This window comes from Homalodisca vitripennis, chromosome 3, assembly GCF_021130785.1.
Source record: "Homalodisca vitripennis isolate AUS2020 chromosome 3, UT_GWSS_2.1, whole genome shotgun sequence".
Taxonomy (NCBI): domain Eukaryota; kingdom Metazoa; phylum Arthropoda; class Insecta; order Hemiptera; family Cicadellidae; genus Homalodisca; species Homalodisca vitripennis.
In genome coordinates this window covers 32,010,005-32,146,951 of record NC_060209.1, presented here as the reverse complement: position 1 = coordinate 32,146,951, position 136,947 = coordinate 32,010,005, and the positions used below count along the sequence as shown (strand labels likewise).

At 32.2% G+C, this 136,947-nt stretch overlaps 3 protein-coding genes across 5 annotated transcripts; 2 read left to right on the top strand and 1 right to left on the bottom strand.

Moving 5' to 3' along the window:
- Nucleotides 1-11,250: 11,250 nt before the first annotated feature.
- On the top strand, nt 11,251-22,072 carry LOC124356772 (venom serine protease-like). 2 transcript variants are annotated; one of them, XM_046807964.1, is made up of 9 exons: nt 11,251-11,375; nt 14,229-14,490; nt 15,824-15,879; nt 17,431-17,614; nt 17,784-17,985; nt 19,574-19,774; nt 20,630-20,787; nt 21,714-21,870; nt 21,972-22,072. In XM_046807964.1, exons 2-9 carry the CDS (start codon nt 14,236-14,238, stop codon nt 21,998-22,000), a joined length of 1,242 nt encoding a protein of 413 aa, XP_046663920.1. In that variant the 5' UTR covers nt 11,251-11,375; nt 14,229-14,235; the 3' UTR covers nt 22,001-22,072. The 2 variants fall into 2 exon arrangements, with proteins under 2 accessions (XP_046663920.1, XP_046663919.1); XM_046807963.1 differs by lacking the exon at nt 11,251-11,375 and adding an exon at nt 13,587-13,759.
- Nucleotides 22,073-31,875: 9,803 nt separating this feature from the next.
- LOC124356771 (palmitoyltransferase ZDHHC9-like) lies at nt 31,876-85,661 on the bottom strand. 2 transcript variants are annotated; one of them, XM_046807960.1, is made up of 10 exons: nt 85,131-85,661; nt 69,890-70,050; nt 61,444-61,602; nt 59,456-59,593; nt 57,631-57,785; nt 53,933-54,050; nt 51,695-51,801; nt 50,346-50,466; nt 34,095-34,401; nt 31,876-33,261 (listed from the first exon to the last, which is right to left on the bottom strand). In XM_046807960.1, the coding sequence occupies exons 1-10, from the start codon at nt 85,277-85,279 to the stop codon at nt 33,258-33,260; spliced, it is 1,419 nt and encodes a 472-aa protein (XP_046663916.1). In that variant the 5' UTR covers nt 85,280-85,661; the 3' UTR covers nt 31,876-33,257. The 2 variants fall into 2 exon arrangements, with proteins under 2 accessions (XP_046663916.1, XP_046663918.1); XM_046807962.1 differs by lacking the exon at nt 85,131-85,661 and adding an exon at nt 71,233-71,367.
- Nucleotides 85,662-88,819: 3,158 nt separating this feature from the next.
- On the top strand, nt 88,820-94,838 carry LOC124356770 (transmembrane protein 242). Its single transcript, XM_046807959.1, has 3 exons — nt 88,820-89,144; nt 91,987-92,225; nt 94,543-94,838. Exons 1-3 carry the CDS (start codon nt 89,078-89,080, stop codon nt 94,699-94,701), a joined length of 465 nt encoding a protein of 154 aa, XP_046663915.1. The 5' UTR covers nt 88,820-89,077; the 3' UTR covers nt 94,702-94,838.
- Nucleotides 94,839-136,947: the final 42,109 nt, after the last annotated feature.

The following is a 136,947-nucleotide window of genomic DNA, read 5'->3' as shown; positions in this document are numbered from 1 at the left end:
TTATGGCAATTTGTTTATAAATTTGTAAGAGTGACCTAATTTGTATGTTCATAACTGCATACTATATTTGATTTGTAACAGCGGTTATAAAATACAAATGTAATTTGTTTTGTACACTCAAAAGAGTATAATATATTATTGTTATTAATTATTATATGGGCATTAGCTGCAAAATTATCAAAAATGGGGAAGTGTAAAAACTGGATACAAAAACTTTGCATACCCTTAAAGTTTGAATCTAATAATCGAACTATGCAGTTAAAAAAAATAATATTACATATTCATCTCCACTAATATTTTAATGGAATTATTATGACACAGAATTAAGAAGCTCACCTGATGATCCAATATCCATGTTTGAGTATTATTTACGCCAAAAACTAGTTAATTCAGAGATGAAAAATAACTATAAACTGAGTTGCAATGGCAGGAAAAATGCAAGTGCAATTGAGCAGGTTTTAGAAGTGAGCTGAAAGGAAAGAGAAAGTTGCCAGTGATCATAAAAATGAAAGGATGGTTTGTAAAGATAAGAAAAGTCATAAGTTACACGTTCTGAATAAATTGTTATCTTCCATCTTTTTGCCAGGTTTTACTCATTTTGCCACACTATGCGGCATGGTGGCGGATTCCTAGAACAATATATATATATATTGATATACATAAACCTATGTATATTACAGTGCGCCGCCTTCATTCTAGCAACTTTATAATGGCATGATTCGTAAGTAGTATAATTATATTAATCCTTTATATATTTTATTATGAATATGGAAAATTAAATTTACAATTTTTCCACCTCCAAATTTTGCGCCCCTGTGTGAGTGAATTATTTTATGTCTGGCTTGCTTTATTGCGCAGTATAATATTCAATCCTTATCCAGGCATGGCTAGAAAGTGCTGCAATCACTTGGTTAAATAAGGAACTAAATTGATATTTCACTATTTGCAGCACATACTATAGCAACTGCTGTTTAGAGTTGATTTTTTTATCTATTTTTTTAGTGCCACTATACCTGCTATAGTGTATAATATCAATTTATTGGGCTCTTAATGCATTTGGTGGAGCCAAACAAAAATATGGTATTTTTATATCTATATAAATAAAAATGAATTTCCATTCGTTAGTCTCGCTAAAACTCGAGAACGGCTGAACCGATTTGGCTAATTTTGGTCTTGAAATGTTCGTGGAAGTCCAGGGAAGGTTTAAACTATGAGAAAATATAACAAAATTGCAAGGAAAATACTAAAAATGACAATTTGATTTTTCCATACAAACTGTTCTTACCTATCATACGTTTGATTGATGAATTAGTTTAAGTACGTTGTTGGATGTACTCTGTTGAGTGGCAAAAGCGTGGTCTGCCACATGTGCACATATTAGTTTGGTTAGTTGATAAATTAAGGCCAGAAGACATTGATTCCATAATTTCAGCCGAGATTCCCGATGAAACACTTAACCCAAAATTGCATGCAGTAGTAAGTAAACATATGATACATGGACCTTGCGGAGTTTTCAACAACAACTCACCCTGTATGGTCGACGGCAAGTGTTCTAAGCGATACCCTAGAGCATTGATTGCTGAAACCATCTCGGGAAATGATGGTTACCCGTTGTATCGTCAGCAATCAGTTGAGGACGGTGGGCGATCTGTAATTGTGAAGATAAAAGGACAACATTTTGATGTAGACAATCATTGGATTGTGCCGTACTCTCCAATATTGTCCAAAACTTTTGAAACTCACATCAATGTGGAATTTTGTAACTCTGTCAAATCGATAAAGTACATATGTAAATATGTTAACAAAGGTAGCGATATGGCCAAGAGGTAAGTGAAAACGAAAGTTCACCGGGTCAGCTAGTTATAAATAAAAATAGTTTTAATATAGATAAAACTATAGCTTGAACTATATACTGATTGATACATTTACGAGAAAATAATAAATAACCAATAAAAAATTTAAACCTAAAGCCAGTAAACGTTGTAAGAATTGTTTGAGAATTGCATTCAAACCCAGTTATTCGAAAGGCTCAAATACTGTAATTTAAATCCATCTCTATAATATGATGTACGTGGTTATGCAATTAAGTAGGGATACCTAGTAAGTCTACACTGTGAGGACAACTATTCTACCTGTGATTTTACTTGAGCTGAGCGAAAGAACAGTAATGGCCACTCTTGGGTAATGGCTTGACAAGGTCATAGGTTTAAGTTGATTACAGAGTTTAACCCTACATCGGGCGCTAAACGGAGTTTTCCTCCGTGTATTTTTTATTATTAAAAAATAGTACTACTTTTCTGATGTTGGTAGTCGTTTCCGCAGTGTACTTCACGAGCATCTTTCGGGGAATCGAAACAACAGTCTCCCGCTTATCTTTGTCAAAATCTGTCAGTGTGAGGTCTACTTCCGTGCGAGACTGGACGATTCCTCCGTGAGCGCCCGATGGTGTGTTTGTAGTGCTTGGACGAAATCTCCGTGAGCGCCTTATTGTGTTTAGTTTTTATGGAGTAATAATCCGTGTGCGCCTAAATGTGTGACCTGTGATGGTTTCTTTTTAAGTTTTACAATATATTTTATTTGAATTTTGTGAAATGGAAAATGAAGACGAGAGACTTGTCAGTACAGTACCAGGGTGCTAGGAAAAATTTCAGTACTCTTTATGGAGTGAACATTGTCGTTATAATAACCAGAAGGAAAATGTTTTGAAACTTTATGTAGTGTGTAAAAAAATTTTGGTAAAGAATAAATTTTGATTTCAGAGTAATAATTGACATTACAATTGTTATTATCTAAAAAATTGAAGTAAGTTGTTTTTGTAAGAAGTTAAAAACTAAGTTAATTTCCATATATTATTACAGTAGGTTAAACATCTTTACAATTAATTGCATTATTTCTTAAAATTAATCATGTTGTTATTATATAATAACATTTTTTAAGATTTTGAATTTCTTGTTTGGAAAATTCATTACATAAGAGAGTAATTTTTATTTAATTTCTAAAAATGAATATATTACATTGTAATTAAATCAGTATGAATATTTAAACAAATAAAAAACAGTTTAAACGACTATGATATCCATTATTCGCTAACCTGGAGGAAACCTCCGTGAGCACCTGATGATGTTTCTAATTTTAAGCGCCTGATGGAAGGTTAAGCGTGAATTCAATTATTGCATCAAATTTTGCCAATTGGCTCTTGTGTGAATTAGAAGAAATAATTTTGTACTTCTAATTACATTATAAACTTCACTTTCTATTACTTTAGTGATGCTTAGTTTGTATTTTGCCTGAGATGGATATGAGTTTTTCTACCCAAAAATTATTCAAAATTTTCATTCTGATTCCTTTATATTTTTTTCATAAATTTTAATATATACAACCAGTACTTTCTTAGGAGTTGTTGCGTTTATGTTATAAATAAATCCAACATTATGGTTGAACATGTAATCTAAACACATGTGACAGCACGAGAGAACCTGATGGATTTGACAGGTTGGAACACAGGTGTTAGTCTCTCTTGTCAGAGACCATATGTCAGTGTTTACTAGGAGAAATACTAAAGAAACAAAGTATTGCTGACATTGTTCTCCTATTAGGAAATGGTATTATAGTGTTTTTAATAGATGGAACTCTTTTCTTAATATCAAAAGCTGCAATTAAAAAAAAAAGTAAATTTAAACTGTGATTTAAATATTGGAACTGCACTATCCACAAATTGAAAACATCATAAACCTGAAAAGCAAAAGTTATTACAGTACAGTATATAAATCTTAGTTAAAACAAAAACGACTTCTCTCATCCACACCCAAGCCATAGTTCAAGTCGACTGAAGATATAAGAAAGAAAGTTGGTGATGAAGAAGCTCAAAATGAACTCTATATTGTTTACACATCAGAAACACCCAGACTACAAAATATAGTGTAATCTAGGTAAAGAGGTTCTCATAGTCTCAATCATGTGCATATTTAGTGCACTACAATACATTACAATCTAAGCACGGTGGAGCAATTGAGTTTTCTACACATAACGAAATTATTTTGGAAGGATTGAATCAACAAGAATGTTGAGTTTAGCTCCAGTTCGCCTTCCACTTAGTGCAGTGTCTGAAATTTCATGCTTGCCAATGGCACAGTAAAGCTTGTACAATGGTTATCGCAAGTTAACCAAGTAAAGCAAATATAGAGCGTGGCTGCTGCTTAAATGGATGACTGCTGAGCGACGCAATTCTTGCAAGAAGTCCTTGCTTGCCTGGTCGTTGTTCGGAAGTCACCTTTAAACCATTTGTCCACAGGTTAATTATCAAAGAAGGGATTCTTAGTCATAACTTCGCCTGGTGAAATAAGACCCTTTACTTTTACCACCATGACAATTATTTTTTATACACTCAATTTAGTATTAAAAAGTATAAGTATGCATAGTGACCCTGACATGTATTAAACATTTTTATCGCATTTGTTACACAGTATAGGCCGAAAATGAATTTTTTTTAGGAGCTGTGTAAATTTGAAACTGATAAAAAAAAAAAAAAATAGCTGTTATTTAGAGTTTTGTAAGGGAATAGTTGTTATATCTTAGATTCAAGATGTTTTTATTGTCATTATGCATAAATACAGATGCAATAGACAATGTCAAGCTATGCTACTGAATAGATTACATTACACACAATAAATTAAAAAACCATATTTCCAAACTAATTCACTTGTGTGTAATACAAGAAAATTATCTTTTCTCTGTTTAAAGTTTGTTATTGATTGATGGAAGGTTTGAAAGGATAACAGGATTTCGGGACACTTGCCATCGTCATAGGTTATAAAAGGTATATAACACAACTTTTCGAGCATTGGAATCTATCCTCTCTTCATCAGGTGGGGGAGGTATTATAAATACAAAAATAAAGAATGGAAAGAAGTAAAGAAGGGAAAGAAAAGAGTTAAAACATACCCAAAAGCTGCTTGGAGTCCAGTCCAGGCGTTGTCACTGCACAGGATACAAGTCCCGAGCACAAACCACAAGTACGAGTTATTAACAATCACACTAGCACTGGCTGCATTCCAGTGACATTCTTTATGCATTGAATCTTCACAGTAGTTACAGTATATTCCCATATCAATATATCATAGTAAGGTATGGCTTGTATGAAAAAAGTCATACTCTGTAATGTTAATGCTAGCTGTATATTTATTCCTCTTTGTCTCACTCACAAACACACACACACACACATGTATTCGGAAATAATCTGTTGTCCATTATTAATTATAAATGGTTGTTAATTGTATATTTACATTTACCAGAGACTGGTTATAAAATGTTTATTGATAACATTTAATAGCTGTTAAAAGTGACAACACGTTATTCTCAATGACTTCCATCAGACTGCCAAATATAAGAGTGTTGTTTGGCCACTATACTTAGACTTTCCAACCTGATGTAGCCTCTAGCTGTATTAATTAAACCTCAAAGATAGGAAACAACCTGGCAACACCACATGATTCTTATTGGTTAGTTGAACACCTCATCAACAGACTCCTCCTTTAATGTACTTCTTTGCGGGTGCTTCATATAGTCAGTTTCATTTAATTAACAGATTAAAGAATCTATGTCATCAGAAGAATTAATGCCATTAGTGACCTTAACACTGCCAAAATAGCCTATTACTCCCTTTTCGAAACATCTTTGAAATGATCTGGGGCACCTTATCTAAGGCAAACATGCAACGTTTGCTTATTCTACAGAAGAGAGCTAAAAGAACGCTTTGAGATCCATCACTCAGAGAATCCTATAGGGAAAAGTTCAAGGACGAGTTTCAAAGTTTCAAGACGAGATCACAAACTGCACATGTACAACACCCGACAAGTGACACACTCACTGCCTCCCCAACTACACCGCCTAACCAAATATGATAGAGAAGGCAAGCTACATGGAATCCAAAGCTTTGGAACGCACCCAGCAGTGATCACTTCTGGCTGGTTTATACCTTCCAGTTGAACCTACCACTGGGCACAGTAAAAAACCGATGTGTCACTAATTTCTGTACAACCTTATGGATGTCCAGGAGCGGCACATCACTAACCGCAAATGTCGAGATTCTGAGGTGCAAGGGTAATTCAATAGGTCTAGTCTACTGCGGTAGATGAGTGTTGGAATTGGTGGGGTTCATTCCCCAAGTATCAGAGGTTCTAGCTAGCCTCAACAAGGGTGTGCAACCCCCTGCCGGCTTTCACTGGAGAGGCTGGTTCAGAGCTGGCCTCCCTTCTTCTGGGGGGACATAACTTTGAGATTAGTGCCCTAATTCTTCCTCATGGATCTCGATAGGAGGTGATCCCTACCCCCTAAGCTTACCCATCCTGAATATCATGTCACTCCAGAAGCAGCGCTAAGGTTCTTATAAAACCAAGTGCAATTTATAAGCTTCTTGCCCTAAGAAAGAGAAAAAAAAAACTTTGGAACCATTTTCCAGCAGCAGTGAAGGGGACAGGCAATCAGTGGCTGAAACAGTGGTTCGGCAGATGTCTAAAAAAACATCCATTCTACTCCTTTGATGAGTTTTTTTATCTTAATTTATACTTTACTTGCTACCAATGTTACACAATGAAAAACTTTACTATACGTTAATTTTAACATAAAACTGTTCTTGATGAATATGTTAATAAAGAATGTTGTCTATTGGTGGCCTTTTGTTTCATGCAAATTTGTATCCAAGCTGTTCCTCAGTGTAGACTAATGATAACTTTCTTTAGAAACCAAGCAGTTTAAAACAACTTTTCCAAACATATCTTTTAACACCTCATATCATTCAAGGTTCCAAAACGGAAAACTAATTTATCAGCTATTAAGCATTATAATAGAGCAAAACCATGGTTGGGTTTATAATTACTTACAACTGTCATTGTCTACAACATTTTGAGAACTACACAATGACATAGCAGCAACAGAACTCAACATAATCATTACTATGATTTATCTGTATAACTGATAACAACCAGTCCTGGTACAATGTCGACTAATAAATACATAATAAGCTGCTTTACTTTTTAATAATTTGTTTGCAGACAGAATGACTTATTTATTTATATTTTTTTATTTTCACATCCATCAAGAAGGAAATGGCGTCAAATACATTATTAGATTTGCATAAAATCATATTGACATTTATTCTTGAAGCATAGTTCTAAATCCCACATTTAATGAACTGGTTTAAAGATAAAACTAGACAATGGTTTTATTTTTGTAAACAAAAAATGGAAAAATCGTTCTGTAATTTGACATCTCAATTCACAAGATCAATACAATTTACATACGTCTCTTTGCACTTTTAATATGGTGGTTATCTTTGTACAGTAATAAATTGTTTTGAATGGAAATATGTAAAAATTAACCTAGTAACCCACTGTCCAACAAGCCAAGATAACCTCATTATTCTAAATATTGGCCATGAATTGTTGAACTATAGAATTATCTGACAATTTTTGTCAGCGTTGGCATTGGGTTCCAATGCCGATATTTATTAAACCATACCAGAAAAGCTCTATTTACATGTTTTTAAATATACAATTTTCAACTAATTTTTAATTCATTGTGTTGTGAGGAAAAATTATTATAAAGATTCATCCTTAACAGAAACCTATTCAAATCTCATTATGGCCAATCAAGTACTATCTTGAAGTAAACGACCTGACAGACACTTTCAGGGTTACATGTTGATAATTTACTAACGGTAGTATAGTTCTGGTTAAATATTTCCCTAAATCATACAAATTTAAAACCTTAAGATTTGTAACTTGTATTGTCTTTTTAGATATTCCAAAGAAGCATTGAATTTTGTTTAGGTAATTCCTCAACATTAAGGTATGTATTACTATTATAGTTTGTTTTTTAATCCATTTCATTTGTTCTGTTATGTCATATTCAACAGTTCCATAGAGTTTAAAATTCTAAATTACCATTATTTTTCAATGTGTATTTACATAATTAGAAAATGTAAAACTATATAGATTTATCATGGTAAATCAATAAGGTAAAAATAATAAACAGTTGTTAAAATACAATATTACATTTTATATGACTTGAAAGTTTAAACTATATTAGAATGGCTTCATTATAAAATATTAATAAGTGAGTTTTATAGCTTATTAAAAACCTGCACTGAAATTACTTTTAGTCCTTATTTTTGGTTACAGAGTATATCAGTTGATTCAGTTCAAGCCTTTGGGTACCAACGTCCTTATATTCGGATATGCCTGTAACTGTTTAAAAAATAATAACTCCCAAATATCAGGACGTTAAGAGTGTTATTTTTGTAAAACAATTGCATTTATTGTATACATCTACTATAAATATTTACTATTAATATTTATAAATATTGTCTTTGTAATTTGGGTTTCCACTGACATCTTGTAATCGTTAATACACTATAAATTATCAACCTAAAATATGTAAAAATCAAACTTATATTACAAGTATATATTATTATAAGTATTTTTCAAATTGTTATAAAACGCTTTGTATAGTGTAATTTTAATGTAAAACCCATACAACTTTTTCATTCTAGTTTTATCTGTAATGTTTAGTGAAATAACATATATCAAGTACTTTTCATTTAAAAGTTGTATAAAGAATTTTATTCCAACTCAAAGAGGAAAAGGATTTTTGTAAGTACATTGTTTTATTTTTACTTATAATTTTTACATTATTTTACAACAAATACTATATTTACTGTTAAAAAATTATTTATGTACGATTTTTAAATAATGAATTTTTACAAAGATATAAGGAAGTTACAGGAAAAAATATAAAATAGTGCTCGACAGTCAAAAAAGTGTTCAGTGTTCTTCGGCAATCCCTGGGTAAAAATTTTGTCTGGTATTCTTCAGACACAAAGAAATATTTTGGCCTGGTACCCAAAGAGTTAAAGGTACAGACATACGTCCAATTGCCTTTATCAGGATTTTTTTAATATTTGTTTTTGTTACAATTTTTTAATTTGGGAGGTTTAAGTTGAATAACTCATAATAATGGGAAAACCAAAAGGCAGTACAGTTCATACCAAGGTCTTGAGAGAATGAGAATATTGTGTTGACTATTTCAAAGAAATGAAAACTGTGGACATCAGTTTGAAAAGAAACATAAACAATTAAAACATGCTATTAATTTATATTAATTAAAAAATTAGAATATGTGCTAATGAAAGCTGGAGTACAAAACTATTATTTTTCATGTTTTACAGTTTAAAAAAATGAGAGAGACAGAAAAACAAAAACTGATTTCATAATAAATTTATTTTAACAAAAGCTTCACACTGATGGTTGCTCAAATGTTGATTTATCATTACTCACCTTAATATTACACTAATTACACATTAAAAGTTCTTGTTGTGGTCCAAACTAATTAAATACGAATATAATGAACACTTTAACTATTTTGTGTATCTATTTTATACACACAATGCTTTCTTTTAAGGTCAAACTTCTCAGTTTGATACAAAAACATTTCCTTCAGCTTCAGGCCATGGAAAAGTATGGTAAAAAATCACTCCATGTCACTATGGTCTTTTGAATAATACAAGAGAAAACTCCTTTTATTTCATTATGCAGCAAATTTTTACCAACCTCCATAAATAAGTTGATTATGAACGGTGTATCAAATGAATGCATATGGCCCTGGATATAAGGAAATATTGCATGGAAATTGATTGAACGAACATACACAATGTATTATTCAGGTAAAATAATGTGATGTGATGAATCAGGTTAATTGAGTAAAAGGTTTATTGATTAATTACAATGTTAAAATAAAATTTTGTCATTATTTACTTCCAATCCAAACCAGATTCATTACCACAGGACTGACTATCAGAAAAAATTCAAACACCATATGATTATGCATTGTAATTTTATGCAATCCAATTGTTTTTTTCACCTTGTAATAGGCCAAGTCTCACTGGTAAAGCAGTGTCTTTTTATGCAAATGTAAAATATTTTGACATACAAGGCATGTAACAATGCAAATATGTGTGTATCAATACGATGATACACAAAACCTGGTATAATAATTAATGAAAACCACATTTGGCCTCCAAAAAGTATATTTAAATTCGATTGGCAGTTAAAGTGTCAAACATAATAACAAAAAGTATTAAAATTTAAAAACAAAAATTTAGAGTATTCATTGCAATTTAGACTATAGAAAAACTTTACTTTTACTGTGTCTGTTAGATTATCTGTAGACACACTGACACTAATGGTAATGCATGAAACAGCTGTAATAAATGTTTTAGTTTATGTAACATTACACAAGTTCGTGTTGGTTAAAAATTTGGTGATATCTCAAAATTTAAATTTAAAACAAAGGAGGCAGTACCTCATGTAAACATTCTTTGTTGCTGATTGAAAAAGTACTGAAGAAACAATGATTGCTGATATTACGAATAGCATTTTTCTGATATATTAATATTAGTCTTAACCATTTTTGGTGCTATTGTGATTTTTACATTGTAAAACACTCTATTTTATAATCTATGAAAATTTTTTTTCAATTTTAAGCACTGAGTTTTAGTTATGGAAAATTACAATCCTACAACTAAACCGTTGATGAAGTTGCATTTTTAATTAAAAATTAGTGTCACTAAAAAAATTGATAGAACAACATATGTTTACAGGAAATTTTCTTTATTTTAATGGCCTTAAGGCATTACTGAGACATTGCTTGTGTATATATTTCCATGTACCGAATAACATTTATAACCAAATTATTTTATTTAGAATTTATAACAATATAAACTATCATATATAAATCAGCTGATTATGTGTGTTTTACTAATCAGCTGTTTTAAACGAAGCAAGAATACTCTCATAAGATTAATATTGGAACTTTAGAAATCTGTGGGGTAAAGCCCTGTAGTCGGATGTACTTTAAAATCACAAAAGCACATCTAGAGTATAAGAAATTTTGATTGATACAAAATATGTATATATTATAATAGTTTTAGATACATAAAATGACCAAACAAAAACTAATAAATTCCTAAATGTTAATACAAATGAACAATGAATGCATTTTTAAAATTTAACAATGTTTAATACTACACAGAATACTCACACTCATTTACTGATATTCATATATGACTCAAAGAGAACCATTGTTATGTATACTGTAAGTAAAAATAAATAAGGTGAACAATGTATTAAATATTTATTTCTTACAACTCACTGATGTAAACTGAAATTGTATCTATTAATTTTGCAAAACATTGACAACCAATAAGTTTAGAGACCATGGCATTGGAAGCGATGGAGCTGTTTGTCAAATGATAACAATCATAATATCTGCCGCTGCATGATGTAGATGGGCCCAGAACTCTGCACTGTGCGTTAACGTCTGTGAGTACTTGTGTATCTTGCATTTCTATAATTTGTTTCAGAAAGTTACTTAGTTTTGTTTAATCAAATATAAGCTAAACTAATAATTTCAGTTATAAACTGAAACATAACATAACTGGTTATAACATAAGTATTCTTGATTATTTAAATTATAAAATACAAATATACTGTAATCAGCATTCTTAAAAAAGGTCTGAAACACCAAATTGGCTTGTTTAAAAATGTAAATAATTTAAACTTTTTTTATATAACTTTTTGCACGGAAAGGTTTTTTTTATGGGGAAATCACTAAAAGATATTAAGACGTTAAAATAATTATTGTTGTACAACTTTTATTTAGTCCTTATTTAAAATCTTCAATTAAATACTGTGCCTTATCTTAACCCAAAATAAAATCAGTTACGTTTTTTTATTTCTAGAATTGATGTATTAGGCACAAATAACGATGCAAAACCCTCTTCCTTTGCCTGATATCTTTCTCTTATTAAATTTCCAATACTACTATCATCAACAGGGAGTGACAAAGGGCATATATGCATATTTTGATAGGCATATTTGAGTGATCAGCTGCACATCATTGTCCTTTGCATCTGTAACATCAGGGCTACTAGCTGCAGATGGATTAATGCTTAGCTCTGTGGAAATATTGCTTAATGTTATGTTTTCTGATTTCTCTTCTTTGTTTTCGAGGGTTATATTCAGCTTTTGTATTGATCTGAAGATCGAATCTGCCTATTTCATAGCTCAATTAAATTGTTTCTCCTTTCCTAGAGGGTTTTTATTTTCTAAATATAAACACAGATCTACTTCTTTAACCAATGCTACTTCCTTGGATTGAGAAGTTACCTTATATTTCATAAGCTTGGAGTTGTAAGGTTAATAGACAAGGAAAGCATACCTGAGCATTTGCTGGGTAAAAGAATCGTACTGAAGTCCTTTGGTTATCTATTAATTTGACACAATAACCCCTGTGTTGATCCAGCAGGAAATAAACTGGTTTTGTTGTTTTCATGTAATTATGACAAAGATTTTCTATCATATGTCAGACAGACGCAATTTTAAAGGTGCCATATGTAGCAAAGTAGGTACTTTTGACTTCAAAACATTTTGATTCTTATTAAGAACGTAGCCAGGAAAACATTTTGGAGGGGATCCAGACAACTGATACTTTCCCGTAGGGGACAGAGAGTAAGGCCCCATTTTGTTCCTTATGAAGTTCTTGACCCGTTTCTTTGTTGAGAACGATCTTTCAGCAGTACATGTCAGTAATACTGAATTATTTAAATAAATGTACTAAAAAGGTAATTGACAAAATAGAAAATTTGGGGGTCTGTACCCTTTGGACCCCCTCGCTGTATATGATTTAAGTATTTGGTATATAACTTTGAAGTGTGTTACAATTTTTACTACAATAAATCAACGTGATATTTAGTTTTTTTTTAAGTGTTTTACTTGTAATGTTTTTGTGTTGTTTTGTTTGTTTGTTTTTGTAGGGTTTTGATGTAATTTGATTTACTTCACACTGGTAAAATATTTAAAAAATAAATTATTGGCATTTGGTGTTTTTTTTTTTTTTTTTTTTTTTTTTTTTTTTTTTTTTTTTTTTTGGATTTTATTCGTATTGTATTGGCATTACAATAATAAGAATATATGGAACACAAATATCATTTTGTAGGAATGTGTGGAGGAATTGGAAATGGAAAAAAACAATATGTTTGATAATTGTGATAGGTTAGTAAGGCACTCAAGAATATAACAAAACTCTGTAATCACTTGTATGAATAGAAAGCAATAAGCTTCACTATTTGAATTGTTAATTGTAATTGAACAGTATTATACTTAGATTTTCTAATTTTTTAAAATTATTGTTCTTCTTTGCAATACACGTTACTACTTTATAAAATAGAAAACATTCTTTTTGATTCTCTGTATTAACCAATTGTGTGAGTTGGAGTAAAATACTTGAACTTCACTTGAATTTGGAAATTATTAAATAGACTTCAGCTAATCACAAAATATTAAAATACGCTACAATAGTAACAAAATATATATAATTTTACCATCACAATTTTTTTAAATAACCGAAGAAACCATGCTACTGTTCTTTAATTATGAATGAACGGTTTAACTCAGTTAAAGCATTAAAGTATTACATAAACTTTATCAGTGCGCAACAAATTAAAACTAATCCGTGAAAAAGCATAAACAGTGTTTATCATTGCTCTTTCCTGGCACGTCTTCATTTTCTAAGAAACAGTAATTAAGTTTTAATCTAATTTACTTAATTTATTTGACGAAAATGATAAAAATGCGTTAGTGTTAGGCCTGAACAGGAAATATTCCAAATTTCATAGCACATGAATCTTTTAGAATAGACTACCATAGTAAGTAACTTTAAAATGTTTTACAGTATAATTTATTTTCATATATTATTAATAAAGTTAAAAAAATTATTTTATATATTCTACTAAAAAGAGTTAAGATATCATTTGTTGGTACTAAAGTTTTATAATTACTAACTTTTTACTTTAAAACATATTTTGTGAATGGAATGGTTTAGAAAATAAAATATAGTTAAGATAGATTTTTATAGTTATGAAACAATGATAAATATTATTTTGTATTATTGAAAGAAACTAAATTTTCTTTTATCAAAAGTTAAATGACTGAAATAGTACTATCCTTCTCAGTGGGTTGTATAATAATTAGTGTTGAATTATTGTCTTTATATAAAATTATACACACACATTTTTAACCAGTTGAGTTTTTGAGAACATTTCAAACTGTGTTGTAGCAATGCTATCAACTGTTATGGTGTGATTAATTTGTGATCCAATTTCTCTGACACTGCAGGTGAGTAATGGGTTTGACCGAGGGCAATGCCTACCTCTATCACTTCACCCTCTTGTTGCTTATACCAACAACAATATCTGATGAGGGATCTGGGAGCAAGTGCGACTCTGAGATACTTTTAGAGTCCAGTGGTGCCAACTATACAATCTATAACCCTGCTTACCCAGAAACCTATTCTCCAGGTCAAAAATACACCTGGTGCGTCTCAGCCCCTGAAAACTACACCATATCACTTCTCTGTGACGAATTCGATATCCCAAGTGTAAGTAAATGTCTTTCTCCGCAGACCTAATTTCCACCAAATATCAAACATTTCATTGGTTTTAAATAATGAAAAAAACTGTATTAAGAGTCAGCTGTACTGATGACCATGTTAATTTTAACCCCATAAGAACAATGTTAAACCTCAAACTCTTCTACACTTTTTTTAGTTATAAAATTATGGCAGTTGTCTAATTTTAAAGACATAATTAAAACAAATGTTTTACTTGTAAAGGGGATCCTCTCCTTTATTAAAAAAAAAAACTTAAACAAAGTATAAAGTAAAAAAATATCAAGCTTGTTCGTAATTTATTGTTTCATTATTCAAAAAGTATAGATTAAAATAAAAATTAAAAGGCATTTGGATGTCTAATTATAAGATCTTTAGAACGTGACATCTACAACAATATATTTTATGAAGAAAAATAAGGTTGTAAAAGTGTTTAAAGTATAACATTGTTCTTATGGAGTAAAACTCAAGGTCGTTTCACTAACTGTTTCTAACAAGTTTAGTGTAAAACAACTTACCTGTATTAATAAAGTTCCCGGCTGTTTGTCACATAGGCTCCTTTATCTTGTACTACCAAACAGAGCAACCAAACAACAAAAATTTCTATTTGAAAGGTTCTTTATTTATTCAAATCTCTTCATTGCACTTAAGATGATATTTTGCTGAGCTTTAGCAAAGCCTATCACTCATGGGGTTTGAAAAATTTTATTTCTGTCTGTCTATCTGTCCGCATGACATCTCGAAAATGAAATGAGATATACATTTGAAATTTTGCATGCAACCTCAGTTCAAATTTGAAAATGAGTATGAAAATAACAGGCAAAATATTGTAATAGGTAAAAAACTAAAAAAAATGTAAAAAGTATTGGTAAATCTAGCTCTTAAATTGTAAACCAATTTATGTAAATAGATTTGAACAACTCTTGTATATCCCACTAATATTATAAAATGCAAAAGTTTGAATGTTTGGATATTTGGATGTTTGGAGGTTTGTCCTCGAATCACGCTGAAACTGCTATACGGATTGTGCTGAAATTTGGAACAGGTATAGCTTTTGGTCTGAATTAACATTTAGAGTGGTTTTTACCACCCATAACACATTCATTTCACCAAATAAAGTCGAATTCAAATTGAAAAATTTTTTGTTTACATTTGAACGATAAGAACAAAATGTATTTTTACAGCTAGTAAAACACAATATTGTGCAGCCAAAGAATGTCCCATATAAAACACATCTAACCATTTCATCCACACGCTCAAAAGTACTTTCATTTAGGCGTACTAAGTAGAGATGATATGAATATTTACTTTTAAATATTTTCAGAGTGATGGTTGCAAGATTGATGCGTTGACTGTCTCGACTGGTGACAACGAGACCAGGTATGTTTTTTAAGTGCTATAAATATACTCCATTAGGAGAATCTGGATTGCATTATGAAACACTATATTACTATATGATCCAGTGGGACTGTACTCAGACCAGCTTTTAAGGTTACAAGATACAAAAGTTGGAGAAAACTTCTGAATTAATGTTACACTTATCAGGCAGATTTCTATGAAATCTGCCTATTTCAATTACCCTTAAGTCGGAATTTTTGGAGAATTGTTTGCATGTTCTCTGATTATAACACCAGAATACAAAACCACTAAAATATGAAAATTTATATATATAGTGTGAGTTAAAAGTATGGATACGCTCTGTTTAGTTTTTGATGGATAAAGATGGAGGGATGGAATTTAGGACACCTTTCTAGGAAATAAAAGTGAGCTTTTTAGTCACTATTACAACTTTGCCCAATTCCCCAAAATGGGATTTTGGACGGGTGGTTCAAAATTTTTTAATGTAAAGAATAATTAGGTGACACCTCATTTAAAAGGTATTGGTAAAAGAAGAACAGCGGAAACTAGAGCTTTCTATCTCAACCCAGTACAAAATGGCAGCTCATTGAAATAATTAAGTTAAAAGCATAGATGGATCCTTCTCAACGTTCATTGACAAAGGTAGAAAAATGAAACAAGAATTACTATTAGTTGTTGCTCCTACATACACAATCAGTCGAGCCATTTAAACCCTATTTTTTCACGTAGTACAATTTCTTTGAAGTTGGAACAACCTTTTTGTTGGCATAAAAATCCCTTATTACGTCTAAAATAACCTTCCTATTAAAATCATCTATAACTGCATTGAAATTTATCAGGTCACTTCCTATTTTTTCCAAGTCTATGAAGTTTTTCATTCAGTTTAATCTTTGCTTCTTTTCGAATGTCTTTTACAAATTTTTCAGACACGTTACAATACTTTACCACCTACACAGTTGCCTTATATATAAGACAAAACAACGATTTTTCTCGCGCTCCTTTACCACAACACTCAATTACTTTGCTGATAACTTGTCTCTCACATGTATTGTAGCACCAGTCTTTTGAACAGTAGTCATTAGTAAAGGAAAAAAACTACAGTATAAGCATAAAAAATTAAAACTTCAACAACATTACAAAGGTACATCTATTACAGCTGTCACTTTTAATAATTAGCTTACAAGCTTGCCATTTAACAGTCCTACAATAAACAAAAATACCCTCTTATATCAAATTAAGGCTAAGGCTTACAATGGTTTATAATGTACTTTATTTTAAATTTTGATATTTATTACAGGTATTTTAATGTATAATTATTTATTGTTCACCAATTAGAGTAAATAACGACATAGCAATTCACTGTTGTTGCTCCGTGTTATAATGGATGACATGATATTTTTTAACAAAATAATCTATGCGTGTTACTAACGTAAGTGCCTGCGAAATCATACGATACCACTACAGCACACAGCTGCACCGTGTGCTCGGTCAGGGGTTGCCTCATGACTAACCCACAACACTTATTCTTAATTGAAACTAATCAGTGAACGTAAGTCTAATACTATTGTTTAGATCCTACTGTGGGAGCAATCCAATCAGAGCAACTTCTGAGTCCAATGAAATTAGAATACAGCTGCGCTCCAGCAAGAAGAGGCGAGGCGGGAAGTTCTTCTGTCGTGTGGTATCTGAGGAGCCAGAGATCTACAGTACGAGAGCGATTATCTATGAAGACTGTGACTGTGGATACTCTTACAGAGTAAGTGGAAGAATACTAGGAAATAGAAACTGAGTAGTTCTTAGTGCACCAAAATTAACACAGAATTTTGTTTTAACTTTGGCTTTGACACAACGGCAAACATTATTTATTATGGTTTCGAGTCTTTGAAAACTCTGAGATCTAAAATGCACCCATGATATTTTAACAGGCAAGAATTGTTGGGGGACAAGAAACTGGGATCAACGAGTTCCCATTCATGGCAGGTCTAGTGGATGCTAGACGTGGAGCTGTTATTGTATGCGGTGCGTCCATCATCAGTCGGCGCTATGTTATCACAGCCAATCATTGTCTTCCTCCCCTGAAAGTGGAGCACACTGCAGTCGTGGTGGGAGAACACAACATCTCCACAGGTGAGTGTCATTTTCACAATCTACGAGGGCGGTTTGATACATCTGGTAAATTGTATGAAAGAGCGGGAAATTTTCAGAACCTGCTCTGTTGTTGGTAAGTCTGATATGTCCACGGATATTAGCAATTTTTGAATGGCAGCCATATTAGTTAATTGTTGGCAGCCAGCTGAAGTGGTAACTGTAGTTCTATAGAATGGAGAAAACTGAATTTCGTATGGTCCTTAAACATTTATTTGAAGGTTTAGACAACTGCTTATATCAAATCTGAGTTGGATAAGTCCATGTGGGTTCTGCACCAACATTGAAGACCATTTACTTTTGGATCAATGAGTTTAAACGTGGTTGGAGAGCACATAAGATGAAGCACACTCTGGTCGGCCCATTGATGTCACCACACAGGAAAACATCGATAAGGTGCATAATATGATAATGGAAAATCGAAGATTAAAAATTCACGAGATAGCCAACATTGTAGGCATCTCAACTGAATGAGTGGATTGCATCCTCCATGAAAAACTGGCCATTAAGAAACTCTTTGCGTGACGGGTGCCATTCCTGCTCACTTTAGACCAAAAACAGAAACGAAAGAACATTTCTACTCAGAATCTCACACTTTTCTGGCGCAATCCACAGAACTTTTTTGCAGATTTGTAACTGTGGATGAAACTTGGATCCACCATTACACTCCAGAGACCAAACAATGGACGAAGAGTGGGGAGAGTGCAAAAAAAGGAGAAGAATGTTTTATTAGTGGGACAAATTATGGCCATTGTCTTTTGGGATTTCCAGGGTATAATACTGATAGATTATTTGGAAAAATGCAGATACATAACTGGGCCATATTATGTTTCTCTGCTGAATCGTTTCAAAAAGGAACTCATTAAAAAACGTCCAAGATTGGCCCAGAAGAAGGTGCTGTTTTACCAGGACAATGCTCCAGCCCACACAGCAGCTACCACAATGGCAAAAGTGCTCGACTTAGGATTCGAATTGGTTCCTCATCCACTCTATTCTCCAGACTTGGTTCTGAGTGACTTCTTGTTATTCCAAAACTAGAAAATTTGGCTTGGTGGGAAGAAATTTTCATCGAATGAGGAAGTGTCAACCGCTGTCACTGACTATTGCAGAGTTTGACAAAGCTTACTTTGCCGATGGGTTCAAAAAAATTGGAAACTCGCTGGACCAAGTATATAGTCTTGCAAGGAGATTATGTAGGGAAATAAAGTGAGTTTTTGCCTTTAAAATAATATTTTATTCAATTTTTACCAGACTTGTCAAACTACCCTCGTACAATTGTTGGGATGCACAGGTGACTCGTTGTAATGTAATTCAACTTTCTAACTACACCTGTTATTTATCACTCTCAGCCGTACATGAAGTTTCTTAGTACAAATATTTATACTTTTTGTAGAGAAACATAGACGTCTGGGGCTGAAACTTTTACAATCAATAAGGAGACATAAGACGAAATCAAAACTTCAAAGCACCAAATAGCAAAAGTGATGCACCAATATGCATAATTCTTCTTTAATGTTAATTTCCTTGTAATAAACTAGAAAGCATTATCTAATTAAATTTTATGTCACAGGTATGGAGACACCAGAAACAAAGCTGATAAGAGTGAAGCGGTTCATACCATACCCCTACTACAACAGTGTGACTAGACAGTATGACATAGCTCTGATAGAGCTAGTGTCTCAGATCGCATACACTATGAGAGTGGGGCCTGTCTGCCTGCCCTTCATGTCTAGGAACTGGGACCTCACAGGGGAGGCTGTCACGGTTCTAGGTACGCTAACTTCCTTGGAAAAGTAGTCTATAATCTGAACAGAAATTTATAGCCCATCTTGAGTCTGCCTGAAGATTTACCGATTGTACATGGTTGGTTAATAGTGTGCAACATATAACATTTTATTGTGATTTCTAACTTCTATGTGCCACAACATATTAGTATGGTTTATTTACTTTAACCTAGTTTGTAGGCTATATATCTGGTTAGCAAGAACGTAGCCAGCAGAAAATTTGGGGGACGGGTCCAGACAACTGATATTTTCTTGTAATGGACAGAAAGGCTCCATTTTGTTCCTTAAAAAGTTCTTGACCTGTTTCTTTGTTGAGAACGATCTATCAGCAGTACATGTCAGCAATACTGAATTATTTAAATAATAATTATTGTTTACTAAAAACATAATTGAAAAAATTAAAAATTGGGGGGCTCGACCCCTTGGACCTCTTCCCTGGCTACGTAGGTTAGTTATCTAGCTGAAGAAGAGATCAGATTGCATCCCTCAAAATGTATTACTGATTCTGTTTCAGTTAACAATGGAAAATATTTTTTTAATCGATTAACCTCCACAGTAGTGATATTATATGTGCTTAGATAGAGTACTGTTGATCATTTGAAGATGAAAATAAAAGAAACAGTTTGTTAGTCATATCTAGAGAACTAATAAACTGTACATATACGAAAGGGTACATTAAAATTATTAAACTTCATTAATAAAAATTACAAATAAACATCTTAAGAGAGAAACTAATGTACCTGTAGAGTGAAATTTTTATGCAGATGATATAACATATTAATATTATTTTAAGAGATACTTATTCAATTATTTGTTTGACTTCAAAATTGTTTCTCAAACAGGTTGGGGAACAACAGAATTTGGAGGTCCTCGATCTCGGGTGTTGCAGAAAGGTACTGTAGACCTCATCAACATTCAAGATTGCAAAAATTCTTATGGCGAAACCATAGAACCATACACCCAACTGTGCACTTACAGGCAGAACGTGGATGCTTGTCAGGTAATTATAATTATAGTAATGAATAAAAATTTGACAACAGTATTTGAAAATATATCCATTAATTTCATTATAATTGCAACACACTATAAATAAAACCAAGAAGATTTCTGATGATTTCAAAAATATGGATGTAGATGCTGCTCCTAGATGATGATCACTGTTATTTTGCTTATAAGATGAGAGACCAGGCGTGGAACAGAAGTCTTTATGACCGACATCATTTGTCAAATGTCATAAATGTGTGTAAAAGACACATAATTGGTATGAAATGCTCATAGTTTATTGACATAAACATTCTTGTTTCAAATGGTTGTTATCTTTTCTAAGGTATGTGCCCATGTTTAGATTTTCCTCTGGCCCCTAAAGTGTTAAAAATAATCAAATATCTATTATTTTGTAGGGATCATCCAAGTGTAAATTTCTTGTATCGTCGTTCCATTTCAATCAAATAACCCATTAGAAACTATACACAAGTTGACCTGTGCTTAAATTTTAAGAGTATATTGCTACTATTTTTGACAGGTCATTACAAATTTCAATTTTTTCATAACATTATTTACATCATCATTCATTCAATTCCTCCTGGTACCTTTACGCAATTCTAGGTATAACTTAAGTAAGCCAACTGAGATGTACATTATTCACACCACCATTCATTCAATTCCTCCTAATACCATTGTGCAATTCCAGTTATAACTTAAGAAAGTCAACTTTATTAACACTATCATTCATACAATTCCTCCTGGTACCTTTGTTCAATTCCAGCCTTGGATTATATTCTATTTCTGCTGAATCACAAATTAATTGCAAATAACCCCTCAAAAGATGAAGGCACATTATTTTAAGTAATAATATCCTGAATAATAGTTTATTAAACAAAACTATTTCAGAATGGAATACAATGTTATGTGTAACGTCTGTTAAAGTACGATTCTGGCGGGCCGCTGACCTGGTTTAACTATTACATCAACCGCTATGAGTTTACGGGAATAGTGAGCTATGGAAAAGCTTGTGCCACCGACGTACCCAGTGTCAACACCAAGGTGGCTCCATTCCTTCAGTGGATACTCGATAATACTCCGAGTAAGTTAGTTTTGGTAAAGAATACGTCAGTTACTATGGTAGAATAACAGTTTATCTGACAATCAAAATATCCCAACAACTTAACATAACGTTTGTTTCAGGTGAAACGTACTGTTACAAGTCTCAATGACAACTTGTCCATCAAACTGTTGTGCCATAACAAAACTGTATTCCACCAATAAAGTATTTATTACAATTAAAATGTATTCATTCATAAACCTAACTATTACAGTAAGATTGTACTAACTCTAACTAAATAGACATAATTTGGATTTCATTTATGGATCATGTAGTAGACACAGTTAATCAATACAAATAAATAAAATTCTTATTAGATGTCTTTATAGTACTTGAAATCTTGGGTTTCTATTGCAATTAGTACAAAGCTTTAGTTTAGTACAATGTTTGTCACCAGGATAAAATCACTTCAGTAAAATGAAAATAATGTGGGTTTAAAAATATTTAGAAATAACATTCAGTAATAAACAACAGAAGAAATAAAAGGTGACAGAATTGGATAGAGCAATTTTGTTCCTAGACTTATGTGTTTAATGTAATGGCTACCTTTTATGAATATTTTCTAATATGCATGAGTGATATACTGAGTTTAACATATTTTCAAACAATAGACTGTGTTAAAAAATATAACTTGATAACTTAAACATTATTTTCCTACTCTACAGCAATGTTTACCAAAGCCATATTGTTATAAATTCTTTATTATTATTAAATAAAAAGTAATGAAATTTATAATAAAATGATTATTTTACAACTACAGTATAATCCGGTTATAGCGTCACCCCCACTTGCAGCGGCCCGCCGACGTTATAAGCGGGAAACGTTATACCCGAAAGCTCGGAAAAAACGGGTAACGATGCTCAGGCTTGCCAGGCTCTCCTCCGAGGTTACTGGACAGGGAGCATCCTCGTTGTCGGCGTCATCGTCGCTCTCGGTGTTCTCCACTTCCATGCCGTCGGCAGGCTGATGTGCGGCGGCGATATCGTTTAGACTCAGCTCCTTGCACACCTCCAGATCGTCATTCCTGACGAAGGCGTCGAAAGATGGAGTCTCACCGTCCTCGCCGAGCACGCTGCAGACGTCTTACCACCTTGAATTAAGAGACGTCTTGCCCCCTCCCTCCGCGCCCTGCTCCTTCTCCGATTGCAACCCTTTGGCAGCGAGATCCTGGCGGCGCGACGGTACGTCATGTCAAAAGTGGCGTTTCTCTCACTGAACTGGATAAAAAATGCTCTCTCAATACAACTGAAAACGTTATAAGCAGTCGAAATCGTACCTTAAACGCGGATAAACGTAATAAGCGGCGAAACGGGGTCTGATTTTTACCGGGGTGGCGCTATTCCAACTTTATAAGCGGGCGACGCTATAACCGGCTTATACTGTAGTTCTCTATCAGTTAAAGTAGGATTAACACTATCCAGGAATTTCATCCCTCATCAGAAGTGCTTCAAGGCTCCATACTAGGAGTGAAACTGTTCACACTGTGGAAGCTATCAAAACCTACACAGCGATTATTTTAGAAAGTGATCACCAGGAACTTCAAACCCATATTAAAATATGGTGTGATGCAAATAATTTTGCCAACAAATGTATCTAAATACATGGTTTTCACCTTCTACTAACACAAACCCGGCTCATACAGCTACCACCTTCAAGAAGGGTTTCCTAGAACTCAGGTTGTCAAGGACTTTGGTGTCTACTTTGGGCCTGATCTAAGTTTCACATATCATTGAAGGCACTAATTTGCGCTTTGGTTAGACAGGTATTGCATTTTTAGACAGGAAAACAGATATTACCATTTTTGTCTTATTTTTCCTATCTGTTGATTTAATAACTAAACATACAATTTTTAACTTAGTTTTTTTTTATTATCGGTCTATTTTATATCAGTCTATTCAGAATTTCACTATCTATAAGTTTTAGTTATAAAGTTTGCATGTTTATTACCCATTTAATGAAGTTAATGTACTTCAAATCTAAATAAAGCTTGTTTCGAGAGACTGAATTTTGCATATTCTGTCTAATATTTAAAAAATGGGTGGTCTTACAGGTTTAGGGCGTATTTTATTCAATGTTTCAGTTCGTTTTACATAAAACCCAATAAATTTAACAACTAACTTTATGCCATAAAAACATCAGTTTTGCGTTATTTCCATCCTTTCCTAGAAAATTGGGTGAATCTTTCGCTAACAAAGCATTTCCGGACATATGTTTATGTGAACTTTTTTCATTATTCTGATGAGAGGAAACCACTTGAGAAGTTTGTCTGGTTACTCATAGGACACCCTGTATATATATATATATATATATATATATATATATATATATATATATATATATATAAACTAAAATTTGTAATACTGTGATTTTGTATTGCCTTTTTAAAACACAGCATTATTATAACCTAATAATTATTAACACATACAACAGCCTAAATAGTAGTCTTACTTCATCATCTCTAGGGTGGTACACCTCCTTCCTTGTGTGCCTGGTATCCCATGCAGTTTGTGGGAACCACAGTCATCTTCTTAAGTTTGTTCACTACTGTCAGTGACGTTCCACTTTACTAATGAGTACCTCTTTAAAACCTACAATGTTCATAGGTAAATAAACAGTATTATTTTAAACTATATAGATGATAACAACTCAATTAGGAAACAAAATATACTTAATCTTAGAGCACTACGGTACTACCCATTTTCCTAATATCTGTGTCACACGCAGCCCAGTGGGCCCAAACTACCAAGTTCACTACGCGTTTATAATATAGCTGTGAGTCTAAATGCTGCACGGTTAAAATATCAGACTTTAGCATATGTCTCAGTGTGATAACTTGGGACTGAACACATAGTAACAACATTTTGTAGGAGTGTAGATAAAATTTTACTCTTTAGATCTGGAGCTGAAAGTGTTTGGGAATCATCAATAAAAACAATCCAACTTGAGTAAACATGTCGTAAACACTTTATTGGTCATATAATAGAAACATATATGGACAATACTACTATATCGTACAATATGATACAACTGTACAAAATACAATAATCACAAAAATATCGCAGAGGGTATAACAGTATTTTATCCTCTACCCTCTCTCGCTATTCACGTTTTTACAAATGGTTATTTACACTAAATACTTACATCCGTAATGTACAATTCTACATTCGTTAGTTCCAAACCTTAAGTCACTAGAACGTCTAAACAAAAATAAATAGATTCAATTTACTATCATTAAAGTGAACACATATCATAAAACTACGATTTGAATAATAAAATAACTAAACAAAATATATGATTTATTATGAGAAAAGGAATGCTATAAAATAATACGGAAAAAGTTGAGATACATTTTCATTTTAGACATGTAATTCAATGAAAACACACTTGAATGAAAGAGAAAATAGATTTAAGTAAGATTTTGCATGGACATTTGAGACAAGACAGAATAAAATAGAACCCGTTCGAATAAGAGATTATGTGAAAATAAAAGTAAATGTTATAAAAATAATAACTAATAAAAAAATAATTAAAAAGAAAGTCGAAACAAATAATCCACTTTCACAATATTAGATAGAACTTTAAAAACTTACGAAAAGGGGTCTAAACATTCACTATTGTGAAATCCACCACTGTAACATAGTGAAAAGCAATGTAAGATTGATCATCACCACGTCTACATTCACAAAAGAGATTCACCATCTCTTTATGTTACTTTGTTGTTGTGGGGTACTTCTTTGAAAAGCATACAATAATCAATAAGAATTATAATCTAACAAATTAAAATTGTGTAAATTATTATGTATTTTTAGAAACATTTGGTTTGTTTATGTTTACAACTATTAGTAAATATACAGTCACATAACTTTTTAAATGTCTTTGACAGAACATTTCAAAAGTTGTAACAATACAATAAGAGCATACAGATCCAAATTGTTTGCATAAATACCAATTTAGCACTAAACTACTATGTACGAGGGGTACCCAAAAGTTCCTGGAATAGCTCTCTTGTGGGCGGACTTGTGAAGTACAAACTTCTGACACTAGGTGTTGGTAGCACAACTAATTGCTATCTCAGTGCCGCCTTGATCGTGGACCTTGCTTGTTCTGTTCTTCTGTAGTGACAGTTTTGCTGTTGTTTTGTGCTATTTTTCTTTTTATGATGGCAAGTTTGAGTGAAAAAAATTTCCAGCTGTGAAATTTTGTTTCCTGCTTGTAAAAATGCTGTTTAAACTGTTTTAATGCTGGATACAGCCCAAAGATGACACTATGGGGAAAAAACTCAAGTGTACAAGTACCGTAGTTTAAAAATTGACATATCCATTTATGACAAGCCTCATTCCGGTCATAAATCAAGTGTCTGAACAGATTAAAATGTTCAAAAAGTTGAAAAAATTGTGCTTTCACACTGTTGAAAGACCATTGGATCAAATGTTAGAAATTAGTGGATTATCTTGGAGCTTGGCTCAACAAATTTTATCTCAAGATTAGGGAATGAGAAGGGTCTCTGCCAAGTTTGAGTTGAAACATGTTGTGAAGGAACAACTTGAAACACAACCTGTTGTTTTCATTGAAGGTCATTACTGGTGAAATTAGAACAAGGGAAGTACTTTTAAGAGTATATGTTGTTATAAAAAAAATATAAATATATGTCTTGTACAAAATAATTCCAGTTTCTTATGGGTACCCCTTCATATGCATTTCACTGAGAGATTATTTGCTACCAACTTCTTACCCACATACATTTTGTTTCCTTGATACCATATGACAATTAATGTCAAAATGTATACCTATACCAAATATTTTTCTTTGTAAACAAGGAAATTTTTTAATTACCAATTGTTGGATTTAATCCAATAGTGAATGACTGACATAAATAAAAACCAACAATACCAATTACTTTTCGACTCATATACAGGAATGTTATACAAAAAAAGGAAGTTATGAAAATTGAGTTAATCTCTTAATTACAAATTTCACTATAATATTTCATGCTGAAAATTATGATTTTAAAAATTTCCTCTTTCAATTGTTCAACTGTTTTGGTCATGTTTTTTTTTAGAGTACAGACTCCATTTAAAGATCAAATAACTAAGTACAGTACTTAATATTTCAGCAGTGTTGGCAATAACTTGGAGTATGTCACACTATAAACAGCTGTAACTAATACAATGATTTTATTATGTATATTAAATTAGATACAATTTGTTCAGATAGTAGAACAATTCATTCTGAACAAGACTGAGATATAAGCAGTAGGGATAGAAATAGGTTGCATACCATCTTATCACTTAAACCAAGAAGTGTTCAGTTTTGCAGGTGTTAAGCACACCTAAGCAAACACAGTTTATCAATAATCTCAGATTTAGGAACATTGTTTCTCAGATGGAACAAAATGCCTACGCAAACTATAATTAACCGGATTTTTCTATATTTGTGAATAAACATGTTTAAAAGCAAAGGTTAATATATATAATTGGTGGAACATGATTAAAGTTAATGAAGAAATTGATTAGAGTTAACAATAGATTACAAATTAGTTTAAAATGGTCTTAAATTAAAATCAACAGTAACAAAATAAATATTTTAACAACCAAGAAAAGAAAACTGAATGATAATAACTCAGTGAGCAGTTGAATAAATAAGCAATTCCAAAAGATTTACAACCATGACATTATTTCTGTAACTCTGTAATTTGCTCTAACCAGTTGTCTTACCTGTACTTAAAATTTGCTTTAAAAATGTTGAATTGATTATAAAAATTATGAAGAAATTTATTTCTTAGTTAAATTTGGTTTTTATTTTTAAAACAATTACAAGCAATTTCATTAATTAAATTAACCCATTTGCATCCCAATAAGTTGATTAATTAGACAAAAAGTTACTAGCACTATCAAATATCTTTGCCATCAAAGCATTAGCATCTTTACTATAAACATAGTTTGTGGATTAGTTTATTATGTCAACTTAGTATACTTTACCAACTTTATACCCTAAGGAGTTGTCAGAAAATTGAATACATTAATAATAAACTTAAAAGGTATTCAGAGAACTATTCATTATTATTTAGACTTTGTACTGTTGGTTCAATTATTATGTAAATATATCCCATTTTTGATTATGTAGAACTTTTACAATTTCAAGGGAATATTGGATTCTAAAGTTAGTTATTGGGTAGAGCATTGACAGCAGGAACTAATATACTTGCATTAAGTCGTGGCTTTGGCATGATAGTTAGTACCATGCCAAGGATACGAAATTCGGCAGATGGCCATCCAGCCCGTTGTTGTTTAACATCTATTATTATGTGGCAACGATCATAGGTCATAACTTCCATACACAGCCAATGGTTAAAAAAAATACAACAGCTTCCTTAACAAATTTTAACTGATGTACAAAATCTTTGTTTAAAATAAACGTAAATGATAATATACGAGGGAAAAACTTTATTTTAAGAAGTGGCAACATACCTCATTTAGTAACAAAATAGTTTTCATTAATTATGCTTCCAACCTACAGCGAAGCCCAGTTTCAAATATATTGATCTGTTTATAAATCTAAAGACAATCGTAAAGAAATTGATTCAAATAAGGTTTTAATAATTTGTAAATTTTATAAAATTTAAGATACAATTGAAATATTTACAATCACTACGTTGAAAAACATCATTTTAAAGATGTATATCTCAATAACTAAATAATTGTGATGACATAAAATACTCATCTAAAACCAGTTATAATCATCAAATATTTTTAAAGTCGCCAAACTGACTCTTATAGTACATACTAACATATTATATGTATTGAGTTTTTAAACATAATATATAATTTAAAGGAAGAGATTTGAAATTTGTCCTATCAAAATACATTACAACAATTTCTAAATGTGCATTTTAAGTGAAGACTAAATAATTACAAGAAAGATATAAAAAAAGTTGCTTATAAATGAGCAATTCTGGATTTTAACTTCCACTTATTTCACGTTTCACACACAACCAAAATTAAATTACTTTCATACAAGCTTTTGTTAAAAAGTACAAAATTTCAATCAACATACTATTAGGTTAAATGCAAATCTTAAAGTAGCAAAAGACAAAAAATAACACAATTAAACCTTAAAGGCACTATGCTTATAAAGTGACACGTCCGATATAAAACTAACTTATCTTAAAGATTATTTTAAACAAGTATATCCTACTAAGAAAGCAAAAAATATATAAGCAGGTAACTTTAATTAATAATGATTTTATTACTGATCGAGTTAAATTATTATAAATTTAATTTATAATGATTTATGATGCTACTGTATCAGTCATTCAAGCATTGAGCAATCCATTGAAACATTGCTGTACATATTTAGCAAATTGCAAAGAAGATAATTGCTTCGTTTTCAATAAATACATTTAAGTAATAAATAAAATATTATACTGAACAACTTTAAAGGCAATATCAGTCTATAGCATAAACAAGAAAAATTGGTACATAAAATTATTGAAAACAATATTTGTGAACCTTAAGTATTTTATTAAACTATTTAATTTTAACCCTTTGGAATCCAGATAAAGTAGATTCACCTCATGATTTATTATCACACACATATATACATGTATCTCTTCAGAGTAGGGGCTATTTTACACGGAGTACTAATATTTTTAACATTTTATTACAATTAGATGCTGAATAGCAATAATGTAAGCAGAAACACAAAAGTCTAAAATCTGTTGAATATATTTTACAATAAAATAATAATATAAATATATAATAACACTTTAAAATATATTTTTTTCATGCATAAAGTAAAATTAGATTGATATAAAGCAGGTTACAATTTGTTAAATTCTTTCTTTTCGAACAAATCCTCGGATTTTTGTTAACAATTTGAGAGCCTTATTAATATTTGAAACCCTCACAATAATAAAATGCTTTTAAATGAACTTTTTCGGGTGTATGTTCAACCCTTACATGACTTAGAGACGTAGACATAAATCAAGTTAAAATTATATTCAATACTTTGCAAAATGTCTATTTTAGTGCCAAGGACTCTTAATATGAACATGTTTAGGCGTGTAGTTCCAGAAATGATATTGCTGTTCAAGATTTAAAAAAAATAAAATAGTAGAAATTCTCCAAGTCTTTCATTAATTAATAGATAGCATAGAGACATAAAAGCTTGAAAATGATATCTCCGAGACAACAAATCATACTAAATTTATAACATTTCTAAGTTGATTATATAATGAATTATTAACTTCAAATAATTCTGTTTATACTTCTAATTAGCCAATTCACAAAACAGGCTTTTATTTTCACAATTTCATATTATTCAAATTTGGAGTACAAAAAAAGTTATGGGTAATTTTGGAAATTTACCTTCTTTCGTTTGGTTGCTACATCATTATCCACAAGAACGAATAAACTGGAGTGTTTTTTATAATGAAAAGAAAATGTTTTAGAAGAGGTAGGTAGTTGGAATTTTTTTTTAACAATTATTTTATCAACCAGTCGAATTGTGATGCATATTTTACACCATAAATTAAATTAATTTGGTATAGGTATTCTTCATATTTTCCAAATAATTGAAGAATATTATCCCTTACACACTTCTAAAACCATCATTTAAACCTTCTCAGCAGAATTAAGAACCTTTGTTTTTATTCAGTGCACACACTGCTCTAGCAACCTATTGTTGGGCTGTTTTCTTGGTTTCAGGTAAATAATATAGAGAAATCATGTATCATTCATATATGTGAAATATCTTTACATTCAGCTACACACCACGGAATATATCTAAAAAGTTTTATTTTTAACTACTTGCAATTGTATAATTTACACACATTCTAACACAGAACATCTCAATGTGCACCACACTGATATCTATCTGAAAGTCTTACAGACATATCAAACTATTTTATATAATGGGGAAGTACAGGAAAGAAAGCCACCATATGCTTCTGATAATTGCCACAGAATATGCTTGAAACATCAATAAAATCTGTTATCAGAGAATCGGAAAGAGGAGTTTAGAATATCATCAACTGGATATATTTTGTCCTCATTTTTTCACAATTTATCAGCTGCAGCTTATACAAATTAAAGTCAAGTCAAATATGTTATGAGATAGCCAACAACAATGAAGATTCTTGGAGCAATTGAAAGATTTTAATTTGTTATCACTAGTTTGTAATGATCATACATTTTTTCCAATATTAATTTTTTTTCTGTGGCCTTTCGAAATTAAAGATTTTATCATACGGGAACTCCACAAATAAATAAATATTTACATGTTACAAAATAATGAATACTAAAATAAAATGTTGTAAAGGATATAAAAATATAGAAACTATCACAAATATTAGGAAATACTAAAGGCAACAACTCTAAATTCAAAATCAAATAAGGAATTAATAAAAAAGGAAATGCAACGACTGTGATATCTCAATATGACAAAATATCAATAACACTGTATTTATAAACTTTTTATATTAACTCAACTGCCAATAGTTATAAGAAACTACAGCATCATTACATGAAAGTACAAAAGAATAAACTCGTGTTGTGACATCACAAACATATAATGTACAACTGTAAATTGACCAAAAAAAAAGGAACATCAAAACAGAATAATTCCAAGAATATTTTTCACATATCAAATATGGAATACACCTGAATGTTTCCTGAAAGCTTGGGAAACATTTGACATAAACAAGAATCTAGAAAAACATCAATAATGAAGGTGGACATATTGAAAGTTCAATTATATTCTCATCTCAATTGATAAGAAATTAAAATGTAACTCTCAGTACTGTATACTGGCTATTCATATTTCCAAATCCTTTACAATACATTATTTTAATATTTATTATTTTGAAACAGGTAAATACTTATTTATTTGTGGAGTCACCAGACAATGAAATCTTTTTATTTCGAAAGGCCTTGTTAAAATAAAAATAAATAATGGAAAAATGTGCAATTATTTCTAGTGATATAAAAATAATAATGGCAATATTCCAATGAACTCAAGTCTAAAGGAAAGTTTGTTCCGCAGAATTGAATCTGTGCATTCATGAGCCCTTGACAGGGTGTAGATTTATCTCTGATGGCAAAATTAAAGAAAAACCATTGAAGCTGAACAGCATAACATAACAGATGAACTCAAAGGATCTTCCTAATAGTGAGGCAACATTGGAAAAACCTCCTTAAGAAAGCACTTTGGCAGAGACAAAATCTAATGTAACTTTATCAAATAAATTTGCTTTTTTAAATCAGTCCCGGAATAACCCTTGTACTTTATTAGACTTTGAGATGTATAAGAAATCTATAACAAATATGATAATCTTACCTGTTCAGAATGTCCACAATAGAGATCAATAAACAGATGTTTAATTTTAACATCCCAGACAAAAACTAAACTTTTTTTAACAATCATAAGTCTGTGACAAACACAGCTCAACAATACATAACAATAGAAAAAAGTTAGTGTATTGGCTGACAAAACTAAAAGTAATGCGAGACCAATAAAATATTTTAACAGTGCGGTTATTTAATTTTTGTTAATCTTTCCTGATTAGAATGCAGTTGTGTATTTATAGTAAATATAGAAATACCAAACACTTTAATTTAACAAAACATAGAGAACAATTATTATTTATTGCAGTTTTCTTAAGCATGAGATTTATGGTAGTCAAGTTGGCCAAACTGAATCATTCTCAGAAATAATCGTTCTAAACATCTATTTTACCTTCTCTAATCACACAATGTTGTAAATTGGTATTGTCTCTAATGGCCCAGTCATAGACCTCGGCTTCAGTCTCTTATTGAACAAAAATTAGCAATATCATTTCCAGAATATAATTGATAAATTAACTGTCTGAGATAATGACTTGTGATGTACTAAAATTTACTGTTGTTACTTTATTTATTTGCATTAAACTTTTTGATTGATAGCTTGTCCAGTTTTAAAATTCAAATTAGGTGGGTGTGTATTGATGAAGCTGACATTTCTTAAGTAAGATCATTATTTGAATTAATTAATTGATAACATAGAAATGTTCTACTTTTGTCTAGTGAAATTAATATTAAATCCATATAAATTTTTATCTAGTAAAGTTTTGTTTTAAAACTAGTAGACTTTGGCTAGCATACAATGCTAAATAGCTCAATGTGAAAAAATATCATTAACACTGTATTTATAAAATGTACCACATAAAACAAACTATGATAAATTAACTCAACTGCCAGTACTTACTATAGCATCATTACAGGAAAGTACAAAAGAATAAACTTGTGTTGTGATATCACAAACGGATAATTAGACAGTAGTATGAGAAGTTTGGTGAGCAGCATTCTGTCCTAAATGTGTTCGTAACTGCAGAATCAACTGGAACAATAAATAACATGTTAGTTTACTCATTGTACATTTGTGATGTGGATTTATACAGTATGTTCAGAGAAGGATGTCAACCTTCTGTGGCTGATACTACTCATCATTTCAAACAAAACATGTCCTATAAACATAGGTGGAGAAATTTGTTGTTTAGTCGCTGGCTGCCATTTTGTACTTATTATTATCTCTAGAACTAGTAACAGATACCTAGGTTATATATAGGTATTCATAATAAATAATAGTATTAAAAATAAATATTGGTATGTATTGCTTTAGTATTAACAAAATGGCACCAGTTAATAATTTTCAAAGTGAAACAAGAAAAAAAACCAGTATTGTTGTAAAATATTTACAAACGTTACCAAATATTATTCAATTTTTATTTCAGTCCCAATGGTACTTTTCTTAACGAAATCCATCAACGCATGAGTGAGCACAACCACTTTAAACGTATGCTTGCACAAACCAGGAAAAACAAACAGGTAATAACAGCTGATGCCTTTCAACTGACAAAGTGTTTGTGACACACTTTTCTGAACACCCTTTATATATGTATGTTTTTACATTTTGTGGTTACTTTCTTATTAGCCATAACATAAGGACAGTTTTCTAACAAGAAAACTGTCAAACTCATCCATACATAGTAACCTATAAAAAAAAAGACTGGATGGAAAGACTAAAACATGATTTCTTATAGATAAGAAAATCTATAAATCACCTTATGAAACAGTGAAAATTAGTAAAGTATTGAAGGCTTGATACATTTTGAAGTAAAAAGAAAACTAACAGTTCTAAGTATTCTGATAGAGTTCAGAAATAAAACTCACAACGTGTCCTTCTTCTTGATGAGTCCTGCCTGACTACCGGCTCCGACAGAGGATGTAGACTCCTCCAGGGAATCAAGGTCAAGGGCAGACTCTATCATGGTGGTGTCCTGCAGTAACCGCAGTCTACTGGCCGACAGAGGTACTAGCGAGGTTGTATCAGGTTCCAGGCCGACAGAGACCACCACATCGTCCAGGTACAAGTCTAGCTCAGACAGGTCGACCTTGGGTGGATCCTGGTCCACTACTGCCCCACAATCGCCAACAACACTCTCATAGATCCCTGGCACCTCACTGCTGCTGTCACTACCTGTGGGTCATCATTTGGAATCAAAAATCAAGAAAGTTTTGCCAAAGAGCTGTCAAAATAGTATCACACTAAAAACGGCTTAAAACATGAGAAGAATTTTTTACTTTCATTGCAATATTGATTACCTAAGTAGCACAAGAAACAAGGAAAATCGGCTTCCATTGTCTAGTGATGTGTTATAGTTTTTGAACATCCTGTGAAAAAATATTTATGAATAACTAAAATTCTACTGATTTAACAGTTTTAACCCATTCAAGACGTTGGACGGGCAGTTTCCGTCCTTCACTTTGCGCGGCCCCAATGACTAAAGACGGGCAGCGGCCCGTCCGCTAGACACGACATCGACGTAGTTGAATATATTGCCGATAGATCGCAGAGGCATTCACATTTGCTGCATATTTTTGTCTACGCTTTTCTTCTTCTTCGTTGCTGAAAAAACATCTGGATATTGCCTCAAATCATCTTGGCAAAACAGCTTTCTTTCGTTTGTAGACAGTCAAGATGGCGTCTCGCGACCGGAATGATGTGTTTGTAAATTCGGATGATTTTGCGGCTTACGTTGCTAATGTTTTAGATGAAAGTGGTGATGAGGAAAGTGACAGTGAACAAGATGACATAATACTTGAAAATAATGAAATGTATGATGGTACAAACGATGACAGCAGTGATAATGAAAGTGACGAAAACCCACCGGCCAGGCCTTGTGATTTTGCGTGGAGTGTTGGACCAAATACTGTTAGTAAAATGCGTTTTACCGGCAATCATGGAATAAATCCTATCATTTCGAGGCTTTTAGAAGAAAACTGCACTGAATCAGATGTGTTCAATTACTTCTGTGACGAAACCTTTTGGGCTCAGGTATGTAATGAAACGAACAAATATGCCAGTGATAGCCTAGGATTGGAGAGGGAGACAATAACAGAGTGTCTAAATGGAAATACATTTCTGTAAATGAACTAAAGGCATATTTTGCCTTAGTTTATCTTATTAGCCAGAATCCAAAGTCTACAATTAGTGACTATTGGTCCACTAGAAAGGTAAAGTGTATGCCCATATTTGGTGAAACCATGGCAAGGGACCGTTTCAAAATTGATTTCAAGGTATCTCCATTTTTTCATCGTCTCTAAACCCGACAGACAAATTGAGAAAAATCAGGCCCATAGTTGATTATCTCTTACTAGTTTTCAAAAAGATTTTCACCCCTGATAGACATATTTGTATTGATGAGAGTTTTGGATGATGTTTCGGGGATGGCTTTCTTAGATACAATTCAACCCATCAAAAAGAGCCAGGTTTGGGATAAAAATCTATAAAGTATGTGATTCAAAAATCTGGGTACTGTTATAATTTTAAAATCTATACGGGGAAAGAAACTACTGCTAGCTTAGTCAAGAGTTCTCAGTCAGTGAACAAGTTGTCTTGGACTTATGTTTCAGATCTTTTGGATCAAGGGCGTGTACTGTTCATGGGACAACTGGTACAGTTCACCAAAACTCTTCAAGGAGCTTCTGGAGAGACAGTCATATGCTTTGGGGACTGTCAGGGCCAACAGGCAAAATTTACCTGCTGATATGAAAAAACAGAAGTTGAAAAAAAGGAGAGCTTACCTTTAGTTCCACCCAAAACATGTTGTGTCTCAAATGGAAGGACAGGAAGGATGTCACAATGCTATCTACTATCCATGAGCGACCGGACTTTGTAGATGTCGTTTTCTCAAAGAGAAAGAAGTAGGCCTAACCCAAAATCAACTCTCAAACCAAATGTTGGGGTTGATTATAACCAATCAATGTGTGGGGTTGATAAACAAGATCAGAGATTGTCCTCCTTCCCAGTGATGCGAAGAACCGTAAAAAGGATACAAAAAGATTTTTTTCTATCTCTTTGATGTTGCTATATATAATTGTCTAACAGTGCATAATGTAATGACTGGGAAAAAACAATCAATCTCAACATTCAGAAACAAATTTGGCAGAGAAATACTACAGAATGTGCAGCTACCTCCCAGATCAAACTGCTGGTAGGCCTCCCGCTTGTGGGGAATCCCCACTGCGCCTTCAAGGAAAAGTTTTGGGGGCATTTTATTGAAAAGATACCTCCAACCACCAAAGCCAAGCCCTCAAGAAAATGTAAATTTGTGCCTCACAGGAGGAAAAGAAGTGAAACAGTGTACCAGTGTAAAAAGTGTCATGTTCCACTTCATCTGGAAACATGTTTTGAGGTGTTTCACACTCAAACCAACTTCTAAAGAAGTACAATAAAAATTTGTAAATAGTGTAAATATATGTATATTTTTAAAAACTAACATTTTGTGTTCATATAATAACAAGGAATAACTAAGGTAAATTTATAATATTCATAGCATGTTATACAGTAAGTGTTATGCAAAGTGCACCTGTTCTTACACGATAAAAAAATAAAAAAGAAAAGCAGTCACCTAATAACATTGTACTTAAAAAGGATGATATTCTTATAGAGGATCCATACAAAGTTGCAAATATTTTTAATAACAATTTTGTTGAAATGGTTGATACTCATGTTATCCCTAATCTAAGTAAAAATGATGTTCAAACAGAGGATTCGATACAGCAAGTAACGGAATCCAGATTTATTTGTAATACAATTGATGATAAGACTCTACATACGATAATTGATTCAATAAAACCTAAGTGGTCAGCAGGGTAATGATGACATACCCATGAAAATTGTTAAGGAAGCGAAATTACCAACTAATTAAACCTCTTTTACATGTAATTAATGCATCACTCATAACTGGAATATATCCTTCTCAATTAAAGGTTTCAAAAGTAATACCAGTACATAAAAAAGGGGATTGTACTGATCCTCTTAACTACAGACCATTGTCTATTCAACCGTCATTATCTAAAATATTTGAAAAGTGTGTGCTGATTCAATTAGTTGACTATTTTTGAAAACAATAAACTACTTGACATTGATCAACATGGATACAGGAAAAAATAGATCCACATTTAACAGCATTAAGAAATTATATTGAACACATTTTAGAGAAACTTAGATGAGGGATACAACATTGTTGGCGCCTTCCTAGATTTGACCAAAGCATTTGACAGTGTTGATCATAAAATATTACTAGAAAAATTAAAAAAGCTATGGTATCATTGGTAAAGAAACTTAGCTGGATTAAGTCGTACTTGGAAGGCCGTCAACAGTTTGTTAATGTTAAGTATTTAAATAAAAATAATCATGCATGATGTTAGGTCTCATACAAAAAATGTGACCTACTCTGTCCCACAGGGGTCAATATTAGGCCCTTTCCTGTTTTTGTGCTACTTGGGGGGTTTACCTAATTATCTGTATGATATAATTGATAATAGTAAAATTTGTTTGTATGCGGATGATATAAGCTTGTGCATTGCCGATATGGAATTAGGTACAACTAAAAAGAAATGTAAACAAATCAGTTTCATTGTTAAAAAGTTATTTAAATAACAGAAATCTTTTACTCAATGATAATAAAACTACTTTTATACAGGTTTTACTTGCAAAAATGTTGAATCAAACAAAATTAATATGAAAAACCTGGATAAAGAAACTAAATTTTTAGGGCTACATTTAGATAGTACACTTAATTGGAACATTCATGTACAAAAAAATATGTAACAAATTAGGTTCAGGAATTTTTGCACTAAGAAGGCTAGCACCTTTTGTGTAATAAACAAAACCTTGAAATCAGTGTACTATGCCATGGTTCATTCACATATCGCATACGGGATTGAAGTGTATGGGGGAACAAGTGCTGTAAACCTGAATAAAATTTTACGTCTACAAAAGGAGGCAATTAGGGTGATTCTAAAACTCAAAAAAGATGAGTCATGTAAGTTACATTTTAAAGAGCTCGAGTTTATGACTGTATACAGCCTCTATATATATAGAACAGTATTATATGTTAAAAATAATGAGACTAAATTACCACGACAACTACATGTTCATGATTATAATACTAGGAACAAAAATAACTTTTGTAATAAAACAACATAATAAAGAAAAAATTTAAGCAAAGCCCAACTTATATGGGAATCAAGTTTATGGGGAACCTGCCAGGTAGCATCAAGAATGAAAACAATAGTGTTAGATTCAGAAATAAATTAAAACAGTTTTTAATTGATTTGTCATGTTATAACTTTGAAGAGTTTTACTCCCAGAGCCTTGTATTTTGATTTTGATTTCTGAAGTCTAGTGGAATTAATTAATTATTTTGGTAATAAAATTAATTTAAATAATATTAAACCTATTTTTAACTATGTTAAGATTTTTAAAATAATTGACATTAAAAGGATTGTATGTATGTACAACTAATATAACATCACCTTAAATATTTATTTATTAAGAATGACGCATTCATGTACATTTTATGTATGTCTTGAATAAAGATATTATTGATTGATTGATTGAAAGCATGGAAAATATCCAGTCCTGTGGTCCAAAAATAAAAGTAATTTATTCAGTCACGAATGGGTTAATAGAAAAAGCTACTGTTTCAACACAAACTTGAGTAATCAAATACCACTTTACAGGTATATTAAAATTAGAATAGAGATTTTTTGGCACACCACAGATATTTTACTTTTCAAATATTACAAAGTAGGCTAACATCTTCAATGTACCTAATCACTAATATCAAATGTCAACCATATCTTTTATTTATGTTTCAAACATTATGTATTCATGAATTAAAATATCACCACATGATCAAAATAAGTGATTATTCCATTACATTATTTTTTTTATTATTTATAATAATAAAACCGGAGATTTCAATTATTTGATTGACTCTCCTATTACTACCTTAGAGTAGAAGGATAGGGCAAATATATTATTAATACATTTATCAAATTGTTCTGGAACCTTTTCTAGTTTTGGTGCATGGTGTGGTGAATGGAATGTCTGTTCTCTAAACAGTAGTTTGTAGCAATATCTCTGGGGATTATCTCGAGAAATAGATTTATGACTATTAGCCCTGAGTCATTGACAAACTGAACAATCACATAGGATTAGGCTTCGGCAACTCCTTCCAATATTATTGAAAGTTACACAAAACTTTATCTTACATAAATAAATGTCATTATATAAGAAAATCCTACTATTTTTGTCCTTAACCTTGTACAGGTCCGGACATATTGGTCAATATCTTTCAATAATGCAACATGTGTCAAGAAAATTAATTCTCTCTCCACTTTTCTGCAAGAACATAATTTAATAGTAAATGTTTAGTATCCAAATTAACAAAAAGTCATATTTTTATTAATTATTCTTAAAAACGATTACTTTGATCCAAATATACAAAATTGAGTTTAATGATTAAAAATCTTCCCCCCCCCCCATTATTTGGACCCAAACAGATGGATTTAAGCAAATGTTTATGAGTCAGTTATTATATTACGTAGAAGTTGTAGTTAAAGTCAGTTCCTAAAATAGATATTTCTACAAAATTTACAAAACTATAATCCCATTAAAAAACTGATATGTGTTTATGAAAGAAATGTGTAGATATCTGTATAATTACTGTATCTATTCATGACCTGGCATGCTAATGACTGGTGCAGTAGCAAACGTACACATACACAACTGGTACAAATAAATGTATGTTGCTGCAATGGAATTTGGAATGATTGACATCACAGAGGACTACCTGGTATATCATAATTAGGACACAATCAGCGAGACAACAGACATAAAATGGATGCAGTACAAATACAGTAGCGTAAGGTAGCATTAACATTTATGTTACAATTAAAAACACATTGCACAAAGCCCGAATATTTGTGATGAAAATCATTAGGTACAAGGCAACACTAAGACTGGGATGCAATCAAATATTCAATGCATACAACACAAATTACTGTCGCCAGAGATGGCAACTCAACATGTTGTAAAGAACCCGTTAAAAGCAATAGCAACTCAGTATTGCACACCATAGTGGTGCAAAATAAAATGTAAATGAATTCACTACAAATGATTGTGCGAAAGCAAATACACCTTAACACAATGCAAATTATTCTTAGGACTTTTTTACATGAAAGAAAGGTCTTCAACACCATTTTATAACATTTCAATTATTTCACAATTAAAAATATTAAGAATCTTATAAGCATTTCAGAATGATTCTTTGCAATATAGTAATATTTGAAAACTATCTACTGACAAATGCATTTACAGTATTCTTATTAATCTGTTTGCATTATGAATATTAATTTATCGTAGTTTACGCCTTTTTTTTTAGCTAATTACCTGAATTTTTATTCATTATTTCTTTTGGTGGTAATACAGAAGAAATTATAAAGCTTTAATTGTAACTATCCATTTATATTTGTCATCCATCTGTTAGAAAATTATTACATATTTATGAATCACTGAAATTAGCTCACTTAAATTATTTTCAAAATATAGTTGTAAATTCTCTTTACCTTTAAATTATTATTACTGATTTCTTATAAAAATTGTCAATGCATAAAACAATATAGTGTTTTACTGATAAGATCAAATTACAGAATGTTTAAAGCAAATGTTGTATTATTGGGTCCAGAACTAGAAATTATAAATGGAGAAACAATACCAGAACTGGAACAGACCTATTTTATTTAACTGATATTTAAAAAAATTAAATATAAACCACTTTATTAAAAAAACTGCAGTAATTTTCTTTTAACATTTTACTTAATATTTCACGTTATTCTAAATTATTAATTTATATATAAACAACTGCCATACTTCAATGATTAGTCTAACGGTTAAGTTAAATATGAATAGTTTACATTTATTTGGGACTGATATTTTACACCACCTAGAAAATAAAGTTCTATGGAAGAATAGAGAAGTCAGGTACTATAAGTAGAAATTCTATAACCAAAGATTACCTACCTGACTATAGAATGGAAGCTCGAGAAGTGGGTAACACAGTTATGTATCATTATCAATATCAATAATTGTTCGTTATGTAACACATTGAAACGAGAAATATAGATAATGGTGTTTACACCTGCATCTGGCATGCAAATATTAATAATAATAAATTAAGGAAACAACAGTTATACACTAAAGCGGGTAACTAATACAATTAATTCTCTCAATTTGTTAGATACAAGGAACACTAAAACATACTCACTCTAAAAACCTTTGATCTCTCTCGTCAGCATCAAAAACATAGTACAATATCAGATAATTTTGTTTTTTAAATGCACTAATTTCGATGACTATTTTTATATTACAAATTTACATGATCACTAGCCGATTTCCAGGAAATGGTAACTTACACTATTATAGTTGTTAATGAAATTGACATCATTAAAAAAAGGGAAAACTTTAAAAGGAATTAAAAAAATACTATAACAAACTTTTATTCTAGCCTCAACACACAAAAGAATTAGTACAATGAAAGCTTGCTCAATTCCTAAATAGTAACTTATAATGGTTATGTGTGTCACAATTATTATCTTTGTTATTTAGTATCTTAATTTCTACTTTTTTAATGGAACCCATTGTTATTAATACATTGTTGTAGTCTCCAGCTCTGCCCATACAAGAAAGCACAAGTTCTGCACCTCTAAAGAAATGACAACTTTATACTATCTTACTATAAACAAACATCAACATCACGTTGAAAAATTCACAAATAACACTATAATTACATAATATGTAAGCATTAACATACAAGCACATCTTTAAAAGGCTTATATAAATACAAAATTTACAAAGTATTACATAAAAATATATTTATTTCATAACTTTCGATACGAAAGATGAGCATTCAGATACTTCAGGCACCTGACTATAGAATGTGTTGTTTCATATCATATTATCAATATAATCTTCACCAAACATGAGTCTTGTTTCTCATTTTATATTAAAACATTGTTTTCTTATGTGTTTTTTAATAACAGAAGCTTATTATTAAATCACAACAGATATATTGTTGAGAAATAGTGTTGAGATTCATTATAGATGAGTTAATTTTATTGCCAATATAGTGGAGAAACCAATATTTTAATTGTGACTTAAAGATTTTTAACTATTTTTAGTAGTTTTACTGATGTCACATGAATTAACCAATATTGTTGTTTATTATACTTCGTACGTAATAGTTGTAGATTCTGGTGCCAGTTATGTATGGTATATCTAAAATTAGTTTTTGACATCTAAGACATTAGAAATATTAGGAATTTTAATTGACATTTTTAAAATAAATTTCTTTAATTCTTGAAAAGAGTAATTTTAAACATAACTTTAAGTGAAAAAAATCAACTTATCAGTTGCTTGAACAAATTTGTTACCACATTTGTTACCACTCATTGTGCATACTATACTAGAAACGAACATTTACTTTAAAAATTTGTATTGGATGATTTACTAAATGTAATGACAAAACAAAATAGGTGGTATTCCGTGGGTGCTGGATGAAACAAAACACACTCACAAAAATACTATATGAAAATCCAGGTGGACCAAATAGTGGTAGGAAAGAGTTAAAAACACTAGACTGAAATCTATGGATTCTATCTGTATTAGCCAGAACGGTGAAAAATACACAGAAAAAATACTGCAACCAGTCTATAGTGTTGATGACTGTGACACTTTTCACACTAGTATGGCGTGTCACTTATAGCAGTTCTCATTACTAAAAATAATATTTAATTTATTTCACATTCGTAACTGCAAATTTACCGAGATCTAAGATTTTTGGGTTACCAATCAGCTCTGAATACAAAATTCCTATGCCAAACCAGGTGGAAAATATTTCTACCTGTTCAATGCCATTTTCATTAAATAATTGGAATATTATATATTTATTAAATAGAAAGTTTCAAAACAAATCAAGAATATTCATGTGATAATTTGTTTGAATTGTATTAAGTAAGGAGTCTAACAGGAATAGTGGTTGGTATACGTATTATTGACACTTAAGTGCTATGGTGACATAGTTTTATCTCTAGATTTTACTTTAAAATACAATTTTTGTCACCAATTATAGTCATAGTTTTATCTCTAGATTTTACTTTAAAATACTATTTTTGTCACCAATAGTCATTGATTTTATAAGAGAGAACTTCTATGATGCTGATTTGACATTACTGCACAACATATTACAGATTTAGGTGTTAAGTCATCGCTCAGTCACAGTGCATTTTACTCGGTTAACTACAACTCTAACAAGTTTTATAATTTAGGTTTGATTTAATAGGGCTAAAAACCAAGGATTATAACTAATGGATAGGAAAATCAGCTGGCTTACTTTGAAGGAAGTTTTTAAGATAAGCTTGCTGATTTTTCTATCTATTAGTACTAATCCTATTAATATTTTAAATGTGGAACTTTATGAAGAACAATGTTTGGATATTTGTATGTTTATATGTTTAATACTCAATCACACAAAATCTAGTGGGCAGATTTAGAAAAAAATGTGGCATGTATATCACAAATCACAATAATACATGGACACATTTTTATTCTGAAACTCCACTTATTACGAAATACTTATTCCAAAATTTTGTATTTGCATGAACAAAATATTACCTGTCGTAGTACGTTGCAAATAGTTATACCAGTAGTAGCATCTAACTTTTACTATAGATGGCAGTAGTGACGTTTTTTTTTTGGATACTCAAAATTAGTTTTCTTTGATATTGTGGGACGAAATATTTACAGTAACTAAAGGAGCAAAAACCAAGGGGCCGAGCACCAATGTAAATCAACAAGCCATTCGGTCTGTAACTAAAATTTGAGGAAACTAATGAGTGCAGTGGGGTGTGATCGTTGCAAATGGAATCACAAAACAATGCACAAAATTTGTATGGCAGAAAACTATTGTGTAAAAATTGGATCCCCTCCCCCCACAGGTTTGCACTGATTTATACAATACTGTTTAGATATATTAAAATTTATATTATTCCTAGATAGAACCAAGAAAATAGGTTGATATAGCGAACGGAGATTGGAAAACAAGGGCATACAGTGTACTGTATCAAGATAACACCATTAGAATTCATATATTTGAAGTACTAATACTGAGGGTACCAGCAAAGAAAGCGAGCTGAGTGGTCCGCAAAGAAGGAGACATACATTTCATTTTAGGCAATCAAAATTATTATAAACGTTATTCGAACATCGTGACAGTTAAATAAGGTTTTTATATGTAGGTGTGTGTGTGTGTGTGTCCACATGTTATCTTAAGAAGCGTTTGATGTACAGTGCAGAGATTTATCACCAATGAGGGTCTATTGAAGAGTAAGAGACACCCAGAAGTTAGGTTTTTCACTCTATCCCTTATATAGAAATTGATTACAAGTGCTGGAAGTAGATGCTTTTTTAACCAGAGACTTCTTATGTATATATATATAATATATATATATAGGGGTAGCACATTCACCCGGCAAGTGAGAGATCCGGGTTCGACTCCCGGCGGAGCAAGTACTTTTTGCGATTCAATGTTTATTGAAATTAAATAAGGCAATTGCCGTTTATACAATTTAATGTAAATATATATATTATTATATATATATTATATATTAATAAAAAATGTCTTTCAATAAATACAAAATTAAGACACTACAAAACAGTTGCTCTGCCACAAATTACACACGTAAGTGAAACAATATTTAAAACAACAAATACTATTGCAATAGATAAGGTTCTTAAGATGGAGAGAAGAATAGTCAGAACTTGCTTAAACAAAAACTATCAAGTAGACGGAGTTTGGAGACTAGCTTCCAATGAAACAGTCTACAAAAATATAGAACCCATTACAAGTATAATTAAAAAGAAACGAATATCATTCCTGGGGCATTTGTTAAGAACACCTGAAAATAGAATTAGCAGGAAAATAGTAGAAAAACTGTGGTATAGTAAAAGTGACATTAAATGGATCACAGAATATTAAAAGAAGATATGAGAGAATTACAAATTACAGTAGAGGATTTAAAACACAAGACAAACACATTGAAGATATTGAATGACAAATACTCTACACTACAGCTGAAAAGAAACAAACAACGAATAGGAAGAGTGGTTCCGGAGGAGGAAAGGAAATTACGCTCGGAAAGGATGAAGAAATATTGGGTGGATAAAAGAAGAAAGGCTAGAAAATATAAAGTGACTAAAGTGGTCCAATGTAGGCCATAAAATTATAAATAAATAAATATATATATATATATTTACATAAGTGACGGAAATATTATTAATTCAAACAACCAGAAGTGATCCTACTTGTGCAAAACTTGCAATAAATGCCAGTTGCAATTTTGTTTAGTCTCTCGTCCTCTTAACCATAAACAGTGCAATAACATCAACTTAATACATTCCTAATTATATTTAAAAATCATCATAGGACTCCATCATATTACATTACAAACGCTTTCAATAAAAGTGCCTCCACATTAACCTAAAACATTTCAAGTGTTAATGAAATCATTGGAGCTGTTCTATTAAATATCATGGTAATTCAATGTATTTCACTAGTACTTATAAAAACTGTTTCACTCTTCGACTTAAGGGCCTCAAAATAAAGCTCTTTAAAGTTAAGTCCAATTATTCAAAAATGGATCAGAATATTGAAATATCTTCCAGTGATCATTACTTATCTTGGGCGAGTTCGGTATATCATTTAAAAAAAGATATAACTGATGTCCCAGTTATTCAACAGGAAATTGTGTGCGGAGCCGCAGGTAACTACTATAGTTTACATATTGACAGAGCTAAATGACAAAACACTACAAATGTATGGTAAATGTTGTGATAGAAATGTTTTCCCAACACCATTTCACTAGTTTTGGTGATATCCACTAGCCCAAAAATCAATTTAAAAAATAAAATACACTACAGTAGAATTTGCCAACAGAACAAATTCTGTTCATTTAAACAAAATTTCTTTTTTCTAACATTGCATTGTTCAAATATGGATGTAAACAGAAAACAGAGGAAACACAAACTGTACAGAGATGGAAGCATGCATGAGGGGGGGCACTCTTAGGACAAACTATCAAGCAAAGCTCCCATAACCTCAGGATGGGGCAATAACAGTTCTTAAAGTAGATGAAATTGTGATTGTATTTGTGCTATAATAAAAGAAATGTCAGCAAGATGAGGGGACAAAACAGAGTATATTAACCAAAACAATAAAAAAGAAAACAATCCTGCTTCCAGCACACGCTATTCAGATAAGTCTTTAGTTCTGAAACTAGAATTTTATAAATATGAACCCTTGCCTGCAAGTGTAAAAAAATTTATTTCTGTCATTGGGTCACACAGAAGTCACAAACACTGTGCACTTTTTATGTGTATACAGTAAAACCCCGCTTAACCAAACTTCACTTAACCGAAACCTGACAACTGAAGCACTCGGCCAATTATATACACCGGATAATTATAATGCACCCGCAAGGTGCGGTTGATGACCTGCCCGGCCAAATCGGCCTGTCTTGTGATTCATATGCAAACATGTTACACACCCTGCACGGGGAAGAGGGGATGGTTGCTTTGTCTATTAGTCATTTACTCCAGTTACTGTTCATAGCACGTGCGCATAAAGTAGTATTCTATAGTTGATTTGTGGCAAAATCCTCTCATGCAACACCTGCTGATTTTTTGCTGCTTAAACGATGTAGAGACAAAGCAGCTTGTAAACGACGTGAAGAAAATGTCCAGAACAAAATATCAGATTATTTTGTTAAACATTAGGCTATATAAATGTACAAATTCATTTATTGTAGAAAATACAACTAATATTCACAGTAAAAGAGGTGTTACGTGTTTTACTTGAAGAAATATACCTTACAATATCTACCATGGCTTGTCCAAAATAGTTCCACCCCCATTATTTCGGATAAGAGAGGTTTTACTGTAGTAATATTGTGTTTGATCCAAAACTAATAAAAAATAAATTGGACTGTGGTGAAAAAAAAAGTTTAAATGCTCAAAGATTAATAACAAAAGAAATTGCACCTGCACAACAAATATAACATAGGTAAGAATGAAAAACACAAATCTTATACGATGTAATGCGCTAATTCATACCATGGTTTCTGTACTTCAACCTCCATGCTATTTATACAATCTTATTATTTTGTTATCTACTGGCTTAACACAGGTAACCTGTTACACCATAAATTTACCCAAAAATAATTATAACTCGAGTGTAATTAGTTTAAAGATGTTTTATTACCTTTATTATTAAAAAGTTTCATAAATTTATTTTTATTTTTTTACTATTACATAACTGGAGTGTTATGCTAAAATCCACTATTATTGTAGTTAATACATAGCTAGCAATACATCGCTGGTTAATTCATGAAAAAATGAGAAACAAGAATACTGTAAGAATTACATAAGTTTAGATACAAGCTTTTATTGCTTTATATTTATTTAAAACATTAAACACAACATTGAAATGATTCAATTTAAAAGAAAACAAGATAATTTGTACTATAAATCTGTAGAATACGATTCAACAAGTAGTACATAGAAGAACAAAATGTAAAACGCTAAACTTGATCAAGAATTTGTTTATGTTGATTTGTGTGCACAGTGACATTCCAGCCTTGTTGTACACCTAAGAATCAGTTAGTGATACCTTAACAAAACAATATAATTCGTATGTATGATTTTCATCAAGCTTAGCCTATTATTAATGATTAAAAACTGTGATTAATGTTAGTAATATGGTTGGACCATAGACAACAAAAGACCAATAGATGTAACATAGCTAAACGCAACATGAAGCCAAGAAAATGGTGCGCCTACAACAAGATGGCGGCGGCCATAAATGAGTCATCCTAGTGGCAGGCGTAAGACCAGCCTTCCCTCGCTCTCGGCAGGTGTACATCCCTCACTCATACATCACGTGCAGTCTATATGCATACTGTACAGATCATGTATCACTACTAATTGATCACACTTTGTAAAGTACTTAAAATTTATTGTAATTCCTCGTTTAGTAAAACCATGCATATTTCATGTGTTGTCACTTGAAAACTCAAGTAAACTGTAAAGGATTACCTACCATGAGTAAGTTAACTGTATTTACTAGATACATCACATATTATTGATAAAAGCAATGTAAAGTTAAATTATCACAAGGTTAAATTTATGAATGGATTAGTTTACAATTCTATGTTAGTTACAAACGGGCCAAAATTATTACTACGTTACTTATTACCTTTGTGCTAATATTATTCAAAATTAATGAACTTGTTTGATGAATCTTTAAAAATAACAACAAATTAGGTTACTTGATTGAGTATAGCCTACAGGGTGTTTTGAGACCATCTTTAGAGTTAGTGCACAGTTTAATGGAAGAAACAATTGTAAATTGTTTTCATCAAACAAACCCAAAAATTTAACTGTGTATATATTTAGCCTTAAAATTATGCTGTTTGGCATCAATCAAGTATAACTTTTTATGTTTCTAAATTAATGAGAAAATGGAATTATTTATAAACATAATTATATAATTTCCAGTTAATTTGAATTCTTTGAATGATTTTATCGTTGAAATCACATTAATCAAACAGGAATTTGTAATTGTGAATTATAATATGTAACCTACGTTTTGCCATAAAATTGAATTATTTGGTATTAAATAAGTTTCTTGTCTTTCTGTTTCCATTATGAGTATAATGTGAACAAGGCCTGTGTTACAGTCACACTAAGCAAATGTTGATTAGGTGTTAATCAACATGTTGAAATGTTCTGCATGTCTAATCATCAGATTAAGTACTAAACTTTTTTCACACATTCATAGGACACAACTTTAGCAAACAAGCCTAAGTGTGAAGTGTGTACACTTGTTTAATAAAAACAATTTCACATTTATGCACAGATTTTGTGAAATTGTTAAATGAGCTTTATATGACAGGTTCCTGTTTAGGTAGCTTAGCTTATTATCCATAAACTCTAGAAATTGTTTATTTTTGTAATATTTAGCTTATTACAGTAAGTAGCTAAATATGAACTAATGCGTTACTTGAATGGAAATAATAATAATGATATCTTCAAAGCTCACGATGGGAGGCTCTCAAGAGAACTGTAGCATACCGGTATATCGATCGGCTTGATATTAAAACTCTCCCATTCAACCTAAAATATTGACGAAACTACTCCAGTTAAATTTTTCCAGTAATATGATTCAGACAGTTGAACTCTATGACTACGAATTCCACCGTTTTTAAACTCACCTATTCAAAAAACAAAAAAGTAGCAACCAACAAACTTTTTCGTGTTACATTTCAAATCTTATACGAATATTTTGACATTATTTGACTACTTAAAATATAAATTAACAGTTATTTAGCTTTTGGATGGTACCATTAGTGTCCTTGACTTATCATCTTTATTATGCCAAGTTTAAAACGATATCTTTATTCTAGGTAAAAGCTAGATCATGAGTTATTTGAAATAGGAACATTGACATTTTGCATGTTTCTGAGCCTAATTTTACTTTTCTTATCTACAACAAGATGGCAGACATGGGTTCCACTGCTGTAATACTAGTTATATAGGCATAGTGCACCTATTGGTCTTATGTACTCTATGGTTTGAACCTTACAAAAGTACAAGTATTGCAAGAGCCACTTATTCCATGTCCTCGTCACTATCGCTGGTGGTTATAGCGTACGATGTGGCCAGGGAACTCAGTATGTGACCAGGACCCTGTTCTCTCGTTGGGCCACTCGAGTACTGCTGTAAAACCTCCCCTAGGCCCAACATGCCGAATGTAGGCACCACATAGCGGTCATTCGACCCCTCGTATCTATAGGATGGGGAGCGCATGAGATATGTCTGTTCACGGCTGTATCGTGGTGCGTATTGGTTCACGTTACGCGGGAGTGTGCGTGAGTAGTGTGTGTATTGGTGGTGGTGGGCAGTCGAGCGGCGTGGTAAGCTAGCGTAATAGAAGTAAGGCTCTGGTCTGTACGCACCATTGATAGATGGTGCCACAGCACTGCAGACAGCAGGTAAGTTGGTGGGGGCAGGAGGAGTGGTGGGAGGTGTGGTCGGACTGCCCGCCTCTGGACTACCCTCCCCCACAGTCACACCATTCTGCAACAAACCGCAATAATAATTATAATCTCTAACATCATAACATTCGTAATCCATGTATAAGATTTGTAAATGTTAAAAATTCAATCAGATGATGTAGTGGTTAGAGTGCCTGAATTTGAAATTCAAGAGATGAACCTTTCTCTTGGAATATCAAGATTTGATTGAGATATATATAAATAATTGAAATCTTTAGAAGAAATCTAAAAGGAAAAATAAATTATTTAATAATAAAAGCATGGTATTTGTAAATTTTTGTACAAAGTGGTGGATAAATTGTTAACGTTAAATAATAGAGGGCCTATAATTTGAGACGTCTCATTTAAAGATCTAATAATGTTCTATAACTGTGTCTTAAAAATTGAATATTAATTGTGTTGATAATATGAATAATTAATATAATCATTAATTGATGTTACTGGTAAGAATAACTTCATTTCTTTAAAAAACATTACATGTTCATTTATGTATTTGTTTCTTTATATAATGCTGTTGTTGAAGTTCATGTTTTATAGTTATAAAGCTTTTTTAGAATACTTTTTATGATAGTAATGCAATAATTAATCAGCAACATAAATTCTAACCTTTATAAATGACTGTATACTATTACACATTCATAAAATACAACAATAAATCAAATAATTTAATTAAGATTGAAATTAAATCTCAGACAAATAGGTCTGATGTGATATCTTTGATTAAAACAATCATGTTTACAATCATTAAAAATGCTTAATATATGATCAAATGCTCCAAAAAAAAATAAAAAAATAAAAATCCAAAAAAAAACTTTTTCATTTTATTGGAGCGTTTGATCATATATTAAGCATTTAGAATTTCCAATAAGAAGACGCTGGTAAAATGTAATCATTAAAAAGTTTTAAAACGTCAGTTTCTGTATTTTTTGTATGTCTATATGATTTTTTAAAGCTCAAAAAATATTTAAATATACATTTCAATACATTTAATTTTGATTTTTAAATAAATTTGTTAATGAAGAGACTTGATTAAACCCTATTAAATACTGCCTATTTTATCTATCTACCCAGGAGACTATACTTCCTTCATCTATCATTTACAAACAAAGCAATATACATTAAATGACCGGCTATAGGAAAAAAAGATGGTAAATTTACTCAAGGAATCTTCTGAAGTAAAAAAACCCATCAGAAACATTTTTGGAAGTTACGAAACACATTCAAAGTAATATTTAATAGTTTGTGGCTACCTGAATGACCTGTGGCAGAGAGCCGTACGTCCGACTGTTGACAATGACCGCACCTGGTCTTGTGTCGGCCTCTCCTAGGAACTCGGTGGTCACCAGGCCCCTGCGGTCTATTAACCATAATCAAGATTACTGCACTTTTCCGGAAATTCTATGGTGCCATTTCAGCCAAATGTATGGTACTTTACCTCGTCAACAGTTCCATAATTCATTTTTGTAGAATTCTTACTACATGACAAAAATCCTATCGTCAGGGGTATCAAAATGCAGAAGTCAAATAATAATTTAAAAAACATGTAAAACCACTCGATAATACATGTTTTATTTGTTCAATTGTGTTATTATGTGGTTTTACGTGTTTATTAAATGATTTCTTCCGCATTTTTCTACACCTAACGATAGGACTTTTTTCCCGAAACATGTACTGAGAATTCTACCAAAGCGAATTTTATAACTGTTGACAAGGTAAAGTACCATATATTTGTCTATAGTTATGGTTTGTACAAACATGGATTTCTATTACCATTTCAATTAAATGTACTCAATCAAGTTTTTTAACTTTAGTATTTCAACATTAAAAAATGACACTGTCATTACTACCCCAAAGAATTAATATAATGCACAATTGCTTTGGTAACTTGGTTTCATTAGTTCGTAAACCTGTCTAATACCTCCTTAATAAATAACACAATTTTATTAAGAGGTATATTGAATATTTCCATAGATATGCAGTGCTAATGATGGGATCGAGTTCGTAACAGTCGACTGAAAAGACGCAATCAGCAAGTTTTTTCACTGCCTAATAGCTAAACTGATAGCCGTTCAACCTTTAACAAAGAGATTATCTGTTCTGTATACTGTTCAAGATCAAAGGCTAAGTTAAATGTATAAACTGAATTACACAGATCATCTATGTGTTATTATCAGTCAAAAACTTTTTTTCAATTTTACAACATTATACAATCTTAATAAAAACTGTCAATTACATTCATTTCCATCTAAGATGATAATTTAATACGATTTTATCATTACGTCAATAAGCAAGCTACAATTACATAATCCACACAAGAAAACCAACTTGGAAAAATTTGTAGTATTTCTTACAATATACAACATTACTTAATGTTTATAACAAAAGAAATGATCATACATGCTATTTAATTAAGCATTCACATAAAACTTTAAAATATTGATTTGATAAGATTATAACATGTTTTTAATACTTAATTGAACTTTAAGAAGATATTAACAAAATTATACAAACCTTAATAATAGATGTATCCTATATTTCCTAGCTTTTGAGCCCCACAGGGTTCTTCCTTACGTTGTTTTAATTTTTTTTTTTATTTTGAGTTTATGACTTGTCTTGTTTGATTAATGCAAAAAATGCACTTCTTCCTTAAAAAACATTTTTAAATGTTACTGATAACTTTTATCACTTTAAAAATTTAGTATAGAATATAGTACCTTACAAATCTTAGTGTTGAATCTGTTAATTTTAATTTTATACAAAAAGAACATATAATTCCAAAACATATAGGGAATAGTTTTGAAATACAATTAAACACACTATTAAATTGGGGCTTTTGTATTATATAAGGCAAGATTTCTAAAACAAAACGTTTATATAGACTAAATCAGGTAGAATACAAGAAATGCAATACTAGTTTTATATTTAACAGTGCCAAGAGTCAGGCCTAATCATAAGCTCACAGTGAACCTTTTTGCAAACCTTTCATACAGAAAATGTCAACTGAAGTTGATTAATACATGATTACATATAATTTAGAGTTTTATAACCTAAAGAAAATTATCAATCCATTACCCATTAGCATGATGACTGTTTGAGTTATATTACCAAGAATCATTACAGTTAAATTAACCTAAAAATATAACTTTTCAAAAGGATGTTCCATATACAATGACAAAAATACAACATTTCAAATTATACCTCTCAATCGTGGTTAGATTTGTGGACATTTTTCATAAATTTAATTAAAACAGGTAAAAACTTGCTTGTAAAATTTTGTACAAATTCACATCCGTAAGTACATTTAGTAATGAATAACACAACCTTTTTTGTGAACTAACGCACTTTTATATAGTTTGAAATAATTACTAAAATATTCAGAGGAAATGTATATATTTTTTATCTTTCTTTCATAAGAGATTTAAATGGAACCTCTGATATAAAAACAGCTAACAACAGCTGTGAACAACAACAGTATAGTGATCACGTACCGATGAGGCTGGGAGGGGAGGGAGCACATAAGACGTGACAGCAGTTGGAGCAGACATTCCCGTAACTGTACGGATTGAAACTGGCCTGACCTCGCTTCGACGCGAAAGCTCCTTTTATCTACAAAGCAACAATATTTTACACCTTGTGTTAATTTTTAAATAACTTATCACTGTTACTAAATATGATAATAGTATTTTGTAACATTATTTCATTTAATTAACCATTGCAGATCACTGATGAAATTTTTCGTCATGCAGTAGCTAGATCAGGTGATGAACTCAAGTCGCAAAAGCAATAAACTTTTAATTTTACCTCATAAACAGTCCTAATAATGTCTTGTAGATTGTGTGAACATCATGATTGTGTCTACTGAATGTTTGAACGGTCTTTCTTTAGTTTTCTCCAACACATTTGTAAATATTCTATAGATTGCAATTGTATATAGAAGTTAAAGAATCAGCTGAATTTACTCTCTACTATCTAGTGCTACTGATGTATTGTTTTCTTCAGCTGATTTCAACAACAACTAGTTTATGCTTTACGGTATCGGCTGTGTGTATTTTTATGTGCTGTTAATAATAGTAATAATACTATAAATGATAATATAAACACAGGACAGTTTGATACACTGCACCATTACTGTTCTGCTGCCAACGTGTAAATTAATTCACGCCTGCTGGGATACCAGCGACCAAAAAAATGGATCCATAATGGGTTAAGATTAATTAAATATTTTAAAACTTATCAATCATATATGTAATTTTAAATCTAGTGTGTTACAAAATAATTGTTTTATTTAAGTTTGGTACTGTTCATAATTGTAATACTTATAATATACTTTTAATAGTTATAATTTTTTTTAGTTTGTATTAATTTTTTTAACATACTCGTATATACTATAATAGTTTTAATACTTTCAAAACAAATCAAACACATATATGCCTTTCAAGTTTGTATTAATTTTGTATCAACACAATATTAAGACCATGAAAACAATATACTTCTTCCTAATACAGTCACATATAGCCTATGGCATTGCTGTCTATAGGGCTACTATTAAAACAAACCTAGACAAAATTTTAATAGCACAAAAAACAAACAAATCATATTATAAGTGGGATGATTCTATGAGGAATGCTTTTGTTGATTTTGGAGTCATGGTCGTTTATGGTATGTATATTTATCAAACTATATTACATTTCAGAGCAACTCAAGAATCAACTACAGAAGTCAACACAAATCATCACCATTAAAACACTAAATCATTCCCTGATTAAAACAGACCAAATTTGAAATGTTATAAAAAAACTAACCTACATTTGACAATATTTTAAATTAAAATTACCAAACATTATAAAAAGAAGATAACGTAAGTATTTTTTAGAATAAACTAAATTATATCCTATGTCTTACAGTCACTCTTTTTATGGCACTGATGAATTTTTATGTGCAGTTATTTCAATGTTTTGTCTAGAATAAAAAATAGTAATATCTAATTATGTAATAATTAGTTTATATTGACACTATTCCTGTAAAAACACATATAAAAACAATTTGAGTAAAGAAATTTTTAATTCAATTGAATTCAATAATGTGAAGCTTGAAGCCAAAGTTTTAATCAAGGTGTTCCTGAAATAGGTTTCCAAATTATTCGTTGCAAATGTCTGTAATCCTGTCCTTTCCGTTCATCTTAACTCATTTACTTATAAACTTATTTTAGAATCTCAGCAGGGTTTGGTTTTGTAGTTGCTTGGGAATCTGGTCAATGTTTTGCATTTGTTGACAGTAAAGTGCCTACTGTATTATGTTTTCAACAAATTGTGAACTCTTCAATATTCTAAGATGAGGGAATACTGATGATGAAATCATTGTGACCTTACAATTAAGTTGCTAGATAGACAGTGGCATCCACCAACACCCGTTTTTAATTTGTTCCACACAAATCTAGTATATTTGGCAATTATTACGTACTATAAAGTTTTATAACATTACAAATTTGATCTCTATACATAATAACTATACCTAGCAATTAATATGTTAACTAAACAAATTGACCAAACAATATTTGGTACCAGGTGTCGGCCCGATGTCTTAGGCTGAGCTGTAAGTTTGAACCAATGTAGCATACTGTGTTAGTTTATTGAGAGTGTTAAATCACTAGGAGAAACCAACAATTTAGGTAAGGAAAACCTATAGAGAATGCTATGACATTATTGTGAATGATGAAGAAAATAGCAGATTAAATTAAAAATAAATAATATCTTTAGTAAGAGCGGCTTCCAGTAACAAAGACTGTTTTCAAAACAACTTTTGCCCAGTGATTCTTAAAAAACAAAATTACAATGTATTGTTTTCTATACACTACTACAATTTACAGTTTATTCAAAAAAATAACATAGACAAATTGAAAATAAGCTGTAATTTACTGTAGAACAATGTTTATTTGACTTCTAAAACTTTTTTAACATAATTTCTCAAAATCACATGATAACGCATTATATATCTGAGGGTCAAAGAACAAAAAACTCCCTTACCTCATTTTCAGCTAAACGTGAGACAACAACATACTGTCCTTTCTGGTTTAGCACCCTAAATTACTTTACCTTACTAACTTACGTTTAAGAAAGGAGGGCTTATCTATTTCAATAACTCTATGAACAATTCATGTGCACTGAACATCGCATCGGTCTTTGATCCACATAATTCTAATTTCCTTACAATACTTTTAAATGTTGTCATACTATATATACTTTTAAATGTTGTTTAAGATTATATACAAATCTGAGTGTAGCATTTTGCAATTGTGTAAGGATGACTAGATTTTCTATATGACCTAACAAAATTCCAAATTGGGGAAACAATAAATTTTACTATTTTAAGTTTGTTTTGCCACGGGCAGCACATGTCAGTATATTCAATGCTTTAAATATAAACCATGTAAAACAGCATAAAGTAATCTTTATTCTGAATTTCCCCAGGAGAAAAAAATATCAAAATACGTAACAGAACACTTTGATGAATTCACCTCAAAGCACACAGCTTTGAATGATCAGAATTGACCAACTGCATAGAATTTGGATTTGAGAATGGTGAATAGGAGAGAACAATTACAATCTAAGATTGGCTAAAAAAATCAGAATCCACAGAATTGACAACTCCTGAAAAGTCCATGGCAGCTAGAACATTTTTAAGGTTCCTGTCCCTCTTTATAAGAAGCTGATTGATAATATGTAAAAAAAGAGCAGATGTAGGGCTAAACCCTCTCCTAAATCCAGATTGTATGTCAGAAAGTATTTCTTAAAAAAAAAGACTCGGACTTTATGTTTTTGGCAGTGGAATAATAATACAATTTTTCACAACACAAGAAAGCAACCAATTGACAGCAACTTGATGACCAACTTCCCAATTGCTCAGACAGCAGGGAGTACATGTTTTAATCATTAGTATAGATAGGTTAGGTTCACACCATAACCTCTAATTTTTTTTTTTTTTTTGTAATTCATAATGCTTTGAATAACAAGACTCACTACAATAGAATACAGGAGAATAAACACTTCACTCTTGAGAATACATGAACAAGATTTAACAAGTGTACGATAAATCTGCATATTTAAGTAAAAGTGAATTGATGGTTTTGACTTTCTATTGAACACTGAAGAGCAGCGACTCTACAGTAAATACGTAAACCTGTACTGACATCTTCGTTGGTAGTCTGGTTGGAGGTGGTGAGATACGTGTGAAATCCAGCCAACCCCAAGACACTCCAAACGCTGAAGAAACACACAACGACAACGATCACACTCGATGGTGATTCCTTCACAGCATCAAAGAAGAGTCGGTCATCTTTCGTTACTGAAATCAAACAATAATATTATTTAAAATATTGCCCTGTCATCTTAGAGACATTAACAAAATGGACAAATTTGTTATAATTGTAAAATGTTAAAAGTGGACTAATATATGATTTTATATTTCAGTGTTACAATTTTTATCACTGTTTGTAAATTCCGATTTAATTGAGCTAAAATTACGGATTAAAAAAAATCATATATTTTGCTGTATAAGATAAACAAAACAATTTTATTGATTTTATTTCAAAAATATGATTACGAAAACAAATTTACCAACTTAGTTTTCTTAAAATAGATATTAAAAATGTGTCAATTGTAAAAAAGCTAACATTAAATAGTTTGTTGAACAAATTTATTCAGGACTTGCACAAATATGATACCATTCTTTAATATGAAACGTATCTGTTGTATGTTCTTGTTGTCTGAGCAGCTATGTATCTAGTGAAATTAATAATAAAATTATAAAAAAACACAATTCATTTGAGCCTTTTGGGGTTTTCACTTTAATAGTGCTTCAAACCGTTTTTTTTTTTTTTTTAATAGGTTTGCTACAACAAATGTTAAAAACAAAATAAAATATAGCTTTGTAGTTATTTTTATTATATATTATATTATATAGAACAGTTTAAAAGTTACCTAATAATATATACTATTATGTCAATTGCTCTACAGTTTCAGGAAATACAGAAAATATGGAAATGAAATTATTTGATATTATTCTATTTTACAGTTTTTAGACAGATGAGAAGCCTGATTCTACAGTCCTTAAGACCTCTTACCGATTCTACAGTCCTTAAGGCCTCTTAACTATTTAGTGATTGAACAGCAGCCCTGAATCATCATGTCCTCTCGAGACGTGGGCTTTGATAAAGAAAGTTTATCGGCTTTCCCGACAAGTAGTAGTAGTCCATGTACGTTAAATCCAGGGATCTGGGTGGATAGTTGGCTGGTCCACCTCTCGCAATTCATTTTTGAAGATTTCCTTAACCAAAAAAGATTCCATAAGTAATTTGTGAGGAAGTTTTACATATTTCCATCTAAGTGTCCTTCGGAAAAAGAAAGGACCAACAATTTGGTTACCAATAGTACTAACCAGTTATTGAGGATCCTGTACCTTTGCTTGTCTAACTCTTGGATTTAGTGGGGATTCTCAACATTTCAGAACCTCACGTTGTGAAAGTTTAGTTTTCCATTGCTCAAAAAGGTTGCTTTGTCGCACTGTAACATCTTGCAAAAATAGAAAATATTATTCATCTTTGTGCATTTTATCAAGGACCCACAAACAAAAGTTCATTCTTAGAAGGTAGTCATCTCCATTTGGTTCTGATGTAGTGAAATCCCATATGGATGAATTTTATTGTCTTTAACGATCCTGAGTACTGATGGTTGGCTAATTTCTGCATCGGTAGCCACTCTTCCAGTTGAGCCACGTTGATTGAGCTGAACCGCAGCCAAAACATCTGGTGCCTTATCATCCCTTACAGGCCTATTGAGCTGTTTCCCTTTGTTGTGATTCAGTTGTATATTTCCAGTTTTATGGACACGACTAGCAAGTCATGTCATTGCAGTCACAAATTTATTAGTATAAATAAGGCTAAAAAACCCTATAAGATAGAATATAATGTTAATCATTAATCCATACAGTTATTATTAACTAGCAGAGATACTCACAAAGTATTAGGTGTGTGAGAGAACATCCGAGGATGAAGACACATAGGAACGCTAGAGATACGATGAACATATAAAAGTATCGATAGTTTCGTTTACCGACACAGTTCCCCACCCACGGACAATGGTGGTCAAACCTCTCTGAAAAAATACAACACTGAGTTATTAAGTGTACATACACAAATATTTATTATTAGATACAAATTTTAATCTAGTCATTGACATAGTGGTCAATTAAAATAATTGTACCCAAGTTATACTCAGTTTCGGTTTGTAACCTCTTTTAAGCAAACAGCTGGAATTATAATACTGAAATGCATAAATGTGTGTAAATATAGACCATTTCTAATTCATACATCTGTATGGTTGGTTCAAGCCAAGTCTTATCAAGGTATGAGATGGCAAGAACAAATCAGGCACGTTGTGGTATTAACGTAACATGCGGTGCTAATAAAACACCCCACAAATTTGACATGATTCAAAATATTTTAATACCAACAAAGCATACATATTTATGCAATATCAATTGGAACAAAGTTAACAGAATGGTCAAAATTAGAGCAATAAAGAATGTTCTTTGTTTTAAGTTTGTTTTTGACGATAGAAGGATTGTGAAGGAAACAAGATTTTTCCGGACATTTGACATCGTTCAGTGATACAAACAATCAGTAAAAGTACGTTTCGAGATCTGCAATCTTATCTCTTCTTCAGGTAAATAGCTAACCTAACACATAATTACAAACTAGGTTAAAATAGAGAAATCATATCAGTGTTGTGACACATGTAAGTCAGGAATCACAACCACCATGTTGTGTGTCAACTTCACTAACTCAAACTTAAAACACGCACTTAACACATTCACAGCGGGTGACGAGCATGCTCGTCATGCGAAAATGGCACGCCGGGAAGGCTGTAACACTCATAGTGAGGTGTGCCTGTTTTGGTGAGTCAGTTGGTGCGATTCATCGCCGGTTCGCCATTTTCCTTTGTTGTGTATGCTTTGCGATATTGTGTATGTGGATTATAGTGTCTGTTGACTGTGTAAGTGTATGTACTCATAATGGAGGAAGACGATAATGTTATTGACGATAATTTTTCATCTGATGAAGACAATGAGTCGAGTTCGAACAGTTCTAGGGACGGTGAAGGCGGCGTTCCCCACCCCCAGTGTGCCACCCCACCCCAATACGTGTAATTGATGTACTATCTACGTGTCATTCATGTACTATATATGTGTAATTCGTGAGTGTTTGTGCCGAAACCTAGTCCGCTGCGAGCACATACAACACAGGGATCGGCACCCGGTGCGGATGACGAGCAGACTCGGCATGGACATGATGTCACCCGTTCCAACCAAAGAAGCTTCCGGGATACCTTGGACAACCCTTTTGGCTATCCTGACTCCGTTTTGGGTAAGTAAAAAACAAAAAAAAATTCCTGCATTTTCTGTCGCCGGTAATTTTGTCATCCGCAGTGAAACTTAACACAACAATAATTATTAAAATTGAACTACAGAATACAGATCACAATAGGTCTGCATTCGCTGACTAACCAGAGGCCAATAGCACATGGCAACAAGATGGGGACAGAAAAAGTGTAGGGAACAGGAGTGGGCCTCTGAAGAAGAGATCAGATTGCAGATCTTGAAACGTAGTGTTACTAATTTCTTGTATCACTGAACAATGGTAAATGTCTGGAAAAATTCTGTTTCCTTTATAATAATGAATATATATATAAAGAAACAAAAAACAATTACTGTACATCGCAATCATACAAAACGCACATTGCGTTATGACATTGTTGTATTTGCCATTTGTCTTTATGAAACCAAACAAAAAATTAAAAACCAATATATTAACTAACTACAGCCAGGCATGGATACATGCGTCAAAAATGAGGGTAGAAAATGGAATAAACGCTGCAAACAATTTAGTTAAAGCAAAGATGAAATTCGATAGGCGTAAACACTTAAGCAAAGCAAACGGACTAACCAACGCAGTTGTCACAGAGGCTGCAGTGTGAGGCACGTGGTGGTCTGAAGATCTTGCACGTGAAGCAGTACTTGAGCTTGACGGTCTGCCCCTTAACCAGGATTTCCTTAGTACGAGGTGGAGGCCGGAACGTCGGTGAGTTGGCACTGTTAGACACTTCTGGAACAACATCAGCCATCATGCCATAATATTTAAAAATATATATATTCTGAAAATCAAATCATGGTTAACTTAGTTACAATAATGTAAAAAATACCTTTATAAATGAATTTACAGTATTCATATAACTAAAAATGTAGACATTTATAAAATTACAATAATTAATTCAATCTCAGAGGAAATGTTATTGTAGTCTCTAATAGTTATCACTAAGGGTATGTCAAATTATTTAGCATTTTCTAGTAAGTTCTAATAGGATGTAGTACGACTAATTGAGAAACAAAAACACCCAAATAAAATAATACTGCATTTTTCCAAATGTTGAAAAGAAACATAACATAGCCTAGAAAATGAGAACTAATTTGCATATTGTACAGCCATATTTTTTTGTGAATTTATTTCTTGAATTTTATTTCAGTAAGAAATTAATCATTTGCTGTATTAGTCTTGGTGATGGGCTGAAATGGGAGAATATCAAAATGTTTCAAAATAAATTTTTAAATTTCTTATTAATAATATATATATATTTAGCAAAATACGTCAAACAGTAATTAAGAGGTGATTAAGAGTGTGGCTAGCCGTCATTGTAAAATTTCCAACACTTGCCCTAGAGATTTGGTTGCAAAATTATAGAAAAGGCTTCACTTTAAAGGTAGAAAGAAAGTTGTTTTACTTTACTGCTTCAACATTCAAAAAGTATAACTGCACAAGAAAAAAGTCAATAGTATATTAATTATATATTTAAAATGAGTCGTCTCTCAAAGTTCTACGTTTAAAGATATGAGCGTAAATGTGTTTGAAACTTGTTTAACAATGTTCGTTTACAATAGAATTCCTAGGTCAATCCACTACAGCTGGCTTTTCAGCCTGTATCTGGGAGATAGAAAACTTTATATTAGTAGGGTTGTTTGTGCAGCTTTGCAAACTGCATTTCAAAAATCTATTTTAAAAATAGAGTTTATATATGGACCTTTCATCATATTTGATTATGTTATCTTCAGAAAGAGTTAGCACTGCATACATAAGGCTCAATGAGATACTGTTCACACCATGATATTACGGCCTGACTTAGGGACTACCATTCACAGAACCTAGCGCAACGCTACCACATTCTGTTGACTGGTCCTAGTTACTAACTTCAATGAGATGTCTACCTTTGAATTATGTTTATCTTTCAGCGATGTATAGTAAGTTATTTTATTGCAATATGAATTATTTGGTCTCTAAGAGAACAAAATATACTCTTCACTAATTTTTTTTTCTATTTGTTGTTGTAATTTTGAGATTACATTTTTTGGTTATGAAAAATGTAAAAATCAAATATTTGTTAAGGTTAGTCTGATGACTTGTTGGGTCAAAAATACACATTACAAATTTTTAACTTTTATTATTTTATGGTACTTTTATGGTAAATTTAAGGTCTCATTTATTAAAATCTGACAACTCTAAACATACTTCATTAATTATTTTCTTTATGTGTGTATGGCCAGAAACTCTCAACAAATGTTAGAAATACCAAAAAGTCATCCAGAACAAAGATAGCTGTGACCATATTAGGCATAATTATGTTGCTTTAGTGGTTATGATTGTAAATTGATAATTTTCTAAGATTTCTCAGATCCCACACTTTAGTCCAAGTGTCTGGACTAATATTTCAAAATCAATATTTGCCATATTACGCTGAGTCACAGTAAGTGTTTTGAGCTTTTCCAAATTCGTATTATTTATTTTAGTTTGTTGATTTGTAAAATTAAAATGGTTTATAATACAAAAGTTCAGCATATTCTAATGCATTTCTAATCCACTGATTTGATAATTTATACTTAATGTATATATACATAATAAAGGTGCATGTTAATGAAAATATTAATGTTAAATATTTGGTGAAAGCACTCATTACAATTGTGTTTGCTATATATAAGAAAAGTTAAGTAAATAAACATATATGAAGGAAACAGGATCTTTTTGGACATTTGTCATTATTCAGTGATACAACAGAATCAGTAACTATTGTTACTACTGATTGTACTGTTGTATCACTGAATGATGGTAAATCCTGTTTCCTTTATAATCTTTCCATGGTCAAAAAACAAACTTCAAATACGATTAGAATTAAGTCAGACGTGACATACAAGCAGAATGCCATAACTATTCTACTTTAGTGTTCACTTGAAGGAATGTTTCAGGGTGGTAGACTACTTACAAAATTAATTACTTGCCTTATTGAAACCCTAACTAGGTATAAGTACCGTACATTTAAAACAGCCATAGAAATTCATATAAAACAGTTCTGTAAAAAAGTACAATTATTACCCTGTACATTTTAAAGATTACTGAAAACTAACACTGTATTATTATACTATAAAAATAAAGATTAAATTACATTTAAATTTCAAGTACAGAGAAATTTGAAGGGATTTTACAAAAAATAAAATCTAATCTCCTTATTCTTGGAAGCCGCAGCACGCTCCTGACACTAGGAAAATATCACACCCGATGATGTTATAACAACTCTGTATGATTTGTAAACAACTCATAAAGAAATATCTATTAACTGATAAGGTATAACAATCAAACAAACCCTGCAGCATGCTTATGAAGGTCAAGGTTACTACTAGCTAATTGTCTTTGAGGAAGTTGAAACTATTTTTTAAAATGGAATCGACTGCCTCTGATATTTTAATTAAAGTTATCAACTGTAACAAATTACAACGATAAGGCCTAATTCACCAATATTACATAAAATATTAGCAAATATGTAACTAAACAATTTACTGGCCAATTATCTGTTTAATTTATCAAACTACTTTTTTTAATTCATAAGGTTGCTCAGTATATTTTTATCTAAACCCAGGTTTTTGAAATTTTTGTTTAATTATATCAATTATCTTATTTTAAGCACTTTGCAAGCTTATTAAAAAATTGCCACAAAATCAAACCAGCTTTAAATTTATGTGTTAAATATTTTTATTTTCAGGAAATGGAGATTACTATTGCGTTATTTTTAATTTGTGTTCCACTTTCAATACACATTAAATTTGTGCATAGTATAAATATTTTGAAAGAAATTCAAGATTATCATTTCGGATAATAATGAACCAATATTGTTTATCACAAGAAATCAAATTAAGGATTTCCACAAACCAAATATTTCACTGAACATTTTAAAAAAACTCCAAAGAAGCAGTTTTACTTTAATACTGCATATTTTTCATGATAATACTACATTAATGCAGCACCACATTGACATATTAATAAATAAAATTTTTTTATAATTATTTATAATTTTATTATTTAAAACATAGATTGAAATTCAGCCAATCCTCTGACAGTTCCCAATAAATTTGGTGTAATTTTTCATTTCTTTGCATATATTTTATGGATTTAATATATATTAACCCTCCGAGCGTCGGCCGACTTGTTTTACCAAATAGGCAGAAAATTCAAATTTGTGCATATCCATGTAAGTTTGTATAACATTATGAATATATTCACAGAGCCCTATAACCCTGTATATTTATGTGTTCATGACTAAATTTGCTATAATTTGCCTATTATGAAATTGTTCTAGAAGTAATATAATAATAACATGTGAATACTTTTTATACTAAAAAAATATTTTCTAAAATATTTTTTTCTCTTTTTCACAGGCTGTTACAAAAAGAAATTTTTTTTTAATTTAAATTTTTATATAATCATATTATGTGATTCTTTACAAGAAACATTATGTATAATACTCTATATTTAAATTATTCTTAAGATTTTTTATGAATTATGCAAAAAAAGACTGCAAAACCTATAAAAACAGGTGGACGTTTAGGGAAATGTTTAGGGAAATATGACGGATGCTCAGAGGGTTAACAAATACCTTCATTTTCTATTATATTGGTACTAAAAGTTGAAAATTTCCACCAATGATATAATTTTATAAATTGTAACGATCTTTTACTTAAGAATACTTACAATATGTGTACAAAATTTTAGTATTGTAACTTAAACCATTTCTATAAAATACCTACAGACGAAAACAAAGAATCATACGTTCATTTGATTTCCGAAATATTGGTCATCTGTTATTGGATGTATACACACCTGTTTTGACCATGTTAGACTTCACTCTTCTACAAAATTAAATTAAATTTTATAGAATTTGATTCTGAAACCAACTAGGTATCAACAATAGAGATTATTAGGAAACAATAATTTCTCCTAAGAAAAGGTTGTTATTCAAACCAAATCAATAAAAGAAACAATATTTTTCGCTAATCATAAGAACTTTGGCTTTTGACAAAGTTATGCAAAAAGTACCTCTCCCACATGTACCGATGATTAATCATCTACGATTAATCTTTGGTATCAGCTCCTGCTTTCAAGTGATTGCTCAAGTCAAGTAAAATAGAGTAAAAGATTCTGCAGATATTATTTAGGTCTTGTTTTAAAGTAAGGTTGAGTTTTTAAAGTTGTTCCTTGAAAGCGACTGCTCCCTCCATCCTTAGTGGTATAAATGACTATTTCCATCTAAAAAAAAGGTAAAAAAAGTTTATTGATTGTTTCCTAATAATCTCTATTAATTGTTGATACCTAGTTGGTTTCAGAATAAAATTCTATAAAATTTAATTTAATTTTGTAGAAGAGTGAAGTCTAACATGGTCAAAATCTATGTAGGATTTAAGGAGAAATGTACGTTTCCCACAACCTGGAACCCCTTGTACCAAATCGAATCTCCTGTCACTTGTGTTAAAATATCTCTACATCCTTAATGCTGTTGTAAAACATCAAGTCGTTCATCAGTTTTGTATTGTCAGACGCTAAAATCATGATGATCATTAGCGACGGTTGTGCCTGAAGCTAGAGAATTTGTTATCTGCCACACTTTACAAGCACAACAAATTAGGACCACCATAACCAAATTCGTAGCTTTCTGAAGATTTTTCAATAGTGAAATCTCCGTTATGAAGGTTCCGTTATAAGTAAATTCTTTAGACTGTATCAATGATCTTGACTATTTCATTGGTGTTTGTCCAGATTTTTAATTTGGGCAAAAATATTCTACGTGCCTGAGGAGGTCGTTTCCTGTATTTTGTACACTATATGCTGTGATCTGTGAACTGTTATATGAGGAAATAAATACTCATTCATTGATTCATTCATTAACCACCAAAATTGAAAAAAAGCAATGTTTAGTTTGTGTCAATAAAGAATCCTCTCTTTCATTCTGCAAAATTCTTTCTGCTCAATCACTGCACATTTATAAAGTCCTATGTATTTTTTGACACAGTTGTGTAAAACTGTTGTCAGGAGAACTAGAGATTGATGAACTGGTTCTTCTCCATATATATTGTAGCCTATTGTAAATGTTAGAAACAGTGTATTTTGAAATCTTGGATACTTCCCATTGGATGCAAAGTTGTTTGTCAAGAAACTGGTCAATAGACCTTATCTTCTTGTTTAATGTGTAATCTTACACAATGCAGGTAAGTATTACAGGAAAATTGTAACATAACTTGTTAGATGTCTCCATCAGTTGACTCCTTTCAGTTGTAGTAATAATTGCCTAGATATGGTATCTATGTGGCACACTCTTGCATGGGAAATTTAAAACACCATTTATTAATTCCATTACTTTAACCCTTTGAAGAGTTTAGAAGTTACGATGCACAGATTAAATCCACCCCTTTCTGCTTAGTGTGTGTTGTGATATACTCGGTACATTCTATAAAAAAAAGTACATTTCCCAAGTAATTTCCAGTTTTAACCAATCAAATTGCATACTTAGTTGTCCACAATTCATTTCTAGGAGTGAAACGATACTGAAGTAACGATATATTTCCATCAGCTTTTGTTGTGATTCAGCTGGGAATTGCTGATGTTGCTTGCAAGTCATCTTGCTGTTTATTGAACGTTGCTGTGTTTACATAGTCTTTGCATTGACTTTAGTTGAACACATTTCCGGTAATTAAAATTGTAGTTATAATTATGTGGTGATTAGTTTCAGGTGTGTAATGCAGAGTTTTGAGTGTGTATAGTGAATCAAATCTAGTCATATATTAGTCTACACCGGCAGGAGTTTTTTTTTTCTTCTTTAATGTTTACCTTTTATTAGGCTGAACATAACTATTTTATATTACTGTACAATTATGGCGGGACCAAGTAATATTAGACATTAAATTTACAGGATTAAATAGACTATAACAAGTCTGGTAGTTAATTTGAAATTAATTTTGCCCAAGAAAACTTCCAAAATCGAGGCCTTGACGTAGATATTCTAATGGTTTGTTCTAAGTGTGAAATGAAATGAAATGAAATGAAATGATTTATGAAATGAAATGATTTATTAGCCCAATATAACATTACAATGTTATAAGGCTCGTCAAGAAATAATAACACTAAATACTAAATAACAATTAAAAAAAAAAAAAAATACTAACTACAACACAAGTAACATATAGCTAATACTAGGTGGTATGATATTTCACATCTTAATTATTTTCTGGTGAATTCGGACGAAAATCGTCAAAAGTATAAATTTCAGTTTGAAGCATGTATTCTTTAATAGTTTTTTTGAAAGCCTTTAATGTAGGAATCTCTCTCCATGCTAAAGGTAATTTGTTAAAGAAATGCTGACTATTGTAAGAGAAAGATGTTTTAAAATGGGTTGTTCTGTGTATAGGAACAGGTAGAGAATAACTATTACGTGTTGTGTAGTTATGATGGGAGATAAAGGGATTGGACTGTATTCTTTTATATGTTTGAGTTAAAACTTCCATTATGTAAATACTTCTTACTGTTAAAATTTGAAGATTAAAAAAATGTCCTCTACATGATTGATTAAATTTCAAATTTCCTAGAATTTGGATTGCTCTCTTTTGAGTTTTGAAAACCTGTTCAATAAATGGTGAACTTCCCCAGGAAACAATTCCATATCTCAACACAGATTCGAAATAGCCAAAATAAATAGTTTTTGCTGTTCTTAAGTCAGTCAAGTTTCTAATTTTACGAATAGCATAACATGCTGAATTTAGTTTCTCATTTAACTGACTCCCATTAACTGTTTATTGTACTCGAGCAGATCTGTGATACTTTTGTTACTGCCCAGCTAATTATTTGTTATCTCTAACTATATAATAAGGAACAACTTTGTGGTTAGGTACCTCTTGTAATAAAACTGCATGGACATGACCACAAATTAATTTCTAAGAATAGAATTAGTAATTAGTATTAAATGAAAATGCAGACGAACGCAAATAGGGTTTTTGAATTTACAAATAAAATTTTATTTCAAAGAATAAATAAGTAAAAAAAATAACTTTTTAAGAACAAAACTCAAAATATCTACTGAAATTAATTTTCTGCACCTATGATAGTGTTTTAACATTCCATTTAAGTCCAGGTTGTAACATTTCTTTTGCATGTTTTACAAAATACATTCTGTTATTGATTTTTATCAGTTGCATAAAGAAATGAGCCATATTTTCTGGATGTAAACAGACTTTGCAAGCTTGCATCAGTATACTAAATTTACAAAACTTAAAACTGAAATAGCTGATAAAGTCATATTTTTAGAAATCCAAGAAAATTTATGAGCCCCCCTCAATCTATCTGGATATTTGTGAACTAATTACACACTTGCTAATAATAGTACAGGAAATAGGTATGGCGGTACAGTTCACATCAATCACACTGCCCTCAAAGAAACTGTGCCTTGGAGAGTCGGTGATTACCTCACTGTCACTATTGGCTATCAATCGATAATGATTAAAAAGGTCACAAGAGCTTGTATGTTATACAATTGCACCTTTATTAGTTTATTGATAGTGTTGAAATTAGGTTTTTTTTTCATTTTGTCTCATGACATAAAAAGACCATAAAATATATAGATTAGTCACTAAAAAAATAATAAAATATGTTGCTTAGATATCATTAGTAAACTGTGTAAGCTTTGTAAATTTTGTTCTGATAATTCTCTTATTTTAATTGTTAATCAGTATGAAATGGGTTATTAAAATACAGTGAAACAGGCATCTGTTGTGCATCATATATTCTGATTTTCATGTTGTTTACTACTGAAACTACATTTTATACTGTCTGCAACTGACACTATGGTACTTTTTTTCAGCTATCTTGGATTTATTCAACTTGTCAGATGTACTAAAAAATAAACCTTCCACTACTTATTATATATTAGTAGACTATAATAGTAGAATTTAGCAACAAGCCAAATGTAATTTTGGTCTTGTATGTGTTAGCTAAGATTTACAGCGAGTTTATGAAAATAAAAGTATCGTACCGATTTGTTTCTCGATGTAAGCGGCTTCATCAGGTGTTGCTCGAGGGATGACGCCTGGATCACTGAAACTCGTGCGCAGGAGTGCCGACATGACAAACACAAACAGCAGTGCACCCACTGCAGGGATAGCAGGAGTAATGCGCATGGCCAGGAAAGGACAACTGCAAACACACATAATAGTAAATAAAGGAACACTACAGTCTACTGGTTGCTCGCTAATTTTACAATATTTACCCTTAATTTCAACCTAAATGATTAATTTTTCCACCCTTTCATAAAAAATACTGTATTTTTAAATGAAAAAGTAAAGTTATCCTAATTTTGTAGATATATATTTTTGTTGTTGTAGATATACAATTTTTAATTCAAAATATCTTAATCTGATCCAATAATTTACATTTAATTTGCATTATTTCAATCGAGAGGTGTGATTGAAATATTCCATAATGTTCCTCTACAGATGGATGCTCTGAACGAATCTGCTAAAGCAAAAATACTAAGTTTTTGTTTGGGTTGTAACAAATTTATAAGGATTTATATAAATTTTAAAATATATAAAAATGTAATAAAACATAAAATTTGATAGACAAATTTTTTAAAGAGATTGAAAAACAGGACAGGAAAGAACCCTTGTGATTTTTATTTCTTACCCTGTACTAAATGATGTATGTTTTGTACACAACAATCAAATCAAAAGCATAGCTTCACAAACGTTCTTCGTATAATGGAGCCATAACAAATTGAATTGCAACAGAAAGCAAAACACTCAGATATTGATATGTTGACTTATTTTCCCCATCTCATATCGTCAACTACTTCTGCTTTTACAAACGCCAGTGGTCACATCAAAATTTCTATAGCATTACTGATGTACTAGAGTACTATTTACTGCAATAACACTAAACTAACTTTCCAAATGAAAAATAAAAATCCAAAAATTAATGTTGCACATGAACTAAAAACAATGAATACTTTTCATAATATACAATATGTTTAATTTAGCAACTGCTGCTGTATTAGGAACATTGACTTGTCATAACTACAGAATACCATTAACAATGCATTAGGCTGAATGAAAACAACTTGTTTTTGTCCATATCTTCTAGTTTAAAGCTGGTTGTTATTAAACCTAGTAAACATGACAGGCACAGAAGCCATTAGAAAATTATCCATCTCCCACAGCACACTGAAATCCTCTTACCTGACCTGAAATAAACTGCTAATTCTTTAGTTACTCTTAGTCACACATTAATTATAAAAATTGCATTATTAAATAGTCCACTATATTTTCTATTAGTTCTATTAGTTTGGAAATGGAAATATAAGCATTAAAAATTACTTACTCTTTTAGTCATGCTTTTAGGAGACAAAACCACATGGTTGTGGGCATACTTTGAAACAATGATTTGAAGGATGGTTTGGACAGTCCACAGTTTGACTGTTTGTAGCATCACTCACTATTTTAATTAGACTTGGTGTTTTGAAAAGTAATTTTGTGGCGAAAAAAAATAATAACAATAATAACCAAATTATAACTGGCAGGAAGTGGCCTACTGACATGACTCTAGTAGTGACAGGCAGTTGGTGAGCAGAGTATAGCTTGCATTGTCAGTCAGCTGTACCTGTTTACCTAGTCCAACGGCAGGTAAAACTAGTAGGCAGACAAATAACAGCTCAAGGTCAGCCACTATTGCCTGCTATCTTCAATCTTCAATTAATTGCTGTGCCCACCAATTATCTATGGTCTATGGTTCATTGATTAAACCTTATTAGACATTGAGAAATTACATACAAACCGTTATTACCATACTATTTAACATTAAAATATAAATGTTTCTATATTGGGAAATATAATATTGGATGTTATTTCCCTGATTTAAAAATTAAAAAATGGAAAACTTAAAACATCAGCCAGGTGATCTGGTAATAGCAAAGTTAAAGGGACATGCTCCGTGGCCTGCAGTGATTGAAAATGTGGAAAAAAAAGGAAACACATTTATTTTCAATGTAATTTTTTATGGTTCCAAAGAAAAAGGAACATGTAGACTAAGTGAACTATCAAGTTATACAGAACAAAAACATAAAATCCCTCAGGATAAAAAGCAGAAAAATGAAGTCTACGCCTTAGCATTTAAAGAAATTGAAGACGATTTGAGAGAAGTAAGCAAAGAAAACACTGTAATAGGGGTTCTCTAAAAAATCATGTTATCTCTCCTGTGCTGAATAAAAAACTACAGACTTTCCATCTCCACAAACCGAAAAGCCGGTGAAACTCCTACAAATAATTTACTTACTCCTAAAAACAAGGCGACTAAACATCAGAATGTCAAAATCCAAACCCAGCTTTCACATTCTGTTCATAACATGGAAACAAATACGTGTAATAGGTTCTCAATCTGCATGTCAATAATGGAATCAAAGTATATCACAGATGACTCTATTGAGTTATACTATAACATGGCTTACGGCAAAAAATAGTTAAACAGGAAATATTGTTGATGAATCCCGTGGTAACACAAGCTATCAAATGTTTAGAAGACACTAACACTATTGTGGAGCCTCTTCAAATTCAAAACAAGTCATTCATCTTCTTTTCCTATTAGTGACTCACCTGCCATTGACCAAAGTGGGGGGATCTCACTGGAGTCTTTTGCTGTATGTGAAGGGACATGATGAATTCTTACACTTTGACTCAATTGGTGATTATAACTTATCACATGCTAAACAGGTGGTAAAAAAGATATCTAAACACTGGGCTTGGGGGAACTTACACCTATAAACAAAGTAGCAGTACCACAACAAAGCAATGGAGTGGACTGCGGTATCTATATGCTTATATTTGGCGATATACTCATCCAATGTATCATTAAAGGGACAATTTATGAAATAAAAAATAACCGAGGAGATTTCTGGCCAGACATCAAAGAAAGTGATATATTAACCAAGCGGGCTCAGTTAGCTCTACTGTTTACATAACAATAACTTTACCACACTCAGACCCGACACAGTTGCTGAAATGATGTACAGAATGCCCACTCCTACCCCTACACAGGATCTTCTGGGATATTCAGCACTAGAGGGCTCCATTGATCATACTCCTGTAAGCTGTACGGCTGATTTCCAACATAAACATAAATAAAAATTGTAGATATAAACATGGATAAAAAATGCTACCAACCTAAGAAAATGGAACGAGGTGAAAAAGAGGAAAGGAAATAAAAAAAAAAAAACTAAACAACAAGGCTCAAGATCTCACTGTTATTCCTTTAAGTGGCAGGTTTGAAACCTTAAACATCACAGAATGCGACTCAAAAGAAGAAAGAGATGTAGCACAATTTGGTAATGAAAAAAACTATTTAAAGCAGGAAAAAGAAAAAAAAAACATCAATCAATAAACCAATATCAACAGGCAAGAAGAGTAAAGATGGTCGAAAAAACAATGGATGTTGAATTTTACGCAGACAGCCATGGAAGGGGTCTTCCTGAAACAATCGGTGCCTGTAGTGGGGGTAGGTAGGATTAGAGTGAGTGGTCTGGTTATGCCCGGGGCTACAGTCTGCCAAGTGTACAGACAAGCTGAAGGAGCTCTTCATCGACCCATGGTCATTATTGCAGGGACGAATAACATACTTAAAAAAATCAACTGAAGAAATCTACTCTAACTTAGAGAGGAATTTGCAGAGCTTAACCAAAGAAAGAACTGTACATGTAACAACAATTCCTAACCGCTATGATACAAACCCGATTGATCCAACACATCACGATATAAAACATAGCAAATAATTATATCAAGGAAATTGCTGTAAGAATGGACAATGTGCACATCATTGACTTGGATGAACTTGGAAGAGATCATTTCACTCGACATGGCCTACACCTAAATTATCGAGGAAAAAAGAAAACTATCTTATATGATAATTGATTCCCTGGAAAAAACCTTCAAATATCACAAAGGAAAAAAAAAACACCTAAACACTGAAATAGAACTTCCTTCTCAATCTTCAACCATAAAACCCTACTCTATCAACATAATTGAGGCAGACATGAAAAAAATAATAAGACAACACCAAAACGATCTACAATAGCCTTTTGCGCACGCTATCTCTAACGATTTAGACATGAAAGAAACATGAGTGCTGGGGTTGCTGTATTTTTTAGAGAAAGTTTCGGAAGACCTCAAACCTCTGACTTTGTGGATACAAAATTAACATGTCAGACACTTAAGAGCGGAGCAACAGTTTACAGTTTGGTCACTAAAGAAAATTACAATGGTAAACCGACCCAACAAAGTTATAATGAGGCTTTTGAACAATTAATCAAGGACTTCAAGAGAAAAAGCAGCTAAAAAACCCTCTATTGTTCGCCCATGGGATGTGTGCGTGACCTGATAAGACTGGAAAATTTATGTGAAAAACATAACCCGCCTTCAGCAAACCACAGGTGCTACAGTCTGTGTTAACATCCTATGACCAACCATCTGCGAGAAGGAAGCTGTGGCATGGTCTCACTCATACCGAGTTTTTGGAGAAACTGCGACAAGTAATGAATGACTCCAGAAGTAAAGCAGCAGCCCAAACAACTACTACAGTGAACTCGCCCTCTGTCAGCCCGATCAGACTTAGACCCACTCAACTTGGAGACAACGCAGACACCACACAGAGTCCAGTGAGCCCGAGGGTGGTGCCAGGCTCTCAAGAGTACAGCCAAGTAGTGAGGTCTACGCTAGTGAGTGATGTACAAAAGCAGAGTAATGTGTCTGGTGTTGAGTCTGACCAAGTTCCACAAAAATGTACTATAAACAAGAGTAATATAATAGTAGTATAACTGATAGTACAGGACTAGTGGAAAAATGTTAATTTAAACTGACTTTAGGTGACAAAAAGATAATGTATCTGCAAACTGTAGTTCTTTAAATAACCCAAAACTAGCTTCTTTCAATATTCACTCCAGTTTGATAATGCACTATAACATTCAAGGTTTTAACCCCCATAAGATTTCTGAATTATGTTTATTTTTATCTCAGCTAAATTCAAAAATTAAAGTAATATCTATAAACGAGCACTGGCTTAACAATTATTCCATTGTGTTATTAGAGGAACATAAATAATTTTAGAATAGCTGATTTTTATGTTAGGAAAAATTCATTGAGAGGAGGTTCATGTTTATTGGTAGAAGCTAGTTGTAATATAAAGTTTTGAATAATATCTCCTTAGGTTTGAATCAGGATTTAATATTTGAGTGTTCTGCTGTGGAACTCATTGATTTAAACTCTATTGTCATATCTGTATATACAATTCCTAATTATGAGGTAAGGAAATTATTTTTTGCAAAGTTTGAAAAGCTTCTCTTCTTTTTGCAACAGCGAATGAGTAATAAATCAATTTTTGTCACAGGGCGATTTTTAATGTAAATATTTTAGAAAAAATAGTATATTTTCAGGCAAGTTTAGAGAATTAATAGAGTGTTACGGGTTTTCTCTACAATTTGAGGAACCAACTAGAATAACCCAGTCTTCATCATCCTGCTTGGACAACATTATAACAAATAAAAAATACAATGCAAAAGATTAAAATCAATATGGATTTAGGGTTGTCTGACCATAATGCTATCTTTTTAAATATACCTGGTCAAAAAAAAATCCAAAATCCGAACAAAAATAATGTTATGATCAAAAAGAGAATATATTCAGATGTTAATGTAAACAGTTTTGTTCACTGCTTGGAAAGAAGTGGTATCTCAGACTTTTGACCCAGCTCTTGATGTTAATAAAAATTACAACAATTTTTTTTTAAGTAACTTCATAATGACATTGAATAATATCTTCCCTCATAAAAACTTTTAAGAGGACCACCAAGACTAAACCGGTAGTCTTGAATTGGGTTACTCTGGGTATTGAAATATCTAGTAAGAAGAAAAGGGAACTTCATTGGGAAGCAAAAATAAACAGAAATCCAGAGTTTTTAAATTATGTCAAGTCTTACAAAAAAACATTCAAAAAAGTAGTAAAGGCAGCAAAAATAATGGCAAATAGCGCCTACATAGTTCAATCTGAAAATAAATTCTAAAGCTGCCTGGCAAATTGTAAATACAGAACTTGGCCACAATGGTATTAAAACTAAAAAACTGGTATTGTACTGAATGGGTCCAAGGATGGAGAAGACATTTCTAGTCCTCAAGTTGTAGCTGAGAGCTTTAATGATTATTTTTCAAATATAGTTTTAAATAACCAATGTAAAGAGAGCCACCGTTAATGGAGTTCATATGTCAATGAAGCTCACTTGTTGTGAGGCTGGGGTTTCATTGTCTAGCTTCAACCCTTGCAATATTGGTGAAATTACTAAAATAATCTTATCAATGAAAAATAAAACCTCATTAGGATGGGATGAAATACCTATCAAGTTGATAAAAGCCACTGTTCATATAATATCAAGGCCTCTCACATTAATTATCAACCAATGTCTGAGAGAAAGGAGTTTTCCCAGAAAAATTGAAATATTCACAAATATCACCAGTTTTTAAGAAAGGCTCAAAAAAGGATTTAAGCAATTATCGCCCCATATCAGTTTTAAGTAATCTGTCAAAAATATTTGAAAAAGTAATTAACTTAAGACTTGTAAATTATTTTGAAAATAATCACATTACTTTACAGTAAACAGTTTGGTTTTCGCAAAAATGTTGGGACAAGGTCAGCTCTCACAGAATTTACAAATGAGGTGATGGTGGCACTCTTGACAGGTCGCAGGCTACAGCGGGTGTTTTCTGTGACCTGTCTAAGGCCTTCGACTGCGTGGACCATGGAGTATTGTTACTCAAATTAAACGATTACGGTATAAAAGAAAATTGCTTTAGTCTGTTGAAATCCTATCTCACAAATCGAAAACAAAGAACTGTTATATTGGATAACAATTCAAAATTTTTTTCTAATTGGAAGGATATATCTACAGGTGTCCCTCAAGGTTCTATTTTGGGTCCCCTTTTATTTTTAATTTATGTTAATGACCTACCAAAAGCCTTAGATAGAGACCTAATCTTGTTTGCCGACGATACAACAGCATTAGTTAAAAACAGATTAAATACTGAGCTCCCTGACTCAATTTCAGATGTATCTAATGCTATGGATTCTTGGTTTAGTGCTAATGGTTTAAAACTAAACATTGATAAAACCCCAAATTATAAAATTCTCATTAAGGAAAAACGGCTGAAACTTTAAATGTTCCAAATTTAGTACCTTCTCATAAATTTCTGGGAGTATTTTTTGACGAAAACCTTAGTTGGAAAAAGTACATGTAGAAAATGTTGTAAAAAAGATTAGGTCAATATCTTTTGTATTTTTGCATATGAGAGACTGTTGTCCCCCTTGATACCATAAAAATTATTTATCATGCATACGTAGAGTCAATCCTGAGATACGGTATAGTTCTGTGGGCCAATCCTCAAATATCAAGTATGTTTTTAAATATCCAAAAAGAATAATTCGCATAGTTACAAAACTCCAACCCACGTAGTTCATGTAGAACTCATTTTTGTGAATTTAAAAATTTTAACAGTAATAGGATTGTACATCCATGAAATTTTAAACTTATATTCACTTTGAAAAAATGCTTTGCCAGCCATCTCAGGTTTCAGCATAATTATAATACAAGAAATGGCCTCGTTTTAAGATATCCATCCCATCGCTTAGCTCTTTTTCAAAAAAGTCCTATATATGCGGGGTTTGATGCTGTACAATGGTTTTACCTGCGGCATATAAGGAAATGAACCAAAAAGAGTTCAAAGAAAAATTGAAAAATGAACTATTGAACACAGCATTTTATTCATTACAAGAATATTTTGAAAGTGATTTGTATCTTGGTTTTTAGGGATAAGTATTTTTATTTTCTCTGTAATTGTAAATTGATACTAATTGACCTTATTAATTTTTTTTTATAAGGTTTGACGATGCACCTGTTTTTCTATGTGTATGTACATATTGTAAACGTCTTGTGCAAATAAAGTATGTCTAATGTCTAATGTCTAATGTCTATACAATATTTGTTACCTAAGTGGAGCCAGTTAAAATTAGTCACACGATATATCACCATAACATTATTTCACCTGTTATGGCATAGAGCCTATATCAAACCGGTAGTACTGTATCTTTATAATAATATTGACAGTTCCATGGACCAAAATGATATGTCTGTTCTTTGGCTTCTAATATTTTAGAACCATGCGCCTAGGCACTCAGAGGTTAGATATTAACAATTCACTAAACACATAAAAATTCCCAGGAGGTTTCACTTTTGGCTGGTTTATTTATGCCTTCCAGTTGATCCCATATTACGCACAGCAAAACCCGACGTGTCACTTAAATCTGGGCAACCTTATGGATTTTCAGGAGCGGCACATCACTAACTGCAAATGTCGAGATTCTGGGATGCAAGGGTAGTTCAATAGGTCTAGTCTAATGCAGTGTAGGAGATGACTGTTGGAATTGGTGGGGTTCCCTAAGAGTCAAAGGTTCTTGCTAGCCTAGACATAAGGGCGTGCCACCCCCTGTCTGCTCTGATTGGAGGGGCTCATTCACAGCTGGCTTTCCCTTCTTCCGAGGGGACATGACTGGGATTAATACCCTAAATTCTTCCTCCTGGCGGCCCCTACCCCTAATTTTACCCATCCAGAATATAAACTGGAAGTAGTACAAAGGTCCTTTCAGAACTAGTTGCAATTTATAAGCTTCTTGTCCTAAGAAAGAGAGAAAGAAAAAACACAAACAATATTAACCCTTACAGGCCAAATCACAGGCCAATGTTGTTATCTGTAGTTTGACTTGTCCTGTGCTGGAAGCACTGATTTTGGTAGAGGGTTAAATAAAATCCAGTAATTCCACAAATATACTTTTTTAAATGAGGTCAGTTTTAGGCTAATACTTCCAATCTGGGCACTGTATAAAAATCTTATCAAACAGGATACGGGAGAAAAGTTCGTACAGTGCTGATAACCACTCGATAAGATTATAGCCATAAATCAAAATGATTTTGACAACTGAAACTGCTCTCCCCATAATCCAACCGATATGGCTGCCAGTAAATACAAATAATTCTAATTGCACAAAAAGTATATTTCCAGTGTCTCCTCTGAATCTGAGATATTTTTGTATTTTTACTGTTTAACAATAACAGAGTAAACTTGACATTTAAACTCTCACAAACTGTTTTTAAACTCACATTAGCCTCTTAAAGACATTTAAACTCTCAGAGGCCTTGAGAATGCCTATAGAACATTTATAAAGTTTTAGTGTTTCAAAACACAATAAATATTAGAAAGAAGTCTGCATAAATTATTTCCAGAATTTTGGATGAAATTTTATATATTCAACAATTTTTTTACTTTATTATAAATAGTTATTAAATACGTCTTGACAATTTTAGCAACCCTTAATCTTTTTAATACTTTGTGGTTTTAAACTACTTTTTAAGAACCGTTTTGGCTATTTATAATTAAAATATCAAGAAACATATTTAGAATGTTCTGTAATAAGTATTTATTTTAATTCAAAAATACAGACAGCCAAGACAATTAATTATAATATGAGAGTGGCAACCAAAATCAGCATGTTGCTTCGAGTTGTGCAATCAGTGAACTTTAAACTCACATCTAAAATGTCCTTGATGATAAATAAACAATCAGTTCATTGAGCTTGAGAAGTTAAATTAATGTTCTTAACAGAAACTAAATACTGAGTACGTTTATGAAGGCACAAATTATTTTCAAACAAGTTGTCAAAAGTATTTAACAATGCTTAAATAGATGTCAACTTGTTATTATACATACCATTAGTTTAATACAAATGCTTTTTGGGATAAAGTATGTTTGATCTAACATTTAGATATTACCAGTAAGTTTCATGTCACTCCAAAATACACGGTTTAAATATTTATGAATATTGTGTTTGATTTTTATAAATTTAACAATTTACAGCAAGACTAAAGGTGTATAGGCCTACAAAAAAAAATAGTTTAGATCATTGAGCTCAGAACAAAAACACTTAGCAACAAGGATATTGTACGCCACCAAGCGAAGCGAAGAAATAGAATTTTATTTCAATTCAATTTCAATATTAAGACGTATTCCAAATATTTTATTTTATGTTCACAATACATTCTTTAAAAAATCACTTATTTTGCAAGTTAATGTACAGTGTTTGATGTTTGTATTTTTACATTATTTTATTGTATTTTTACATTTTTTTAACAGTATTCAAACATAATTTATTTGATTCAATTTATCCACTCACTATATATTTAAAACAAAACAATGATAGGAAAATAGGACGATGATAGTCGTCTATATTCACTTTTAACAATTTTATATATTTTGTGTAGTAATTATATACAATTTTACTAGTTTTAAATATTACCATTCTTTTCTCTTGACTTTAGATGAGGTACAAGTTTACAACTTGAATACAATCATTTAAAGTATAAATAATTAAAAAAATATTTTGTTACCAGATATACGTTATGGCCTAAAATATGAAAACGATTTCTTTTAAATCTGAGGATGCCCGGTTTGACGTTTTTTAATCTCAAAATCCCGGAATCACAAAGTTTTCTGGAACTGCAACCCCTAATCATGAGTCTCAACAGATTGTGCTCTGTTTTTAAAAATATTAAGATAGCCCAATAACTCTCCTGTCTACAAACAATAAATATATAATTCTGTTTCTTTCAATAATAATCACAATAACAGCGTATTCTTGAAAAAGAATATGTAAGAAGAGTCCTACTTTAAATTTTTTTTTTATCTATGCACCATTTTCTCATTCTGCTTGTATTTAACTGCACACAAGTTGACCGCTCAACTCTTTAGTTAGTACAACTGGACAAAACTAAAATACTCAATTCTCTCTCCTGTCTAAGAGACAACAACTGCAAAGTTACAGACTTTTATTGCTATAAACTGTCTATGCGAACAGGAGAGGTAATCAAGCTCTTTACCATCTGGACAGTGCTTAAACCTGTTTGTGACATATGAAACTACTATAAACAAGCTTTGTTGTTGAATTTCAGGTCTTTCTGACAGTGTAATAACTTTATTTTTTCCCATTATTTTACTAACAATTTTTTGAAATGTTTATTATAATTAACTGTAACAACTGTAAACTGCATTCTGAAGAATAAGAGATGCCTTGGAAGTAGAATATGAAAGTTTGTACGGCAATGATAACTACTTTACGTACGCTCCCTATTTTTTTATTGTTACCCCTTCCTTAACACACTTCCTTACTGATTTTACAATAATCAGTCACTTCCTTACTGGCACAAAATACAATGTTTACTTTTACAACCTTTATTTATATAATTTGTACTAAAATATTTTATACAGATTGTATTTTTTTATTACTTATTCTAAATGAATATAACATTTGTATCATATAACTTCTGTCATACCAATCGGATTCAATACACTTGTAAAGTTATAAAAACACAGGCATCAGTGTGTTCGGAGAACCATTCATCAGAAAACTACTTCCTTTTAGATTGAAGCAATGTTCTAGTTTTATTTTGATTGTGATGAATCACATGAACAGATAATGATGTTTCATAATTTTGATGAACAACATCAAACTAAAGTTTACCATATTTTCCAAATCCCAACTAACGTACTAATCTGATTAATGTAAAAAAAAAACATCATGAAATCACACATAAATTAATTTTAAAATCAAGGCAACCAAACTATAGTGGTAAAGCACAAGACGAAAGAAAATGAGTTTCTAAAAAGTTAAAACATATAAGTTGTTAGTGAATGAAATGAGATGCGCAAAATCTTTTAAGTTTATAAAACCACGTATTCAGCAATGAAGCACTTGTTTGCAAATTTAAATTCGAGCTGATACTGACTGTCTAACAGTACTGGACAGGAGAGCTGTGAGGACAAACAGAGGCTAAACAATACCAAGCTGACAAAAGAATTCGTGATGTCCAGTGTTACTGGCCAGAGTGCAAAGAGGTAGGCCTAAGGTAATTTGGATGAATTGAGTTTCATAGTTATCCTGGCACCGGTCAATGAATGATCTCGTTGATTCATGCCTGAAGGAGATCAGTCAATTTAGGTACTAATCTTTGAGAAAACCTTCATGTCATTGGCAAACAGAAGTACATATGGAAATGTTCCTACTGATATTGTTAATAAATATCATTATCAAAGATGGTTCCAGAAGAGACATTGCAGTACACCAAACAATGCAACAAACACGTTAGAGGTTACACCATCAGCAAATTTGGCAATAAATATATCTGCCAGATAGTAATTAAATCAATGAAAGACTATCTAGTTCGTCCAAGGGATAGGGATAGGTGACTAATACAGTAAAAAATCTTTGAAAAATTCAAGCAACTTATACTGTTCAAATTTTTTGTCCAGCCTAATTTTTATTGCTCAAGTTTGACAACTTATAGCTATTGTTAGGAGTGTTCTAATGTGCAAACTCTATCTCCGAAGACTTGGACCTCTTCCATGTGAAAAGAATGACCTGCTTACACTCCTCCATTAAATACACTCATACACGCACATCCATATTTACACACCATATGCTCTGATTTAATCATGTTCCACTTTTAATTGTTAATGCATCCTCATTAAATACAAATTTTGTTATTCTTGTTACTGTTTTCAAAGTCATTACAAAACTATACCCGTTTTGTGATTTGTTATTAATTTATCAGTTGTTATTATTGTGCCCCTGTTGCAAATGCTTGCCTTGTAGCCTATTTTGTAATATCTATCCTTGTTAATACTCTATTAGTCTATATTTATTACTAGTGTATTATAATTTAAGTGTTATTGTACATTCCATGAGTATTGCTATTATTGTAGCTGCTGTCTTCAAACATTGCATATGTATTGACATTGTAACCCTTTGTTATATTTTGTTCATTTTTGCGTTTAAATTATTTCACATTATATTATTGATGTATTGAATTGACAGATATCATTGGAATAAGAATAAAAAAAGGTTGGAGTACAATAAGCAGACCCAGTTTTTTATACAGAAGAATGTAATCATCAATATCTAATATTCGCATCTCAAATCCTGGACTATCAATCGATATAAAAGTATCTATAGTCCTCAATAACAATCATATGTTATAAATTAAAATATGAACTTAATATTTACAGTGATCAAACAAATTATTATAACCAAAACCAATATCGTTTGCCAATTTCGATATAAAAAACCAGGTCCGCTATCGTACCCTACCCTAAAAAAATATTATAATTTCTATTTTTACTAGCTTGTTCTACTATTAATATAACCAAAGACTATTACTATTGTTTGTTAAAGAAGGATTTATTTCTTATTGTCAAACCAATCTGTAATATTGTGGATCTTGCCGAACTACGTAATTAAATGTTATATTTATTCTAAGATTAACAAAGTTCAAAAATCTTTATTATCCAAATTTTTTAATGTACAGTAAATCTTATGGTGTAAATGCTTAATGTTTGATGATTTTATAATGTTAAATAACTCACAACAGCTAGTTTATGAATAAGGTAGCATAGAAAATTAGGAAAGACCAGTACACAAGTATATGAATGGATTTGCATTAGCTCCAAATAATTTATGTAAATGCTGAATAGAAGTGGACTTAAACAGCAATAGATCAGAAAGCAATAAAGTACATGTTATTTTTTGTAGTGCTAGGCTCCATGTTTGATTTAAGTGTACTTTAAAAGAACACACACCGTAACGCCTAGATGTTATTGTTGTGTTAAAAAATGGAATGTAAATTATATGAAATACAAATCAGTTTGTCTGTTGTACTAAAAACATTTATTCAGATCTAATCATATTTAGTGATTCTCATAACTATTTTTTTAGACACATAGGGTAGGGTACGATAAGCGGACCCGGTTTTTTTATATCGAAGAAGTCATCGATACCTAATATTTGCATCTCAAATCCTAGACTATCAATCGATATAAAAGTACCTATAGTCCTCAATAACAATCATATGTTTTAAATTAAAATATGAATTTAATATTTACAGTGATCAAACAAATTATTATAACCAAAATTAGGAAAACTGAAGACGACCATATTTACTCCTCTCACAGTTACAGTTGTTTCTTTCCCACAAATTTCATATAATGAGTTTTTCGGTACAAGTCCAACATGTTGAAGCCACGAAATAGCAACGTTGTATAGTTTTCTAAAATTGACTGCCATTTTTAATAAACAGAATTACTTATGTAAATTGAAATATTATCCCACATGTATTATTTTAGAGTGTTTACAGCTGTTGATATAGATTATTTAAGTTAATAGTTCAAAATAATTAATCAGTATTGATTGATTATATCAATGGTTATGATTAAGTAATATCGTTTGCCAAATTCGATATAAAAAACCGGGTCCGCTTATCGTACCCTACCAGACACATATTGAATGGAATTTATATTGTAAAGATTACTGAATATTCCAAATCTCATATTGTATGTTCATATCATTTGTATTGAACCTACTGTGTTTAAATGTAGTCTGTATTAGAACACCCCTGCCATTATGAAATTATACTCAGAGTCAGATTAATCTTCCAATCTAAAACTAAAATAATTTGTATCATAATTAACTAATGGCCGCAAGTACAATGGCAATTTACTTGTGTTATCTGTGTCACAAGCTGTCAAACAGATTTAACCTTAAAAATTGTAGAAAGTAACTAAATCTTACTTTTTTTTACACTTTATAAATACACATACCCTACATAACTTTTATTCATAATTAACCAATTACTTTTTTAGATATAAAACCAGCTAGTTTAACTTAAACTACACTGTAATTTGAAATGCTTATAACATAATTAGATTAGATATTGTGGTTTCTGTTGTTTAGAAAACCATGAATATAAGTGATTCGATTATGGTGGTGGCCTCCAATACTGCTACCGAACTGTTATCATGGAGGAAGAAATCGAAAGCATCATTGCACATGATTAGCAGAATGTATGCTATGAGCAAGCCTGCCTTTATCACATTTGCTCTCACAGCTAAGGAAGGGCTTCCGTAACTGTAATTCTAATACTCCCAATACATGTAACTCGTGTAATTTGTTCTAATATTTTAGGGACAGACAAATTGTATATTCTGACAAGTGGTTCTATTTTTATTACATTGGCTCTTGAGCCTTGCTTGATCAATACCCCTTATCCTACTATTTAGATAAAGCAGCCAGCAAGAAAAGTCTACTTACTCGAAAATGAAAAACAGTGAACATGTTCCAACTATAAGTCCAACTGTCACAAAAAATACACTAGTTTGAGGAGCCATCATAATTCTTCCATCACAGCAAAACTTGTTCCTTCCAGGAAACAATTCCCATTTTCTAGTAACATGTGTCATCTTTGCTGTAACATGAGATGTACTGTATTCTGTAAAACTTCCAAACTAATATTTACCGTTCTGTTAATACCATAAAAGCCTTGTACCCGTTGTGGAAGGTTTGCTTTTCTGACTATCCATAACCTTCAAGACAATTGACAATTCAGCCATGATTTGAACACCCATGTTGTATTCGAATTTGAAAAGATAAATATTCTGTATACATAAAAGTTTGTTTATTTTCCATTGTTCAAAATAAAATCAAGCGAATTAAAATTTCATAGTGAAAATATTTTTTCCAATTTTTACAAACTAAATACTGTACTTTATTGTAATGCTAATGAATACAAAATCAACGAACAGATCCCACAAAACTGCGAAAGCTCAGACCGTCAGACACAATACTAGAACAACACCAGGCAGACTGCCTGTTGATTTTCCTGGTGGTGCCACAGCCTATGAGGTATTATTGACGTTCATAATACATACAGTATAAAAAAGATTTGTTGATTCTTTTAGCCTATTTTAAGATATACAATTTAAAACTTGTTTTATCACAAGTAACAACATTTTGATAAATCACGGTTCCTCATATTTTAGAAGCTAAAATTGTTCAAGCAGTGTTATTCCTAGAGTTTATATTATATGAATTGTACACTGCATTTATATTTATTAAAATTTTGATATCTCCTTTTAAAAAGTCTTTATCAGTTCAAAAAACTCTGTTTGAACTAATAGATTGAACAAAACAAGTTTCGTTTAATGTAGTGTCGGACATAAACACACTTTGATAAAATAATACTTAACAAAATGTTACAATGATAGGTAAAACATAAAGAACTACACCATTTTTACGATAAATGTACTACAAATGAAAAACATAGGAATAAAATCAATAAAAAGGGACTAACATAACGCTAAAGCCAAAAAAGAGTGATTGTTTATAGTTTTATAACAATCCCTTGTATCAAGCATACGCAGAATTGTTTATTTCTGCTATCATCGCCTTGCTCATTATTTTGCTACCACAATGTCGATATTATTTTTTATCACACAAAATGAACAACTGGAGGCAAACCTAACCAAGCAGATAACGTAGCTATGGCACGAAGGATGGATTCAGTTGAATTTTGAGTTTAGCTCCGGTTCAACTTCCTTTTACTGCAGCGTTTATATCTGACGCTACCTCAGACTTGACTCCTAGAATCTAAAGTTATGTTCGTCTGAAGAGATCAAAAGAAAGTCGACAACGAAGAAGCTATAAACGAAACATTTACATCGTTTCGACATCAGAGACGCATATAGCCTAAATAGGTGAAGTGGTAGTTTCATTTTCTCATCAGATACACAATTGAGTGTACTCTCATTGTCTCATCAGGTACACAATGAGTAGGCGGGGGAGAGAGGCGTTTTTTTGCACAGAATGTTGGTCTTTTCCTTATAGCCCATTCTACGGCATTTCTCGTGATCAAAGAGGCAAAATCTGAAACATTTACTGATTTATTAATTTGTCTTGTGGTTATGTTCAAATAAAAGTTGTTCCGACAGTTCAGTTCTTTTATATCAATTATAGAATGATAGCGCGTAGTTGAGATGAATGTTTAATGGAAGAATTAATAACTAATAATTTGTGTAAAATTCAAGATGCTGCTGATTAATTTTACATTTCAAAATAATCAAATAAACATTTAATTGTGGTGAAATTATTAGTTACCACTTTATTAAGCTTGAAACATTGTCGAAATACTGGTTAATTATAAGCAAGAAATTCAGCCTAAACCCACTTTCTATTATCTTTCGAAAGGTATTAGTCAGAAGCTCTGTCAGTTTTTGAGGGAATTGGATATTTCAATAAAACCCAAAGGGAAGGTATTAAGCTTCTTACTTAAACTATTATTGGGAATACTGGTTAGACATGTAGTTTTGGCACTGTGTTAATGAACAGTATTAATTCCGAAAATATATAAATATGTTTTTTATATGTTTACATACGGTACACACTTTGGCTCAAAATTAAGGATTCTTAATCCAACAAAAATCTACATTTAGTATTCAAACGTAAGTCTTGCACCTCTGTTTAGACTAATAGTACAGACATAAAAATAATTCCAGGTATGTTTTGTGAGTAAATTTCCCCTTTGCTCCTAATCAGAGTTTGATAAGTAGTCCAATCATTCAAGATAATAATTATGAAACAAATTGTTGTGCATACAATCTTTAAAATACTTAAAACATGATTTTAAAGCTATGATCCATATTTTGCATTCTTGGAGCGACCGCAAGTAATGTATATACCTACGAAAATATGTCAATTAATAATAGTTAGCTAAACATATATTTTGTCAGTTAAAAAGAAATTAATAACAGAATATAAATGATAAACCACCTAAAAATTTGTCTGAACTTTAATTATTCTTCATGAAACAGTTGACTTGCGTCAAAATTCCTAAAATATACAGAGCTTGTATTTGTGGTATATGACTTAGTTTATGGTTTTAGTCGATTTGCGCTCTCATAGGTTCATACTTGATATAAGCGACACTGTCTTCATTTTTATGTTTTTTTCCTCTTCTAAACAGCTAATTATGTAATTATATCGATATAGCAACTAGTGCATTTCGTTCATTTAATTTAATCTCAAAAGCATAAAACCTGATTTATTCACAGAGTTTAATTCTGCTGCAAGTATTGTTTTATTAGATATTACCAAAGAAATAGAGGCTATGTTGAAACGATCCCTTATCTGATTTTTGTCTTTACCTGACATTTCAATTTTTCGTGTCACATGGAGTTGGATCAGGATGGCGTATGATATTGGACGAACTATAAAATGAAACAAAAATATCTGTATCGATAAAACAAAATGTAAAAAAACAGATTGTAAACAATATTAACCTCCTTAATTATGTTTTTAATTTTGAGTCTGATAAAATAACTTTCAAGTATCTTTAAACATTTACTTAAACCAAAAGAAATAGTAATTTTTAGATACATTAATTTATTGAATACATATTTAAATACCATAAGTAAACAAAATGTAATATAGAAACAATACTAACAATATAATGCTCTCCTATAAAACTGGTTCGTCGACTGTGATCTTTACTTTTTTTCGGGATAGGTTAACTGATAGGCCTCTTGAAATTTAGTCATACATTACAATCCTTAGACAGCTCCTACTTTATTTTAAATCCACAAAAATAAAAATGTATGGGAACTAACACAATAGACAATAGATAAGTTCTTTATTTACATAATCTTGGAGATTAGTAATGCGTCATATGGTTACAATAATGAATTATTAAAAATATTGTCTTTTTCCTGTACTCATCCATTGGGTAAAAGTAAAGGTAATTGATGAATAAATATTAAGTAAAGAAATGCAAATACATACCATTTATTACTACAAAAAACACTAATAGTTCATTAAAAAGAGTTAACAAAACTATTACAGTCAAAAGATGAAGAATAGTAAGACACTATGATGTAAAAGTAAAGCCTTATTTAAATTTATACAAATACAAAAACAGGCTGTTAGGATTGAAAAAAAAACACTGTAAACATTGGTCCCTAACCTCAAATTAAACAACTGATTGGATAAGGATAGTGAAAGGGTGACATTCAAAAATTTACAGTTTAATTTTATATTTACGTAAAATATTAGTGCCTGAACAACTAGAACTGGTTGAAAAAATGTAATGTATAAACTAAATTAGATTTGGAGATAAACAATAACTTGACTGGATTGCTAATATAATGTAATTTTTAACTGTTGTGTTACATATCATAGTACAGGTAATACATTTTATTTATTTAAGGATGTCAGAAGAAAAAAAGATTTTATCAGACACGCCGAGGTCGGAAAGACTGTCATATAACACAAAAGGTTTGTTATCATTCAACCTAAAGAATTTGATATTTTACAACACATCCTTTTTTGATTTTGGGTTAATCATTAAAACAAGGTATTTTCAGGTAAAACTTAATTTTAATTTGTATTTTTATGAGTAAGCTATATATAATTAATTTTTGAAGTTAAGGCCATAAGATATTTTAGCTATATTATCAGCAATTGCTGATGGCCAATGAAATGGGTAGAATATGAAAAGCATACCCGGTTTTTTTATATTGATTAACTAGTATAATCATCGATACCAAATATTCGCATATCAAATACTAGACTATCAATCAAGAACAATCATTTGTTTGGTATTAAAATACGAATTTAATATTTACTGTGATAAAGGAACCAGACCAATGAAACAAGTAATTATAACCAAAAATAGAAAAACTCATAAATAATTTAGAAATGATAACACAAATTTGGAATAGAAAAATAAATGATAACATAACAATATTTGGAATAGAAAATGGAAACTTGTCGAACTATGATCTGCGAGCAGGTCGGCTGGTATGCCACTTTTCAAACTGTGTTTACAGCCTTCCACAAGCTTTCAACTGGCTGATTGTTAGCACCAGTTGCTGGATCTAAAATGTTTTTGCTATGATTGATGGTAAATTAGACAAAACTACATTCACTCAATCCAAAATACGCTTTCCACATGTCTGTGACTATGGTTGTTCCAGGCTTTACATGTGGAAAGCCAGAGAGAAATGAGGGTTTTTGCATCTCATTTGTTTCAGGATAAACCTCAATTCTATACTTACCACCATGTTTTTGTCCTTCTGGTATGGTTTTAATTACAACTAATATCTTTGTTCCTACTACCAACCTCCCTTTGTTACATTTCCGTTTTCCAACTTTCCATTAATCTATTTCCATCACCATTGCAGGACCTCCAAGCTTTCCTCCCTATTAAATTGTTCATCAATCCATACAAAACAAACCTTCCTACAAAATCACAGACAGTCAGATATCGTACTTCTTGATGAGCTTTGTAAATCCAAACTACACTCAAGAATTTAAAAAAATCATAATTTGTCTGATTTCTGGGGAAAAAATACATCTAACTCACAATATTTCAAAGTCCAAACTTTGATCCTTCAAAGAAACTGTTCTTCAGTGCATTTTACTGAAATTATGTCTACCATTACCCTCTTTTTTACATCTGAAAACGACCATAGTTGCTCCTCTCACAATTAAATTTGTTTCTTTCCCACAAATTTCACATGATGGGTTTTTTCAATTCCAACGTCTTGAAGCCATGAAAAACATATTTTATCACCTTTTAATGCAATTTGGTATTGTTTTCTAAAATAGACTGCCATTTTTCAACTATACAAAGTCACATATAAATTCAAATATTACAGGTATTATCTGAAAGTGTTTACAGGTGTTGATACAGATGATTTAAGTGAACAGTTCAAATTATTAATCAGTATCGATTGATTACCTATATCAGTGGTTATAATTAAGTAATATCAATTGCCAATTTCAATATAAAAAAAACAGTGTCCGCTTATTGTACTCTACCCAGGGCTCCTATGATCAGGGGACATTGAATTATGTGAAGCGAGAAAGTACCAATTACAAATGTCTTGGTCATCAGTGCTTTAATATCACTCCATACTGCTGGCAGAAAAAGAAAAACATCCTGCAATATATAAATTCAAGCTCAGAACATGGTAGAACTCCAATCTCCATGAGTATTGCATGGGTAAATCAAATAATCGATACTAAGGATATATTTAAACTGCATTATATAGAGTTGCTATCACGCATAGGACTGATTTGACTGTGTCCTGTATGCCATTGATAAAACATGGATTCTTAACCTTTTTATCACTTGGCGATGTCATTGATGGCTTTCCTACATTTAAATTTCTTGTTATTTTTTGAGGACTGCCTGATTGTCATATGTAACAAAGTGAAGTTGACCCAATTAATTGCTCAGAATTACTTTTTAATTTATTTTTAAAAACAATTTAATTAATAACAAAGAAATTATCGAATTTAATTAAAAAATTAAATATTAGATTGCATTCTAAACCCATTGCGAAAGGGTTTTAAGTAATGTGAAATTATGTTATTACATTGATAATATATTTATTGGTGTCTGGGTGACTGGACTATTTTGTATAGTAAACTATGATTATTTATGACCGATAAGTGTTTTACACTATGTAGTCATAAACATATAAATGTAGTCATATGTCATGTAGTCATAAAAATATCATTGGCCAGTCTTTGAACGTTTAAGTATTTTGTTATATTAGTTAGTATCTCAAATTAATGATTTGTTATGTCGATGCAGACTAGCAAGGTTGTTGCCAGAGAAGTTGACAGAACTCTATATGAAATTCTGCTGTGGCGCTTATCGGATATTATGTAAAGTTAGGGCTAGTACCTAAGGCAGTATATTCTCTATGCTATAACATGAAACATAGAATGTATATTATTAGTTAACATAGCCAAATTCTTTATTTACAATAATTCTTTGAGGCTATAAAAAGAGATGATTACATATAGAAATTTGATTCATTATAGTTAAAGTTATAAAGTGATTTTCAAGAAAGAGTTATATAATTTCTTTACTGTAGGAATGAACTTGCACACTATGAACATCATATTTGTTATTATTCCGTTCTGTGGTAATAAGGAAAAGGAGAATCTAATTACAGACTAATTATGGACATCAAAGCATGTGGTTTACTAACTGAGGGAAACAAGATTATTGTTTTGGATCATCTTATTTGTTGTACTTTGTAAAAAATGAAACCTTTAAAGTTATTGTTTAACTTACAATTTTTAATGTTCTTGTGTTAAGCAACCCTATTCCTGACCTCAGTGGGTGGTGCTGCAGCATTGGCAGCATTCGGTGCTACCCTGATGTCAGTCAGGCGAGAAGATGCAGCAGCCTTTGACAAAGGGATGGTGAGCACAAGAGAGATTCCGGAGTCAGGTGTACAGCTGGCGACCCGGGCTCTCAAGTGGGGTTCCTTTTATGCTGTGTGCGGAGTTGCCGCCATAAGCGCAGGCATCTGGTTTCTCTCTGGAGCATCGAATGTAAATATTTCTTCTTTAACTCACAAGTGACATAGATAACAAGAATGTTTTTAACAGATAAAAGAGTAAACACAGAAGTCTCATTGGAACATATGTTCAAAGCGTGATGAGACGGCCATAAAGAGCAATATCATTCTATGAACGTAGCGTTACACAAGCAAATTCTCTTGACTAGTCAAAATTACTGCTCTCAGTGAGGCATCTAGTTTGTATTGTGTTTGGTTGTGAAATTCCTTGATATGGTCAGAATTTGTATTTAATACTATAACGTACTAAGTTATTTGTTTTTAACAATATAATTCAAACAAAAAAGTTACTAATCCTGTTTTCTAAGCTGGAGGAAAACTATGGTCATAATTTTGTTTGCATGTGGTGTATAAACTCACTGATGATCAATGTTGTGTCAAAATCTCTCTGATTATGGTCCACAAACTTTTTCATTTACTTACTGCAATTTGTATTTAGCTGTTTACATAATTACAGTGAATTGTCTCTAGAAGGACTAAGTTTATCTTAAGGTTAAGTTGCACTAAGGAGATATTTATGAAACAGTTCTTTATGCGAAACAAGAAGAAAACAAAACTCCAATTCTAGTTAATAGTTATCGATACAACACAAGGCATAACAGAAATGTCCCACAACATTTTTCTTGAATTTTCAAAAGAAACAAAACTGAAAGTAAAGAACAAAACTTAAAAAAATTAAAATGAAATTAAAATCTTACCTGCTGAACCTAGCACTTTATATTCATTTGAGGAATTTTGGGAAAGAAGGTAAATTAGGAGGTAACTATTATATTTTTGTTGTTGTTATCTTATAATTAATTTTTTGGTATTTCAACAGCAGATTTGTGTTTTTATTTGACAGTATTTTTATTATGTTTTACTTGACCCTATTCTTGAACGTGATGTGCATTTCAAGAATAAAGACTTTTTGAATCTTGAATCTTGCATTACCCGAAGCAAAACCTCCAAGTCAGTTTGGGTTGTTTATGGTTTAGTGTATTTGTTGGTGTTGTAATAACACAGTAATATATCATTTACTTTTATTATGAAGTGTAAGTTTAAGAGTGAAATAATATTTTTTAATATATATTTACATTTTTTTTTCATTTGATGTAAAATATTTTTTTTCAGTTGTGATATATACAGAGACTATGTAAGGCTTAAACATTAGTATATAAATATGTTTTCCATAAATCATGAACTATTTTAGCTCTAGAATGAATTACCTCTAAAGTACTAATTTACTAATTTCCATGATTGCAGCAGATTTTAAAACAAGTAAATCAATGATGACTCTTGATATTTGTAAAACATTGATAAAATAGGTACTTTTCAGATTTTATATTTTGTAGTACTCTTTTGGTTTGAAAAAATATAGCAAATGTATATTTTGCTTTAGCAGAAAATTTGCTACAAAATGTATATCTTGAAAATATAATTTGGTTACTTTGAACATTCTAATCTTCTGCTGGAGTAATTAACTTTTTTAGCACTTTTTGAGCTAAAACACGACTAATAATTTATTTGTAATTTGTTTAGGTTTTACAATTAATAACAATTGAAACATTCATATCAACTTATTTTCCCCTTTGTTTTCTGTATAAAAGTGAGTTTTATAATTAGTAATATACATGATTGATTTAAAATGTTCTACATATGTAAATAATAGTGACATTTTTGGTGATTTTGAAGTTTTTCAATTACAATCAACATGTTAAAAATCTATTATTTCCATTTATAAATCAAAGCGTTTCTATAGAAACAAAGAAATTTCATAGCTTCTGTATATTTTTAAATTGATTAGACTTTTTTACTATTTTTTGTGTAAAAATCTGACATTTTGAGAAAACTAGAACTTCTTACTCAATTTTAATGGCGACTATTAAATATTTATAAGTTGAATATTTTTTTAACACTATAGCATAGATTTTACAATTATTTAAAATAATTTCTTTTGTCAAAATTTACAACCTACATGATTTAATTCATTGTGTTGTGCTTGTATTGTGATATAAATTTAAAATCCGTACAAATTATAACATTTAAGTTACCAAAATATGAGCTTTGAACTTCAAACCATCCATTTCATATTATTCAATGTTCATGCGATGTTATTACCTGTTATTCCTCTTGCTAATTCTTTTTTTTTACTTAAAATTTTTGTGTTACTATGTTTTATTTATCCTCACAATCAGATAGATTTTCCTTAGTAAAATTATCTGGCAAATTTGGTAGATAGATAATACATGTCTGTTAGCCTTAGATATATACAACTCAATGTATACGTTCTAACTATATTAAACATTTTTCAGATGGCTGAATTCAAGGAAAAAATGGGTTCAATACTTCCAAGGATACCTAGAAATAATCCTCCTCAGAGCAGAACAGAGTTTGAAGGACTTTCTGATCTAATGAACTATTTAGCAACCGATTTTTCAAGGAAAACCCCACAAGATAAAAGTGATAGTTAAATATTTTGCAAACTAATTTAGCAAGAAAAAAATTACCTCACAATATTCTGTATTCATTGTTGTTAAACCATGTAATGTTCACGCAAACAGTGAACTTGTTTAATGGTACCACAATGCCAATAAATTATAATGTCTTATTTTGTATTTTTATTGTTGCTAGAAGTACAGAAATGTTCTAGCCTATAATATAAATATGCCTGCAGACTTCATAAGGTTACATGACATTTAACAGTAACTTATCAACTGAATAAAAACAAGCATTATCTTGTTAATGCTCGTGAATTAGTGAATTGTCGATCACGAGGTATGAAAAATTATGACTATCATCTCTTAGATATGAAATAACTCAGTTCCTCAACTAGTTCATGCTTGAGTCAAGCTTTTCTAGCTTGCACTGAGCTGTCTGATAAAATCAGAACTATCAAATTGACTTTTTCAGAGGTAAATGTTTAAAGAAAGTAGGGCATAGTTCTAATGCTAAAACAATGTCATCAGAAGACATAAACTCATTCATTCCTCAATTTCAGGATATAAAAATATCCACAGACTGTACTTCAAAGAAAGTTAGATTCTTGAACAAGCTCTGCTGTGAACTTGAATATTGTGTGGCTGCAGGCAAAGAAAACAACCAATATCAAGTATAGATTTCCTATGTCATTGTTAAAACTAACAAGGTAAAAAAATTAAATAAGATCAGTGGCATTGCATTTTAAGATATATTATCAGAATAATAATGTTATCAAGTCTAAGATTGCAAATTTAATTAAAATGCAAATTTCAGGATCTACATGTAATCATTCTCTGAAGTGAAACTATGATTTAATGCTAAGTTGGGTCTATACCAGCATATTTTGACTATTGTATCTTCTATATCTTAAGCATTTATGTACCAGTACTATAGTAATGTGAAAAATGTAAAATGGCTGTATATACTACAGTATAAACGCAGAAGGCAGTTATTGTATAGTCTGAAAGTTAAACTCCACAGTCCCAAAACTAATTGAAATTCATATCCCATTTAAACTTCTTTGAATTGCATTTACAAACCCCAGTTCATAAAAGATCAGTAAGACCCATACCACCTTCTGGTTTCATTAGATTGGAGATCAACTTATTTCATCTATCAAACGAGTCTCAGGAATCAGTTCGTATTAGGTAAACCGTTTACAAAAAGAGCCTGAGTGATTTGAGTTCATGCAGGGTGGGGTAAATACCCCTCCGACGCTGAGATGACGTCCTCTCCCAGTATCCCCACTACTGCTCGCCATTCGCTCTATTGGATCATCTGATTGATCTGGCTCAGTCGGTCTCGTTCACTGCTGTGATTCATTCAGTTGAACCGGTCAGTACAGAGCTACTGAGCCTTCCCGCTAGAACGTGTTACACCGGTCATCGTGATAACCGAACAAAATGAAACGAATGAGGTGAACGGGTCTTTTGAAACACTCTGATCCGGATCACTTGATCACTTGACTGACCCGTTCGAATTGAATGGGTCAGGACCCGAACGACTCATCTCTAATGGCCACTGCCATTGCGTGGCTAACCTCACAACAAAATGCAAGCTTTCTGGATACGTCTACGGCTACATTAATCAGTTCAATTAATATTTAATGCTTATACTGCGACACTTGTATATGCCTACACACAAAAATATAATATAGTTATAGAGCAGGTAAAGTAGCTGCAGTGTAAACATAACTGTGTGAGCGAGACACGATCCACACAGCTGATAAACTTATACAAGAAGGTGCTGGTCCCACCCCAACCCACAGCTATAGGGGGGTCCCTCATGCATGGTACTGCTCAGAAATTTGCTTCTGCAAGCGGTATATCTATAGGAAAGAATTTTTCAATTTTCAGTTATATGAAAGAATAGTCTGTGTGATTTTATCCAGTTCCCTTGCTGAGGTAGTTTCCGCAAATTGGTTATATCAGGAGTGTATACATTATCTTACTATACTTTCTTAGGAGTGCCACTTTGTATCTTAAGTCAGGAAAGGCTATGTGTTCAGTACAAGGTAAAAGAATTGCCTTGAGGATTCCAGAATTCGTCCTCATGGCCCTAGTAATGAGAAATTGTTCTTACACATGTGTGGTATTAAGACACATAGGTGCACAATGTAGTCACAGAAAATTATCAGTAAGACCATCTTACTCAGTATATAGCTGCATTTAAGGTGTTAATTACTTGTATTGTCTTACAGCTAGACAGTTATTGTACAGTTTAAGGTGTTGACTGTGACGGACAATTTGCCGTGCAGAATATGAGGGAGGGTATTTGGTTTCAAACAGTTAGAGAACTGCAGTGAATGTGTTGTCTTCATGTTGATATGGTAAAGCAGTATCGCCAGTGGAGATAAAATTTCTGGATTGAGTTCTTGGAATATTAGAAATGAATAGATAAAAAAATTAAAGAAGCAAGTATTGACCCCTGCGGGAGGCCATCATTAAGTTGCCTGTAAGAGCTTTCCCTATGACCTTTTCATACTTTAATCAGCTGAGTTCAAGACCCAAAGGAGGAAAGGGCAAGGAAGCAAAATTTAAAATCACGCAAGAGGCATGTTTTCCAAACTGTGTCCTAATGGGGGAAGATCTATAAAATGCTTATTTTTCTTAACAAACCCATTTTCAATGAAGGTCTTAAGAGCCACCTGGTCACAGCAGTTACGACTGGGTATGAAACCAGCTTGATTCTTAGGAATTGTGACACACGATTGATTATCCTCTTTTTGAGATGCAGTAATGCCAAAAGATTAGAAATTCAGACATTTATAATGGTTGTCTCACATAATCAGACCATATTGAAAAATTTTCTCTGGGCTTTTTTTTATCTAAGGAGGACCAGTAAATTGAACAATGTAAACCTATCTAAGTTGGTATACCTAAGTTTAATCGAATCACATATTGTTTATTCAATAGCCTTCGGGGGAGGTTTTAAGACCCACCTAGATACCATTATCATATTACAAAAAAGCCATTAGTTAGTTTTTTCATCTACTGTCACTGCCAACTTCTGTAAAATTAGGTATACTGACGGTACCCTGCCTTCATGTAAATGAGTAAAGCAAACCTGAATACATTTACATTTTTACTTAAGCAACATGGTGTTTAATGATGGTGCATGTCACTCCATGGATTTAGCTGAGCATTAGTGATAAATGTTCATTGTTCTAAAGGGGAGCCTCATTGGCATAATGAAAATAGCAGAAAAAATAAATTTTTAGGCAAAGTGAGTACAAACAACTAAAGATTTATATTTTCCTGTGTAGATTAGCTTTGTTCAAAAACAACCATTGTATAAGTCTTTAGTCTTATCATGCACTAACAAATTTTGTAACAACTATAGTCATTCCTAATGTCAAAGAACACAACAAATTATTTTTGAAGCATAATTTCTATCATGTAGTTTATCATGTAGTCTATCATGTAGTTCTATCATGTAATTTGCTACAACATTTAAAAACTTTTACCCCTTCTTGTAATTGTCTTGACCTATTACCCTAGTGGTCAACAACTGCATTTGGTACTTTGATTTGTCCAACGCCCTGGGAATTAGGCTCTACAAATGGAGAAATCAAGTATTCAAGTAAGTAAGACATTGGGGTGATATTCTACAATAGATTAGTGTTTCTAGCAGTTTAGTCCCAGCAGATGATTAGCCAATAATTCTTAACACAACCAGAACTTTTGTTTGGCTCCCAAATAGCAGTAAAATTAGATCTTTTGAAGATTGCAGGCAATTTGTATGTTTCAATACGTCACTAAAAACTGTAAGAAGCCATTTTACTATCTTGTTTCTGGTTTGCTTTAGGAAATTAGGAAAGCTGCGGTCTTATCGGTTGGTAGGACAGAGATGGCCACTTCTAGCTCCTCAATCTCTAATAGTCAAACACTACCAATGGTACCTGCCGATCTCTCTTTATCTTGTAGGTTATAAAATTTTCACATGATTGGCGAGCTGTTTTGGACAAAAAAAAGATATCCGTAGATATATCACTGGGACCCAAGACATGACGTGCTGTTGACCGGAGATTTGCAAGTGTAGAGTTTCTTCAAAAAGGATGAATGCTATGGATAACCTTGAGACGTTGAATTGTATTAACCCATTTCTAGCTGTATCTAGGAAAGAGCATATGACCAGCTAGGTGTTATTGAACTTACTGAACAGGGAAACACTCTTGGCTCAACCCTAGCTTCTTACAAGACCCCCATGGAATGCGGAGTTCCATGCACCCAGCTTACTACACTGTGCATGGGGTAAGCTTTCTGGATTTATCATAGTTTATTACTTATTGCTGGGGAAGTAAATACCTTGATAAGATGGCTTCCCAATCAGCTTCATTAAAAGTCAAGTGAGGCTGATGAAAGTCTTGTGAGGGCAATCTTGAGATATATATATATATATATATATATATATATATATATATATATATATATATATACATCTCAGTCTGTACTGAGATTGAGAGAATGTGAAAAGTACTTTCTTCTCAACTTAACAAATATGTCAGAAGAATTGCCACAATGACATGTGGGCATCTTTTGCATTATACATGAGACAATAGACTTAATTCTTTATTCATTCATATTTGTTTCAAAGTACAAATTGTACACTAATAATGTCACATAGTCATTATAGTAGTTATATTATTAAAATTATGTTCTTGCACCATCCTACTTTTAATAATTGCTTTATTGAGTATTATATTAATTCTACTATATTTTGGTGTTGTTTTGAATTTTTACTAGTTCTCCTCTTTTAAAATTTTCTGGAATTCTTCTAAGAAATCTATTTTCTGCAATGTATAAACTTTTTTAACCCACTAACAGTTGGTTGTTTTCAGCCCTGCTGATTAGATTTCTTCCATTTCCATCGACCGTCAACTATCCCCCACAAGTTATCTTCCACAATTAACTCTTTTCTTGGCTGCATATAGTGAGCATGGAAATTCCTATATTACGCACAGCCAGGATGAGTTTTATCTTAATGGATATACGTCAAGTAAAGGGTTAAAGTTCCTAACATAAATGACGGGATGGTAAACTTTAGGAAGTACCGTTCTGACCATTGTCTACTGGGTGGTGTGTAGAAATTGAGTATAGTTGTTTTTGATACCTTCCCCACCATTACAAAAATATTGGTTTATTGAAAAATTGTGATGTCCTGTCTGATATATTGCCACATAGTAGGTTCTGTGTGACAAATGGACTACAAGTATATATCCAAGAATGTTGTCTCTTTCACTATTTTCAAATTTCCGTGTGAGTTTCTGGAAATGTTAGAGTATCTTGTGAAGAATAATCTTAATAAGACAATTACACTTTGAATTACTTAAGCTTATATAGAACTAGAGTATGTTCAGTGTTGAATCTAAGTACAAATACTCAGGATTTGTAGGGACCATTGTTTTTTTGTGTGGTAAAGTGACAGTCCAACTACCAAATTTATTATTCATTTAGTACAATTCATGATGTATCTGCTTGTTTAAGAATTGTTTAGCACACAAACAACACCACCTCCTTAAAAAACTATTGAATATGACAAATTTGTCCAGAAGTTAGATATTTATAAGATTGCCTGGACTATACTGAGTATTTGTATAACATCAAATGCCTTATACATTATTGGTACATCCAAGTGTAATTTTATAATCATCACTAAAATGTTCATTTTGTTCTAGTAAGTAAATGACGTTCCATATACAGTGATTTTTGGTATAGAATGTACAGTATTAGCCATAATAAACAGCTGAAACTGAATCAACTGTAGTTGCCTTCTCGATCAGCTGATTCAATTGTCGATTTTTGCCACGGCTTTGTGTTCATTACTTCTTTCTTATTTGAGGTTAGTTTTGCTAACATGGTGCTAACAACGGTAAAGAAAGTTTTTATCATAGAGCATTATTTTCGCTCATACGGAATTGGACGTGTGGGTGGGTCAAGCTTGTCATACACTACATTACGTTTTCAGGGGTGGTGGCTCATAGTGCCTAAGCTCACAGCGCCACAACGTGAATTTGCTCACAGCGCCACAACGTGAATGTGCTCACAGCGCCACAACTCATAGCGCCACAGATTTGGCCGGAGTGCTCACAGCGCCAACACAACCGAATAAATAATCGGGTCCATGCTCACATCGCCACAGCTCACAGCGCCACAGCTCATAGCGCCACAGATTTGGTCGAGTACTCACAGCGCCAACACAACCGAATAAATAATCGGATCCATGATCACAGCGCCACAGCTCATAGCGCCAAAGATTTGGCCGGAGTGCTCACAGCGCCACAGCTCATAGCGCCACAGATTTGAGAGTGGGGGAAACACCCGCTGGAGGGGTAACCCGCCTTCCCTGTACCAACCTCCAAAGTTATAATTCCCGTGATAACCAAGAAACATTGTTTCTATTGTTTGAACCGGTATTTTAAAACCTATTATGTGGTAATCACGCTTGTATTAATTAATTAACCTTTCTGTGTATATCTGTCTTTATAATGTTTAAAAATAGATTGTTATTGTTAATGAAATAACAGTAGAACAGGTATTAATTATCACGAATTGATTGTAGTTTTTTTATTTTCTGTACGCATCAGCTTTATGTCATTGTGAATTTGCATGTTGTATATTGAATTGTAATCGCTTTAAAATTAGTCCTCACACTCGTACATGCATAATTGTTGTTAACATGCTATTTTGAACTACGTGTGGGCTATGTGAATACTTTTTGGTTTTAGTTAAAACAAATTTTATTATGTACCTATACCTTTTTTAAATGATCGGATTGTTTTACATTTTTCATGAATGACATGCGTATTTGAAAGAGAATACAGTTATTGTTTAATGGACGTTCAGATACCTATTTAGTGTACTAGACCTGAACTATTGTATTAGTACATACTAACATTAACAATACTCATGTAATATTGTATGTATTTAGTAATAACAAAAAATACTATATTCATGGGAAACATATGTGCAGATCACGTCATTGATAGATAAAACAAGTTTACTTAACTAAAAGAGAAGACAAAAAACGAGAGAAAAACAACAAAATGTATTAATTCTCATCTCACCCTGCTAGCGGTCTATTCTTAAGCGTAGTAGCCTCGAACATTGTACACACACACACACACACACACACACACACACACACACACACACACACGCACACGCACACGCACACGCACACGCACACGCACACGCACACGCACACGCACACGCACACGCACACGCACGCACGCACGCACACACACACACACACACACACACACACACACACACATATATACACACACATATATACACATACACACACACTTCCTTAATTTACGGATTCATAGAAAATACTTTTATTACGTTTATAATATTAATTTATGTATTTGAAAACGGTCAAAATATATTTAATTGTGTAGATCCCACAACTAAGAATTCTAAATCGATAAGCACAAGAACACACAAGAAAAGATATCATAGGCTATGTACCAGATAATTATGTTTTTCAAAATAGAAACACTAAAAACATAATAACAGTATCCAAAGTGTTTATTAGTATAATTGTTATAATCGGTTTATAATCGGCTACCTTACGATTAATTAGTGAAGACAAAGACATGTATGACATGTTACATAGCATATGGTTACATGCTAACTCAATTTTATAACTATCGCCTAAGCAGTAATTTGTTACGATAAAATATTCTTGCCAAATTGCACCACAACGAATATTTTTGAGCTATGAATTTTCAAGGACAAGTATACAAAGAGGGAAAACTAAGGAAGGTCGGATCATAGATAATCTAATATTTCCAGTATATTTTAATCTAAGAAATTATCTAGAGGAAGAATTTCAAAACAATCTGTATATCACAATTTTTTAATGAAATTGAAAACTGTCCAGTGTACTCGTATGTCATAAAATCGTGAGATTAAACGATTAATCTAAGAGATTATCTAGAGGAAGAATTTTAAGACAATCTGTATTTCACAATTTTTTGATGAAATTGAAAACTTTTTAGTGTATGTCATCAAATCGTGAGATTAAACGATTCTGAGAGCGGTCTTGGGTAGGTCTGTAATGTGTGCAGTGACCCCGTCTTGTTAAAAGTACAAAGCATCAATATCAATATCCAGCTCCTCTAGTACTGGAATAAAAAAGTTATTCAACATTACTACATACCGCGTAACCGTTTTCCCCCCGTTATCTTCAAATAAATAAAATCCAAACATTCTCTCTGTCGGTCGATACTGCACTAAAAGCTTAGGTTGAAATCTCTCTGAGGTTATAAGCACTCTAATAACTCATTTTTGTTTGTTAACGTGATAAGAATGGTAAAAGTGTGTTTCATCAGATATAATCAACAGGTTAGAAACATTAGGCCTCATTTTTAATGTCAACTATTTATCACACAACACAACTCTTTTTCCATAGTCCAGATCTTTAAGTTCTTGCATAATTTGAAATTTGGAAAGAAAAAAATGAATGTCGTGGTGCAAAATCCTCAGCGGGGATCTGTTTTTGAAAACCCTAGCCAACGCTTGCTATCAGGCCGCCTGCTCTGGACTGCGACTAACTGCAACTCTTACTCTTTCCACATTGTTCGGTGTTTGAACAGTTTGTAGACTTCCTTCCCTCAGTTTTCTTTTGGGTAGAGGCCGTATTTGTAAATGAACTTATCCAGATTTTAATTGTTTTTAGATCTTGAACAGCGCCGTGCCGACCAATGTTAAAGTGAGTTGTAAAAAATCTGTGAGTTTTTACATAAGAATCACTGTTCTTAAAACGTTTCTACAGCAAAAGCATGTTGGTCAGTATTTATTTTCTTGGTTACATGATGGTTTTTGTGTGCAGTGTAATCGCTCACCTTTAAATTTGAAAATAGGCCTACATTTTTACAATAAACTGCTGGAACAGTTTTATTGACGGGTGAATATATGAGAAACAGTCATTAGCCGCTAAATAATATAAATCACGCAAATTATAACACTTTCAGCCATCCTCATGTGCTTCCTCTTTTAGATCTCAATAATAGTTTTTCTTGAACTGTAACCAAAAGAAATGTATATGATAATAATGATTTATTTTCGTTCTAAAGTAAAGGTTACAACATAGTACATGTCGGAAAGAATACTGTCCAATTATACAGTATACGGACAGTAAGAAGTGAAAAAATATTTACAAGTATTAACGTTTAAATATACTAAATTGAAGTATATATATATATATATATATATATATATATATATATATATATATATATATATATATACATGGTGATTCATGAACTTCTCCCCCCACTTCTATAGCACATTTTACTAGTAAAAATAATGAAAAAATGTTATATAAACATAGGTCCGAAAACGCTTCGTTAGCGAGTTACAGCTAGCGAAAGATTTCGCCTGAATTCCTGGGTAAAGAGTAAAATAAAGCCATACTGAACTTTTGGAAAGGTTAATTAAGTAAGAAATATCGTGGATTCTTATGTATTTTTACCTGATAAAGCTAATAAAATAGGTTTCAGAACTGTACCTGTAGTAGCCTAGTTTTTGAGGGATTCAGGGTAACAATATTTTTTTAAGTTTGATGTACAATAACTTTGTTAAATTGGTAATAAATACATAAAATCAACGAACATTAATTGTAGAAAATTTAATTCTGAGAAAATTGATATAATCAAAGTCTAAAATAAAACAGAAATAAGTACCAAAAAATCGATTTTATTCAGTATAATACATTACTAGCTGTAAAGAAATACCGTACGGTATTTAGTTAAAATAAAACAAAAACAAAATGTTTGTTCCTTAATGATGAGATAAATTGAGAAAACAAGATTAACTGTTAAATAAATTTGTTTGTAAATAAAAATATCATGTTTTATTACGTTGTATTTTTGTTTAATAAAAATTTACATCAAATGTTCGAAAATAAATGAAGCAAACATTTTCCCATTATTGTTTACTAATCATCGAAATGCAGTTTTTTTGTTTTATTGATTTCTAAGTTGGTAACGCACGAATAACAGCTGATCAACAATGGTATTCTGTACTGTTACGTTAGAACTGTGTATTAGTGGTGTTTTGCAATCTACAGCAGGAGATCGGGTTCTGTGAATCGTGTTATTAAATGCAATTTTTCTGTGAGTTATAATTCGATTGTTTATTCAGCGAAAAAATGCCTTAATTATTTACATCAGAGGAATACGCTGATATGGTTTTTATTTTGGGTTACTGTAATGGTAATGCTAGAGCTGCTGTAGAAGAATATGAACTACGTTACCCTAATAGGAGGATTCCAGATACCAAAACAATTTCAGGAACTTTTCGTAGTCTTCGGGAAACAGGATCACTACCAAGTACTAGAACCAATTATGAACGAGCTGTCCAACTTGATGATGATATTGTTATTAATGCTGTTCATCGCAGTCCAGGTGTAAGTACACGACGTATTTCTAGGCGGGTAGGAGTTTCGCAGTCAACGGTGTGGAGGTCACTTAATCGAAACAAATTTTATCCGTTTCATAAACAAAAGGTTCAACATCTACAGCTAGGGGATGGTCCGCTTCGCTTGGAGTTTTGCAACTTTTTGAATATTAATAATCAACTCTACAAGCGTATTTTGTTTACGGATGAGGCACAATTCACTCGGGATGGTGTCAATAACTTGCGCAATGAACACTCATGGGCAGAAGAAAATCCACATGAGGTAGTGGAACAGAACTTTCAACACCGATTTAGCGTCAATGTCTGGTGTGGCCTTTTGCACAATCGGCTGATTGGACCTTTCATATTACCTGGACGCCTAAATGCTGAGTTCTATTTGCATTTCCTTCAAGAAGAGTTGCCGCAGCTGTTAGAGAATGTTCCTTTACATCTCAGACAAAATTTGTACTTCCAGCATGACGGAGCACCTCCCCACTTTTCACGTGCCGTTTCTGCTTACTTACATCATCAATTTCCTGGACACTGGATTGGTCGTGGAGGGTCTCACCCTTGGCCACCAAGATCACCAGATCTATCTCCATTGGATTATTGCATCTGGGGATGGATGAAAGACATTGTATACAAGAGAAAAGTGAATTCTCGTGATGAATTAATTGCCCGTATTATGGATTCGGCTGTGCAGATACAGGGAAGTCCTGAAAAATTAAGAAACCCAACAAAAGCAATACACAAACGTGCTGCAAAATGTATTGATAATGATGGCTTCATTTTCGAACATCTATTATAAAAAGGTGCGTACGGTTGGCCCAACCTGATTAATTTTGCTTAAAACTAGTAATGTATTATACTGAATAAAATCGATTTTTTGGTACTTATGTCTGTTATATTTTAGACTTTGATTATATCAATTTTCTCAGAATTAAATTTTCTACAATTAATTTTTGTTGATTTTATGTATTTATTACCAATTTAACAAAGTTATTGTACATCAAACTTAAAAAACATTGTTTCGTGCTCCAATTTTTTGCATTTAACCCTGAATCCCTAAAAAACTACTACAGGTACAGTTCTGAAACCTATTTTATTAGCTTTATCAGGTAAAAATACATAAGAATTCACGATATTTCTTACTTAATTAACCTTCCCAAAAGTTCAGTATGGCTTTATTTTACTCTTTACCCGGGAATTCAGGCGAAATCTTTCGCTAGCTGTAACTCGCTAACGAAGCGTTTTCGGACCTATGTTTATATAACATTTTTCATTATGTTTACTAGTACAATGTGCTGTAGAAGTGGGGGGAGAACTTCATGAATCCCCCTGTATATATATATATATATATATATATATATATATATATATATATATATACATAATTATTGGTTGTATTATTTGTATTATGTATTATTTTTGTATTATAATTATATATATATATATATATATATATATATATATATATATATATATAATTCTTTTGTGCGTCACTGAACCCCTGATAAGCACATGAACCAATTTTAATGACATTGTTTGTGTGTCTTCAGGTAGATTCGAGAATGGTATAGATTTACAATCCGGTCTAATTTAAATTTTTTAATTTAATAAGTTTTTTTATTTATACAGTGTTGCAGGTTTTGGAATATTTTAATTGATTCCCGAAGACTGCGCTATGCACGTAATACAGAGTGTACTGATACTTAACAGCTGTTAATACTTTCACCTGAACTTCGTCAAAGAGGCAGAAACATTTGATCAAATTTATATTTCAGAAAATATTAAACTATTTTAAAGTGCTTGATCAGTAGTATAATGCAGATTGCAAAAGCGAAGTTATTGTCTAATTTTAAATTTAGATTGCACCAATAATCAATAAACCATGACTGTAATGCAATGAAAATACTATTTAAACACTGTTATAAAAACTACCTTATTGCACAAAGCAGTGAATGTTTGCACATAAGCTAATCGAATATGGTTAACTCTCTTGACATTGTGTATGGCATTTTTATTGTAGCTAAAGAAAAGGAAGGGGAGCACACTCTACCCCATATAAATTTTTCTTGATAAGTGAAAACATCAAAATCACTTCAGTATCAGAAATTAATCTAAGTTGGATTCCAAAAACCAACAAATAGGATGATTTTTTTGTAAGTGCAACAGCATAATCCAATAGTGTAACCGTAAGTAAGGCCGCAGTAACTTTTAAGTCACATTGTAAGATATATATTTTCTTCATCGGAAAAAGAGGCTAACTATAAAAATGTCGCCTTAAGAATCATAGATCGAAAAAAAATTGAAAGAGTCAAAAGAAGACGCTGTATGATCGAAGTTGGTTATTGTTAGTATATATTTTCTTGATCGGAGAAAACTCTACAATAGTACCGGAAATGGACGGAACTTGGAGCAACAGTTTTCTACACATAACATAGCTGTGGTAGGAAAGATGTATTGAATTTGAATGTTAAATGTAGCTCCAGTTCACCTTCTTTTTATTGCAGCTTCTGTTATCTGACACTGTCTCAGGCTTGACTCCTAGTACCTCATTCCTCTGAAGGGATCCAAAGATAGTCAGAAAGTCAGAATGAAATTCAAAATACAAATTTAACCAACCCTTCCCACCATATTTACGTTATGTGTAGAAAAACTCGGTTGCTCCACTGTGCTTAGAGACCGTATCAGATCATAGTAGTGCACTCAGTTGTGCATATGATGAGATAATGAGAACACCACTCCATCTATTTGTAGGTGTCTCTGATGATGTAAAGGTGTTAAAGCTTCGTTTTGAGCTTCTTCGTCGCCGACTTTCTTTGGGAAGTTTGAGACAGCGTCAAATACCACACACTGCTATAAAAGGATTGTGAATTGCAGCTAAATTCAACATTCAAACATCATAAGTGCTTTGAAAGAGCAGGGAACGGCCGCGTGTAACAGCTGGTTGATTTATAAACAAATAAATGTCTAATGAGGATAAATCCCTATCAGTATTCACATGCAGAACGTGTAATATCATACAGTGTTTATTAAATCTCAAAATAATAACTGATAACCGATTTTGTAAGGTTCTTCCTGATTTCTTTGTATGTCGTTCTTCAAAAGACAAAATGCAGAATAAGAATAAGGAATAATGATAAGTTAACGAGGAGAAAGCTTAAATTTTAAACAAAACTGTTTTTGGTTATCATAATCCAAAATAATATACAAAATATTTTTCTTTTACTTGAATACATGTGTGAATACAACCTAATCAGTAAAAGATTATTCCAATGTGATATAGGTATATAGACTACTTTAATGTGGTAGAAGTTTGAAATAAGATGTTTAGCATGTAAGAGAGGTCTTCGGGTCCCGGTTCCGTCAGGTATATCCTGTAGAAAAACAAATTATAGTAAACAATTTATGGCATGGTTGTGTTCTAGTTTTTAAAATGCTTTCAAAATCTTTAGTTTGTCTTGTGCGGTGTAACAATTTTCATTTTTTATTGTACCAAAGGTATCAGTGGAGAAAATCAGTGTTAAACCATATACCACACAATGGGCTCCCCATTAAGTATTTTTAGTGTGAACTTCAACATCTGGAATCTGAATTGGGTTCCAAGCTATTAAAAAATCGTACAAATTAATTTACATTATAATTTTGTTGTACGTATAGGCTACCGTATATTGATCAAGAACTTCAAAAGGGAATGGTTGTTGGAAAACAAGTGCCCAAAATATTAAAGACTATTTAGGAACTGGGTGTATCGAGTCATCAGCCGATGTGGCCAGGAAATAAAACGTAGGTCGGGACCGGAAGATGAGCAGATAAAGATTGGAATGCGCGGAGCGAGACAGCCAACTTAGTTCGTAGCTTGTGGGATCTCCGCCTGGCGCGCAACACCACCGAGTCTGTGTTTCTCACCCAAACCACACATGTAAGAACAACAGAGTGAAAATCGATCTTCTTTAGAAAAACAATCTATACTAAAAGAATTGGGCTGCTAATTGATATGTGCAGTTTTTAACTGCAATAGTATGATATAATATGTAATGAAGAAGTAAAACAAACTTATGTATAGAGATAACTAAAATGCGACTGCAATGTCATTGCATTATCCACTACATGCGCCGTGACGGTGGTTGGGCCGCTTGTCTGCCTCCGTATTTCCCCTACATCAAGTGTCCCCCTCCAAAGTTATTATTTAATAAATTTGAACCAATAGGAGGTTGTGGCGCTATGCAACACCAGAAAGTAGAGACTGGCTCATAGCGCCACAGAATTGGCCCGAGTGCTCACAGCGCCACAGCTCATATCGCCACAGCTCATAGCGCCACAAATTTGGTCGAGTGCTCACAGCGCCAACACAACCGAATAAATAATCGGATCCATGCTCACAGCGCCACAGCTCATAGCGCCACAGGTCATAGCGCCACAGATTTGGCCGGAGTGCTCACAGCGCCACAGCTCATAGCGCCACAGCTCACAGCGCCACACATTTGTTGTGGCGCTGTGAGCTGTGGCGCTATGAGCTGTGGCGCTATGAGGCCGCACCGTTTTCAGGAACATTTACACAAAAACCCACCTAGTAATGCTGTGATGCTTAGTGTTGTTTAAAAATGTCGAAGAACAGATAGTGTTTTGACATAGTGAAAGAGCTTTACTGTCTGTACAAATGAAAACCACGGAAGAGTGTTGCAGCAAGTGTTGACAGTCACCGAAAAGAAGACTAATTCGAGCTTCTCTTAAGCTGAATATTAGCAATACGTCAATGCGAAGAATGTTCAAAAACATTGGTGGTTTTCCCTACAGGATACAAACTGGACAACCTTTGAACTGTAGAAACACTATTCAGAGTTCAGTACTGTTCTTCAATGTTAGCAATATGCTATGAAGAACCAGCCCACTCCCCCGATCTTACGACACCGGACGCCTACGTTTGGGAATGTTGAAAGAAAACATTTTACGTGAGGACCCACCATCTACCATTGTTCAACTGAAAGAAAAAATAACCATATGATATGTGTATTAGGAGAATGAAACAGCCCCTATTCATAAAAATGATGCAAAATCTACAAGAAAGATACGAGTTTTGCCTCAAACTGATCGGGGGTCATATTGAACATGTTAATACCTGAGTTTTACCAATTTTGCTTTCTTTGACTTTTATTTATTGTTACAATCTATATGTAATATTACTGTGTTTACCATAATAAAATATTACCATTTCAGTACTGTTTATTTTGGCTAATACTGTACATTAATGGAGTTGTGCTCTGTGGTGATCTATTAACATAGTTTCACTTAAGTTTAGATTTGTGCCTTTTTACCTTTTTCACAATGCTCTGATTGCAAAGTATACAATTATAAATGCATTACAAATTATTTATATCAGTAAATTTAAATTCATTATAAATTTTAAGATGATCAATATGTGATTGAAAACAATTAATTGTAGATAAGTACTATGCAAATGTTATATGTTTATATTATAAACTAAAAAAGGTGGATCTGATATAAAGGATGTGTCAGACCACTTGTACCAATACCAGTATTGGCCAAAGAATTGAAATATAATCTTTGTTCGAACTGTAACCATACATTTTTTATTTGAAGAACTCAGAAAAATAATTTTTGTCTTTGTTACATACACAAAACGACATTTCTGGGAGAATGGAGATAAAAAATTGTCAAATATAAGCATAGGTTTCATTACACCTCTTTTAACGGTTTTTTAAATTATGGTTAGCCGTATTTACAAGGTGCATAAAAATATTTAAAAAAACTTTTTACACATTTCATTGTAAGTCCTTCGTACATTGTAAACAAATTAAATTTTTCTAGAACTTCTAATGAAATAGAATGAATTCCTCTTTGTGAAATATAAATTAAGGGAACTGCACTTTCCTTCCCATTTTCCATACAGCTAGGATGTCGCATATCCAACATATCTGAACACTGCAGATTATCGAATATTGACATTCTCCTTAATATCGGTCGAATCTGTTCACTCTACCAAGAAGTACCTAAAACATGATCAACATGTTGGACTGACGACATTCTGTGTTTATTTTAAAGCAACATCTTTAATATAACTCAGCTCCTGTACTTATAAAAGTCTTAATGTTTTTGGGACTGTGGTCTGGAAAAGAAGGGTTTGTTAAGGCATGTTAGTGTACAATCCTCTGTTTTCCCTTAAGCCACTTTCGAGAATTCCATACCACAATGTGGATACCAACCGAAAGGTACCAACCAGTTTCGTGTATCTTATGTGCAAAAATTCACATCTTAATATACTGGTTTTATAATAGTGCTTCAAGAGTATTTCAAATGCATTAAATGGTTTCAATTCATAACTAGCATAATATGTAGTCAAATTTAGATAGTAACTTATTCTCTGCTACCTGCATAACACTACTGTTCAAGTACGGTTTAATCATAATGGTATATGAGAACGGTTTAACTTAAGTTATCCTACTGATACAAAGTATAGGATAATACCTCTCTGTTGTGTATTAATTACCTTTTGAGAATCCTTTTTAGAACCGTTCTACAACAACATATGTCGTGATCTGTGGTGTCCAAATTTATGATATGTATCAATTGATGAAGTTGCAAACCATATAACTCTCTGATTAGATGTTGGTTTTGATATTATATAGGCTGAGGCAGTGGCGTGCCCAGAAATGTTCTCTGAGGGGTGCCTGAAACACCGGGGAGTTGGGGGTATGGAAAAACCACCAGATCAGTGGGAGAGTCCGGGAGCTCCCTCGCATAATTGATCAAATATTAGGTCTGAAAATCGTTATTTTATAGTACTTCTGACTTAAAAAATGAGGGCAAAGATCAAGTCATAGTGTATAAGTTTAATGTAAAACCACTCTACCACCAATCACCAAGGTCATACAGAAGTAATTTAAATCTCCTGGAACAAATACAGTTTATATGAAGTGTATTTAACCAAAACAAAGTATAATTTAAAGATTAAGTAAATATTGAATAAAGTTAATTTTAAAACACAAATGAAGACTAAAGCTAAATCTTGATTTCTACTCCCGGATCAACATGTTTAGATATCCAAATTTGAAATTTAACCACAATCTAACTAATAGCGCTACAATACAGGAGTTATATGAAAATTTAGCTTGCTTATTTCTGCGTTTCAACGTATAAAACTGTTTACTAATAATAACCAGTTTCAATATTGATAAGAACCAAAAATGCCAGTTTTGACGCAACCAAACTACAACTTGGAAAATTTATAAATAGGAAATTTACTATCCGATTAAGACTAAATGTTTATATAAAATAGATACACGTATACTATAATCGAGTATGTACTTTTAGAATAGTATGAAAAAATTTGGTATTAAATTACTATTTTAACTTTTTTGTAGACCGGGTGGTTCACAAAAAACCGGCATTGGACATATCATTAGGCGTTATCTTGAGCGTATAGTTTTGTGGCGCTCTATTTATAAAACGTTTAATTTTTAACATTGATTAAATTGAGCAGGTTTTTTTTAAATTGACCGTAACCGGCGTCTGCTCGTTTTAACGTGAAAATCGCAAGACTTGCGGGCGTTGTCTCGTAGTAACAGGGAATGACAACAAACTAACACAGTAAAGAATTTCTCAGAGCTCAGCAATTTACCCAGTACTGATACAACTGATCGCTGTAACAGATAATTTGTAACGGGTACTCGTCTGTCTCAGGAGTTACAAGTTACCGCAAATTGAAAGTAACCGGTACAGGTTACTGTTACTTTTTCGATACAGATACTTTACTCGTTTACCTCTGTACCTGGTACAAAGTATTCGGTTTCGTTTAGCAGTAACAGGAACTGGAACATGTACCTTTACCATTTTAGGACTACTATGTAACAGACATGATTCTAAATCGATAGACCTACAGAGGGATTTTGTACATGTTAACTGAAAGTATCAGACCAGAAGAAATAGTAAGAACTAGCTTCACTTTAGTATTTGCTGCGTGAGAGTAAAATTAAAATACTGGACCATACAATTGAATATTTGAGTTTTGAACAAAATTAAATTATTATATGTACAGCGCCGTGTATTTCGTAAATTGAAATTGTTATACAGTTTGAATTTATACGTTTAATTAGGATTGAGTTCAAATTTCCAATACAAATTTTATGTTTAATACTAATAGGCCATCAATTAATTTCAAATAAATGCTCTTGGGGAGGACAGGTCCTGTTCGTCCCCCTCCTCCCCCTCGATGCGCCCCTGGGTTGAGGAACTTGTGAATAAAACTGTGATGTCCGGCAATATGTTATGTACCGACTGATGAAGTTTGAGACCATTTAGTTCTGTGATTATACTTTGATTATGGTGGGCAGTACAAACTTTACAAAGAAATTATAGATGCTTAAAATAACTCCAATTTGCAGTCAATTAATATTTAGTATTCAATTTCTAAACTCAATGAAGGTCGGTATTGTTTTCCAAAGTAAAAGCTGATTATGAAAGTGGTCGAGTGTGAGAACAGAGACTGTGTAACAAAGAGTGTTACAGGATAAAGAGATCAACTCTCTAATTGCAGCAGTAGGCCTGGCTGGCGGTCATGGTCCACGGCTATTTTTACCGCCATCCTCGGCATTTCAGGAACAATTCAAACATTTGTATCGGCCTATCACATATCACAGATGTGCACAAAATAAATTGATTTATTTTTAAGTCAGCATTAAAATATAACTGAGATTAAAGTCTATTATAATTAGATAAACTGTATTATATTTAACCACTGTCCTCTCAACTAAACTACACACTCAAAAACAGAATTGTTTTTTAATAGTACAGTTTAGGTACAAATTAAATAAACTTATTTAACTGTTACTAACTTTCGACCAATCGTCTCTTTAGTTAATTTTACCTAAGAAAAAGAATCGTAGGGAGATTTCAACTGTATACTACACGTTTTATCTCATCTTACTACTGTGTCCAAACACATTAGGATGGACAGGGGTTAACTGTAATAATGATATGTAATGTAATGTAATAATAATTTATATACTTTACCAGGATTAAAATCAACACGTGGAGTTTTTGTTTTGTTTATTAAAATGGTACTTATCGGTCCTATTCCACTTTTTAGGATTGGGCTAGTATACGACCAGGAAATAATTTTGAAAGTTAAATTTATAACACCTTATGAAAAATCCAGACAAAGTAAATGTCAGATTCGGTTTTGCTTAAAATTACTACAACTTATCCTTTGTTATTTCCGAGAACTTATATAAATCTTGGAATCATTTTCATGTTTAGCTTTGATTTGACGTCCCTGTTGGAGGAAAAAAACATCCGTTCAGGAGCAACGGGATAGGAGAGAGTGCAAAAATTGAAATACTTCAAATAATAAAAAGTTACCTCAGAAGTGATATGGAGGAGTTCCTCGTTTGCAACTAGATTCCAGATGACATTCATGTAAATTGTCTTTGAAATTACACGGAACAACGAAACACAATAAGTTGTCGAGAGTTTTATTCCAATGACCATCACTTACCTCAAGAATGGTAGGGGACATTTCGTTCTTATTCGTACTCGCAGTGACGTACCCAGTGGAGGCAGTGAGGAATACTACGTCCTGAAGTAATGGGGCGGGATAACTTCCCGTTTTACATTAGGGTTAGATGACGCTCCTCTTGGAGTTCGTTGAAACATTCCATGATGCAATGAAATAAATTGAGTTACTGAGATGTATTTATTTCCAATGGCCATCACTACCTTGGAAAGGTTAGGGGTAATTTCGCTGTTCATGTTATGGTTCCAAATGATATCTCCATTGGAGTATGTGGAATTTAACCTAAAGTAGTAATACAAGGTAGAGTGTAGAGGTTGGAATTTCAAAGTAAGCACAAACTACTCCTGAGATACCAATTTCAGAGATTCCCTGTTTATGGTAGAGTTCTATATTATCGTCCTCTAGGAATCCATTGAAACTATAGCGACACTAGACGGAATAGGTTATTGAGTTACATTTGTCTTCAAATGACCATCGCTTACAACACGGCTGTAGAGAACATATTTTTTATGATAATGCTCTGAGTAAAGTCGACGTGATCTTTCACGTCAAAATTGTAGCATTTATTGTTGCTATGCGATATTTCGCAGTTATGTCTCTTTCACTGGCATCGCAACCTTCGGAACTCCCATGTCCAGACGCATTTGGTCTACACGTGGAATGTATTTCATGTTGCAGAGGGAAAGGACAGAGATTGTGACGCCTCTAAATAACCTGTCAAACTTCGGACAGGGTAAGAAGGGTTTGGCACTCTATGTTAGGGGTTTATATTAAACTACAGAGATCATGATGGAGTTACAATACAGAATAGGTCAAGGTTCACTGATTTGACATAAGAAAACTTTACACGCTTTCCTACAGCATAATATATCTAAAAGTCAGTGGTGCCAGTCCATAAACATTCCCACATAAACCCAAAACCTATTTCACATAAGACCACGGCTATTTTCTAGAGTTCTCATATGCCCCAATATTTGGCTCATATGAGTTAATCTGGATTTCTAATTACATACAGGATACAAAAATAGTAGGCACAAAAAATATAAAAAGTAACATAAAATAAAATTTAGTCCACTTAAAAAATCTATAAAAAATGTTGAAACAAAAACAAGTAACTAAAAATATATTCCAAATATTAACTAGACAGAATGATATAAAATCAATATAAAAAATACGTTGCAATTTTAAGGTAGAACAGCATTATTTATAACACTTATAAGAATATAATTGACTTAAAATGCGGATCATCTATTGAATTACTAGTAGTTCGCTAGTAAGGTATAAAAGAATGCATTACTTTGCAGGCAAAGTAGATTTAATGCCTGTATACATTTACGATTCGTACTTGTACTCATAAAAGTGAAGTTTCTTATAGACATAAATACGTAAGATAAAGCTGCTCATTGTTTAGGGCATAGCACGGCAATAAATGCTTATCTTAGTAATTCTATTGTTTAACTGTAAAAATTAATTTATCACGTTCGCGATTGTTGTGATATACGTACTAAACCAGTGACTGTTTCATTTTTTGTAGAGAATTACGCATATAAAATTAGCAAGGGCTGTAAAAAGAGGAAAATTTTATCCAACGAATAAATTTGTGATTAATTTTCTATAATCACAAAAGTATGTCATACAATTATTTGACGCCGGCATCAACAATTGTGCGGTATCGGCTTTAAATACTTTTCATTTTCGCAATTAAAAACTATTTTTACTTTTAATCGTTTTTGGTTCTAACATTTTTACAAGTTTTAAAGTCGGTTTCATATTATTTTATCTTTTTTGCTGAAGGTTAGCGAAGCATCTCATTCGAGGGGATGGAAAAAATTAATTAATGTCTGTCTGTCCTCATGAGATATATATATGAATACAGGGTGATTCATAAAAGGTGTGCAATATTTCAGGAATTGATACAGGTCATCAAAACAAGGAAAAAAAACTCCATTGCACATGGGTCCGGAAACGTACCGTTTACTGTCTGTCTGTCTGTTTGTGTTTTTTGGGAAAAAAATTACTACTCAAAAAACCACTTAAGATACAGAATTCAAACTTAACAGTTATGTTAACCTAGAGTTGGTCCTTTTCAGTGAAAAATAAAACACATATCTCATTGCATTTCAAAATGGCGGTGCCGTTCAAAATTTTTCAAATTGTATTAGCTTTGAAACGGTTACGTTGACAACAAAATTTACCAGGATAACTTTTTTTAGCGTATTTTATTACCAATTCAACAATTTTGTTTAAAAAAGATTAAATAACAAATAACTGAGTTACAGCACCAAAACGTAAAAACAGGTTAAATCCATGCATTGCAAGTACATACAACAATGTAGTGGATTTTTACGAATAAAACTTTTTAAGGTTCTTTATTAAAATAGTGAACATATTATAACCTGAAATTTAATATTTATTTTTTTAAATTTGTTTTAAGATAAATTTAAAAATAGTTCTTAACCAATTGTGAATCCTGGTTTTTAAATCTTAAAAAAAAAAATGTTAATAGGGCTACGTTATGGTTGGGTATAGGGTTTTCTTACATGGCAATTGTGTGAAACAGCGTAATTAATTCAATGTGTTTGAAAAATTTTATTGAACATGATATTTTTTATTAAGAAATCAATGATTACATTACTGTAAAACTTTCATAATCGTTGCTCAAAGTAACTCATTGCAGATTCTGAAGCGTCGTAAGCACGATTCTCTCACCCCTTCAAAAGGATTACTGTCTTGAATAACTGCAGCAGCCTCAACAACTCTAGCTACTAGATCCATTTCATTCTGTATAGGGAGTGGTATACACTAATTGCTTCATATGTCCCCACAAGTAAAAATCAATGGGTGTGAGGTCAGGTGACCGTGGAGGCCAAGGGGACGGGACCTCCACGTCCCAATCCAACGATCTCCATACACTTCATTCAAATGTTGTCTAGCAATCAGGGAGATGTGTGGGCGGGTGCTCCATCGTGTTGGAAACCACATTCTTTGTCTAGTTGCAATAGGAACATGTTCCAACAGCTCAGGTAAGATTTCCCTCAAAAAAAAAAACTTCATAAGTAGGTCCGTTCGGTCTGTTATGGTATAATGTGTGTGGCCCAATCAAATATCCGTCTACTATTCCAGCCCAGATATTGATAGAAAATTTGTGCTAAAACTTACGTTGCACAATTTCATGAGGGTTCTCTTCAGCCCATAAATGGCTGTTTCGGCTTATTAAATATGCCATCTCGAGTAAATGACGCTTGGTCAGTAAAGAGAACATACCTTAAAAAATCGGGTTCATCAACTAATTTGTGAAGGAACCAACGAGAGCAGTCTACCCTGAGAGGAAAATCTGCAGGTTCTAAGGCATGTACTTTCTGATGTCTGTAAGGGGCACAAACGTTCTTCATTTAACACTTTCCACACAGAACTTTTGCATACATCCCAATTTATGAGCAATAGCGCGAACGCTGGTGGAGGGGTTTTCTTCTACGAATAATAAAACCTCTTCTTCAAAATCAACAGTCCGTACGGATTTTACCCGTTCGACAACATTATTTTTCAAATGTCCAGTTTCCCTAAGACGAATATGAACGGCACTGAAGACTCTATGAACTGGGTGCAGCCTATCTGGAAAGCGCTCTCTGTACAATCTGCTAGCTAATCTGGCATTGCCTCCAGCAAGTCCGTACACAAAGTGAATATCAGCATACTCTTCAAAAGTAAAACGGTTCATATCGTACAAGAAAACAAAGTAATAAAAGAAATTTAAATTAACAGGAAAAAATAACAGGAATTACAAAGAAGAACAGAACATTCAAACAGTGACAATCACGTTCAAAACATAGACTTGCTCAACAATGTCTTGATAGTTTGTTTATTATTTTTTTCTTCATTTAAAACACCTGATTTAGTTGCTGATTGTTGGTCAGCTGTTTTCATGTAATATTATGCTATTTTTTTTTAAGAGCATTGTGAATAGTTTGTTTCTTTTTTATTTGTGTGTGTGTAACACATTGATTACTGTAAATGGAACAAAAATGATAGTAATAATTTTTTTAGGTTATAATATTTGTTCAGTATTTTAATAAAGAACCTTAAAAGTTTATTCGTAAAAATCCACTACATTGTTGTATGTACTTGCAATGCATGGATTTAAACCTGTTATTAAGTTTGGTGCTGTAACTCAGTTATTTGTTATTTAATCTTTTTGAAACAAAAATTGTTGAATTAGTAATGGAAATACGATAAAAAAAGTTATCCTGATAAATTTGTTGTCAACGTAACCATTTCAAAGCTAATACAATTGAAAATTTTGAACGGCCGCCATTTTGAAATGCAATGAGATATTTGTTTTATTTTTTCACTGAAAAGGACCAACACTAGGTTAACATAACTGTTAAGTTTTAATTCTGTATCTTAAGTGGTTTTTGAGTAGTAATTGTTTCCCCAAAAAACAAACAGACAGACAGACAGTAAACGGTACGTTTCCGGACCCATGTGCAATGGAGTTTTTTCCTTGTTTTGATGACCTGTATCAATTCCTGAAATATTGCACACCTTTTATGAATCACCCTGTATATATATCGAGAACTAACCAACCTATACACAAATAATTTTGCATGAAGCTGCATTTATATACATATTTAAATCGATTATGGCGAATGCCACAGCTACTCCATGGGATTTGGCTGAGCGTTAGAAAACGTTGTTACATTGTTCTTACGGGAAACCACAATGACAAAGAATAACTAAAATTGTAAACAAACTAAGTACAACATACGACATTTTAAAATGTGACCGATACATAATGTACCTTAATCAAGTGGGCAATGGACTTTAAATTTTGTACGCAACTTCATGTTGTTTGTTACGCGAGACGTGGTGTACCGTACTCCTACCTTGTTTAATATATGAAGAAGAAGAAGAATTTTTGTAATATGGCTTGCTTATTACAACAATTTATTTTCAAAATAAGGAACTTCAGAGTGAAATGTGATAGAAGTAGCAATATGCATGAAAGAGTGTAAATACATTGTTTAGCCATGGCTGATATAAACTTTACACAACCTGGTTCAGTCTCAGCGTTGAGGTAGAATGATGCCTGGGTAAACGTTTCTTTAATACTCGTTTTAAAATGTTATGACAGTGGTTGGGTTTGGTTCCATGAACTAAGTTTTAATTCTCTTACAGTCTACAAAGAAGTGCGAAACCATAAGAGATGCAGTTTAGTTTAAACGAGGAAAGTAATGCGCGACAAATACATCAACGATTATATTTGTAAAAGTATGAAATTAATAAAAGAATTTGTTCGCTTACAAACTTGTGTAGAAATTAAGAAAGTGTGATTTATTGTTTGGCAGTATTTATTTATAATAGTGTTTATTTAATATGGAAAGCGCATAAAATTTCATCTAGTATTTGATCATGACAAAAATTAAATTTTAAATTAATAAAAAACAAGGTCAAAGTACGTTCTTAAATATAAAAACTATTTTTCACACATTAGAAGAAAATTAACGTTCAGAGTATAAAATACCAGGAATTCTTTAACTTAATGACAGAAATCTGTTGTTACAATCCATAAAATTGTCATCATGGTATACTTATAAGAGCATACTTATTTTCTATTATTTTATTGGTTGGTACCATTAACCGATTGTTGACACATTTGAGACACTGGAAGTGGTTTTACGATGGGCTATTCAGTGACGAAGTATAAAGCCAACATACGTTTGTTTCACTGACCATTGTATCAATATACTTATGTATATTACCACCATTTATGTTACGATTAACCGTTATGTGCTGGATGTATAATGGGTACTATTTCTCGTACAAGTTGATTACTATGCGTGAAGCTGTAACTACTTATGTGTAAATAGAAATGTTAATTTAGAGAAATTGTATAGCTCGTAAAGTCGGTACTTTTGTACTTCATACTATAATTGATTTCATAATCAGTTGTTGATGCAATAATACTAAAGAATACTTTATTAATAATTCTGATTAATATTAATTCCGGGTTATATTTTTTCTAACAAACATGAAGTTTGGTTGACTTGATTAGTACGACATGTAATGTTACACAATAACAGCAGCTGTGAAGTCGTTCTTTTGTGCTGGTTGTGAACGGTTTAGCTAAGTTTTGTACACGGTTAGAAAAATTAAGATTACTTGACCACATTACTTTCGTATAAATTGCACCTGTGCAATAATGTACAAGGGCATTTTGCAAGATCACATTTAATCACGAAAAATGCTACTTTAAAACCATTCGTAAACATTTTGCGAATATTACATATTCTTTAATAGGTATAATACAACTGAGTTGTATTAAAGTGTTGATGTGTTGTTAAATTATAATAATTTCTATACGATGACTTCGCCATCGTTAGGTTTGAATGTAAGTAACCTCAGTAACGTTACTGTACGAACTTTGCTTGTAGCTCGTGCGATGAGTCATGTTGGCCTAAAAATATAATGTTTATGCTTCCAGAATTCAGGCTACATTTGTCTTTATGCGTTGAACAAATGTAAACTTGACTGCATACATACAAGCAGTTCACTCATTATGATATGGACAATTCGAACTGGTGAAAAAGGGAGAGTAACTATAACCTACAACTAACTCTTAGCTGATAGAGCACACAGGTGTTTACAAAAGGTTCAAACAAAGACCGATTTTTGACAGTTTATATTGTGACTAAACATGACACCTGGAGGTTTTCGACCCCTTGTTTGGCACTGAGCACAGAGAAATGCTGAACTATAAATGTCGCTTAAAGAGACAGAACATAGGCGTGGATCTATTTCAGGTATATTTTGAGACTGAACATGTAATTTGTCTGTGGAGTCCTACGGATAATAGTATTCTTACGTCAGATGTGATGAATGAAAGGCGATAAAATGTTGAGTAAACAGTGAGGAGCTCGGCACAGCGCATGCGTGTTAAACACGATATACGTCAGTCTCCCGAGAGAGTGCGCGTTACGTCACGAGTAGACATTCCTGTCGGGAGAAAGGACCTTGCTTGTTTAACTTCGGCCATAGTTGCTCTTCGGGGTCCTCCGGCGAACTGGATAATTTAAAGATAAAAACCGAGTACCTTGAAGAGTAATCGCAAGGTGATGGCCTCCAACTTGTCGCTTTCCTTTTTTAATTTACACATTAGGTCTTTACGAAATTAATTGTAGGAATTTATTTTAGGAGAATCGAGAAAAATTCAGACATTGACTGAATTTCCACCCCCCATAATTGTATCCAGAGTATTCAACTACTATCCAAGAATTTAAACCAAACCATTGTTTACAACGCAATTGTGTTTTTTGCGTTATGACTTGTTTTAAGTCAATAGTCTAATAAGCTCTTTGCCTTCCTTTTTTTCGAGCAAAACAAGACGGGCTAAACTTTGTATTTACCCACCAGATTAAGCTGAAGGTTAAGTTATCCTTCCATTTGAAAGTTAACTCAATAATATCCAGTAACGTAGCTAGGAAAATCTTTTTGGGGGGTCTAGAGAACTGATATTTTCCCGTAGTGGATTGAGAGTAAGGCCCCACTTTGTTTCTTAAAAAAAATCTTAACCCGTTTGATTGTTTAGAACGATTTTTTAGCAGTACATGCCAGTAGTACTGAATTATTTAAATAATAATAATCGTTTACTAAAAACGTTATTGAAAATATTGAAAATTTGGGAGTCCGGACCCCTTGGATCCCCTCGCTACGTCCTTGATAATATCTTTTGAAATTTTATTGTTTCAAAAGCTGATAGATAGTATGTTATACTATTCTGTGAGAACCTCTAAAGCTGAGTTGGTTCGCTTTGCCTGCAGAAGGAATGTGCTACTTGTTGAATTCATACACTCTTGAAATAGGTTAGAGTGGACATATTTTGGGTTTTTAATAGACAAGAACAATTGCAAGCAAATCCGTTTAATTTAATACTGCCTAACAAATAGGTATGTTTGGTTAACAAATTATTTTTGAATCACAAAAGGGCGTTTATTTTGTGTACATGGGGTTTACACGTATTTTACACAACACAAAAAATATGTATTCCAAACTGAGAGTGTGTTTTTTTAAACAGATTGATTTACTTAATTTCATTCAATATCAATATAGAAATATTGAACTTTGTGAGTAAAAAAAGCTAAACGCCAAACAAAATAAAAAACTGAAGTTGTAAGTTTTTGTACACTTTAAAGCGTGTGAGACGATATGAGAATAACTGCAGAATTCACGGGATGTATAAAAACAGTGACACACTAATTTGTGTGAATAAATAATGTATGAGTGTTTAGAATGTATTTTTATCATTTTTATTTTATTTCCTCAAGGATCTCGAAGTAGTTTGAAATTTAATGTACGACTTAGAATTGAGCCTAAAAAGTCAGATGTTTAACATATTTAACAAGAACTACAAATACTTCCAACCAGTAACAGCTCTACACATATTTTCGGATGGGATAAAGTAAAAGATAATAAGGAACGAAAACATAAAATTACAGTTATTCATTCATCAATGGTTTTAAATTACTGTATGTTAAGTTAATTAACGAAATTACTCGCTTTTTACTATAAAATAGGTAATACAGTTTCTTTGCATTAATTCAAATTTATTTCAATAATAACACTCACTTTTTTACACAAATAATCTTGAATAAAAGCAAGTTTTGGTAAGAACATTCTGCTTTAGCTATGATTATAGGAAATGTACTGTTGCCCTCTCTGTCTAATCCCTAAAACAAAAATAATTTTAAGTTTTTGTACAAATGTCCATTTAGTTACTTCGTCTTCGTTGAGTACTTAGTACCTTAAATAACATTGTTATTTATAAAGCATATTATAAGTCGATTCCAAAACTATTCACTTAAGGAAAGATTTGGTGATTAGTAGTGGGTGATTAAGCGTTTAGAAAGCTGAAGTGACTAATGAACATGTCAGGAAATTTGCAGTGACCGGTGAGGGGATTGGTGGGGAGGGGTAGAGGGCTAATTCCTGTTACATGCTCGGTAGTATTTGGTTTCACCTTATGGATTTATTAGTTACATAATTGGCTTTATGAGAAAGAAAGCATGATTGAACAATTTGAAACAACATTTTTTAAGATTTAAAACCATAATGTTTGCACTTCAATTTTTTGCAGACATACCATGTTTTATTACTCCAGGGAGTGATTTATCATCCCTATTCTTCCCCTGGGGGCGCTAGTGCCAAGTAGGCTACATACTTAACATATCTACTCTGTTTATCTGTACTCTGTATCTAAATTTGAATGTTGGCTTTTAAAAACTAATTGATTAAAGTCACTACCGTATTTAAAGAAACACTTCATAACACTGCAGGAATGTGTGGGGTAAACCAAACCGTAACACCATTATAGACGTTTTATATTTATTTATTAGGGCATTATGCGAAAGTCCACTCATGAATTGACATTCACCGTAATGTAAGTGTAAGGCTGCCAGTCTCACTCATGAAACCAATACATAAAATTCTTGGTGGAGCGGCGGCGCACGGTGTGGTGTGACAAACTATCTCTTACTATAAATAAAATATGTTAATTTGTTGTAAAATATCAATTACTATCACAGTAATAAATTACAATCTCTTAAGGAGTATTTATTATATAATGTAATCACTGAAATACAATTAGACATGCCTAGTTTTCTACTGCTAAACGGATAGATGATTTCAGGTGTACTCTTACATTGATTTCAAGAAACTCCTAAAACTTAAGTTGACCAGATTTTCTAGTCAAAAAGTCGGAATGGTATGATGTGACTTACACTAATTGGGGTTGAAATACTTCATATATTCAATTTTTGCCTTCTTATAAGTTTGACTTTTCTAGAAAACTGCTTCTTACAAATATTAAATCCTAAAACAAGACCTCAAAATTTTATAAATTTATCGTGAAAAAATTGTTTATACTATCATTTTTGGTAGTTTTAGGCTACAGTCGTGATTCTAAAAGGCACGCAAAGGCACACAAGCAGTACAGGCACTGAAATAGCCTACACACTTTCTCCAAGTCCAAACCATCGAACTGTGAAGTGTCTGGATTACCACTTCTCCCGCAGGAACATTGCAAAATGGAAATACACGTACGTGGTTGTTTCCCACTGCCATGAGTAAAAGCATTCCAAGGCCGTGCGTGCATTTCGCTTTTGAATATATTCGAAACTGGACACCGTTGTAAGGGTTTTAGATGATGGCTTGTAGTTTTAGGCTACAGTCGTGGTTCTAAAAGGCAGTGGCCACACAAGCAGCACAGGTACTGAAATAGCCTACATACTTTCTCCAAGTCCAAACCATCGAATACATAGGTGTGAGCAGCCCATTTGTGCCAAAAGACACAAGATGGATTTTATAACTGTCTTTAAATGTACAGTCAAAGTTAGGTACTTTGTCTTTGATAGCTGCATTACAATACTGGCCAAGCACTGGATACTTAATATTTGATCAAATGAACAGTTAAAAATATATTTTTACTAAAAATCTTAATTTTTTTTTACCAGGATATTTTCTTACTTTGTGCTCAACAGTAGTTGCAGAAAAGATTTAAAATAGAAATGTCATTACTATCAAACTTACTAGCATAACTTTCAAGAATATAAATGTAAACAAATTGAAATTATTTAATTTGTTAAATTAACTATATAGTTGTGCTGTCATAAAAGAAGTATTCACACAGAACAGTTGATTATATTTAAACAGGCTCTTTCAATTAAAATATTTGTGTGCCGTAATGCAATTTTAGAGATCAAGATGGGATATTCGCAAACTTTAGAGACCAATGGGTAGTCCGGAAGGATTTTCGAACTAAGAATGGGCCTATGTTAATCAGGGATCCTAAGAATGTCCAACTAAACTAATGTTTGGGTCGTTGGGCCAACGATCGGTGGAGTAATCGAACCAGACCCTAAAACTTCAGTACAATCGGTCCAGTAGTTTTTACATGATTGAGTAATACAGGCACACTAACACACAAACAGACACTATAGGATTTTTATATAATAGTATATATATATATATATATATATATATATATATATATATATATAAATTTAAATGTGCAGCCGCAACATGTACTTAATATTTACTGATTAGTATTTTTCATATAAAAAAGGAGAGGCCGGTCCCTTTTTAGCTTTACTCTACCTGTCCTCATGAGCCACTGGTATGTGCGAAGATCTTATCAAACAGAATAAGGAAGAGGGTCAAAACATTACAAGGCCTACAGTGCTGATAAAAAGTTAAACGCAGTATCTGCGTTATCAGCTCCTAAATCCGGCGCCTTTTAGACCTTGCAGCCATCGGCTCTACCAAGCCAGTTTGAATTAACTGGACTGTAATGTAAAGTACATTACAGTCCAAACAAAAAGAAAACCGTGAACAAAAAGAAAACAAAAGAACATTGTGATTGTCACGGAAAACTAGATAAGCTATTGCGATAAAATCTGTTCTTCATTCTATTACAATGTTGCCTTGACGTTGTAATCAGAATTTCTAAAGTAGATTACAAGAATATAATTTTCATAATTTATTAAAATAGAAATTATGTTATGAACTCCACATTATAGGGTTATCTTTATGTTAGAATAATAAATCGGAAACTAAAACCCTTTACAAATTCTTTTATTTCAGCCACGTGTTTCGGTATAAACCATCTTCAGTGTGAACATTAACCTCTAACTAAATAATAAACAAAACAAATAAATATACACCTGTCGACTATTTAAACAGATGTAAAATTTATATGACACAGTTGTAATTTTGATTAGTATTCTGTGTTTAATATTTTTTTAAAGATAGGATTTGTTTTATTTTTTAAATTGCTATTTAATATGTTGTGGGGATCTTTGTTATAATTTAGATAAATATGTAATTCTATTAAACACGAAAGAAGAATTACATATTTATCTAAATTAAACACGAAAGAAGAATTACATATTTATCTAAATTAAACACGAAAGAAGAATCACGAAAGTTAGAGGTTAATGTTCACACTGAAGATGGTTTATACCGAAACACGTGTCTGAAATAAAAGAATTTTAAAAGGGTTTTAGTTTCCGATTTATTATTCTAAAATAGAAATATAATTTAGCGAAGATGTAGGAATTAACATGATTTGAGTTTCTCATTTTTTCCATAAATACATAAACTAATTAATTTTTAAATTGTCTGTGTATTGAACAATGTTTCAATATTGTTGATATTATTTAGTGTTGGTTACAATACACAATTTCAAAAGATGAGATGCAACATACAATACCTAATTTGAACTTTCACAGAATCACTTATTTTCAGACGTAGGCTATACTGCGGATATTTCTGAACGATTCCATGACGTCACCATATATCCAGTATGCATTCCGTGATGTATAGCGTAACGTGACAAGACATTCCGATACAGGGAAACTGGGGGTTTAACTTTTCCGACCTTGACAAGAGACAAAACGATGTCTTTGACTGAAGTGAATATAAACGCATGCGCTGTGACCGCGCATCGTTTGTGTATGTGAGACACATTCAGTCCAGCTACTGTGTCAAAGTGGACTGAATGTGTCTCACATACTAACTGGTAAACAATAATAGATGACATGGCAAAACCAGCATGGAAAACCTGATTTTGATCAGACAAAACCTAATAAATACTATGTTAACCATGGTTGTTGATGTTTGTTAACCCATTTAGGACACAAAATCATAAAAGATGTTATTACAAGAATCAACAATCACCATAAAACATGATTAACATGGGCATTTATTAGATTTTGTTTTGTCTAACCCGAAGCCCATTAGGGAAGTCCTGGAAATATCAATAGCTGGTGTTACCATGTCGTCTCTTATTGTTTACCAGTTACTGTGTCTACAATAACAATCATGGTTATTGATGTCTGTTGATTCTTGTTTAATGATTTTGTGTCCTATGTTCTCAACATAACTAGTGAATGAATGTTATATCCACCTTACAATAACTGTAAATGTAATTTAAACTGTGGGGGTTTTGTAAAAAGTTCAAACTGTAATGGGCCACACAATTCGATAGGCTAACATTACAGAACTTTAGTTTGCGCCATTCTTTTACTTTTTATAAAATCTTTAAAATAAGGTGTCACTTGCTAGGTTTTCCTATTTAAAATGTTTGACCTACTGCAAAAAATATCCCATTTGGAGAAGGAAATCAAAGATTTTCATACGTCAAAAAAACTCCTAATTTGGGCATATAAACATATACCCCAAAGAAAATCACACCATCTCTATTCATAAGAAAGTTAATGGGGAGGGGGACTTATACGACACTCGGTATTTTATGTCTTATGACCACAAATAAAAATATTTATTTAATAGTAAAGGTTTATGTTGGTTAATTACACCAACTCTAAAAGTTCCCTAAGTGCAATCGAATTAACGGAAAGCGAGACCCTTAGTAGTACCATTTGGGGCTGTAACCCTACAATCCAGCCTGAACCATTATACCGGAAGTAACGCCAGAATCATCATAATTTATTCTTTGATATTAATTATTCAATTTAGAACTTCCTCTCTTTTATTATAGACATGCTATTACGCGTTTTATAGAATGTACGTGAAATTAAGATTAGGCCTTAATTTAAATCTTTTGCAGCATCCACTTCTAGAATAATGTTTTGCATTCGTTTCAGTTTACGAATTTGTATTAACTGGAAATTGATTCTGAAATATTCCCAAAGAGAACAGCCAATTATGTGAAATTAGGGACCAGGAGGGCATTGAATTCTGATTTAAAAAATTAATTAAATCCATTTAATAATTTATTATAATTTTCTTATATTTTACACTACTCTATCATCTTCGCATATTATTTTCGAAAAAGGACGGATTAATTTACCCACCACTCGTGCACAATATGAGATATGGTTTGGGTCTCCCAAAACTAAATCCTGGATACGTTACTGTCCGAAAATTCCTTTTCAATTCAACAAAGAGAACATCGTAAGAATAAAAAGTAATTGACCAGGTGATGTATAGTATTAGAAGCACCTAAGGACGTGGCCATCTAGAGAATATCCACAAGACAAAATAAAATTGATCGGCCTACACGATAAATGTGGGAAATCTCAATAACCGTCGATCTTCGTTCATCAAAAGAATCACGTACATTTGATACCAGTGACGTATAAAGATTGTAGATGCCCATAATTCCTTGGGCGGCATCCATTGATTGATGCTAAACTTGTAGGATTAATTATACCTAAGGGAGGATAGCAGGTTGAAAATACAAAATCTTTTTTGGAGAGAATTACTCCTTGGGATTTCCCAATGTGCCAATTTCATGTTCTTTAAGTACATAAAATTGTATGTACTGTTTATACAAGTGAGTCAGTTACCTTTGACATACCATCTCAAAATAAATACCGAATTAATGCTGAAAATACACAAATGTATTGAAGTTTCAATATAGTTCAAAATGTACTTAGCATAAATTCATAAAAATTATTGAGAATTAAAAAGTAATCAACGTTCACCTAAAACATCTGTTTGGGTTTTACAGTTATAACAATTTAAGTACCGAGGCGAAAACATAAAAGTTTTTTTTAAATATAGCGATTTAAAAGGTAAACCATATATACGCTAATATGAAATGAAATTACAAGTCTTTCTAAGGTGTTCGTAAAAAACTTAAATGACATACCTATGGTGGAAAAATTTTATTCAGTATGAGTGTTGAGTTTAGCTCTAGTACACCTTCTTAGTTCAGCGTCTGGAATTTGACGATGTCATAACCTTCACTCCTGGAATCTGGAGTCATGTTCACATGAAGAGATAAAAAAGTGTCGGTGACGCAGAAGCTCAAATTGAACTCTTTAATTGTTTCCACGTCAGAGACAGCTAGACTACAAAATATAATGCAATCTAGGTGAAGAGGAATTCTTATTGTCTCATCAGGTGCACAATTGAGATAATGAGTCTGTGACAGCGTCAGATTCCAGACGTTGTACTAGAGGAAAGTGAAATGGAGTTGAAATTAACATCCACAACTCTTAAATGTGCGAAGAAGTCAAAACATATTCTCACTGTTAATATATTCCAAAATATTATGTCCGAGGTCAACGAGTTAAATATTTTGACTCTTGTTTATTCCTTGTGTGGTTGTCACCAACAAATTTCTAAAGTTCCTGCTGCCCCAAAATTGGAACTATGAACACATTTTAATTAAAGTGAAAGAGTTCTAGCATGTTCAAAGTGACAGTGTACTAGCATGTAATAAAGCGACAAGTTCTATATTGTTTAAATTAACAGAATACTAACATGTTAAAGTGACAGAGATTACTAACATGTGTAAAGTAACAGAGTACTAAAATGTTCAGAGTAACAGAGTACTAACATGTTTAGAGTGACAGAGTAGGCCTACTAACATGTTTAGAGTGACAGAGTACTAACATTTTTAGAGTGACAGAGTACTAAAATGTTCAGAGTAACAGAGTACTAACATGTTTAGAGTGACAAAGTACTAAAATGTTTAGAGTAACAGAGTACTAACATGTTTAGAGTGACAGAGATTACTAACATGTGCAAAGTAACAGGGTGCTAAAATGTTAAGAGTAACAGAGTACCAATATTTTTAAAGTGACAGAGTACTAACATGTGTATAGTTACAGAGTACTAAAATGTTCAGAGTAACAGAGTACTAACATGTTTAGAGTGACAGAGATTACTAACATGTGCAAAGTAACAGGGTGCTAAAATGTTCAGAGTAACAGAGTACCAATATTTTTAAAGTGACAGAGATTACTAACATGTGTAAAGTAACAGAGTACTAAAATGTTCAGAGTAACAGAGTACTAACATGTTTAGAGTGACAGAGTAGGCCTACTAACATGTTTAGAGTGACAGAGTACTAAAATGTTCAGAGTAACAGAGTACTAACATGTTTAGAGTGACAAAGTACTAAAATGTTTAGAGTAACAGAGTACTAACATGTTTAGAGTGACAGAGATTACTAACATGTGCAAAGTAACAGGGTGCTAAAATGTTCAGAGTAACAGAGTACCAATATTTTTAAAGTGACAGAGTACTAACATGTGTATAGTTACAGAGTACTAAAATGTTTAAAATAACAGAGTAGTAGCTTGTTTAAAGTTACACAGTATTATCATGTTTAAAGTGACAGGGCACGAGCGTCATCATACTTGGAGGTTAACAAGTGAGCATATCGAAATGGAAAATAATATTCTTACGTTATTATACGTTTGATTATAATATTATAATACTAATCAACAAGAACAGTTCGTGCTTAATTGTGACAATTTTAAAAATGAATTCGATAAGTATAAATAAGAACTAAAAATAGTTTTGCAGTTAAATGAGTGAATATTATTACGTGTTGAGTACCATTATCGCTTGGTCATGACAGCTAGACTATCTGTATTTATATTATTTTATACATTATTTTATTATTGGCCAATAATATTCTTTCAGCTATTAATGGTATCTTTTATGGTTTGTCCTGGGAAAAAACTTTCTTAACCGTTAATACGGTGAAGTGTGACAGAAACTCATGTTTTCCTCCTAAACTTCACCTGTCCAAAGATTATAATTTGCTACCACAAGTTTTATAACGTAAAGCCTAAAGAGATATCGGAATAGTTTGTATAAATCGCTAGACGTGTCCAAATCTAAATATTCAGTTTTCAACAGGGTAATTAATTATAACTGAACAAATCCTTATTTGTTAAACGAAAAACGTTTTCATATTGGATACATTTCAAATATATCGTAATTTATTAAGCACTTCTTGAAAATGTGAAAAATTATTGAAATATTTTTTAGCTATTTACCTAAAAGTGCACAATAACAATTTTTTAAATTTTAAAGCCGATTTTTAGTACCTCTATGTAGGCCCATTGTCAGACCGAGGTTTTAGGACAATTTTACCGGGGCCCGGGCCCTCAGAGAGTCCCCCCAAACGCCTATTTGGAGGGACCATGTCGAAGGTGGCGGGACATGACGGGGTCCGGCCGAATTTATTCCGGGGCCCGCCAAAGCTTAGTACGGCCCTGCCGGTATGAGGGCAAAATAAATATATATTGAAAACATCGTTATATTAATGATCAAACAAACACTCTTAAGGCGTTGTAATCGGTTTTAGTTGGGATTAATCCCCCTCCTAATTCTCTCATATTTTATGATTTGTTATTAACAGTATAGAGTGATCTTTTTTGTAATAACGCAAAAGATTGTTTTGTATGCAAAAACAAAATAAACGATCTACTTGCTGGAATGTTTAAATTATAATACTTAGAATTATAAAACGTAAAATTGAAAGGGTTTGCTGGACCTTAGGCCTATAAGATTATCACTGACGTAGCTGGTTTATTTTCTGCACAGTAAAATAAAATTCCATCCGCATAAGGTAAACTTACAATCATACTTACAATGACATGCATTATCTGATCAGACGTTGGGATTTATCGTGTTAATCACAATCGTAACTGCAGCAGCAATAATGAACGTCAGAACCGTGATAATCGATTGTATATGCAATCATGAAAATACAATCTGTACCTAAAAAGATCGATAATCGTACGATCATGACTGGCTATGAATGACGTCAATGCAAACCCGAGGTCATCTGCCGGAACGAAAATAAAGCCTGTTTTCAGTGTTTCCTGTAGTTATGAATAATAGCGTGCGATTCGGGTAGCCTTGAAAGTCGGTCATGGAACATCGTATAAAGCAGCGAATTCAGGAAATTATAGGTACCAAACGTAACCAGTAATACAATCCTGGTTTACGTAGGTACAATTTATAAGGAGAAAATACCTGCTCCACTATTTCTCCCTTTTATCAGCCCAGGTTTTGTAGATTTAGGCCCGGGAATTAAAGTGAGTCGACCAATTCCAAAACTCACTAACTCCACTTTCCTAAATTTTTACAGGATGAGCAAAAAACTATAGTGGTTAAAGTATAACACTCAAAGTAATTATTTTATTGTTATGAATAATAAATCCTACTACTAATTGGTTAAACAGTAAGAAATTAAATGTATTTCTTTTGTTGAACTAGAAAACAACAGTTAAATATTGGAGTTAGAGAGTTTTGGAAAATGGAGATTGGTATTAGACAGTTTTGTTGCAGTACGGTTTTGATTTAGGTAGTTTTGTTGAAACATTGTGTTTTAGGGCAACAAGGTTGGGTAAAATATATTATAAAACTTGCAATAATGAAAAAATATGTATTTAAATTAAACAATTTTGTATGCAATTTAAACTTAAATACATTTTGTTGTTTTAAATTCATTTTTTACAATGCAAAGTTGCCCTCTAAGATTAAAACTTCATCTCCATTGGATCTTCATGTTCATTAGGATCATCTTGATTAAGTTCCTGGTTTTCCCCATCATTGGTAGTAATAGATCAGCGTAGTACCTAAGAAACTCCAGTTTGATCCCATTGTTCCCCATAATGTTTTTCGTAGTAGTGGTTTTTACATCCTTAACTTTTGCAGGATTAACCTGAACAGAATTTGGTTTCATCTGGGGGTTTATGTTTCTCAGACTACAGCCTTTCTTGGCTATTCCTCTGGACGCTCCTATATCGTTTTTATAGGCTACTTCACCCCTTACTAATCCATTTCCTTTTTTGCCTCTTGTTAATATGAATCGTTTACAAGTGGAAAACTTAAAGTTGCCATTGACCTGGCTTCTTTACTGTTGATCTGCATACTTCCATCCAGTTTTCAACATCAAAGTCCAAACCTAATCTATTGACCGTTCCACTTTCTCTAAAATGTCAAAGTATGTGTTTGGATGGGTGATGCTTTCAACTTTTCTGACTTTTTCTCTCTATTACCCCAAAAACTCTATCGGGTGGGATGTAAGAATGTCCTGGAACCGGATAGTGAATTTACAATTGTCTTAATGTGCTGAGGTGCTTTAGTCAATAACCAGTTTAGTAAAGCTGTAATAAGAATGGTATTTTTATTTTGTCCTCCAGCACCATCTGCAAACAATCTAAATTGTATGTACATTTTCTGGATAGACTGTTTCTGATAATCGATGGCGAACACAAGAAGCTATTTCGCTTGAACCTTTCGCACCTTCCATTTCAGTCCAAGCATAAATGAAAGTGTTTTCAACTGTCTGCTTTGACAGAGAAGAACCGAGAACACATTGTAAAATTATATACATAAAACTGTCGTAAGAAATAAGGAGCTTGATCAGTCAACTTAGGAAAAATTAGATTTTTTTGGCAGTTCGAATGAAAACGTGATTGTCCCAGCCTCTTCAGATTGCAATAGCTCAAAAAAACATCTTACCTCTTTTTTTGTGAACTTGTAATTCTATTTTCAGTTCCCCTTTTCTTCAAAATTCTACCACAGATTAGAATCTTCTCTTTCAGCTTAAGACATTGAGAACACTGGTCTGTTGCTGGTGACCCAAACCCTACATTATAATTCTCTCTCAAATATTTTCCTAAAGTACTCATACTTGACTTTAAACTCATTTTCAGTAGTGTTGTTGTTGTTGTACGATTTCCACAGACTAGAGATACTTAAAATGACTTGCTAGGTACTGCCGTCTGGATTTCCCTCGGCAATAATGTGACTCTACAGGTTGTAGAGCCTCAATAAAGGTTTTTACTTTGGATAGTTTTTCCTCAGACTTTTTAGAACGATGGTCTCCACCTCGAAGTTCTTTTGGCGATTCGCCAGTTTGAAACACAAGACGGCACAATCTTTGTACTCTAAATTTTGAAATATTTAAAATATCTAAAAAAGCCTTTTGGCAAACTTTTACCAAATTCACTTCCTCCTTCATTGCGGTATGATGGTATGAAATATTCAATAGCCATACCTCTTTCAGAAGAATGAGGACCTTGAAGCCGATGTCTTTTTGGAACTTTTCCTTTGGCGTACCTCAGTATAAATTGATCTTGGTCAATTTTATTGCAAGATTTGTAGAACCCCTGATGAAAACGTCTTATGTCCTGCATATTAAGACGGGAAACAGTCATAACAGTGCTTGGATCCGTTAGCTCTTTCACGATGTCCACAAGTTGGAATATTTGGGAATCCTTGAGCGGAGTGTCTGAAACAAAATCATATTCCGTAAGCTAATTAAATAACCAGTATTTAAAACAGAAATAAAATACAAGCCGATATCATAAAAACAATCAATGCTGTGAAAATGTTAGTGTACAGTTAAAGGGTTTTAGGTTATGTCATCATTGGATAAACATACAAATTTAATTATGTTGTCCTGTAATAAATATAGTTTAGCTTACCTCTTCTTTTTGTCCTTGGTTTTTCTTCCAGTTATCTACTCTTCTTTTTTCTCTTTCTCGTGGAATTGTCAGGCATTGGTTCAACATTACCGTTTTGTAATAAGGTTACCTCTGGATCAGCCATATTGTACAAAACAGAAATAACTAATGAAGTAAACAAACAATTTCCCAAGATGCACTGCTGTACAGTGTAGCCAATATATAAACACAAAATAATAACTATTTTGAAGGAACTGCCCACTTTCTGTTTGAAGAATATGTTGCCAATGACTATCATATGATTAGGAATTAGTCAGTTTTGTTGCAGTACTGCCTTGAAGTGTGCTAGTTGAAGCCTGGAGTTAGAGAGTTTTGAAACAGTAATGGAGGAAGATGAATTAGCGAGTTTTTATTTCAGTAAAGGGATTGGATTTAGAGAGTTTTGTTGCAGTTGCAGTTTTTTACATTTGATATTTCCATAAGAATTAGAGAGTTTTGGAACAAGATCTTTTGCTACCTTATAAAACTCCCCAATTACTGCCAAATACTATAAAAACCTCAATTTCAAAAAATTTTGGAGTTAGTGAGTTTTGGAATTGGTCGACTCAAGTACGAAACTTATTGAGTGGATGTTGAGTTAAGCTTTAACTCACCTTCCTCTTAGTGCAACGTCCAGGATCAGACGCTGTTACAGACTTCACTCCTGAAATCTGGAGTCATGTCGCCTGAAGGGATAAAAAAGTCGGCGACGAAGAAGCTCAAAATTAACTCGTTACATTATTTCGACATCAGAGACACCTAGACCACAAGATATAATGTAATATAGGCGAAAAGATAACACACCAATTTTACAATTGTAACAATGTAACGAGTTCAATTTGAGCTGCTTCGTCACCGCCCTTTTTTGGATCTCTTCAAACGAACTTGGCTCCAAATTTCAGAGGTTGTCTGTAATAGCGTCATATCCTTGACGCTGCTCTAAGAGAAAGGTGAAATGGAGCTTAACTGTACATTCACTTGGAAGCAACCTTTCTCACCATAGCTACTTTATGTGTAGAAAACCCGGTTGCTCTTCACCTTACTTATATATCATGTCTATCACATCTTAGTGCACTCAGTTGTACACCTACTGAGACAATGAGAATACCTCTTCACCTATATTAAACTATATCTTGTGGTTTAGGTGTCTCTGATGTCGAAACAATGTAACGACTCAATGTTGAGCTTCTTCATCGCCGACTTTTTTTATCCCTTCAGGCGACATGACTCCAGATTTCAGGAGTGAAGTCTATAACAGCGTCTGATCCTGGACGTTGCACTAAGAGGAAGGTAAATTAGATCTTAACTCAACATTCACTCAATAATTTTCGTACTTTAGTTCCCGGGCTAAGTCTATAAAACCTGGGCTGATAAAAGGGAGAAATAGTGGAGCGAGTATTTCCTCCTTATAGATTGTACCTACATAAACCAGGATTGTATTACTGGTTACATTTGGTACCTATAATTTCCTGAATTCCATGACCGATTTTCAAGGCTACCCGAATCGCACGCTATTATTCATAACTACAGGAAACACTGAAAACAGGCTTTATTTTCGGATTTCGGACGCTGCACTAAGAGGAGTTGAATTGGAGCTAAACTGAACATTAACTTAGAATCAACCCTTCTTACAAGACTTTTCATGTGTAAAGTTTGGCCGTTTAGATTTATTATTTATCAATTATGCAAACAGATCTCAATTAATATTTTCTATACTCATATTCAAAAACAAATCTCAGACCTACATAAATGCATTAGGAAATAGTTTATTTGTCACAACCAAAGGCTTGCAATGATACGTCTATTATCTCTGGTATCACGCGTCACAATACAAGTAACGACGGCTCAAGTGTGGTTGATGAACTATTCACTCTGGCAGATTTGCCGGGTAGTGTACTAGACTACCTCTTGATTGTCTTTTGTTGAGCGAACACAAAGAAATTAGTAAGTTCTTTGAAATCTACTGAAGAACCGTCTTTGATATTCACCCTTATCGTAACATACAATTATCTCAATTAC

Excerpts from the sequence above, each read along its gene's own strand:
- LOC124356772 (XM_046807964.1), top strand. The coding sequence starts at position 14,236 with ATGGGTTTGACCGAGGGCAATGCCTACCTCTATCACTTCACCCTCTTG. Across the intron at positions 15,880-17,430 it reads ACTGGTGACAACGAGACCAG|ATCCTACTGTGGGAGCAATC; the intron begins GTATGTTTTTTA and ends ACTATTGTTTAG. Across the intron at positions 21,871-21,971 it reads GATACTCGATAATACTCCGA|GTGAAACGTACTGTTACAAG; the intron begins GTAAGTTAGTTT and ends CGTTTGTTTCAG.
- LOC124356771 (XM_046807960.1), bottom strand. The coding sequence starts at position 85,279 with ATGACACATGTTACTAGAAAATGGGAATTGTTTCCTGGAAGGAACAAG. Across the intron at positions 51,802-53,932 it reads CTCCCCTCCCAGCCTCATCG|ACCGCAGGGGCCTGGTGACC; the intron begins GTACGTGATCAC and ends TATGGTTAATAG. Across the intron at positions 34,402-50,345 it reads TGTGGCACCATCTATCAATG|GTAGTGACAGCAGCAGTGAG; the intron begins GTGCGTACAGAC and ends GATGACCCACAG.
- LOC124356770 (XM_046807959.1), top strand. The coding sequence starts at position 89,078 with ATGTCAGAAGAAAAAAAGATTTTATCAGACACGCCGAGGTCGGAAAGA. Across the intron at positions 89,145-91,986 it reads ACTGTCATATAACACAAAAG|CAACCCTATTCCTGACCTCA; the intron begins GTTTGTTATCAT and ends TCTTGTGTTAAG. Across the intron at positions 92,226-94,542 it reads TTCTCTCTGGAGCATCGAAT|ATGGCTGAATTCAAGGAAAA; the intron begins GTAAATATTTCT and ends AACATTTTTCAG.